The sequence below is a fragment of the Mastigoproctus giganteus genome, chromosome 13 (genome assembly GCF_048544385.1).
Source record: "Mastigoproctus giganteus isolate SK-2022 chromosome 13, ASM4854438v1, whole genome shotgun sequence".
NCBI classification, from domain to species: Eukaryota; Metazoa; Arthropoda; class Arachnida; order Uropygi; family Thelyphonidae; genus Mastigoproctus; species Mastigoproctus giganteus.
Window position 1 is genome coordinate 167,350,274 of NC_143587.1, and position 142,853 is coordinate 167,493,126.

The following is a 142,853-nucleotide window of genomic DNA, read 5'->3' on the forward strand; positions in this document are numbered from 1 at the left end:
CCAATTATCGTCCCATTGCAATTACTTCTACTCTTTCTAAAGTAATGGAGAAATCAATTAACCGCCAACTCTTAAACTACCTAGAAACCTTCCGTCTGATCAACGATCACCAGTATGGATTCCGCCAGTGTCGATCCACTGGTGATATCCTGGCTTATGTTACCCATTTATGGACTAATTCAATGGAAAGGTTCGGTGAAACACAAGTAGTTGCTCTTGACATCTCAAAGGCTTTTGATCGTGTTTGGCATAAAGGTCTTCTAAACAAGCTTCCATCTTATGGTTTGCCAACTGTTTTTAGTAATTGGTTATCCAGTTTTCTCTCTGATCGCTCACTGAGGGTGATGGTAGATGGCTCTCTGTCTTCTAACTTCTCCACTAATGCCGGTGTCCCACAAGGTTCAGTTCTTTCCCCCACTCTTTTCCTCTTGTATATCAATGACCTTCTTCCATTGACTGGAAATCCTATCCATAGTTTTGCCGATGATAGCACATTGCATTCAACTTTCCGTTTTGAGAAATCTTGTCCTGCTCAATCAGCTTCAACTTCTCGAAAATCTGCTACCAATTCCTTAAATGCCGATCTTCAGGTAATTCTCCAGTGGGGCAAAGACAACTTAGTTGATTTCAACCCTTCTAAAACTCAGTCTTGTCTTATATCTCGCAAAAAGGATTCTTCTGCTCCTATGCTTATCTTTAGTGACACTCCAATTTCTAGGCAAAAGGATATATCTCTTTTGGGGATTACCCTGACTTCTAATCTCTCTTGGCACAAGCACATTACAAATATTGCTTCCTCTGCATCAAAAAAACTTGGTTTTCTCTTTCGCTCTCGGCGTTACTTTTCTTCCAAACAGCTGCTCACTCTGTATAAATCGCAAATCCGCCCTGCCATGGAATATTGTTCCCACATTTGGGGTGGTGCCCCCAAAACCTCTCTCAGGCTTCTTGATTCCATTCAGAAGAGGGCAGTTAGGTTAATTAATGACTCATCTCTAACAGAGTCTCTCCACTCTCTTTCTCATAGACGCACTGTTTCTGCTGCTTGCCTCTTTTACAGATACTTCCATGGGCACTGTTCTTCTGAATTGGCTTCTATAATTCCCGCTCTCTCTTTCAAAACAGTCCGAACACGTGCCGCCACCAGCCAACATCCATTTACTGTCCAACTTCAAACCCACAGAACCAACTTTTCATCTTCCTCATTTATTCATTCAACTGCCGTTTTCTGGAACAACCTTCCTTCATACGTATTTCCTGAAAATTACAATCTACAGAAGTTCAAGTCCAATGTCAACAAATATCTTCTTTCGTCTTCTCAACCTCCAACCCAAGCACGGTACCAAGTACTATAGGTTCTAATACCTCTCGTGTTTGGGGTTCACATAAAAAAAAAAAAAAAAAAAAAAACAATTTCAGTATAAAAAGGACAAAAATGAGGAGCACGCTTGATACACATAAAGCTGCACGCTTGTAGTTACTGAATAAACAAAGCAGTAAAGACAGAAACACACTGTTATCCCCCCCCTCCACCCTATCTCACATTTTACTAAAACACATTTCTGGAGGTCACTACCGTAAAACGATAAAAACAATTTCCAGTTGCGTTCCTGCAGGCGGAATCTGTTACAAACTGGTAGTAAACTCGATCTAATTGCATTTGCGATAATACCGATAGCTGCAATTGTACGTTTTTATGTCGAAATGTGTTTCCCCTTCACCCAAATCTTCAGTCGTATGAAAAACATAAACACATTTTCAGAAACTTCTCTTCTTTCAGTTCGGGTGTTCCCGAATTCGACTGCCATTTCTTGCAAACGCGAAGGCGAATCGTGCACAAGCGAATTCGGTTGGTTACAAAACAAATGAACGCAAAAAAAGTGAATGAAACAAATAATTCATATTTAATACACCTTAAATTCTTCTTAACTACTCTTACTTAAGCTGTATGAAGAAATTCTTCTTCGATACCCTTAAAGATAATATTATTCCATTTGAATTGTTACAATATATTTTTAAAAGCGGTTTTACGGATACTTTTCCAAATGTAGCAGTTGCACTAAACATTTTTCTAACTTCACCAGTTTCAGCAGCGTCAGGTGAACTGAGTTTTTCCAAATTAAAATTAATCAAAAATTATTTACGATTGACAATGTGTGAACAACGACTTTCTAATTTGGCAATAATTTCAATACAACATGACCTTTTGGAAAAAAATAAACATAAATGAAATAATTAATAAATTCGCGTTTCTTAAAGCAAGGAAACATAAATTTGTATAATTTTTTTATTATTGTGATAGAATACGATTACTGTGATTTAGAATTTAAAGTTTATATCCGGAATTTCAGAATGATTTTGTTATTTTTGCTTGTGTCGTTGTATTATATGTGAGATATTTTGTAATTATTTTCTCTTTTAATAAATGAATGCTATTTAATTTACGCCTCATTTTATTTTTTAATCCAAACATTTTGGGGCGACAAATTTGATTTCGCATACTGGGGGCCCTGACGAGGAGTATCAAAACAATTAATGAGATTCATTTCATAAAACGCGACTTGTCAGCACTGCGAACGCGTACCGCATACCAGCTTGTAGGTGGAACGTCCCTCTAATAAGAGTAGTCACCTCACGTTGCGTTCAGTGTGTCGAGTCATCGTGAAATAAGCAACCACGTGTTCATCGTAGGCATCACGAAAAATGAAGTGGAAGAATTAATAATAAGATTCTTTATTAACATAAATTTTATACACTAGTGATTCCTTACACAGAAAGCCAGAGGAATCTTACAATTAGTTGTTTATACAAGTGATTTTGATTTATAAAAAAAAAAATAAAATAAAATAAATAAATAAGTAAAATAATAATAATAACTAAATAATAATTAATAGATCAAAGCAAAGATAATAGTCAAAATGTAAAAATGAACGAAGTAGTAATTACAGCGAAAAAGGAATACAAGTTGAGCAGAACATGAAATGACATCGGCTAGCTAAGATCGGCACTTACACAAATGTCCTTTACAAACAGCAAGATGGGACAAGATGCCATCTCGATATGCCTTGTCTATCGTCCACAGGTCGATGTCGATGTTGAGCGAGTTGAGAGTGTCCAGAGTCACATTAGGGAAGTATCTTTTGAAATTCTGTAACCGCTGGAGCCTTGAGCATAAGGAGGGAGTACTACGGAGATGTCTGCCTGGCAAACGCCAACCAACCGTGGTACAGATGGTGATGTGATCCTGCTTAGCTGAGCACAGATGAAGGAATGACTTTATTATTAGCACATGGGCTCTGTGGACTATGGGCGTATATTGCAGGTTGCAGCAGAGAGTAGATTTAGATGTTGTGTAGATCTGGTGCGACCACAAGTTGGCCCACTTCAGCATCCAGAATTCGAGGCCCCACAGTTTCCTGAGGCTGGTGGGTGGTGCCGCCGACCAAACTTCCACGGCATAGGAGAGTACACTACAGAAATAAGTTGCGATGTACTTCTTGATTATTTTCTTATTGTGCGTTTTGCACAGATCAATTTTCATTCCCCAGAACGCTCTCAGGGCTTTGGAATACTGAGCTTGGATTTGTTTATTATAGGTGAGGTTGGCATCAAGGATTACTCCTAGGAAATTGACACTGTCTGTGGGAATCAGGACATTTCCTGCCAATACCGGAAGTAGAGAAGATGCAGTATCAGTAGAAGTCGTCCGACTTGGCATAAAGATAAGATAGTTTGACTTCTCTGGATTGACTGACAGGCAAAAATTTAGCATACTTATAGAATGTATTTAGGTAGCTGTTTACAGATTCAGAAGCGGTTTGTCTTTCTTGTGAAGGAACAACATGGCGTTTGCATGGCAAGTAGCAAACAATATCATCAGCATACGATAGGAAGGCTGGAATTTGATCCATTAGTGGAACGAATATTGCTGCAAATAACAAGGCAGAGAGACAACCACCTTGTGGGATCCCTACTTCGACGCTTTTAGTGACTTTAACGCCATCGCCTTTGAAGTGAAGCATTCTCCTAGATAGCAAATTATTGAGGATCTCGAGCATATTTCCGGATATCCCGTAGAATCTCTCAAGTAAGGCAAGAAGGGGTGTTATTTGGACTGAGTCGAAAGCAGATTTCATGTAGAGAAAAATGGTGTGAAGATCTTCGTTGTCATTCCAGGCCTAAAGTATTTTCTGTGATAATGACTGTAAGCAGGTTACCATAGATCTATTAGGCATGGCATAATGGGTGTGTTCTGGCCTATGCGCAAAGATTGCGAGTGCTACATCATTATAGATGCATCGAGCCAAGTTACGCAATCAAGTTTGTGTAAAACTCAACTAAATGTGACAGAAAGGTACGAAAATTTAAAAAAAAAGCCTTCGAGAGATCGTTTCATCCCGGGCCCAAGTTTTCCAATGACATACCACCACTTTGGAAGGCCGTTGAAGATGAACCACGCACAGAGAAGCCTGTCTCGGCACAAACAGTAGAAAATATGAAGGGGGCTCTGATTGTGTCTGATCGTTGGTTGTCCGTGACATTTATGGCAGATGAGCTGAACATGAGTCACCGAGCCGTCCATGACATTTTAACAGAGCATTTGGGCGTGCCATGAACAGCTGTATGCATGCTCAAAATTTGGGCGAAAAAGGTGTCAAAAACACAAAGGGCATTTGCCTTAACAAAAAGATGGAGTGAGGAAAGTATACGATAAACACTCCACGTCCAAAGAAAGGGTAAATGAGCAAATCCAGAATCAAATCAATGTCTGTGGGTTTTTTTTTTTTTTTTTTGTCATCAGCGTGGAGTGGCGCGCAGAGATTTCTTACCTCAAGATAAAACTGTCAAACAAACTTTCTACCGAGAAGGTTTTGAACAGCTTTCAAAAACGGTTCTGAATGTTGAGTCTGAAACGTCCAAAAACTAGATTTTGCATGACGACAATGCACTCTGCCACTGCGCGATGTCTATTAATTACCAGTGATTCCTTCTGCTACAATATACGATATATGAATGACCTGTATGTGTGGCCAGTATGACAAAAATAAATAAATAATTTCTGGATTTTCTATTGGTCCGAGCAAAATTTGTAAAGTAAAATTTTTGAAAGCTCAACAAATTGTTCTAAGATAGAGAAATTCAAAATTTCACGAAAATCTATCCACCTGGAGTCAAATTGTTACGTGCGGACAGACGGATGGACATAGTGAAAACGATAAGCGCATTATGTATAGCTAATATTCCTTAATAATAATTATTATTATTATTTATTTATCCCTATTTTATGTTTCACTTTTTTGGGAGATAACAGTAAAAAGGGAAGGAGGGAGGGAGGGAGAACACATAACCCAATGGCTTTTTAGGGGGTGCTCTCTTAAAAAACAATGACTATACAAATATACAATTGAAAGATGTACAGTTCTGAAATTGTACAGTTAATGTTCAACAGAAAACAACATTACCAACAACAACTAACTTGAAAGTCGAGGATTTTCTCTGTGTGAGAGCGAAGAAATTTGGTTTGAACATTTCGCAAACATTTCGCTCATTCTAAAGGAATAAAACGAAGTTCTTTTTACTGGAATTCAAGTTTATAATTTGAACAATTCAGTTATAATTCAGTAATAGTTTTATAATTCAGCTAAAAATGTATAATTATTCACTAAATATAGTCTTCACGGGGAACCATGAATATCTATATTCAGTACCTCGCAGTCAAATAAACTGCAAATAGTTCAATGAATTAATTCATCTTGAATGAATACTCCGTACAAACTTCATTCGCCAGAAAATGTGTTTTTAATCAAAACTTATCAGTTTAACATAGTGTTAACTTATTCACCAATTGCATTTAATCGTAACAACATATTTCAGGTCACTGATGAAAATTGCTTGAAGTAATTTTGAAAGGAAATGCAAAAACGAATAAAATTTGTTTCACCCATGAGGTTCGTGATACTATCAATGCTCGTGTGTGTTGCACGCAGTGCTGCGCCCCCGATTCCAATTTTTGGTAAGTTTGTCTCTGAACATCAGTTTTATTTTTAATAATAATATAATAATATATAATATAATAATATAATATAATAATAATATATAATATATATAATATAATATATAATATAATAAATAATATAATAATATATAATAATTAATAATATATAATATAATAATATAATAATATACCTTATTCGGTGCAAATGAGCTTTCGAATAAATTGGAGGTAGCTCAAGAATTACAAACAAAACGATTGCAAAAGAGAAAAAACACATTATAATTAAGTCTGCTGATGATCCCATTACTGATCCCAAGGAAGTTTGCAAGGTTCCTTGTTAGAATTCAGAATAACAAAATGTTATTCTGAATTCTAAAAAGAATTCTTAATATTTGAATTCTTATCATTTCTTATTCTGTAATTCAGAATAGCAAAATGTTATTCTGAATTACAGAATAAGAAATGATATTCTGAATCACAATTCCAAACTACAGTAGGGATTATGCCGTTATCTTCAACGCACTTACGGCTGCAGGTTTATGGCGCTGCTGATTTTGGGTTTTTCCGGGAATTACGTATATTGAGTTTTCCAGGAAGTAGACAGGATTACGGACATATTAGTATGCAAATTACAACGTTTCGCCCAAATGCTGAGAAAACTTTTGAAAAAAATGTTGTGCATATCACTTCATTTTTATGATTGGTTGAACTCGCACGTGATCATAGTTGTATTTTAGTTACCTTTAGCCACGGGCTTGGTGTTATTACAATTTCTATATCTTTAAATGGATTGCTCGTGTTAGATTTTGTGAATTTTTCAACCCTCCATTCAGTTTCTTGTGTTGTTGTTATTAAAGTGGAGAAGAAACTTCCAGAATTGATAAAATATTTGCAACAAAAGAAAAACAACGAATCAGCGATTGTGGCTCTGCGTAGCATACAATTTGAAATACAATCCATTCTCGTTCAGCTGTGTTCAGTGTGTAAAATTTTACTCAGGTGAAATTCGGTGTACTCTGCTAAAACTCGGTGAATGGCTTTGTATGTTAAGATTAAATTATGATTTAAATTCCTTGTATTTTGCTTTTGAACTTTCTCTTTTGTGTTTAGTATGTTCAACGATATTCACTACGTTAAACTCGATGATTTCGATGTGCAAACTTTATCAAATGAAACTACATCCATTCAAAAACGCCTGCAGCTTTTACAGGAGGAAGTGGCCATCTTCAAACTTATGGGTGATGTTGTTGTTTTACGTTTATATCGATGTCGTGATGTGTTCATAAAGAGAACTTTTCTATATCAATTCTTTCTTGAACGGCTCTGAGGATGAACATTTCACAGATATATATATATATATATATATATATATATATATATATATATATATATATGAACTGCATTTAAAGACTGCATATCCCTGAGGTTGTTCGTGAATTTGACGGGGAAAAGAAGAGTCGAGGACTCTTCTCACAATTTGATTCTTATCAAATATTTAATGCTGTAAATTCTATGAACTGAGATTGATGTTGTCAGACAAACCACGTGCTCATTTTTATTATTAATTTTCTTGAGGACTGTCATTGAAGAGAGCTGTGTTCAAATTTTATCAAAATAATGGTTCATTTGTGAATAATTTTGTTAACATATTCAATAAAATACGTCATTCATTTTGAATGACGTATTTTCGTTCAAAATCTGTGTTTGTTTCGTGAATAGACTTGTTGATTACACACAAATAATGATTAAAAATATTGCTTATGAATGCTCAAATACTATCATTGCTTTTAGAATAACAGATTAACTAAAATAATTGTGTTCAAATAATACCATTGATTAATTTGTTGCTTATATTTCTATATTCATGAATACTTTAAAAATAATTATGTTCAAATAATATCATTAATTAAAAAAAATGCCTTCAGATAATTAAATGTCACACTGTTCAAAATAACACTAATAAATTTATTGGTTAAATATTCATTAATTTAAAAATAAAATAACATTAATTTGCAAAATAAAAATATTTAAAGAAAAAAAAAAAACAGTTCATTCTAATAATATTTTTGCAGTGTCGTATATAACTGCATCAATAGCCCAGTGGTTAAAGCAGTAATTGGATCTAGGTTCAAATCACCTGTGAAATTTTTTTTAATGAAAAAAAAAACCTGTGGTGCCATCCAGCAGCAAAATTTAAAATAAAAAAATAAATAACCCTGTTCGGCGAGCGCAAAGGATCATGGGAGCAACACATCAGTGTCCAGATACGCGCAAAGCATCATGGAATAGGAAAAATATTGGAGATCGGGGATGATCTCCAATATTCAAATAAAGCATCATGAGAGACAAAATCGGTTCAAAGTGCTTCGACGGCTGCGCCCTCTATAGGGGAGGGATAGACCCCGCTGTCAAATTTTGTCCGAAGTGTCTATGACGCTATCCGCGCCCAAGGACCATGGGAGCCAAATCAAAGTGCCAGTACTACTACTTACCAGTCATTTGCCGTAGCGAGTCTGCATCCACGGTAATGAGAATATGTGGCGTACATATTGTCGATTCGACTTGATTGTATATCGCAACACTACCAGATCGCACTAAAGGTCTTTTTTATTGTGTGTTACGTTTGTATCCTCGAACATCAACGTTTTCATCATTTTCAAGCCATGTTTCATTTAATGCCAAGATATTCGATTCCATGAGAATTGGATCGGTCGCAATGTCTTCACTGTGAAGTTTCAACCTCTGTGTATTCAACAATACCATTCTGAAACTCGACAAAGCAACTTGAGCCTAAAATTGTAATTCGATTGTAGAGAGTGTTTCCAAACGTTAATTCAAACGTTTCAACTCTCTTCGAAGATCTTGCATCTTAGGTGCGTTACAACCGCGAGCATGCTAGAATGTAAAGTTGTCTTTCTGATTTCTGACGTACAGGCCATCGACTCTTATCGTAATCGAATACGATTTCTTTGAAAGTTCCACCCTGAGATTTATGAACCGTCATGGCACAAGCTTCAATCGAAGGAAATTGTATTCTTTTGGATTTAAGCATTTTGCTTTTGAAAGATACTGTGGCGGAACGTCTCGTAATCGGAGTCCAGCCAGATTTTAATCCGCCACGATGCGAAAATATGTGTGGGCGAGACTTGAGACGACTCTTAGTTCCAACATTTTTGCTTTTGAAATGAAACCGCAATCTTTTGATTTCTGTTTCTTCCCTCTCAACGTGCTGTAAGTTCCAATCGCTTCATTGATCAAACCATCTTCAACATCGATGTAAGGTTTACCAGTCGATAGATGCAATACGTATGGCAAACCTCCGGACTCTGCTACGCTCATTTGATGGAGTTTTGTTCGCATACTAGTCAACTGTTCATGACTCTTGTAACCGGTGAAGTGATCGTCGGCTGTACAATCGATGGCGGTGTTTCCTTACAACGCTTGAGCGTTATATTGAACAACATCGTTGTTACGATGAAACAAAAAAAAATTCATTTTTTTTTTTTTTTTTTTTTTTTTTCATTTATTGAGTAAAGTGGCCCCTAGCCAAAAAAAAATCTGGCAAATCCGCCATACATATTGAAATAGTATAGTACAGTATACAATTATTAGCAATACAAACTTCACATTCACATCACAAATTAACTGTACTGTGCAATGGTCATCCCCTCAGCTACAGCACGACAACCTGGCAAGTAGGCTACATCAGAAACCGATGATGAGACACTTTCATAGTGAGCACAAGCATCACATCCTTGAGACTGATTATCGCCGGTATTCTCCAAAAGACAAAGTTCAACGAAGCGCCATCTACCAGCAGCCAGAGAGCTCAACAGAAGTTACTCATATTAAACCAGCAAAACCAAGCTGGAAGAAGGTTTTATTGCAGGATCAAATCCAAGGAAAACAACTAAGGCTTCTTGCCAACTGCATTTGGTACTTGTTCCATGACAAAGTCTCGTGTTCTAAATCGACTTTCGATTAACTTCTTTTCTTCAACGTCTAACGTTTCGCCGTTTCCAATTTTAGTTAATATGCCGGAGAATACTACATCACTCTGTCTCATCACTGGAACCAGTGGAAAGAAACTGAGAGACTGCCGAAAATTGCACCACCGAAGGAATTCTTATGAGGCTTGAATATTTGTCTTGCATTAACTGGCGGCAACTGACGCAAATCTCCGCAATATATGATATCTAAACCACCAAACTCTCGATCGAATTCTCCGGTGATCTCTTGCAGTCTGGCGTTGATCGTATGCAAAATGGCAGGTCCGATCATGCTAACTTCATCGTGAATACTGCTTGAACGTTTTGAAACGCTTTACGATAGAGATGCAACATTTCTCGAGAAAGACCACCATGTATTCACGTCACACCAACTTTGAACGCCGAATGAACTGTAGTACCGTTGACCGCTACGTCTGCCTTCCCCATCGACGCGCAGGCGACGAATTCGTTGTTAAGCGAGTTGTGCGCCTGACTTAAGCGATTGTAAGTTTCCATCATAATTTTCAAGGTCTTGCCACAGCCTGCTGGACCAGTAAAGAATATTTGAAGCGGTGTTGTGTTAGCTCGATCTGTTATTCGATGTATAACTTCAAGATCAACTCCCGTTGTTCTCTCTTCGTCATTCGAACCAACTTGCAACGTCGCTCGTCATAATATTATCTCGCCGACGTACCACAGCGGATAGCTAGTTTGCCGAAATCATTTCAATATCATCATTGTTCTCTTGAAGTCTAGCAACCTGAAGAACTAGCAACCTCTGCGATTCGACTTTGAACATATTCCTCGCATTTCGCTCGAGCATCCTCTTTATAGTCCATTTCGATGCAGAGCTTTCTACAATACTCTTTTCACTTTTCTTGACAGCTAAGCGCCGTAGGGCACCCCCAGCATAGACGTTATTCACGTCCAAAGTTATAATAACATTACTGCTCAGCTAAAGCGAAATTATTCTGCATATACAGAGAACGAATATGTACAATTTCAGTTCATTCATTATTTTGTTGACCGTAGTAAATGCTGTTAATTTGGGTATTTTTAGAAATAAGATTTATGAGTTTAGTAACATATTAAATGAATAAAATTTATTTTATTTCAGAGCAATGTTCGTGGTGCGAGCACGTGTTCTGTTATGCTCCCCCTATTCAAAAATGCACCTTTAATGTAGAATGCGGAGTGGGAATGTTGTGCTGCCAGTGTGGATGCATCATGGATTGTCATCCTGATCCTGAATTGAACCACTGTTGATAAAATCAGACAGGGAAATTATTCCAAAATCATTTAAGCATTCCGTTTCGAAAAATCTACGAGTAGGAGTTTTTCGATGAGTTTAAGAACTGTGTGGACAGAAATCATGTGTTACCTACTTAATAACCAGTAGATTCACCTTCAGCCAGGATAAGGGCAGTCAAATGGCGAGGCATTGAGCCCATTAGTTCACGAAAACGTTCTACAGACATTACTATTGATGCTTACTGCATCGCTGTTCATAATTCCATCGGATTCCTGGATGCAGAATCCATAGCTTGAACACAGCATAACAAAGATTCTCCACAAGGCTAATGTCCGGTGAACGGGGAGACAATTCCATTGTGCTAAAATCTGCGCGATGCTCATCGAATCATATTCTAGTCATCACAGCTATGTGGTGAGGTGCATTGTCCTGCTGGAAGGGTCCATTGCCCTGTGGGTGCACGATGACCATGAAGGGATGTAGATGATCTGCAAGGATGGACACGTAACCTGGACCGTTCAGGGATGCGTCTAGACGTACCAGATGTCCCAACGTTTGCCAGTTCAACACGCTCCAGACCATTACCGACCGTCCCCATTCCTGAACAGTTCCTTGTTGACGTGACGACGGGTGCATAACTTCGTGCGGTTTTCTCCAAATACGCCTTCTGCTCGAAATAACTGGAAACGGGACTCATCAGATTTGGAGACCCGTCTCCAATCATCCAAAGTCCAGTGCCGCTGTTCTTTCGACCAGTTGAGGCGTAGAGTATTGTACCGTCGTGTTGGCAATGGGACTCTGGTGGGTCGGCGGCTCCCATAATCTATTGCGGTTAATGATCACCTGATGGTCTTGGTATTGACGATTCTGGTACCTCCCTCGTTGAAGTCGGCGGTGATTTGTGCCACTGTCGCTCTCCGGTTGGATGAAATAATGCGCGACGGACGTCGACGGCCACGTTCATCCACCACCTTTTTCCGCCCACAGCGTTGTCCACGATGAGATGTTATTCCGGAAATGGCATATTCTTGATACTATGAAACGGGGATAGTGAAATTTCTGTACCACCTCGGCGATAGTGACCCATGCGTCAGGCGCCCACTATCATCCCTCTTTCAAAGTCGGTTAACTCACGAAGTTTATCCATACTGACATCGAAATACCATCTACGTGAATGCGGTGTACTTATATACCTGCCAAGCTGTGGACACGTCACATAGCACAGGAACCAGGTATATCATGAATTTCTGTCCTTCCAGTGTATCTTATAATAAAATAAAAAAAAAAAAGGTATTCACTATTCCTTTTTAATTCGTTGTGTAAAACATTAAAATTTTAATAATTTTCTTATTGTGATGTTTCTGAATGCAATCGCTATTTGATCTTTTCCAGCACGTATCAAAATATCTAGGAAAAGCGGTCATACACTGCCTCATCATTAATACCTGGACGGCCCTCCGTTGATAACTGGTCACGTCCAACCCAAGTATCACTTGTCAGGCGCAACTGTAAATATGCTGTAGTTAAGACAGAGGATGATTGTGGATGCTGAGACTGAGGGAGTTAACTGACTTCCAGCGCGGAATAATAATAATAGGGTACCACATAAGTAAGCGGTAGTAACATGCTATTTCACAGGTGCTGATGATCCACAGTTCAACGATTCGTAATGTGATCTGCAACTGAAAGTGAACTCGTGCTGAAACTGTTACGAAACTAACCAGAAAATCTTCGAAGATGACGGACAGTCTCTACAAATGTGACAGCTCTACAAAGAATCGTCCACTCGGAAAGCAAGACGACGTTGTCGCAGAACACAGGCGCTCTCAGTGAGACTACAGTGCACAGAACGCTGTATAATTTGGATTAACACAATCGACAAGCCGCTAAACAATCCGAATGATGCCAGACGCCGTCTAGCTTGGTGAAGGCGAAACGTCCTTGAATCGCACAGTCAATTGAACCGTGTAGTGAATGTCATGACAAACATACCTTTTATTTATTTATTTTTTTTTTTTGAAGAAAATATATTAGTCCAAATATTAATAGATGTTAATTCGTTGCTGAGGTTTGTTGTCTTGAATAAATAAATAAATAAATAAATAAATGCGAAAAGAATTTATCTCCGTATAATCAAAATGATATCCACGCTGGTCCAGTGTGGGTTGGCAGATCTACGGTATTTAGCAACCAGGGGCTTGAATCCCGGTCTACTCAAAGAGTGTGTGTGCTACTGCACTCCTGCTCCTGACCACTCGGCTACCAATATGTGGCCTAACTATTGCTTTAATACAATAATTGGGCAATCATTTAGCCGTATAAAACGGGATAATCATTTTCTTGTCTCTGATGGCAAAAGAAACCTATGAGTTGTCCTAGCAGCCTGTTTGTTCTGCTCAAAAACACGATTCAGTTCATTTTCTTTGAATCATGAAGTAAGCTTCGCAAAAATAAATTATAAATATCTAGATAGACGACTGCATGGTCATCTTTTTAATGGATGGCACTAAGAATACGTTTAGTGAGCAACAGCAGTTTAATAATGGCTGAACGATTGCTTCGGGCATAATGAATTTATGGTGGTCAGAACTGAGCAGTCAGATGCAACCTCATAATACAGTCAAACGCTATAAAAGAACGTCCAGTTCCTTTTGAATTTGTTGATTTAGAGCAGTTTGAGAAGAGGAAGTATTTGAAAAGTGTCATGAGACGCAATTGTGTTTCTATTCTGGCAACATTATCTAATGGAGATGGCATTTTAATAAAGCTATTTCCAAACAGTCGAATATTTAGTTTATTCATGCTTTTTCTTTACATAACTTTTGCAAGAAACATCAAAATGTGAGGATTATTAATTATGCATTGCATTGCTCACAGTAACCATTTCAATTTATAGATTTGAGTTTTGTGATTCCTGTCATATTTCAACAGAATGTCCCAGTTGTTCGGTTTGGCCAAAAACATTGACTACTGCAAAACTTTTGACAACACAAAGAATGCCCAGGACACGGCTCTTTACAATTGTAGGTTGGTGGAACGATACAATATGTTACTGGACATCCGGGACAAAATCCTAAGAAGGTAAAAATATAAATAAATAGATATGTTCAGGGGGATGTGTAATATTTTGATAATTCATATGCTAAACAGGTATAAAGACATGATTTGACGTTATTATGTTAGTAAAAAGCAAACCACAAGGAATTTTGTAAAAATTCTTTATGATATTATTTAATTTTTCTTATAAATGATGGAGAGAGAAAAGAAGGAAAAATTATTTCGCGCTTCCTTTTGCAAATATAAGGGAAAATAGAAGGAAGTGCAGAAAAAAACAAATTACCTGGAGTAGGAGGAGGACGGGCATAGCAATAATTTCCACAACAGCCCTGACAGCAGACTTCTCCTTGGTAGCAATCGTCTTGTGACTCACAGCCACATCGGGCACCAGTGCAGTCCTCCACGATGCAATGACCTACGTGGAAAGGTTGATCAAAAATTACACATAATAACACATTGTCCAGTCAAAACATTATGACCACCTATCTAATAGTGGATATGTCCTCCTCTTTTAGCCAGTACCGCGGCAACACGGGCTGTTTGAAGCCTCTGAACATTGCACATTGCAGGAGATATGTTGTATCATGCCGCCAGGATTGTGTCCCGTAAATCTGCGACAATTTCATTTTGGAGGAGTCAGACAATCTGTCGATCTACGTAATCCCAGAGATGTTCTTTGGGATTTATATCCGGCGAACTCGGCGGCCAAGATAGCATATAGAAGTCACTTTCCTGTTCAGCAATCCACTCTCAAACAATACTGGCAACGTGGCAGGGAGCAATATTCTGCTGGAACACGCCTATGCCATTCTGCAAAACAGTTACCTTGAAGGAATGTACCTGATCAGCCACAATGGATACGTAGTTTTTAGAATTAAAAGTGTGGTCTACGGGTATGATGATTCCAAAAGATTTCTAGGAAACCAGAACACCGCAGTCATGGGCTGTTTCTGTTGGATATGGGAGTGATTCCTTTCCACAATTTGTTTCCGTACTCTCCATCTACCGTCCACATGGCATAGCAGGAATCGTGATTTATCGGAAAGGGTAACTTTTCTTCTAGTTGTAAAAAGTGTAAAATGTGTTTAGGGTCTAACGGCACTAGGGGTTTCCCCCATCTCCGCGTAGTCTATATTGTGGATGTTCCAGTTTGCTGGAAATGCCAGAGATTTAAGAGTGTATGGGTATCGTTGGGTGTAGTGTCGTGTACCGTTGTTCATCTGCCCATTTAGCCCCTGGACCCCTACTGAGGCCCAACGTTGCCCACACTAAGCCGTGGAGGCAAGCCAGGTACACCAGTATTTTTAAATAAGCACTCTGGCAGGTCCTGCCACCTAATTTACTGAGATTTCAGTGACTAGGATCTAAAAAAAAAGGGGGAGAGCGCTAGAGGTTGGGTCAGGCCAATGGAGTTTTAGGTTATATGGTGTGAATTAAAATTTTTGGGTGTAGGGCTAGAATAATTTTAACTTGGTATGAAAGCTAGATGGGGAGGGGAGAGAGAGAGAGAGAGAGAGACTGAAGGCTGGGGGTTTGAAAGCTAGAGGGGGGGGAGAAAGCGAGGTCGATAGAGTAGATGACCCCAAAATCAGTGAGGCAGGCCCATACCCCACCACCCACCCGAAGGAATGAGGGGGGCGGGGAGGAGGAGACAAGGGGACCATCACCTCCTCCCCCGCCAAGGGAAAAGGGGGAGGAGGTGGCGTTGGCAGCAATGCTGCGTGAAGTCATATAGTTGGTAGAGTACAGTCCTAGACGGTCAAGTTCGAGTAGTGTCAATTGTGAGACAGGTACTGATCCCGTCCAGGTGGTGGAGTCATTTCAGTAGTGAGTTGCATGAAGTCATATTTGGTAGAGTCAATCCGAGAGAGTCAAATCCGGGTAGTGTTAATCCTGTGACAGACAAGTCCCGTCCAGGTAGTGGAGTCATTTCCGTGGTGAGCCAGCTTGGTGGAAGGCGAAACGCAGCCGGGAGCAGCAATCATGGTAGATGGAGGTGATGTTGAGGCTGCGTTGTAAAGACACGTTTATTGTGCAGATTGAAAGTCGCCACGGCGATTACAGTACGCTGAAACAAGTAGTGGTCTTGACACATAGCTGGTTAGGCCATATCGTTGTCTGGTTGAGTCTGATTCTGAGGTTGTGGCAGGGTTTTCCGCATCGTGAAGAGGCCGGAAGACAGGAAGCTAGGCTACCTATAGACAGGAAGTGACGTTGTCCGGAACTAAACTTCACGCATCGTTGGGGATGGATGGTCGTAAGTATGAGTAACTGGACAGGGCGCTTACTCTGCCAGCCTATACGGAGAAGGGTTTGTTGAATCGTAGTCTCTGGCCGTCTCCTGGTTAAAATCAATGGTCAGCCGTTCCACCATTTTCCATCTATTGGTTCACACAAGGCGGGACAGCCTACGTTCACAACGACCATCGATGAGAACTGGTAACCGACAATCATCCCTTTTTCGAACTCTGTTATCAGCAAGGGACGTTAGATCACATCCCTTGCCCATATCGATCAAGTATGAACCGTATGCCACGAACCTGGAATATCACATTTATCTGTTCTCACCACAACACGTCTGCTAGCAGGTGGGAAGGAAGGCCGATTACCGAAACCCCACGGTGGTCACAATATTTTGACTGGAAAAACAAACTACAACTGAAACATCTCTTTCCATATACGTGTGGAGGTACATTTTTTTCTAAAAAAACTAAAAGTACAGTAAGACTAAGTGTAACTAAAAATCTAGTACTGTATATTCACCGTGAGAACGCGGTTGACAGAAACTGCCACAGCACCCAGGGCAACACTGTTCTTTAACAGTGCAGTCATAATCTGATCGGCATTTTGTTAATTTTCGGCAGGAAACAGCAGCACAGTCTCTTACAGGACAGATATCTAAAGCAGAGAAAAAAATAATTAAACAACTAATAAAAATTTTAAAAAAATTGAATTTTTATATTAAAATTTATTTATTAATACAATTTATAAATAAAATTATATATTAATATTATTTATTAGCATTAATATTAATTAACATAAAAGTAATACAGAAGAAACCGAAGGAGAAGAGAATCCATTCAGATCTCACGGATTTCTTTATTTTTGACAACCACCATCTTGTGTTTGTTTTGCGTATTTCTTATTTCTGTTGAGAGAGAGACATCACGTTACAGAAATCAACACAGTTAGGGCACAAAGAGGAAATACTAGTATTATGTTACAGACAAATACAAATACTCGTACATGAATAAGAAGAAAGAAAGAAAGAAAAGAGAGTGAATCATCAAATAACCATTAGCTAATTGAACTGGAAGAATCACAAGTACAGAAGAAGTGGCAGACATCTGGAATTACAATTTGCAAAGATAATTAAAGTTGAAAGACCGAACCATGGAGAAAGAGCTACAAGGAGCTACTGCTATGAACTGCGTAAAATAACGATATCTGAGAAGAGTTTATTAGCAAAGTTGGTGACAATGATCAAAGGTAAGACGCACCTCCTGTTACAGTGTGAGGAGGGGCGTTCATCAGGCGGTTGAGAATGTTTCATGAGATCATCATTACAGTCCATGAATATGTTTGATTGGAAAATCCTTATTGCGTGCCCTGTATATAAAGGAAAAAAGAAAGAAAGATTTTTTCCCCGGAAAAGAAACTCTTGTACAAACTAATGGACAACTATAGACTGGCGAGTTTGTCTTCAGGTGGATCAGATCTTCGAGTTTGTGATTAAGGATACGAAAAAGCACCATCTCGACAGGAATCTGTCGAGATGGTGCTTCCAAAAGGGGTCTGGCAACCTGTAACGTTGTATATGAGTCATTCTCATATACATGATTTTAAAAATGCATGCGTTTCTCTTATAGCAGAGAAAACAAAATAGAGTACACAATGGATACACGACATTAACTGGAAGCGAACAGAAAAAGGCGAATTCCATCATTTGCTGCAGGACTTCAGGACTTAGAAGAAGATGAAATTGTACTTATAAGATGTACTTGCGGATGAATAAAGAAGAATTTAATTTCCTATACAGTATAATCCAATTAAGGATGGCATTCAAAGGCAAAATACGCAATTTCGAAATTCGGTCAGCGCTAAGGAAAAATTAGTTGTATGTTTAAGGAAAGTTGAAATACCACAAGTTTAATTTTGAATAAGGTTTTATTCTGTCGAAATACGAAACAAAAATTTTTAAAGAAATTTAATTACAACAAAAAACTACTTCTCAACCCTAAAAATTGAACTTGTAAGAAATTGTTATGAGTTGTGCAAACTGAAATGATCGACTTGTTCGTCCTCTCAATTTGTTAATTGTAATTCTGTTGGTCTATTTTTCTCCTTTGGCCATTTTTGAGCGTCCCTGTGCCTGGACATTTGCGGTAAGTATTCCAAGTAGCTGGTCGAAGTGGAGGGTGCTTCGGAATAGACACAGGAGCAACGTCTTTGATGTTGTTGTTATTTATTTTCGGATATTCTTACTTGTGCGCTCAAAACTGATTATTTACTTCTAATTTAATTTTATATTAGCATTTCCTCCATTTCCCTCTTGTCACGCCTAACGAAATTTCTGTTCGAACAAAAAAATCTGAGCTCCTGACAATGTCATTCGGCGTTGAAGTCCGACGTGTTTTATGTTGTGAGTGTTTTATGTTGTTAATACAGCCAATGACACAGTGCTCTCCGAACAATAAACTAATTGGTAAAGATAGTTCCCCCACATATGACGTTAGACATGTATACAAGTGAAGTCTCGTGAAGTGATAGTAGTGGGTTGCCGCCCATAGTCCTTTCTATTGTTTATAGGGCCATTAGCAAGTAAATAGAAGGATTCATTATCCTTTTGCATAAGACAATACTGATTTCGGAAGCATTCAAGTCAAATATAAAACGGTGAAGGGATTCTAGAGAGAGAGTTCAAACAAGGGCGGATAGAGCTATGTTGTGCTAGTCGATCTTTGGGTGAGGAATGGCATAAGTGTGGACTGCAAAGCTTTTCAGCGAGGCATCTTGCGAAGGAGTAAAGCGTAAAATTGCATCAGACGTTCTATTTCCAAATGACAGCGAGTTGCAAACCAATGAAAAGCAACAAATCATGACCATTAAGGACAATAATTCTACCGAAACCACGGAAGACCTATTTACTATGGAGTAACTCCAAGAAGCTATACTAGTTGCTTTATTGAAAGGCCTACCTCTTGTGTACATCTTGACTGCCTCTTGTCCTGACCGGGGACAAGAAGAGGTAGGACTTCTAAAACATTTGAGCTTATTGCTGTCCGCGTGCATTGCTTTTTTACTGAACGCTCTTTGAAATCCTCTGATCAGTTTGGTTTTCGTCCAGGATATGGAACTGAGGAGGCCTTGGTTGAACTTATTTTCAGAGTGAAGAAATACAGATTTAAATATGATACGGCTGTTTTCGTAGACTTCTATGGTGCCTTTGACTCCCTCTAGTGAGACAGCTGTTTTGCACGCCTCAGGGTTGGTCAATGCTCCTCATTACTCTATTACTCAACCTTCAACTACTTTCTTCATCGTTCTGTCCAAGTCATTCCTGGTACTCAGGAACTTAGTCGCTCTATCTCTCGTGGATTCCCACAAGGTTCAGTGCTCGGTCCACTTGCCAATGATTTGGTTGAAGCTTCTCCGTTCAAATTCCAATGCTTCTCAAATTGCATAGGTCGATGATTTTATGGGCTTTTTTCTTTGGAAAGTACTGCGAGAAACATCATGCACGACCTGTGCTCATGGTCGATTAGTAATAAACTTACCATTTCTCCTGACAACACTAAGATTCTTTATTTTAAGGGAAACCTTAACATTTCCAGGCTTCCGATTGTTAAACATTTTGATTGTTCTCTCTCTATGGTTGATTCACATAAATTTTTGGGTATTATTCTAGATCGTGAGTTAAACTTTCAGAAACATATCTAACGCTTTAATGGCAAAATAGTCAAGTATACCTCTATGATTGTCCGTCTGTTACATTAATCTTGGAGTAATAACCACTTTATCCAGCCGACCGGGCTAGCCGAGTGGGTAAAGTACCTGCCCGGCAACCCAAAGGTCGCGGGTTCGATTCGCGCCTCGGGCTTGGATCAAAGTACTGCAAAAAAACCTTGGGAGGTGCAATATGGCCACAGAAGCCGATGCGCCAACAACTACCAAATCAAAAAAAAAACAAACCACTTTATCCTTTGTCATTTGTATAAAATGGTTTTGTGCCCATTTGTACCTATGAAGCTGGCGCCTGAATTTGGTATACTTAATAATAAGTCGTTCCTGTTAAACTGTCTCGACATCTGCGCTACAAGTTTTAAACGATTGCCTACCTCTGGACCTCCATATCTGTTATCAAGATTTTGCGATTATCTTAGTCACGCCATTTTCGTCGACTTTTTGGACACGACTCTTAATATCCATTGCAATCCTTAAACAACAACAACAACAAAAATCGTTCCTGAATCATCTAGCCAAATCTACCAAGATCGGTGGTCTCCTTCCAAAGATATGGTCACAAGAAAGTTTATTCCATCTGTATCCTTTGCCTTACAAAAGTTTGTTATGAAATGTTTCAGTCCAAGTCTCCATACTCTCTCTCTTATAACTGGCTGTGGTTCTCTTCGCGCAAAAGTTGCTCTGTTTAACTTGTCTGATTCTTCCCTCTGTAGCTTGGCATCTCAGAAGACATGCAGCATTGTCTTTTCACTTGTCCATATTACTTGTCAGCGCGTGCACAGTGGCATCGTCACCGTCCTCCAGACACTGGAAGGAAAAGGCCCGGGTTCGAATCCGTCGATGACGCGAGGATCTTTTATGGGCTTTTTTTTCACTCCGTGGCTGAATTAGTCTGTCTGAGGCATAGATAGCAAGGTTTTCACTAGGAAAAATTGGGATTTTTCGTTCAGCAAAGCAGGCAAGTCGACCAGAGAACACAGGCAATTTATGGACACAATACACATTGGTAGTTGGAGTGGCTTTCTAGGTGACCCTAATTTAATAGTTTGTTATCCGTATAGGCGCCTCCGTAGCCAAATGGGCAGGAGCAGCAGTAGGTAACACACGCTTCTTGATTAGACCGGGGTTCGAGCCCGTGATCACCAAGTACGGAAAGGTCAGGAAATGACCACCGCATATCTCCAGAGCAATATCGCCTTAGTTGCTAATGCTCCTGAAAAAAAAAAAAAAGTTATTCATGTTACTTCGATTTTCTTCACCATTTTTCTTCTGTTGGTCTTCAACTAAAAATTCAATCTTCTGCAAGTTTTGCACATAAAGTTTTCACCAGACGTGGACATCTCACCACTAATGGCGAGTTGTCCATGTCTTGGAACATTTCAGGAACTACTCCTGTTCAAGATACACCTTCAGTCAAGGCCATTACCACTAACGTCTCCATTTCACGATACTGTCTTTAGTATCGCGAAACCACTGTCTTTAGCTCAAGTACCCTCCCTCTTCACTACCACCTACGACAGCTCCTATATTACTTGTACAATGTTGATCATCACTGTCTTTCTTGTCCTGCGGCGGGATCGCCTTCTGACAGGTTATCCGAGAGAGAGAAAGAGAAAGAGAGAGAGAGAGAGAGAGAGAGAGAGAGAGAGAGAGAGAGAGAGAGAGAGAGAGAGAGAGAGAGAGAGAGAATTTTGTCCGTCTACCAAGTGTTTCCTTTTTTTTACTTTTAATTTATCCTCCTTCTTTCCTTGTCTGCGCGTGTAGCACAGTGGTATCGTCACCGTCCTCCCCACACCGGGTGGAAAAGGCCTGGGTTCGAATCCCGTCGATGACGCCAGGAACTTTAATGGGCTTTTTTCACTCCGTGGCTGAGTTAGTTGGTCTCAGGCATAGATAGCAAGGTTTTTCTCCCCAGTAACTGGGGTTTTTTCGTCCAGCAAAACAGGCAAATCAACCATAGAACATACGCAATGTACAGACACAAATACGGGTTAATGTATTTAATTACGGGCAACCCTAAAAAAAATAATTTTTTTTATCCTCCTTCCTTTTCTGCTGTTCTTTCCTGTGTTTTGTTTGTCCTTTCTGGCACCAGCAAGGGTTGGATGGGTTGGACATTCAGTACATGACACTCGAGGGTTAGCTGCGGTTCGCACTCAGTTGTGACCGGGCTCCTCGTGGCTTAGACGGGTATCAGGACGCACCTTCCTGATGCTTGTTGCTTCCTGCTAGCAAAGCGTCCAGAAACAACTGAACAACATAACAAACACATTCACGGCACAAACATAGCACCACACACACACACACACGCTTCTGGCCTTTCTGCAGAGTTTTCTGTGTCATCTCAGTGCACCACGGCGGGCTTGAGCCAGCGTTTGGGAGCCGCCCTGCATAAAGATATTATATGTCTTGATCACTATTAGGGCTGGCCCTAATAGTGATCAAGACATATAATAGGCGCGCAGGTTTCTCCCAGTGTCAATGCGTGCAAGATCCTCCGGATTGACGATGATACAAAACCACTCTGTGAATGTTTGCAATAAATTTTACTGCATAATCCATAAATTTTACATTATATTTCTATCAATATAATATTTATACTTTTTATTGTTATTATGTTATGAGTCTTTACTGTCTTCAGTGTTAACCCTTGGACTGCGCACTGTATTGGGGATTATTATCTGTCATGCCTGGCACAACTCTTTATAATAATAAACATTTATATCCATTTCCCTACAGGATCAACCTCTATTGATTTGTCGACGTGTTCCATATTATTTCCAGACATCGACTGAACAGTTTTCGGCATTCCATTAAATAGGTCATATTGCGGTCCACTCCACTGTACAAGGCAATTGCAAGAACGCACTGCGACCGCATCTAAAAAAAAAGAGAGCTTCTTGAAGGGATCCAAAGATGGGCAGTGCGCCTGGTGAAATCGGCAAAAGAGCGTTAATGCTCATATAATAAAGATTCGAATGTGTGAGTTACAGACCTCGGTGAGCTGACACCGTAGAGGAAACCTAACGGAGGTCTATGAGGTTCTGAAAGGAGAAAATAGACTGAATGAAGGCGAAATTTTCATTGTTGTTTTCATTAATGTTTCCAGAACGCAAATTCCTGTTGCTGGGATAGACTGGATTGTATGAAGTTTTCTATTCGCCAGTGGCTCGAATAAGTTGCGTCTGTGGGTGGTTGAGGCTGAATGCTTCAAGTAATTCAGTGATCATCTGTATTTCCCTCCTCACGTAGTTACCTACGTGAGGAGGGAAACACATAAGTTGTTTATTTTATTTTATATTTTAGGCCGGTGTTGAAAAGCCTCGAGCTTCCTTGCACATGTGGCTACTGTTAATACTAATACTAAATCATATTGCATGTAGGATATCGCGTGGAAAACCGACAAATGGTCAGCTTTTGATGAATATCAGGGTATGCTGGAATACTGGGAAATGACGCAAAACCCATTCTAACCTGTCTCATCATCTCTCTTGATCTCACATATGGAATAAAACCCCTTTTACGGTGAGTATATACCGGCTGATGGACATTAACATGGCAAGACCAAATTCGTAAATAGCTACTTTGAAATCAGGCATACAACTTGATTAAAAGAAAGGCAATCATTTTCACTTGAACAGGTGAGAAAGAGCTGTTCTTGGGAGAGCACTTAAATGTTCACACCGAGGATACGCTACATTGTCTCTATTGTCATTTCTTCCGCGTGGTAGTACACTGGTTATGATCACGGCCTTCCCTCCCCCAGTGGACAAGGTCCGGGTTCAAATGTCGTCAATGAAGGGAGGAACTTTGTGTGCTTTTTTTCATTCAGTGGTTGAATTAGTCGGTCTTATGGATGGATAGCAAGGTTCCCTCCCACACTGGAAACAGGTTTTTTTCCAGCAAAACAGTCAGATCGACCAAAGAAAACCAATTTCAGATACACGTGAACAGATGGGCTAGCTCTCGGGTAGGCTCTAATATGACACATTTGTCATTACTTATCCACAATCACATCATTCTGCTTGACATTCTCCACAATCGAGTTGCCCGATTCAACTTTTAGATTGCTTTAGCTCAGCACATCACAATGGAATTCGGGCATCTTCCAAGAACACAGCTAAATTGAATGATTTATTCAGTTATACAAGTATGAATATTTCTATAATACCAAGAATGTTTTGCCCTTTCGGCCTTAACCGATGCTTACGCATGGATTAAATATCCATGATTAAATTCATGATCAAATATCATGATATTTGATTGTAAATGAAATTTCCAATCAAATATTTACCTTATTCACTTAATTTTTAAGAAAAGAAAAGAAAAGAAATAGTAAACAAATTTCAGTTATCAGTACAACGATAAATGCAAATAACAAGCTTACCATGGTGATCCGCCACAACAAGTAGCACGGTCGCAAATACAACGTAAACTGCGTACATCGTGATGATCTGTAAGAGTTGCTACATACCATTAACTATTAGAATCATCGTTGGAAATCAATAAAAATCTTGATTATCATAATTATTTTGTTGGAATCTTAATAAGAATAGATAAACACTCACTTTAATTGACTTCAGTTTAATGAACTTTGTAAAAAAAGGACAGCGTCCATTGAATCTATGAAGCTGGATTGTAGGCCGTAGAAGACTCGGTGACGTCTGATTTTATTCACCGCCACTTAAAATATTCGTACTACGATTAGGGAGACAGGATTTTCTCTACCATCACTTACCAGCAGCCTTGAAAGGCCAGGCATCAATGGGGTGGAATATGAATACCCACTGAAAAAAGAGAGAGGACTCGAAGCTCTTCAGTCTTTGCGTAATCTTTAATTAGAGTCACCAATATGCAACACGACAAAATTTAAAGCTTCGAACGATTAGTACGTACAGCAAAATATAAAATTATAAAATTTACTGTTTTATATTTCACATTACAGTGCTTTTTTATAACATTTTAGCAACATCGGTGACTATATGAATTTGTTTCGAATTTAATGGACTATTGAGTTTACATAGTCCTTGATTTTATATTGACTTTATATAGTCCTTTAAAGGGAGGTTTCACTGTACTTATTAATACTATCTCTATATTATTAATTGAAATGTTTGCATACCTAATGTCAGATGGACGGTATCCTTTATTTATTAATACATATGCAATTCCCTTTTCTATAGTCACTCAGTAATAAATTTATAGGCATGTGTACTCGGGCGCATATGGCTATTTTACCCTTGGGCCATAAAGCCCACACAAACAAACAAGCATGCTCTTGGGCAAAAGATTCAGAGAAAAATCTCACGAGATATTTTTCGGTATCTTTCGTCCTATCCGATTCTGGACTTGCAGTTATGTTCGGTATTAGTAAGGTTTTCATTTTAAGCAAACCCTGGCTGGTCTTTCATCCAAAGATCGAGAAAGAAATCTTGATTTTTTACTTCATAGGTAAGTGGTTCTTAACAACTCTATTTATATGCAAATCGATCCGAAAGAAAATACTTTCCGATTTTATGAGTCTTAAAATTCTGTTATTTCTTTATCTAAAATGGGAAACATCCGCGAACAAGAATACTAGCGAATACAATTTTTCACTCTCAGAAGAGTTCTTTATCCCCTCGTTTTCTCGCATTACATTTTGAAATTTATAGCACTTACCGTCTCCTAGACAATGAAGTATATATTCAGCGCACGAGTTGTTCTCTGTAGCAATCGACACTTGAAATGTTATTATACAGTTGCTGTTTGAACTATTATTTAATTTCAAGCGGAGTTTTTGCGCAATGTCACGTCGAGTCGCGTTACCGCACCAACATTCGCATAAATTCAACGCAAACCAACGATTCGCGAATCCTCGTGGCGAGGACACAAAAATAACCTTCGGCAAGGTGACATCTCGTTGTCTGTAAATTATCCCGATGGTACAGAGTCCATGAGACATAAAATGAGAGCAACGTTCACATCCAGCATCTATAATGCGATCTGTATACATTGGGATCTTTTTGTCAATTTATTTATTTTTTTAATGATGTTACCCAAATAGCCTTTGCACCCATCAACTATTATTAAAACTGTGGAGATATTAAGTAACCAAAATTCATTTTTGCAGAAAAGATGCTAGCCTAGCTAACTGTTTGAATAATGTTTGCTATGTGAATCCAAGAGGAGCTAAAAGATAACCTGGAAGACTACAACGGAGATGGACAGATGAAATTCTTCAAGAGTACGTTGGCAGTAAATGGATGGCCATTGCACAGAACAGAAGAAACTGCAAAGTTGCTGGAGAGGCCTTCATCCAGCTGTGAATTGAAAACGGCTGATGATGCGAATGAAATTCATCGCTAGGCGGCAATGGTTATAGTCGAGTGTTCAGTAGACGTTTGAAAGCAATAGCGGGGAGAGGTGTGGTGAATTACTGTTGGATGAAAATGCCAAACCTCCAGAAATCTTACATCGTTCATCTTAATCGAAATATTCTATATGTACATTCAGTATTCGTAACGTTTCAGAACGGCCGTAGCCGTTTTATTTTAAGGGGATGTGAGGGTGTAAGAGTAACAATGGAACTGGACACTATCTTAAAACCCTGGATTTTATTACAAACAAAAAGGAGTGTGAGGATGGCACACAAAGTGGGACAAACACTGCCACATCCGTACAATGCTCGAAGTGAACACCTTGCTGAAGGATGATTAGACGTAGAACGCAGGTGACCTATTTTTCGTGAATCACCACCTTCACGCGGCCAAGATGAATCGTTAGTTAACGAGATCGCATACAGTTACAGCTGTCAGGAAGGTCATCCTGTCTGCGTTAATTCGCATACTTAATGGGATGAATTTCAGTTTAAGCTTTAGAGGCTGAAACAGCGGATATTGTGTTGATGTTGTACGCTTTGAGATCTGTAATTGAAGAAATGAAATGGCAGCAATGAAATGAAATGAACCAAGAAGATACGAAATCTTCTCGGTTCTCCGTTTGTGTTAGTCTTTTCTCCGGTAGTTTTTGCTGTGCGAGTCAGTGTTTCTGTTAGTCGATGATCAGCAGTTTTTTTTTTTTTTTAAATATAATTCGAAATTTTTCAGAGTTGGCGACCCTATTCGTTTTGTGTACATACCACTCATTCCACAGATGGAGAGTACCATGCATGATAGTTTCGAGGAACGCAACTTCCCGGAACTGATAAAGATGCTGGGCAACTGCTTTTTGTGAGTGTGTCTGTAGCCAGTGAGCAGATTAAAGCATTCCCAACGCGAACAACAAGCTCTGATCAATCTACGTTCTACGTGTAAATATCCTAATCATGCTGGCAAGCATTCAGAGATGCGCCATTGCCTACTTTGCATAACACGTCTGCGATTTTAGTTTTCTACCCATGCACAAAATATCTTTTTCAACAGCTAATAGTCATTGCATGTTGAGGTCTCCCGATGTCAATTCGCGGAAGTCCCTTCCTGTTCCATGGTTGAAAAGTGAGCAGTACAATTTAAACCCAAAACTGTCTAACTCGGCCACATCATAAAAAAAAGCCTATAAATTCCTGGCATCATTTGAGGGGATTCGAACCCAAGCTCATTCCATACAGTGTGGGAAGGCGGTGATTATAACTATCGTGCAATTCCGTGTGGGCGACTTGATTCTATTAGTACATCGTTTAAAGCATACATATTTCCCAAGAACAGACACTGTCGGCTTAAAATTTTGCCAGTATATCTCTTGGAAATTGCCTCTTTAATCAAAAATGTCTCAGAATATTTTCATGTTTTCTCCATAATCATTCGCCCTGTTGGGTTTCATACGTGATTTACTGCGCGTCAGTAGTCTTCGCAGGTGGTACTAGTCATACTCACCGTCTTTCCTACACGTAGAGGGAGAGGCACGAGCTCGAATCCCGTCTGTAACGCAAGGAACTTTTGTGGCTTTTTTCATTGAGTCGGTGAATTAGTCCGTCTGAGACCTGGATATAAGGGCCCTAACCCCCCCGGGAAACTGGGTTATTTTTCTCCAGCAAAACAGAAAAATCAACCAACTTTGCTGCGTATCACGCAGACACTTAAATGTTACGATATAGTTGTCGTCTGGACTGTATTAGTTACCACGCACGCATTTTTCTTTTTGTTTTTTTTTTTTGTGCAATTTTAGATCGAGTTACGTTACTAAGCCGAAATTTGCATGAAGTCAGCAGAAACGGGCGATTAGCAAATCCTCGTGTTGGGGTGATAAAAACAGCCAAAGTGACATCTTCCTGTCTGCTGCCCTGTGACCCTCCCAGTGCTACATGTCTATTGGAATAGCTTTGAAGCTGAACCGTAACAGCGTCCACAACCAACATCTATAATGCAGTCTTTGTTTTCCAAAGAATAGTAAAAGGTATCGTTGAATTGATGAGTGATTATTAAGTAACCAGAATTTCGTTTTACCGAAAAAAGCCTAAGTATTTATGCAGCGCCTCACTAGGTGGCAGCAGTGGTAGCGTTGGATAGTTTTGAAAATAACGATGTATTTCTGCTAGGGTCGATCGATTTGATGCGATAGATTCCTACAGGGCACAGAGGACGTGGTAGAACTCGGTACAATAAACTCTATGCACATTGCTATATTTCACTGTAAAAGCCAACAGAATGCTTCTCCATGACACCAGTCATGGAGAAGCATTCTGGTTTTGAATTTTCATTAAAGTTCGTGACCTCAGTTAAAGTTAAAAATTAAACTTTAACTGTAGTGTTAAAAATTCTGTACCCAACGAATCACAATTCAAATAGTAACTCACCGAGTTTAATACACCTTCAATGATGTCCTTTTTTTAATTATAGGTCCTTAATTCAACCAAAGAACGAGGAAAGATGGACAAATTAAGTCACCGTGTATTCATCCAATATTTGAGAAATATGCAGCACTGACAACAAAGGCAATTCATCGGGGTGCGGTAACAACAGTGGTGGAGGAAGCCCCTTTCTGTTCCATGGTTAAAAAGTGAGCAGTACAATTTAAACGACGGAGGAAGAGCCAGGAAGTGACCTACCTATAGAAGACTTAATGCCCATCACTCAGAAGTTGTTAACAGTGTGCATGATCTGCTGATGAGTGATCGACCGGTAACAGATGGGTACATTGCTAGCGTCTTGGGCATCCATTTGAAAGTGTTTGCCACATTATACACTGCTCGGCAAAATTAACAGAACGCAGAAAACGTGGGACAGTTCGTTCAGTTTTCGATGAGGCGGGACAAAATAACGATGAAATGAGGAGACAGGAAGAAACTTCGAACAGGTATAAGGGACATTTATATAGATTGTATAAAAATTACCAAAAAGGTCACATTAAACAGGCTCTCAGACCTGTTTAGCATGCTAAACAGGCCTGACAGCGGTCAACGATGCTCGATATAAGGGTGTCTAATAGAATTCTGTGGCAACAAATAGCATTCTTCCGGCAGCGCAGAACTTAGCTCACCAAGTGACCGAGGAGTTGGCTATCAGCGTGCAATGCTACGCACAAGGACATGCCATGTTCAATCAGATTTAAGTCTGGTGATCGTCGCGATCACCAGGCAGTTGTTGGATATTTTCAGTTTCGACATGTTCCTCCACCACTTGAACTCTGTGCGCAGAGGATTTGTCGTGCATGAAAAGAAAATCTGAGCCACCCGCTTCCCTAAAAATTCGCATATATGATTCGAGGATCTGTACTACGTATATCTGCGCAGTTAGGGTACCCCTATCAAAAATGAAGAGGAGTGCCGCCGTTGATCACTATTCCGCCCCACACGAGAACACCACTTCCACAATAATTGTCTCTTTCTATGATGTTGGAGGGATGGTACCACATTCCTCGTTGTCTCCAGATTAAATAAATCTAGAATCTATCTGTAGGCTAAAACGGGACTCATCAGAGAACAGAACTGTACCCTATTCGTCAGTGTTCCAAGTCACATATCCTTGGTACCAGATTCGACAAGCTCTGCAGTGATTTGAGGTTAATGGGATAAAACTATCGGCTTCCTTGCGAAGCGTTCACTTGAATTAAGCCTTCTGAACAGAGTGCGGTTGAAAATGTGTTCACCTGTAGCCCAGAAACCTCAAGAGTTTGTTGATGATAGGACATCGTAGTGTTGTTCCGTCTTGCTGTTAGAGCCAGATAGCGGTCTGTTATGGCTGATGTAGCTTTTGGGCGACTTGGCCAGCTCTACTTGTAATGGTTCCTGGCCCCTTAAACTGCTTTCATAGTGCCGATACAATACTTCGTGACAAATTAAGCCAACGTGATGCCTCCGCCTGCCTAACTGGCTTCAAGTCGTCCATCGGCCCGCCATCTCCAAAAATAATCTAATCTAAATGACTTTAAAGAGTATGAAAACCCCAAACACGAGAGGTATTAGAACCTATAGTACTTAGTACTGTACTTGGGTTACAGGTTGAGAAGACGAAAGAAGATATTTGTTGACTTGAACTTGAACTTTTGTAGACTGTCATTTTCAGGAAATACGCATGAAGGTAGGATCATCCAGAAAACGGCAGTTGAATGAATAAATGAGGAAGATGAAAAGTTGGTTCTGTCAGTTTGAAGTTGGACAGTAAATGGATGTTGGCGGCACGTGATCGAACTGTTTTGAAAGAGAGAGCGGGAATTATAGAAGCCAATTCAGAAGAACAGTGCCCATGGAAGTATCTGTAGAAAAGGCATTCAGCAAAAACAATACGTCTATGAGACAGTGAGTGGAGAGACTCTGTCAGAGAGGAGTCATTCGTTAACCTAACTGCCCTCTTGTGAATGGAATCTAAAAGCGTGAGAGAGGTTTTGGGGGCACTGCCCCAGACGTGGGAACAATATTCCATGGCAGGGCGGATTTGCGATTTATACAGAATGAACAACTGTTTGGAAGAATAGTAATGCCCAGAGTGAAAGAGAAAATCAAGTTATTTAGATGCAGAGGAAGCAATATTTTTAATGTGCTTGTGTCAAGACAGATTAGGGTAATCTCCAAAAGAGATATATCATCTTTCCTAGAGATCGGAGGGTCACCAAAGATAGAGCAGAAGAATCATTTTTGCGAGATTTAAGACAAGACAGTTTTAGAAGGATTGGAATCAATTAAGTTGTCTTAAGAACAAGGTTTCTTTAACTGGAAAGTGTAATGCAATGTGCTATCATCGGCAATACTATGGATACGATTTCTAGTCAATGGAAGAAGGTTAGGAGACAGAGAGCCATCTACCATCACCCTCAGTGAGCGATCAGGGAGAAAACTCGATAACCAATTGTAAAAGACAGTTGGCAAACCATAAGATGGAAGCTTGTTTAGAAGACCTCTAAGTCAAACACGATCGAAAGCCTTTGAGATGTCAAAAGCAACTGTTTGTGTTTTACCACACTTTTTTCCATTGACTTTGTCCATAAATGGGTAACATAAGCCAGAATATCACCAGTGGTAATATTCTGGCTTATGTACCAGAATATCACCAGTGGATCGACATTGACGGAATCCATACTGGCGATCGTTGATCAGACGGAAGGTTCCTAGGTAGTTTAAGAGTTGGCGGTTAATTGATTTCTCCATTACTTTAGAAAGAGTAGAAGTAATTGCAATGGAACGTTAACTGGTTGGGAGGGATTTGTCGCCCTTTTTAAGAACTGGCTGGATATGAGTAAATTTTCAAACAGAAGGAAAAACAGACACCTTTGGAATAAGAAAGTAAAAATAGGCCGCAAAGAACAGGAGTAAGTTCAAGAGCACAGGCTTTGAGAAAAAGTAGAGAAATACCATCAGGACCTGGAGCTTTCTTAGCATCAAGATTCATCAAAATCTTTCTGACATCTTTTTGACAGAAGACCACAGGAGGCATGGAGTATGTTTGGAATGGTGGGAGGGGTTTTACCATGATCACTAATACATGAGTTCGAAGAAAAATGGGATGCTAGCAGGTCAGCTTTATCCTTGGCTGAAGTGACAACAGAACCATCTGGTTTGCACAAAGGCGGGAGCAGAGATGGGCAAAAGATGTGTCCAATAGCTTTGACAAGGGACCAGAATGCTCGGCTACCATTAGGGCAAGAAGTAAGTTTTCTACTCTTACCCAGTTCAAAATATAGTTTGACTGATTAATAACTGCTTTACAATTGTTGCGAGCTTTGGTGTAAGATGAAAATGAAACTGAAGAATTGGAAACAAGCCAATATGCAACATTCTTCTCTTGAACAGCCTTAGAACATTTATTGGAAAACCAAGGATTAGATAAAAGACGAGATTTCAAAATGGTGTGCGGAATAAGGATTCCATTCCTACAAGAATAATTTCTCTGACACGATATGAGCAAACGTTGACATCAGAAGTTTTGAAACAGTAATCGGACCAAGTAAAAGAAGAAAAGAAATCTCTCGGGTCATCCCATTTTGCATTCTTGTAATGCCAAACAACACGCGGTTGGGAATAGCCATGAAATAATGGCTCCATTGGAGAAGAGACAATCACCAAGTCGTGATCTGAGGTGCATAAAGGACCACACACTTCGATTGTGTACTTAGAAGGGTTGTTTGTGAGAAAACGATTGTCTGGTATTCTGGTAGGTAAATGAACAATCTCTTCAAGATCATTAGTAATTGGAAAAGCTTCAGCATCTCGACAAGCTGGGTCGGTGTGACTAGAAAACGGAACCCAGCTGGAGTTGTGAACGTTAAAATCATCAAAGAAAATTACCTCGCTGTTAGGAAAGTTGAACTGGAGAAAGTCAAATTGCAAAGAGAGGAAGTCAAAGAGCTCGAAGTGATTATAGTGTTGGGAGAACGTTAGAGACTAGATGAATTTGACAGAATGAAGTATAGAGATTTTAAGCCAGAGAAGATCGAAAAGAGGAGATTCCAAATTACCAAGTCTCTGACAGGGAATATCGGAACGGACATATGCACAGATGAAAGGAATCACTTGAGGCGAAAGGAATCAAACAGGGAATAATTTGGGCAACTAAGATGAGCAGTAGTTGAATCAACCGATACTGATATTCTGTTAGAAAAGTACATAGACTGCAAGTGGAAATTGACATCGTTCAGATTAGAACTGAGACCACGCATATTTGTGAAATACACTAGGAAGTATTTGGGAAGTTTAGATCTTTTCGCAGATAAGCTTACTCCATTAGTTTGACAATTCATATTGTATTCAATATTAAGAAAAAGTAGGGGGGACATGCTGTATGAAGTAATGAAATATTTGGATATAGCGTACACATGGTAAGAATATACCCAGACCCTTGACATAACGTGGCATCGACAATGCCCCCACATACACACTGCTCTGTCTCCTTCCAGTCACTACCTGGCAGAATAGAGGTAGCAAGATTATACACTAGCTGATCCGGAAGCCTCCTAGAGAGTTACCAATAGGTTCGGTCCAGTTTATTAACTAGCGGCCGGCCTTCGAATACAGTTTTAGAGCTGTATACTCGAAATGTAAGGAAGATTGGATCTCGCCAGATGTCCATCATAACTTCAAAAGTAATCATCATGCAGTATGATTTCAAAAGTCATACTGCATGATGGAAGAGATGGGGAAGGAGACTAAACATGGGTTCCACCACTTCAAGCCTCCAATAAGCAAAATGGTCTTATTGCACCGGCTGATGAGAGTCATCTACCAACTAGAATTGCCTGGTAACACAGAGGGCGGCATTCCTCCATGTGGTGTGGGCGCCACACCTCGAACCGTGCTTATGTTGGTTCACACCTGCGAGGATCACCCACAGTGTGTTTGTGCATGGAGGTAGTCTGCGTGGGTAGCATAGTGGTATTGTAATCGTCCTCCCCACACCGGGTGGAAAAGGTACGGATTCGAATCCCGTCGATGACGCGAGGAACTTTAATGGGCTTTTTTCACTTCGTGGCTGAGTTAGTCGGTCTCAGGCGTAGATAGCAACGTTTTTTCGTCCAGAAAAACAGACAAATGGACCATAGAACACACGCAATTAACAGACATAAGATACACAGCAAGGCAGATGAATTTAATTATTCGGGTGGCCTAAAAATAATAGTTTTTTTTTTTTTTTTTTTTTTTGTGCATGGAGGTTACATCCAGGATTACTAACAGTCCCACCATCGTGAAGGTGTAAGCAGAGGATGTGGCTGTCACACACTGTCCGGACTTCGCCTAAATTGGGTTCAGGAGATGTTACTGAGCAAGGCAAAAAAAAAAAAACGGCAATGAAGTGCCATGGTTGCAACCCTTTTTGTTTTTTTTTTTTAATCGACATGAATAATTAAAATTTGCATAATGCGCAGCTATGTAAGGTGGTAGATCGATTTTTATTGGATAATCGGAATATGCATGCCTATTTATAAAATATTTGCCTTCGGCGACACTCTTCACAATAAAATGCTAATGAAATACATTTTGTTCTGTTAATTTTGTCGAGCAGTGTAGCCGAGCTTCTCGCTATGAAAAAGGCATCAGTATAATGGATCCCAAAATTGTTGACAGCAGGTTAAAAAACGAACAAGAATTGCCGAAGTTACTGGTGGTAACTTCGTCAGAAATACGTTGAGCGCCGTTGTAGCTCAAACGCCTCGCGACTTGGCTATTCTTGGGATTCTTGAATGCAGCTTGTTCGGTTGCGAGACATAGGTTCGTTGCACTCTGGACATTCAACGACAGGACAGCATGCAAAAAATCTAGGAAAAGAGAAAGCGGTTCTGATCCCATAATAAGTGGCAAAATCTGCTGAGAGGGGCTTATCGGCTCTTCTAGCTTTAGAATAGCTAGTAAACCTCTCTCAGCAGTCATTGGATTAGATGCAAATGCATATCTTGGCAATTTTAATCATTGGTGCATATAAACTCAGAAACGTGACTTCAGCAATGTCTTCTTAAAGCCAGAGTTATATGGATGGGATAGTTTTTGAAGTGAAACTTCTTTAGGCGCGCTCCAGTCAGTTTTCACATGGGTGTAATTTGCATCCGTGAAATTACAAAAATCGCCACGAAAATGCAACACGAAATGTTTCATCGCCCCCAACATTGTACGAAGCACGAGCGACGCGGAGCAGTACAAAGCTGCGAACAGACGCAACCAGTAACTTTACAGCGCGGCGTAACTCGCACTCGTGTCGCGTTTACGTTTTAAATCGCTATATCTCAGCTTCTAGCAGTCCGATTTTAAAAATTTAAAAGCCAAAATATTTCTTTCGTCATTCTCTATCGTATTTCTTAAAAATTTCGACGGAAAGAATTTATAATTCTACATGCCGAAGACTGATAATGAGCGTTGTAAGGTGTATGTGTTCAATGCGACCACCGAAACCACTTCCATTGAGTACAAATGAGAGATCTGTAAAACTTTTGTTTTACAGATCTCTCATTTGTAACATTGAATAATAAAAGTTAAGTGAAACTTCTTTGGAAGTTTCACTTAACTTCCGCTATGCGAGCTCAGCACACAATTTTTTTTCTCATGCGGTTGGCAGCCTTGATCCCAGAAAGCATTGCGACAATACAGGAGAAAGCAAGTTTGGAGCTGTGGGATATCAAATCTCCAGTTACTTCACAGAGATATTTTCAAAGGGATTTCCAGAAAGATTCACCAACGTAACCACCAAGGAGGTGATGGTTGAAACAGTTTCAAGGAATCGGCAGTGTGCTGCATCGGAAAGATCGCATTGGGCTAGCTTATCTGCAGATAAAGTTGCAGATAAATTCAGGAAGTGTTTACCCGAAGTTCTACAAAATCCATCCGCCAGGCAAATACCGCGAATAATATTGCACAGGTTGGTTCGCAAGAGAATCAATCTTTTTGGTTACATAGCGCAAATCATCCAGAAAATTAAGGCTCACAACGAGAGGAATTTGTTTTTCACATTCTCATCAGATTTTCATTTTCCAGAAAGGGCTCATCTTCGTATACACGAAGATGAACCCTTTTTTGGAAAATGTTTTTAGTGATGAAGCGGTATTCCCCCAACTTGATAAAGTTGACAGACACAATTTTCGCACATGGGAGTCTGAAAATGAACATGAGTGTTAGTCCATAGGCAAACGTGTGGTGTGCGCTGTTCTCAACCGGATGATCGGTCCATTCTATTCCTTGAAAACACTGTGAACTCCCCAAATTACCTAGATATGGTCGAATTACATGTTGCATCTCAGTTGGAAGATATGTAGCCACATGAATTCTATCAGCAAGATGAGGCACCACCTCAATGGAGTGGTGCAATTTCCTAACTGATAGATTGGCCGAGATTATCCCTTTCGATGGCCATAATTTTCCTCGGAAATCACACTTTTTTTTGTGAATTTCTTTGTGTGGAACTACGTAAAGGACAAGGTGTATGCAAAAAAGTTAACGTCACAGAGTTAAAAGAGCGGATTGAGCAGGCAGTGACTTCCATTTCTTAAGAGATGCTTCAAAACACCTGGAATGAAATCGACTACGCTCTTGACATTTTACGTGCTACCAGAGGTGCTCACTGAAGTACGCATAAAGGTTGTGTGATAATAAATTCTTTGAGTTGCTTTTTTACGTGCCGCCGCCCGTTTTATGATAACTATTACAATAAAATTTAAATCGAGCTTCATAATGAGGTGAATAATTTATGGACACCCCGTATTATCATTATAACACGTAGACAATGGCAATTCGAATATACGAATACGAATATAGAGAATGGCAATAAATACAGTACACTTCAATTATCAGGGGTGGTTGGGAAATGACAGTTCCACAGCAGCTGAACCCCGGCTAATCGGAAAATTAAGGAAAACTCATACATGTGATACAAATGAAAAAAAAAAAAATTAATTTATATAAATGCAAAAAAAAAAGATTACGCGGTGGGATGTGTTGTAATTTTCTTTTATAATTACCATCAAGGTAGCCAAGGCTTTTCTCTACAGGATTCAAAGCCAGATCTTTTCCATTTGGTGTGGAAGGACGGCGGTCGCAATCACCATCTTAGTTGCCTGGGAGGATATGATTCTACTTACAAATTCTAAGAAATGGGAAGAGAACAAAAAAGAAAGCAGGACACTGTCAGACGACACGTGAATCGCAAAGGTTAAATTTTTATTACAGAATTTTGGCTGGCTGCACCAGGCCATATGAAAATAAACGCGAACGATTGGTTGCCCATCCCTGCTTTCCAGGGCGGTGTATTTCAACTGGCCTTAAAGCAAACAACACTTCCTACCCGATATGTCGGGTGTCTTATCGTGCATGCTGCTGGCATGTAAGACGGTTACATGGGGAGGAAAACAGAAAAGGAACAGAATACAGTAGATTATTTTCAGTCTAGGTAGCAAGCTGCTCAACAGGAAGAAGACAGAGGGTATATCAGTGGATGTGAAGGTAATTTGTTTAGTTTGTTGTTGGTACAGTTCAACTACGTTCATAAAAGTGTTATTTAAACGTCTAAAGTTTTTCATGTAGTTAAGAGTGGCGAATATTTTATCATATTTTTTGTACGTCTTCTTTGGTTAGCCTTCCTTGTTTTCTTCGATGAAACATTAATGATAAAAGGCCACAGACTTGTGAAATTCGATTGTAATTAATTGTTAATGCTTGAGTACGTTACCAGCTTGCACGATGCTTGCCATACGCTACCGTTATTAGCACGCCTGCTCTCCTACTAAATATTCTTTAGGGAAAAATTTACAGCAGCCAATTCAAAGTTACTCGTTTTTACCTGTTCACTAATAAACTCGCTTGCCTTCATTGGAGAGAATTGGACGATATTTTTTTTTTGTCGTGTGAAATTTAGTTTCATAATAAAAGTCTCGGAACTGTAGTTTCCGCCACTGAAGGAATTTTAAACCCACTGTCGCTAGACTTTCAGCATTTCTATGTATTCTTCCAGATGATTTTCGAAGAAAATTCTTAAATTGAGCATCCATTATAAGGAATTCCTGCTAAATCGTATAGTATTGAACATTCAGAATGCACCCGAAATCATCGCCGTGCGTAGTCTATTTAAGCATTTTATGACTGCTTTTGTTCAAAATTAATCTAAAATACCCAATTTCCCCATCATCCCTGTGATCCTAAAATAGATTCGCCTAGTGGGATCGGTGGAGTATGACCATAAAATGTACGATAAACAGTGGCCAAGGTACAGAGTGCCAGTAATTCCTAGAACTGCATCCTTTCCCAGAGAGAGATCAACCGACCTCTCGTTGAGGGAAGTTCTACTTTAGATGGTATTTCCACCTTTAAGGTTCGAGGTAGACTGAACTGTTATTTTGATTAATTTTATTTAATAAAACAAAATCTACTTTTGTGTATAAGGAATTTTGCCACTTGTTATTATTAATAATATATTTACGTATTTTGTTTTTAATATATTTACGTATTTTGTTTTTCATTTATGGCACCTGATGCTAATTCTGCTGCTGCAGTCTTGATATAAGGTAATTACATCGGAAGATCGTGTTTTTCTGAAAAATTCGTGATGTTTATCACGAATTATAACCAACTTTTATCTAAATATACGAGGTTATTGATTTGCACTGTAGTTGAATGGATTAAATTGATTAGCTCATTTAACACCGCATTAAAATTAGCGTATTTATTCTGAAATAATTGGTTTCATATTGTTCAGAACAAAGCGTGGATTTGCAAACGTTGAGTGGGTAAGAAAGCGTTAACTCAGGGGACTGCAACGCCTAAAATGATAAATGAATTTGTCAGATTCCTATAAATAAAACATAATGATTTCATTTGGGCTTAAGTTTGACAAGAAATAAATATACCACTTCTAATATAATCTATATATGAAAAGAAACACTGATAGTCTTAAAACTATTGGAAATAAAAGCAATCACATTCAAAACCCGAAATTCTTAAAATTTATAAAAAAAACACTTGTGATCCTTCAAGTTGATCGTGATCCACAGTTTGAGAACCCCCCTCCCTTTAGTTTTTAAAACTGAAATATGCCGTTGATGTCGTCTCAGTTTTGCATATCCATTCGAGATCCCTGAAAGTACCTTCAAGTATCGAGGTTTCAGTTTAGAGGAATGTATCCGTTCCCGTGATTGTGTTTAGTTTTAATGATATATTATCCCCCCTCTCCTCATAAGTATCCCTAGAGTGTTTTCGCCACTTCTTACTCGTTTGTGAGCAGGCTTCCATCCTGCAATGGGTTGATAATGACTGCAGTTTACCTTATTAAATATTTATTGCCACTGTATATTGTGACCGTCGCACTTCTTTCCCCAGTGGCGATGATTTTTAGTTTCTAAATTAGCTCATTATAATTAGTGAATTAACATTTTCTCGATATTGTCATTAATTTAATAATCGCTACTGCGTAGTAATTGTACATTTAATTTGTGGATCCATTATTCATAATTACTGAGTGTTGAAATTACATTTTTGTCTTGAAATAGTACAATTAATCGCTCTTGAGCGCGACTGTGTACTCCACCATATTTACGACTCCACTACTGCTCTGAGAATCAATAATCGGGTATAGATTTAATCAGAAGAAAGCAAACTTTCCTTGAGAAAGTGGTAAGACCTGTTTTCGTGAGAAGGTGGCAAGACCGCTTCTTGTGTACATCCGGGATGTGAAGATGGGCGGAAACGTGTAATGAGAGTTTCGAATGCAGGCTGATTTATAGTGATAACTAGCTGAAATTTCGAAATGAAAACAAGGCTCAGGTGCCTCAAGCAATGGAAAACATTTATCAATCTTTGTTTAGGGCAGGTGTCATCGTGCTGTTTGTTCACATCCTGTCAGGTAGGCATCGAAAGCAGAGGGTTTGAACAACGGATCAGCGCAGCAACTATGTAAGTGAGCCTATACTTTTTAAGCTAAAAAAGGCCTTTTAATTTGCGCGTATTACTCTTAAATATAATTTCTTAAGGTGTGAAATAAATCTCTCTTAAAGAAAGATTTGTTTCATCTTTGAAAGGGGTGTTTGACCCACGGCATTATGCGATCGTGAGAATTGCTAACGATCAGGCAGAAATGCAAACCTGATTGCCTGCACTACTGCAGAATTGCAGTTCGTAGTTTATTTCTAAATTTCAATTTATAAACCCTACAGGCTAACTAATCAAACACATGGCCTATATATGCATTGTGTGTTTGTTTATTTATTTAGCAATTTTTAGTAGTTAGTTTTTAATTTATTATAGCTGCCGCTATATTTGTGTTTTCTATGACGCGCGCATTTACTTGTTCGGTGATGACTCCGTGCAGTCCTTGGTATCCCTAGCATCTTGCTTTCCAGGCTGCTGCTCCCTTCCAATAGAAGGAGTGCAAGAATCGCTTCCACCTCTGCCTGCGGCTACTTTAAACCCCTTCCTTCTACTGTCAATAGAAGGAAGGGGTTTAAAGTAGCCACAGTGCATAGAAGTCTTTGTTGCTTTTCTTGGCATTCTTCGCCAGAGACTTCTCATAATCTGTCTTAGCTTGCCTAACCAACTTTTTGACTTGATTACAGACTAATTTATATCTGTCATAGGCTTCTGTATCACCTGATAATTTACATGCGTCCCATGCACTTTTTTTTTTCTCTGCCTTGTGTTTCAATAATACCTCTGATATCAGTTTCGGTTTGAACAGTAGCACTTCTTGATATGAAAAGCCTGGTAGTTTCTTTGAAAACTTCCCTAGATGGTTCCCATTTTAGAATTTTCTGTTGGTAACATCATCAGTTGGTCCCAATAGAATTTTTAAAAACTGTCTGATATCACTGTATAGCAAAAGGTTTTCCTTTTACACTTAATAGTAGTTATGTCTTTAATTAACTTAAAGCACGTGAAATCGAGGTAAAGAATCTCCAGATAAAACATCCGCTGGGTGGATCTTTTACTGGAGATTCTTAATGAATGTAGAATCACTGCTGGCAACGAAATAAAGAGTACTGCTTTCTTTTGTTTCCTCTCTAATATGCTGCTGTAGAAAACATTAATCCAAGAAATCCACAAAGTCTTGCTAGTGTGTGAGTGACCAATCCTCAAATTCCAGTCGACATCTGGAAAGTTTGCATTAGTATTAATTTGCATTAGTAGAGGCATATGATGCAAGAAAGCAAGCTTATACCAAAAAAAAGTTACCCATTTCTCCCATCCATTCGCTCCAGAAGGTTTGTCCAGTTCCTCCTTGAATTTTTTTAGCTATCCACTTCCAGAACGACTGATGGAAGCTTGTTCCAGCAATCAACCACACGCTGGCTAAAGGCAAACTTCAGCACATCTATTCTACAACTGTCTTTCCTCAGTTTGAATCTATGCCCCTTCAGAATCATAATCTGAGCAAGCGGAAGAACCCCATCACCATTGAGCTTGCTCAGGCCATTCAAGGCCTTATACGCCTCAATCAGATTATCTCGCAGATGTCTACTCTCCATACGCTGCAAGTTGTAGAACTTAAGCCTTTCTTGGTAACAACAAGAAAGGCTTAACATCCCTATTTTATGTTACACTTTTTGGGAGATAAGAGCAAAAAGGGAAAGAGAACACATAAGCCAAGGGCTTTTTAGGGGTGTTCCCTTAGAAAACGATATGAATCTCAATTAAGTTTTGGTAATTCTGACAACGGACAAAACTTTTGCAACATAAATGCTATTTACAATTTTCTAACGTAACTTTAAATTGGTGCTACGCTATCTGCCGTCCTGAACATTATTATCAGTGCATGTAAAAGAAAACCTACGTTTATCGTATAGAGGTATGAGTTGTAATATAATTTTGTAGGAAACTCGCTTTCTAGCCTATTAATTTAGAGTATGTGATTGATATAAGTTCATATAATGAGTTAAGAGAAATTTCTTATTTCGGACCACTTATTCAAGACTGATATATAATCTATAATTAATTTTCCCTTGGAATCTCATTGTGGACCTTATCTACTTGGGCCAGAACTTCTCTCCCTGTTGTGAAAAAACTGATTGTACTTTACTGATATAATTTAATTTTCTTCTACAGTTAATGGTATTGTTTATATTCTGGCTTCCAAGCTTTTTGTAATGCTTGGAGCAAATTTTGGTGTATACTTTTTTAGTGCAAATTTTTTATAAACTTAGCGAAGAATTTTGAAGAAAATTATCGTAGAGATATGAGTTGTAATTAAATCTTGTCGTGAATCCACTTCTAGCCTAATAATTTAGAGCTTGTGGCAGATATTAGAGGATGCTAATAGAACAAGAAGTACATGGGGCTTGAGAGAGATATATCTTTACTTCCCAATTTACAAGTTATTTGTAATATTAGGACTATCTTGGTGAGCACTGAATTTTGAGAACTTAATGAATTTTGAATAAATTCATTAATATAGAGGTGTGAGAATCTAACCTTCACTGGAATTCATTTCCTGGCTTAATAACTTAGGATCTGTGGCTGATATCAGGAGATCTTCTTGTAAGAAGAAAAATGATTGTTACACATCGCAAGATGACACCGGTTTTTTATAACAATGATACCAATCTTATAATGGGGATTTATAGGATGGGAATATAATGGGGTATTAATATAATATAGTAGGTTTTATATATATATATATATATATATATATATATATATATATATATATATATATATATTTTTATAATGGGGATTATAAAAGGGAGATCAAAAGGTGACAAGAATAATGACAGACCAGTTAGTTTAACTTCTGTTCTGGGGTAAATAATGGAGTCACTAGTTGAAGAAGCTTTGCAGGATCATCTAGCCAAGACAACAGTAATAATTCAGACACAGCATGGATTTGTTAAGGGTAATTCTTGTCTGCCCAATTTGATTTGATACTACGATGTGGTTACAAAAGATCTGGATGCAAAAAAAATAATTTTGATATCATTTATTGGATTTCCGGAAAGCTTTTGTTGCACGTGGAAGTCTGCTTCACAAATTTGAGCAGTACAGTATAGCATTAAGGGCAAGTGCAGCTATAAAAGGTTGAGTGGAAGAAGACTGAGAGTGGTAATCAGTGGGCATCGGTTTTCGTGGACATTGTTGTTGTTTTACATATTTATCAATGATATTGATGAAGGCAGGCTGCCAGAGCAGTTCATGGGATTCTTGTCAATGGTATACAGGAATTTTGCTAGCAGCGATAAAGAGGTGATTATCCCCTTGTATAAGGCATCGGTTTTCGTGGACATTGTTGTTGTTTTACATATTTATCAATGATATTGATGAAGGCAGGCTGCCAGAGCAGTTCATGGGATTCTTGTCAATGGTATACAGGAATTTTGCTAGCAGCGATAAAGAGGTGATTATCCCCTTGTATAAGGCAATGGTCAGGCCACACCAGGCATTCTGTATACAGGTCTGGAGTTAGGAAGCTGCTCTACATCTTTTCTCCTCCTATTAGGAAGGATGTAGACCTGCTGCAACGAGATTGGCAAATGGAACAAAGAAGGATTTGTTGACTGCAGCCTAACCGCTGTACAAAAAAAAAAAAAAAACAATCGTTTTTGCGGTCGTAATAATAACTATTATTATTAATTTCTAAATGCGCAGTATTTAGTACAGCAGTTATACCGTGGTTGTATGCTGGGTAAGCCATCCGTTGATTGGGTTTCGGATAATGTCTTATATTCGCCTTTTCATTGCTGTTTGTTAGAGATGGAGGGAAATAAACGCAACACTGGAATTATGAGGTTGGATTTATTCACGGGTGCTGTTTTGGTTGTCTCTACCCTGGGGCGGACGCCAGTGAGGCTTATAGCAGGAATTTCGGCATGAGACCGCCAAAACGTTTGTTTTATTATGCAGAGTCTAGGCTGCGGCCAACAAACTCTTCAGGTGTTTCTACTGAATTAATACCAGCAAGTGTTACGCAATTTACCTTCTGAGTATCCTTTTTCATTGTATCCTCTGTCACCTTGTTATTGTATTAATTTCAGATAAGGGGTTATTATGCGTAGCGATACAGCTATTGGAAGAAAGAAATGTACTGTTATGCGAATGCTTAGCATTTTTTTCCTGTTCGAGGGTCAAGGTGTGTTTGTTTTTATTGCGGTCTCCCTAGTGCCCTCTAAAAGCTGCTGTAGCATCAGAAAAGACAAAAGGCTAAGGCCGGCAAGTATATGTAAGTATGTGTGTTGTGTTGAGTGCGGGCACCTGACCACTGTTGGAGAGTGATAAAACGTTTTTGAGCTTGACCAGAACCCATGAAGACTACAACGCTTACAAAAAAAGAACCTAACCTACAAAAAAAAAAAAAAAAAAAAAAAGAACTGGCCTGTTTCTTAAAGCACTTCCTTCAATACAGCTTCGTCTAAAAGGCTTGAACAGTCTAAAAGAATCAATAGCAACAAAAATGCCAACTTCCCCATGAAAGAAACCTTATTTAGGGAATGGACGAACAGTACCTTCGGAATGTATACAGATCCTAAATTAAAGTTTAACTCGCCCGCAGCGGACAATACCAGTTCGCTGGTAAATTTCATTAACAACGTGCTTCCATCCGGATTCAATCTTTGTATTAGACCTCGCCTAACAGAAATCGCCATAACAAAAGAAAATAATTCCGGCATTAAATAGTCTCCCAAATAAATCCACTTATGGCCCTGATGTGTTTCTCCTCTTCATCATGAAAGTAAGCAGTCAATTTATCATTCAGGTCACATTTATCATTTGTCTTGCTATACGTATTTAGAGAACCCTTCACACTGGAGTTATTCCTGAAATATGGAAACATTATATTCTAAAACCCCTGCCTAAGTCAAACATCTTAAAGACAAAAAGTACTTTAAATCCCATCTCTATAAGCTGCAATTTAATAAAACTGTTCGAGAAGACTCTGCTGCCAATTCTTGTCGTATATTGTTTTCGGAAAATATCTCCGTATTTACACACTGTGATTCCAACGAGATAAACAGACAAATTTAGTGGACACCCTATTTCGGAACCAAACGACACTGAACACCAAAGGACAGATTGATGTAATCTTTTTAGACATTAAAGTTGCTTTCGACAATGCCTCGATCAGTGCCTTGATGACAATACTTGAAAGATATTTTAGAATACAGGGAGACTTAAATCCTCGTTTCCATTCTCAAACAGAAGCATTCGAGAGTTAAACAAGGGACCTTCCAATCGAACAACATCATCTACAGAGGAGTCCCCAATGGTGGCGTCCTTTTTGCCCTATGAATGTCAAAAACTGTTGTTTATGATTTTCATAAATGACATCGATGAAGGGATAGAGGGCGTGGTGTCTAAATTTGCATATGATGTAAATATTGGAGTGTTGTTAATGATCACCCCCAAGCAGAGCTTCTTCAGAGTGACCTGGTGACCTTCAGAGTGACTTTGACTTCAGGGATGGTCAGAAAAATGGCAGCTATGCTTTAATCCAGCAAAGTGTAAGGTATTACACCTGGAGAACAGTAATCCCAAAATAACTTATACACTTGGTGAAGTTGAACTAAAGCCAGCAGTGGAGGAAAGGGACTTGAGTTGTTACGGTAGGGTCCCACATGAAGTCCTTTGAGCATAGTAGACAAGTTGCAAGGAAGGCCAATGGTGTCCTATCGCTGATTTATCGAACATTTCCTAGTAGAGATAAGAACGTCGTAATCCAATTACGCAAGGCTATCGTTAGACCACACTTGGAATGCTGTGTATGCAGACCTCACCTAAAGAAAGAGATTGTGCTTCTTGAAATGGTCCAAATCAAAATCTGCCAAAGATTTCCCCGCTTTAGATTGTCATTTTTTTTATATAATCAATAAGTAGAAGAAATGTTGGTAGGTTTATTTCTCTTCTTTTCTCCATAATCTCTTGTAATGAGAAAATGGCCTCTATTGTATTTCTTCCTTTTCTGAACCCACATTTGTTCTTCTAAAAATTGCTCAATATATTTAAGTTTATTCTTTAGTATATTAGATATACTGTACAGCAGTGTTATCAATCTGCGGTTGTTAGGGTTATTTCGGGAGCCTTTTTTTGTGTAAATTGATTACTATTCCTCTTTCCCAATCTGTTGCTTATGCCATAAGATGTTAAATAATTTTAATAGTGCGTTTTTAGTAAGGCGACACCAAATTTAAATAGTTCTAAGTTCAAATTTTTATCACAGATCATCTTCCCACTCTCCCTAGTTTCAGGGTTATACCATCTTTTGGAACAGTGTTTCTTCCATTCTCCTTGAGAAATTGAGTTGGCTTTTATATGGTCATCTGTGTCTAATTGTAATTTCTTAATTTTGAAACATGTACACTGCTGTGCCATTAATATCCGGACACATGCCTTTTTGCTTTCATGATTGCTTTCAATCTTCCCAGCATACCCTCAACAAGCTTTTTATAAATGTCAGGTGATATATTCCTCCACTCGGCCTTTAACGCAGCCACCAGTTCAGCTTTGTTCTTTAGGCGATCTCGACGTTCACGTACCCGACGATCCAATACATCCTAAAGATGCTCGATAGGGTTCAGAGCAGGGGCAGTGTACTCTGGGCTGGACAATCCAACTTTTCCACACCTATATCCTCAAACAACTCTGTTACGACCCGAGAAGTATGACATGGTCTTACTTATACAGCCTGCCCCGAAGTATTGCCATAATTTGGAAGTGTATAATTTGACAGGTTGTCCAGGTATTGCACAGCATTCATGGTTTGTCGATAACGACTAATGGGCTCAAGCCAAACTATGAAAGAAGCCACATACCGTGACACTGCCTCCACCAAACTTCATGTTTTGGAGGATACAATCAGGAAGGAACTGTTCCCCTGGCATTCGCCACACCCAGGAACGGCCATTTAGACTGGTACAGTGCGAACCTAGACTCGTCTGTCCATAGAACTGCTTTCCACTGCTATACAGTGTCCAGGATTTGCTCTCCTTACACCATGTTAATCGGTGTCTATTATTTGTTGAGGTGATCAATTCTGTTGAACGTGTAATCTTGCATGCTCACTTTTGGAATTGTCTGTCAAAGCCCGATGTGCATATTTATACCAGTTTCTGCGACATGTTGCGTTCATAGGACCTGTTTCCCCATCCATGGAGGGCTGTCCGGATATTAATGGTAGGGCAGTGTATATGTGAGCAGACCTTTTCAAAAATGAAATTTGTAAAATCAAAAATACGATCACTTCTAACTGACCCGCATTGACCTGACTTTTTAAGAACTGGAAGCGGTACTTTAAAACCCGATATTACGAAACTTAGTCACACTCTACAACCACGTTCATCGCATTAATTATAATTTTGTTGTTTTACTAACTGTATTTTAGTGATTAGTACAATAAATAAGTAATAATTAAAATTTGATAAAAACAAAGTGATATTTTTATATTACATATCCATCGATTTATTTTTTTAATTTGTAGATATAAAATATATTTCTCGGCATAACATTACAGTTATGCAGTGAATGAGTTTTTCTGTAATAAGGAATATTCTCCGGCCCACCAAATATTCCAAAATTTCATATGTGGCCCGCTTCTCTAAACAAATCTGAGTACAATATTGTTCTGTAAACAGAACAAAACAGTTTTCATGTGCAGTTCCCTCTCTCAACAAAAAGATAGAATTCGTGCTTGATGTTGCTTAAATTGAAGTCTGCGCAGCTCGATGGAGTCCAGCCCAGCTGGAATAATCAATCTTAGCACCAATAACAAACTGGTATAGGTATAGGTATGTTGAGGGTCTGACGGCTCCGGGGATTTCTCCCATCTCCGCGTATGTTCTTTGTATCGAGTGACAGTACCCTGTCTATGCCAGAGGTTTAAAAATAATGTATGGGTCATGCGGTATGTAGTTTGTTGTGCCCATTGTTCATCCGGCCTGTTGGCCGCCGGGCCCCCAGTGGGACCCAGCGTTACCATACCTAGCGACGGGGACGCCGGCCGGGTGTACCAAGAGACTAATTATACTCTGGCAGGTCCTGCCACTTACTTTCCTGGGATTTCGGTGACGAGGACCTAAAATAAAGGTTGGAGTTATCGCTAAGTTGGAGTTATCGGTTTAAGTAAAATTGCATTTAGAAAGCGCTGCGTGGGGTTTTACGCTGAAAGAACTATTTCTAGAGAGCCTAAAAGGTCGGGCAAAATTTGATGTGATTTAAATTTGGACATGTGGGGCAGTCGCTGTACAAGAGAAAGTGTTGGGAGGGGGGGTGAAGACTGGGGGGATGAAATAGGAAGAAGAGGGGTCGGATAGAGAGGTGACTCCCCCATTTTCAGTGGGGCATGCCCATGCCCCACCAGAGTGAAAATATGGGGAGGCGAGGAGAGGAGAAGAGCAAATACCCCCTCCCCTCCCCCTCCCCGAAAAAAAAAAAAAAAAAAAAAAAAAACCGCACAAGGGAGTGCAGTTTTGGGTCGATAGTAGGCCATTCAAATCATCCTCAAGTCTTGTCTTTCTGTGGTATGGTGAGTTTATTGCTTGTGTTTTTTTTTTTTTTTTTTTTTTACTTGTTTGACCTCCTGCATTCTTCCTAGTTGGGTTGCCTTTGGTATATTTCTATCATTGTTTTCCTTCTAGAAAATAGATCCTGGGCATATTGACTGAGTGCCTTGTAGTCCTCTTGAGTGTCTAGCAGTCTGGGTTCTTGGTTGTCTGGGATATATTGGATTGACGTTATTAGCTGTAGTCGCAGGTCGTCATACAAATCGCACTCAAACATTAAGTGTCTCCAGGACTCCGGGTTGCCACAGGGACAGTCCGCGTTATTTATGATACCAAGTTGGTGAAGTTTAGCTTTAAACGGGCCGTGTCCTGTAAGGAGGAAGGTGGTATTTCGACCAGGGTGAAACCACACTGGCGCCTTAGGGTACAGCTTGGTGACAGTGGGGAGGAATCTTCTGGTCACTGCACCTTTTTCTGTGTTGCTCCATCTCCTCTCTGCCAAATCTGGATGAGGTGGTCGGTGATTCTTCTCTTCTCATAGTTGCGGTCATTAGTGATGTCAGTGGTGAGGTCATACATCGTAACCGATGTGTTTCTGGCAAGATGGTAGAGCAGACCACAGCGGGTAGCTTCGAGATCCAGGGGTAGAACTCCTACCAGGACTTGGAGGGCAGCCGTGCTAGTTGTTCTAGTTGCTCTCGACATGGTAAGGAGGATGGTCCTCTGAATGGTTTCGAGGATCCGTTTATTCACTTCTAGTGCCGCCCTCGCATACCAGACAGGGGAGCCATATGTGATGGCAGGGATGAAGAGAGCTTTGTAGTACAAAGACAGGGTAGTACGTCTGAGTCCCCAGTCCCTGCGAGTGACTCTAGCGAGGAGGGCCGCGTATCTTCTTATCTTTTGTTTAATATATTCTAGGTGTGGTTTGAAATTTAATTTTCTGTCCAAGATTATTCCTAGGTATTTAATCTGTTCGCACAGCTTAACTGTTTTTGTTCTCAATTTTAATTTGTGGTGGTCTCCTTAAGTCTAACGTACCTTTTAGCAGCACCGAATTTGTCTTGTCGGGTGCTAGTTTGAGCAAGTGTAGCTTCGTCCAATCTAGCAGCTTTTGCAGGGCATCATTTGCTTGGATTTCTAAGGAGGATCTGCTGTCAGCCTCGATGGTCAAGATCAAGTCATCTGCATAGGCCTGGGCCTCCACACCACTCAGATCCATGGCGAGGAATTCGTCCAGGACAAAGTTCCACAGGAGCGGCCCTAGGACAGAACCTTGGGGGCAGCCCCTGCGGACTGGGCGACTGAGGCATTTATATGGTGTGGTAACTTGCACTGCTCTATCAGCCAGGTAATCCTTCATGCAATAATAAAGATTCAATGGAAGGTTGGCAGCTCTGAGTCTCGCCAAGACGCTCGGCCACCAGAGGGTGTCGAACGCCCCAGCGAAATCCACTGCGATGACGAGGAAGTATTTCCTTTTACAATGGGCGACTCTAGAGAGGAGGTTCTGTATTGCTTCGATAGTGGATTTGCCAGGAGTAAATCCGTATTGCTTTGTCATGTTAGGATTTGCTTCATTATAATGCCTTGTGATTCTTGTATGTAGCAGCCGTTCGAATATTTTACTGAGGGTTGGTAGCAGGGCTATGGGTCTGTAGGAACTAGGTGTCTCTGGTAGCTTTGTTGGGATTTTTAGGATCAGTTTTAAATTTGCTTTTTTCCTTTTTGCACATTCCAAGGTCACGGATTCTGGGGGAATGAGGACCACACATTTGAAAAGAAGATCGTCGTGTTGGTAATTATTATGGAATCGCCAAGTTGATATAATGATTGTCAACTTGAATTTTCTTTGACTCCAGAAGTTTGTGAGCAACTTCAGCAAACTCTATATTTCTAATTAAATGTAACAGCACAATTCCGCTTATGTAAATAAACTTCCAAAATTTGAGGATATATTGCGCATAATTATACATTAATAATGCACAATTTTCATTTTATTCTTTTTCAGTGAAACATGGCGTATGAAAAGTTGATTTTTGCATTGTCTGCCGGATTTCTTGCTGCTGTTGTTGCAGATGGTAAGTGGTTACCATCTAATTAGAATTTTTCATATATGATATGAAAAAAGTATGAAAGGGAACGGGTAAACTTATTGTGAGATCATTGATTTAAGAAATTGCTCCCGAAGAGATTTCAATGATTGCTTGGTTGATTTGTATGATTTAGATTTTTGTGTTTCACTCTAATTTATGTTATTCCTTCTTTCGGTATCAAACGCAGTTCCCTAATTAAATAATAATAAAACCCTGTTATATTAAGGCCTCTTTAGGTTTAACTTGCAACTACCTACATGCAATATATATGCATAAATTTCCTGTGGCCTGTTTTCATGTTTTGCAGGACGAAAAACCAAGTTTCGGGGGAGAAACTTTGCTCTCCTTCCCCGAGACAGTAATTTAGCCATGGAAAGATAAAAGCCCATAAAAGTTCCTCGCTTTATTAACAGTATTCGAAACCGGTCCTCTTCCACCCGGTGATAAATTCCTACTGATAAATAAAAAGCAATTTATTCCATTTTATTTAGCAGTAAAATTAAAATTTTAAAAAGAAATTCCAAAAAAATTTCCGATCGAATTTCAGAATGTCATTTATATTATTTTTTAATTAACAAAAATACGAAATGACAGGGGAAATTCATAGACATCGGCGAAAAATTCAAGAACGAAATCAGCGATATAGAGCTTGGCATGGTGATGAAAAAGCGTCTTAAATGAGTACTATCGAAGGGAGCTGAGGGAGAGATTTTGTAATTACTTCAGCATTCATCTTTAATTCTTTTCAGAAAGTTTGGGTGCTCATTCCACCCCTGACTTGTATTGATACAATGTTCAGATGAACAAAAACACAAATATATCGTCACACTGCTGACATCGATATTCAGATGAATGAAAGTTGTAACAGATAAACTGATTAACGCCATTAACATCTGTTTTCGAATGGCAACAAATCCTATCGAGACCAGACGTACTTTCATCGTACTAATTTCCTTTTATTAACCAAACAATCACACGGTGTCCTTCACATTGCCAACATGTTGCACCATAGCCGCAAGGCCATGGTGCAACCTGTAGGCAATCTTCAGGAACAATCTCGTCAGAGCTGATGCTGATCGTGCATGCACACGACAGTTTTAAACTTGAGTGTGCACTCCGTCATTTAGTACAACTTTCGTTTACGGGCTTTAATAGCAGCTGAAAAACTGCCTAAAATTAGCAGCTGTCCCAGGGCTAGACCAGTTGCGTACAATTACAGAGCAGCAGATTTCCTCATCCATTTCCTGTATGACTCGCATAATCTGAATACTTTGTTGATGGCAGCTGTTGTTGGCACATAGAGATGACCTCAGATTTTATATATTTTAATTATAGTTATAATATAACTATACAGAAGAGGACCAGTAATATTATAATTATGTATATAATTATAATTAAAAAGAAATAAATTCCTATTCTAAAAGGAATCGGATCAAAAGCTTGTTTAGTCTTTGAGTTATTCAAGTTCAAAGATCGTCACGGACAGAGGAACGTATGCAAATATTAGATTTATAATTCAAGTGTATTCTGGAACGTGCTCATTCCACCCTTGACTTTGTGGGGGGGGGTTGACTGATTGAAAAATCTATCTCTATTTATCCCTGGCTGGGTCGCCAATTGTGGGGGTGGCGTTTCTTCTTATATATATATTTATATTACTTTTTATTTTGTTATTATTTGTTATTTATATTCCCCACTTTGCATCTGATTGGTTATCTCACAGAAGAATTCCGGTTCTGTGGGAGTTCCTATATTAGTGCACTCCTCCTTTGGGTTTTGCTGTGTGTTCAGAAATGACCAAACACTATTTGCATTAAGTAAAATACAATCAGTTTATTATACATACTTACAAATAAAAGATAAGACAAATCATTACACATTATTCACTTCATATATAGGTACAAGGCATGGATCACGTTCCTGGTCATTAGGCTCTCCCATCCATCATCTTCTTCTTACTATAGGCCCACTAACATCTCGTACAATCAGTTTAATTTAACTCTTTCTTAATTACAATTGACATTTATTATTTATATATTTATATCTTTCTTTTTCATACCTATCTAGCACAATCCTACATTCTTCTTCATGGTTGATACAATTCTTCTTCTGGAATTATGTCCACTCTACAAACTATTCTATTCTATTCTATTCTATTCTCTCCCCAGTACTTTAAAGTTACATGTTAATGAAATATACATGGGATTATTTATTTCTTCATTCCCTCAGGTAAACTTCAGCATATAGCGACTAATTTCTCTACTTCAGTAACATTATATAAATAACATACAACTGTACCTGCTCTATAGGCTAACCCGTCCAAAATTATTACTTTTACTCCATTAATTGATCGGTAAATAGACCACAACTGTAAATCATCCTTCATTAAACTATTTCTATGATATTTCCTTACTTATCTATACCTTAACTTAACTCTTAACTGTATGCTTCCCTAAATCTCCCTTAATATTTATCTATCTTCCCTGCAGTCTTTTGCAATTACATAGAGGTAAATTCGTTGTTTAACCACTTACTTCTGGGGATTTGGATCTTACCGCTAATACAACGTGTGGCCTGTGACTTTCTGCTCTGCATCGGGTCCTCCATTGGTTTGGGAACGTTCATCTGGAATTCTAAACTTTGCCAGGGACACTTTCCGCTTTGACGATCATCCTGGTGTCGTATCCTTCTTTGCTGTGCCGGATCATTCTGTAGGAGCCGCTTCTCATCACTTTATTTCTACAGGACGGTACAGTTTTCTTCTGTTAGCATTATCTCGCTGTCCTTCTTTCAAATATATTTCTCGGTGGACGCTTTCGGACTTCTATGTTCCATCTCGAGAAAGTTCCCCTTTCTGTAACTCATCTATACTTCATTAAAACTATCAGAATTTAGTGAACTCACCATAACTGGTTCTACTGGTGGATCGCTTCCGGGGACTGTTTCCTGGGCCTATCTTTCCAAAAAATCACTCTCGAAGAAAAACTTTATTATCTCCAAAAAAAACTTTATCACATCTCGAAAAATCATCTCCGAAAAACTTCATCACATATCTAAAACATCTTATCACCCCTCTTCACACCCTTTTGCACGCGCTCTTCCCCTTTTATTTCCCAAAACCTAGTAACGCCCCTCCTTTCCTCGACCAATCATTTCTATCTGACCATCATCGTCCCCTTCCGGTGTAGAGATAACTTCCGTTTCTAGAGAATTCTCGAATATTCTGGAAATGACCAGAATTTCGGAGCTCAGACTCCATCCGGAAAACATCTGCGTCCATTTTCTTGATTCGTCTCGCATTATTATAAAATGACCACACCTGCTCTGTTTGCAGTAAACAAGAACGCCCCTGCTGGTACCCCTATTGTCATCTCTGGACCAAACCGTCCCTTGCCATACTATCAGTTGACCCCCCCACTGTTCCGTCTTGCTATCTTCGCTTGCTATTTCCGGTGTGGGCACTGATCGTATATCTGTTTCTAATGTTTTTCTTCAAGGTATATTTGCTTGTACATTAAATTTAACCTTCTCTTAAATTAATTCCATTAGCGCGAGACCCATTATCTTAAACAATATTAGTGACTTTAAGTGTTTTCTTTTGTGGTTTACAATATCACTATCTAGCGTTCTTTCTTAAATTATATTTAAATTTAACTTGTAAGACTTTGTGTCTTACAATCGTCAACCCTTGCCAGAAAAATTTATGCATGTGTAAATTTTTCTATTCTAATACACCCTTTCCCGTAATTTTGGTCCACTGTACATCTATTTACAGATCCCCTTTATACACTACTACTTATGCTACAATATCCTCTGATGCCAAAATCACCCGGATGAAGCCTGCCATAATGAATATTTTTAAAGAGTATCTATATTCATTGGAAATTTAAATTACTTAACACACTGCTAAATTTCAGAACTATACTAATCCAATGTCTACCTGTTTATCTCCCAATAGCTGTATGTGACCCTCTTAGTGTTCTATATACAAATATATACATATACACATTCTAAATATATTAGGCCTCACTAAATCTACTCCCATCCCATATTTTCATCGAATAAACCTCCTAAATACATCTGCTGCATCCTGTTTATTTCCTCCAACTTGTGGACCCTTTCCCTAGTGGAATTTTCTGTTCTGTGTTTCCACAATCCTTCGATTCCTTTGAGCTCTGTTGTTTCCTTTAATTGGTTGCGATTCTCTTCATTGCCACTTTCTTCCACTTTATTTGAAGGTTTGCTATCTTCATGTCTCTCTTCCCTTCGAGACGTTTTCTTTCCAGAATTTACATTAACCCTTTCTCTCATTTCCAAGACTCCCACGTGTAACATCCTTCCACTTTCTTGGCACTTTCCCTCATTAGTCCTATTAGTTTTGTTCCTCTTCTTTAATTCCCTTAATTCTTCTTGAGCAATCAGAACCTTATCAATAGCGTTTGCCTTACGCCTTTTTGATTCCTTCACACTCCTTCCCTTTGAAGATTTCCCTCTTTTTGTCTCATACTTGGCTCTGCCGCCTGCATTTTGCCTTCTATCTACTTTAGGACTCACAGCGGTATCACTACCGAAGGTAATGCTGCACCTTCCCAGATCTATCTGGGCGCCTAATTTCTTTAGTAAGTCCGTTCCTAGTATCGCGTCATGTCGACAACTGTTTACCCTGTTTGCCACTAAATATGAATGGGGCACCATGTTTTCACATCCCTGTAGTTTTATCTTGTCTCTAACTATATAATCGGTGTGAATTTCTTCAGCACCTACCCCCTCTACAAGAAATTCGCGGCAACATCTCACATCTCCCTTATTTGACCCTTTGCAATATCTGATGAGGTAATCCCACATTAAAATAGACCTTGAGGCTCCTGTGTCCACAAGAAATTTACCTGGTATCCCACCTAAGCTGCCCTTTACATATAACAGGTCGTTTCTCCTGCCATTATCATTTACAGCACCTATAGATATCTTTTTTCCTTTGGCTGTGTTTAAGTGTAATGCTTGCTTCTCCCAGCGGGTGTGTCTAAAAGATCTATGTCTTTTAACTACGGCATTGTTAATGCGCTCTCGTTCATTCCTGTACTCACCATGTTTAGCGCAATGCCTTTCCTCCCTGTGCTGGTCCATGTTTCTGGGGTTTTTAAAGTGTGGGTACCTGTCTCGTTCCCAATACTCTCCCCTTTCCCAGTTATTGCTAGCGCCCCATCTTACTTTGCAGTCGCGGGTCCAATGGTCGGTGTTCTGGCACCTATAACACCATTTACGACCCCCATCCTTGTCTCTCCCCTCGTTTGTTTGTGAATTTAATTCTCTACCCAATCTTTGTTTCACTTCAGCTTGTTGCTGATCTTCCCTAGCATCATTGCTTAATGAGAGCCTTTCCATCATCCATTCCATCTTCCTTTCGATGCTATTTAAATGTTTAGATAACCCTTCGATTTCACTTCCCCACTCCCTTGATTCTTTCCCTGTTTCTGGCAGTTTTTTGTCGGTTATCGCGTTTATCTCCTTTGCCCCCGTATTTCTACTAAAGTTTTCAAGCATTTCCTCCTCTAATGAGAGGTTGTATGCGTCTGTTAATGTTTCGGGTTTTTTCCTTAGTACTTCCTTTTTAAAATTATGGCGGAGCCCTGTGATAAATTGCCCTGTTAGTATCTTCTCGAACGCCTGTTTCTCCGATTCTGCTGTTTCTGTATTTAGTTTTAAATTTAGAAGGCGCTGGTGGAATTCGCTTACTGTTTCGCGAGTGGTCTGCGTGTATCCTCCCAATTTTCCTATGCTGGTTAACAAGTCATTCTTTCTCCCAAATAATTTTCTTAATGTTTCAGTGAATCTGTGTAGCGTTTCTACTTCTTCTGCCACTGTGGCCTGCCTGTATTTTTCTAATGCCTGTCCTTCTAATTTAAATTCCCCTATAGTTATGATATCTAGATCACTTAACCCTTCTTTATCCTTAATTAGATTTAATTTATTAATGAATTTTTCCACTCTTTCGCCCGATTCCCCCTTAAATGGTTTCAAATACTCACTGTATTTGATTTGCCCTGACCCCTTTGCTACCATGCTTACCATTCTTACCTCTTGATCTTCTTGGCCTTCATATTCACTGTGGCCCCCAATATTTTCACAATCCTCACCACGTCTCCTACCCTTTTTTGGCATTTTTATATTTATTACTCTCTAGCTATCAACTTTAACTAATCAATAAGTCTGCCGCTTAATCGTTATACAATTCCTTAACTATATTAGATAATCCAATTCGATCTACCATTAACGTTTACCTGCTTGATCAATAATCAATTTGCTAAAAATTCAACAACCAATAATTATAAGAATTAAATTTTTTTTTAATTTTAATAATTAAAAAATCAATAATTATCTCTTTACCTCCACAACTATCTATCCTTGAAGTTTACCTGATCAATCTCAATAATTAATTCAATGGTACATAAATAATAATTTCCAATTCAATGCTAAATCAATACTTGCCTATTCAAATCCACAGTTATTTACTTGTTCAATCTATAATCCATTCAACAATAATCAACTCAATAATACATAAATAATTCTAACTTACACTTTCTGGCTCGCCAGCTGAATTTTACAGTTTCAGCAACTGATTATAATGAATCTTTGTTTTGTCATTCCTAAACACAGCCTTCCATTGAGGAGTTTTCCTGGCTGGCATATCGCCAATTGTGGGGGGGGGGTTGACTGATAAAAAAATCTATCTCTATTTATCCCTGGCTGGGTCGCCAATTGTGGGGGTGGCGTTTCTTCTTATATATATATTTATATTACTTTTTATTTTGTTATTATTTGTTATTTATATTCCCCACTTTGCATCTGACTGGTTATCTCACAGAAGAATTCCGGTTCTGTAGGAGTTCCTATATTAGTGCACTTCTCTTTGGGTTTTGCTGTGTGTTCAGAAATGACCAAACACTATTTGCATTAAGTAAAATACAATCAGTTTATTATACATACTTACAAATAAAAGATAAGACAAATCATTACACATTATTCACTTCATATATAGGTACAGGGCATGGATCACGTTCCTGGTCATTAGGCTCTCCCATCCATCATCTTCTTCTTACTATAGGCCCACTAACATCTCGTACAATCAGTTTAATTTAACTCTTTCTTAATTACAATTGACATTTATTATTTATATATTTATATCTTTCTTTTTCATACCTATCTAGCACAATCCTACATTCTTCTTCATGGTTGATACAATTCTTCTTCTGGAATTATGTCCACTCTACAAACTATTCTATTCTATTCTATTCTCTCCCCAGTACTTTAAAGTTACATGTTAATGAAATATACATGGGATTATTTATTTCTTCATTCCCTCAGGTAAACTTCAGCATATAGCGACTAATTTCTCTACTTCAGTAACATTATATAAATAACATACAACTGTACCTACTCTATAGGCTAACCCGTCCAAAATTATTACTTTTACTCCATTAATTGATCGGTAAATAGACCACAACTGTAAATCATCCTTCATTAAACTATTTCTATGATATTTCCTTACTTATCTATACCTTAACTTAACTCTTAACTGTATGCTTCCCTAAATCTCCCTTAATATTTATCTATCTTCCCTGCAGTCCTTTGCAATTACATAGAGGTAAATTCGTTGTTTAACCACTTACTTCTGGGGATTTGGATCTTACCGCTAATACAACGTGTGGCCTGTGACTTTCTGCTCTGCATCGGGTCCTCCATTGGTTTGGGAACGTTCATCTGGAATTCTAAACTTTGCCAGGGACACTTTCCGCTTTGACGATCATCCTGGTGTCGTATCCTTCTTTGCTGTGCCGGATCATTCTGTAGGAGCCGCTTCTCATCACTTTATTTCTACAGGACGGTACAGTTTTCTTCTGTTAGCATTATCTCGCTGTCCTTCTTTCAAATATATTTCTCGGTGGACGCTTTTGGACTTCTATGTTCCATCTCGAGAAAGTTCCCCTTTCTGTAACTCATCTATACTTCATTAAAACTATCAGAATTTAGTGAACTCACCATAACTGGTTCTACTGGTGGATCGCTTCCGGGGACTGTTTCCTGGGCCTATCTTTCCAAAAAATCACTCTCGAAGAAAAACTTTATTATCTCCAAAAAAAACTTTATCACATCTCGAAAAATCATCTCCGAAAAACTTCATCACATATCTAAAACATCTTATCACCCCTCTTCACACCCTTTTGCACGTGCTCTTCCCCTTTTATTTCCCAAAACCTAGTAACGCCCCTCCTTTCCTCGACCAATCATTTCTATCCGACCATCATCGTCCCCTTCCGGTGTAGAGATAACTTCCGTTTCTAGAGAATTCTCGAATATTCTGGAAATGACCAGAATTTCGGAGCTCAGACTCCATCCGGAAAACATCTGCGTCCATTTTCTTGATTCGTCTCGCATTATTATAAAATGACCACACCTGCTCTGTTTGCAGTAAACAAGAACGCCCCCGCTGGTACCCCTATTGTCATCTCTGGACCAAACCGTCCCTTGCCATACTATCAGTTGACCCCCCACTGTTCCGTCTTGCTATCTTCGCTTGCTATTTCCGGTGTGGGCACTGATCGTATATCTGTTTCTAATGTTTTTCTTCAAGGTATATTTGCTTGTACATTAAATTTAACCTTCTCTTAAATTAATTCCATTAGCGCGAGACCCATTATCTTAAACAATATTAGTGACTTTAAGTGTTTTCTTTTGTGGTTTACAATATCACTATCTAGCGTTCTTTCTTAAATTATATTTAAATTTAACTTGTAAGACTTTGTGTCTTACAACTTGTATGGTGTATTTACGAAAACCTTTTATTGCTGATAGAAACCGAAACTTATGCCAATTCAAATTTTATTAATTTCCATAGTTTAAATACTTTATGAAAGCTTTTTATTACAATGATAATACGTCTACAAATGTTGAAGACCAATGATTTTATTTATGGAGAGTATACGAAGGAGGGGTTTGAAAAGTTCATGGCCTGAGTACGAAAGTGTAATAGTGCAGTGTTAAATATTTCTGTACTTAAAGTACACTTCAAATAATAACCCACCTGGTTTCGTACAGTTTCAAGAAAAGTCTTTTTTTTTTAATTACAGGTCCTGAAGTCAACAAAGTTGTTCGAATGAGGAAAGATGGAAAAAATCAGTAATCTTGCAGTGATCCAATATTTGTGAAAAGAGGGACAAACGCAAAGACAATTCATGAGAATTTGGTTACAGTACTGGAAAAGGATGCCCCCTTCGTATACCATGGTTAAGAACTGGACAGCAGAAATTAAACGAGGGGAGGAGAGCCTGGAAGATAATTCACTCTGTTTGACTTGAAACTTCCGGCACTTTAGAAGTTGACAATGTGCACGATTTAGTGATGAGCGGTCTGCGAGTGACAGTTTGATACATTGCCTGTTCCTTGGGCATCTCATCAGAATTGATTCCAACGTTGTTGACAGCAGATCAAAAACTCTCAAGACATTTCAAGTCAGGCGGACGTTTGAATAATTTTCATGCAGATCCACCAATTTTTATTCAAAGTTTATGAACATAGATGAGACGTGGGTCCAGCCAGAGACAAAGGAGCAGTTCAAACAGTGCAAAATACAGCTCTTTTCCGCTCCAAAGAAAGCCAAATTGATTCATTCTTCTGGCAAGGTGATGGAGGATTATGCTCAGAGATGGCAGACAGTTAGAGGGGCATACTATGCAGACCTTGTGAGGCCTTTGAGTGAAAACATCAAAGACATGCGCAGAGGACCGTAGGATCAGCAAATTCACCCCATTTTCTTCAGATCTAGCAGCATCAGATTTCACCTTTTTCATAATTTGAAAAAAAAAAAAAAAAAAAACTGACTGTCATCCATCAATATGTCACTGTGTGACATGTTAATGGACAGTGACATCATTACCGCAGTGGATGCATTCCTGGAGGCCCAAGAGAAAACTTTCCTCACAGCCGGAATCGACATTTCAGCACCGGTGGGAAAAGTGTATTGACTCCAAAGAAGGCTATGTTGAAAAGTAACGTGTTAACATACTCCTCATATAAACCCTATACACTCAGGTCACAAACTTTTTAAACGCCCTTCGTACATTTTATTCAATGAAAATATTTATCTTTTGTGGGCCTGTGTCAATTAAGCCACAATCGAGGTCCTAATGTTATGTTTACGATGGAACAAGCCGTCTGCTGGTAATTTGACTGGCGTGTTTTACCCAGTGCGTTGGGAAATTTTTACAACCGTCTATGATGGAACAATCTGGCTTGTCGACCTGCTCTGGAGCAAACGCAAAATCTTTTAGAGATAGAGGACGATGCCCTGTTTAGTATTTCTTTTTTATGGTGCTAGCAGGAAGTGTTTTATAAAACGAATGATGTTTGCCCTGTAAGACTTGCTTGAGTCCTTTGTATTGCTCATTTTCTACAAAACTAAATCTGACAACCCAAATCCAGTATGGTAAAATGAATAAGAAATTTAAAAACCACGTAATGAATCAGAGGACAGTTACAACCATGCGCGGACCATTCCCAACATCGCCGGCTTTCCGGATAGGGGTTTACAAGCTAAAAAGTTGATACACCCAACACAACAAACCTTGTCTGTTTTTCCGATCCGGCTCCAACATGTTGGCCTACAATGTTTTAATATTTGACAATTGTTTAAGTTGTTGCCCGGCTTGCTGTCCGACATGTTGTGCCTATCTAAACGTAGCTTTACAAATAGTTTTATTGCCCTCGTGGGTTACAATGTTTTTTTTAATACCCTCGTGCAGTTGGTAGTATCACTCTCTTCCCCACACCGGGTGGAAAAAACCTGAGTTCGAGTCCCGTCGATGACGTGAGGAATTTTAATGGGCCTTTTTCACGACGTCGCTGAATTAGTCACTCTCAGACGGAGGACAGCATGGTTTTTTCATCCAGCAAAACAGAAGCAATAGGGGCATCAGCCTTAGTCGCTGATGCTCCTAAAACCCTACTACAACATCAAATACAAAGACTAATTCCATCTTGTTACAAGTCGATGAAACAAAACAAAATGCTTCACAATCGCTTCACCAAAAGCCCACAGTCAAATTTCTTTAAAAGGCTGCTGTGTCGATGCTGTTTAAAGTACGAAATCGTTCATTGAATGAGTTACGTCTTTCTAGTGACCGACTACTACTTAGGATTTCTAAGAGGTACAAGCTATAATAAGTTATACACCAGCATCGAGCCATGATAATGAAGAGGTTGAAGAAATGTACAACGAAATTGAGTCTTCTAGATGAGCAGAAAACCCACTACAGTACCAATATGGGGACTTCAATGCTAAGGTTGGAAAGAGACAAAACAGCGCAGAAAGGTGAACTATAGGAAATTTTGGCATTGGTGAAAGACTTGTGGAATTTGCAGAATGTTGAGGAATGTCAGTAATGAAGACTTATTTTCAAGAAAAGGGTGAACAGAAAGCGGACATGGAAGAGCCCAAATGGATTAACAACCAATGAAATCGACTTCATCCTCACTAACAGAAGATATATCGTGAATGATATCCTGAACAAGGTAAACGTTGGAAGTGATCACAGAATGGCAAGATGCACGCTTGATATAGATGTAAGAAAAGAAAGTAAAAAACTGACTTGAGTAAATAATACGAAGGTCTTTGAGATAATAGAAGAGGAGAAAAAGCAGTATGTACTGCAACTTAAAAAACAAGTTTCAGCTTCTGCAGACTGCTCAGGACCAAGGTATCGACGAGGAATATTACAACTTTCTGAAAGTGATAACGCCCAAGAAACCTATAGGTAAAAAAAAAAAAATCCAAAGAGGAAAAATTATTCAAGAAACACTTGTCACCGACAAGGAGAAAATTGAATATACTGAGTTATGCAAAGCCATTAGAAAGAAATTCATAGAGGACACAAGAAAAGTAGAACAGGCAATAAGGGAAAACAAAGGGTTTAAATCAGCAACCATGTGCAGTAATACAGAAAGACAAATGATACTGAAACCGAAGAATAGCGATCGTGTACTTATAAATAGCAGAGAAGGCATAATTCAACTAGCGGAAGACTACTATAAAGAATTATACAAGGAGCGATGGAATGATGCCAGTAGTGGGCGAGATGGATCGCAAATTAGTAACACATATGACATACCCGATATTCTTCCTGATGAGGTAGAATATGCGTTGAAGAAAATGGAAAATCAGAAAGCCCCGGGGGAAGATGAAGTTACTGTAGAGTTGATAAAATTGGGAGGAAGAGACATGACACAAAAACTAGCAAGACTCTTCACAGAATACCTAAGGAGTGGAATAATGCAACCATGGTTTTGCTGCATAAGAAAGGAGATAAATTGGAAATTATACACCAATTAGCTTGTCATGCCACAAGTTGTGGGATGACAAGGGATGACAGATTAGAAAGAATGTATTCTTTCTGACAGATTATAAAGAATACATGATGAGAATCAACCGAAACAGCAAGCTGGCTTTAGGACAGGATTCTAAACTATGGATCACCTTCACGTAATGTCACAGCTAATGGAGAAAGCAAATAAATATAAAACACCATTATGCCTGGCATTTGTGGATTATGAAAAAGGTATTTGACTCCATACAGCATAAGGCAATGTTTCGGGCACTGAAAAGACATGGCATAGATATCCCATATATTATAAATTTGAAGAAAATATATGAGAACGCTAGGTCCTTTAGACAAGACAAAGAAAGTGGCAAATTTAAAATCGATAAAGGAGTTCGACAAGGAGACGCAATATCTCCTAAATTGTTTACTCATGTCCTTGAGGAAGCTTTCAGAAGATTAGATTGGTCTTAGAAAGGAGTCAATGTGAATGGAGAGTACCTAAACCATTTACGATTTGCAGATGAGATTGTGGTCATAAGTCACGATCCAAAAGAATTAGAGGAAAATCTTAATCAGTTATGCACAGTTAGTAAAGATTTTGGACTAAAGCTGAATATGGCTAAAACAAAAGTAATGATGAGCAAGTATGCCACAGAAAGGGACATAATGATTGAAGGAGCAGTAATTGAAAAGATGGAATCATATACTTATCTGGCACAAGTCATTTGATGTAATAATGATAAATGGCTGGAAGTCAAGAGAAGAATAAATTTTGGATGGATGGCATTCAAGAAATATAGTCAGTGACATACTGAGGAGCAATTTCCCAATTTGTCTCAAACGTAAAATAATGAACCTATGTATACTTGAACCTATGTATACCCACCATGACTTATGGAAGTGAAACTTGGGCGCTCACCGAAAGAATGGAAGAGAAGATGAGAACTACACAGTGAAGAATGGAACGAATTATATTGGAAATCAGACTGTTAGATAAGAAGAGAAACACATGGATTAGGCAGCAAACTCGAGTAAAGGACATTCTTATCAAAACTAAAGAACTAAAATAGCTCGAAGACATGATGACAGATGGACTAAGAAAATAACAGAATGGTACCCAAGAGGAGCTAGAAGAAAACCTGGAAGACCAAGACGGTGATGGACAGATGAAATTCATGAGTTTGTGAGTAGTAAATGGATGGCCATTGCACAAAACAGAAGGAACTGGAGAGGACTACATCCTGCAGTGGATTTAAAATGGCTGATGATGAGTGACCGAACTGTAATTCATCTATTGCTCATTAATTATCATCGCGCCAATCAAGAATTAATAGAAGACCCATCCTATGATCTTTTAAGAAATTTTTCCCCTTGGGTGTATGGATGTATCTCCACTTTGCAAAGTCAGCTCTGATACTCCGCTTGTGTGAACCCAACTCGAAAAACAAATTTTCCAATTCTCGACCGATTCTTCCATTTCCCAAAAATATCTAGAAAGTGAATTGTCGGATTTGGGAAGTTCAAGTGTACTTTATTTTCGCAATTAGAATAAATATATCGTGCGGAGGGATTTATGACGAAAGCATGATGGAGAACGCGCCATCACTTTAAAAAAAAACCATCGGTAGCAGTAATCAAAGCGTGTGAGAACCTCTCTTTCTCTTGTTGACGAGGGTCATCGGGTGAATCTTTATATTTCAAGGGCGATGCAATAAAAAACACAAAAATTTGATCCCACGGCGATATTGCATTTCCGCTTCGTTCAAGATTATTAAAAGCTCTAAGAATATATTTAGACAACCTCAGATTAATTTTTCTTGAAGGCCGGTTTATCCGCACATCGCGTATTATTACATGTGTTCGGTTTTCTTACTTTAAGAATTCCTTGGTAATTCGCTACCCTCAATTTTTCTCTTTTAATAAAAAATGGAGTTTCTGAAATGAATTTAAATTAAGAAGACCCGCTGCTGTTGTTTTTAGCACAAAGACGTGAATTTCTAAAATAAATCCGTCTTTTATTTTCAGATGACGACTGTACTTCTGTAATATGCCCAGTCGGGCCTGATAGCTGCAATACAACGGACTCTTCGTCAAACGAGTGTACCAACGATGACGATTGTTCGGGAGGAATATTGTGCTGTACGGCGTGTTGTGGGAAAAAGGCGTGCCTGCCAACTCGTAAGTATTGCCAGAATATCACATAAATAAGAAAAACAGTAGGAATATATTTAAGAGATCGTGGGTTTAAGTACAATTGCATCTTACATTAAAATTTCTGTGGAGATGTATTGTGTTTTATATAAGGCGGCTCCTAATATTCATCTACGTCATGGTTCTCTATGATGATATAGAAAACCCGCTACAATGTCCTCAGTGTTTTGGACAAAACGATGAACACTGTGATCTATCTAGACCAGTGGTTTTTGGGAATCAAAAAAATCATTGGTATTTCAATGGTTTGTGTCCCTCCAAAGTTCAATCCTACCCGACGGCACCTCATTCCTTAATATTTAATTTCTCTCATTGGCTTTTCTTTTTCCTGAGCCAACTGATTTTTAACATATAAGTATATTATTTTAGGAGTGAGTGAGAAAGTTTGATGAAAGGATGATTGTGGGCGTGATATAATTCAACCGCCTTTGATTCATAGGCATTAAATGCCTAAGTGCTTTCAGAAGTAATGTCTCCACAATCCTTGGCATTTGCGCCTTTCCGACAGTTGCGACCTTGGCGGCGGCGTGGGTTATTTATTTATTCTTTTGTGTCATTGGTCAATATTTGAGGCATGCATGCGATGAGGAAATATTTCAGCCTATTGTTATTTAACTCTCATAGCCCATAAGCGATAATTAAAAAAAAAGGTTGAGAAACACTGATCTAGATGTTCTGGACAATAATGCGCTTCCTACGTTGTTGTAACAAGTCGGAGAAGGCCCATATCAGTACTAGGAAGATAACGCCCATGTTATACTGCTCGTGTTGTGCCGGACTGGCTTAAGCATCGACAAGTTGGACTGGTCTGACCTCAATGCTCTACTGAACTTTTGAGATCATGTGGATTATTTAGATTATCACGTGCATTAGCATTAGTAGAGCCATATGATACAAGAAAGCAAGCTTAAACAGCATCAGCCAAAAAAAAAAAAAAAAAAAAAAACTTCCCATTTCACCCATCCATTTGCTCCAAAAGTTTCTCCATTTCCTTTTTAAATTTAGTTGAGCTATCAACATCCACAATGACAGATGGAAGTTTGTTCTAGCAATCAACTACGCAATCAGCTACCTCTCCAGTGCATTTTACAGATTCGTTTTATCTTCTATGGAACAATATAATAGCGTAGCTTAATTTAATTTAATTATAAATGTACTTTAATGTAACAAATGTACTAAATGTACAGTTATAAATGGTACATTAAGAGATCTACAATTTTCGTATCTTCTATGGAACCTAATTTATTGCATTTTAAAAGTGAATAACGACTTTATGGACGCCCTGTATAATAATGTTATTGAAACGTTCACACTAACAGAACAATTTTTAATTGAAATAGATATGCGACTCGTCTCGCAATGAGAAGAATTATTTTCCAATTCGAATTCATTTCCGGTTCTCATAATGTTTCTGATATTTTCTCCGAAAGCTGTAGGAGCCTCCCACACTCAAAGCTTTCAGAGTGTTGAATGATCTTCGTCCAGAAAACAGGCAAATCGACCGAATATTTCAAGCCACAACTTAGAAAATTTACGTGAAAGTTGGCAGCCCTAAAATTAGAATTACGTACTTAAAATGAAACTTACCTCATCAGTCATTTTATTGAAATATGAGTACTTCATATTTAGACGTAGTTCAAAATTTCTGAAGAAAAATATAGCTTTTAAAGTACTTGTCCTAAAAACAGGCTTTTCTTTAACTACTTTCAGGTGCAAGCTTAAATCCAGACTGTGTTATCAATTGCAAACGGACATATGACTACTGCAGTGCAACCCAGCTGTGTGAAGAAGGAAAATATTGTGTTCCTACGTGTTGTGGACAATGGTGTTTCTAGGTATGTTGATAACTGCAGTTAAAAATCACATGTTTTCTTAGAAAACTTAGAACTCACAATTTGACACGATGAATTATGACGTATTGCATCTCATAACGATCCAATTGCCTAATACAGCTATGTAATTATAGTATTAATTAAAAATTAGTATAATTCATTAACGTTTAGTCGAACGAATTAGAGGTTTTCTTCAAATGACATGCGTAAATTTTTGTTTCCTCGATCCGAAGCGAGATCTACATATGAAGTAAAATTGATTTTTATATTGTTTCCTTATTGTTTGCAGAAAATAATCAATTGACATTTTATTTACCGTTTTAATAAATTAAACCAGCTGTGTTTAATAAATAAACAAGTGAACATTTTATTTAACGGATTTCGGCTCAGGTTTTAAAATTGTTAAAGTAGAGTAGTTTTAAAATAGCTCAAATTACACTGTGACCCACTTCAGGAAATTGTTACTGTGACTTGTTATGACCGTAGTTTTGTTTCAGTAAAGATTTAAATTAGCGTAGGTTAAAAAAAAGTAGGATGACTTTAAAAGGTAACTATTTTTTAAATATATCCTACTTAAAATAAAACAAAAAATAAATGTATTCTGCGCTAATAAACATTATTGCTCTTTCTGGAACCAGCTGACTCTTTTACTCCAAAACGTTGGCAGCTTATCCGCTGTACAGGAACGGTGGTTCAAAGAAAATTTCAACTGGAGAGTTCCATGTGTTTGTTCAAAAGTATTTTGTTCTCAATCAATTAACCGATATATCTGCTATGATGAAGTGACAAAACGTTTTAATAATATATGGCCAACACTCGAGTTGAAGTTTGTCTTCGTGCCAAAAGTGGATATTCTGCCCACCGTTGTTTGGAAAAAGGTCGCATCACAAATCCTGGTTAAACGTCACAGGTTTCAGATTTACAATTTCTCACACGCAGATTAAAAACAAGATATAGTGACCCCTTATTTCGCTTCTCACTTACCACAAAATACTCACTCTTCTCACTCTTTCAACTAATTCTAAATTTTTATTCTTTTCTCCTTTTTATCTAGGGCTCTTTCCTATGAGCGCACTACGAAGAACTCGGTTCCATTATCCAATCGAGATTTTTGGAATTAAAGAAGGAAAATCTCATGAAATGTTCATTTATTGAATTTACAATACAGTACAAATATTGGATTTCCATATTCTCAGTGTCATTAAAATAAATTTAACAAAGTAGATCAATGGCAAAAAACGGCGGGCGTTTGAAAAGATCGAAAATACCATTAGTTATTCAGAATTCGAACTGTCCATCGTCAGGCATTGTGTCGTTTTTGAAATTGTGGCCTTCACAATTACAGTTCGCTTCTGAGAACGATTTATGTACTTCTCACATAAGCAGAATGACCAGTTTTTATCAGTATCAGCTATAACTCTCCTCATCTGGCTATCTCTATGCTCTTGTCATGCTCTTTAAAACTGAGTTTTTTAAAGAGCATGAGAGCGATTTCATCTTTAAATCAGAATTTTAAATGGAATTTCTATTTATCTCTTAAATTCGAGGTCTCTATAATTGGATGTACGCTCCGAAATGGATGGTGGATGTTCTAGTGATGTAGCTCATATGGCTATTGCTGTGTCTTTCGTGTAAAAAACTACTGGTATCAAAAAGCAGCATAATGCATTCTGAAGAATGGCCACTCTTGAGCCCTATAGGCTGCTTCCACCATCTGAACATATTAATGTGCTTAATTCTCCTAGCCATAAACTTGATGGATAAGCTCCTGTTAGATATTTTCCACACAGATTCAGTTACACAGCTTTGCCTAACTCGTACGAAATGTGTTTGCCTCTACTACAACGAAGCACATCATACTTTCTACTAGATCGCAAATACAAACAAATCAGTTAACACGAAGCGTATTCCCCTCAGAACTTTCCGACCGCCTCTCGTAGAAATGGTTGAAAAAGAAAATAAATGTCTGCAAACAACATAGAAATAAAATGAGGTTAACGACAATTTGCATTGGCACTTTACTGTCGTAAAGTGCCAATGCAAATTGTAAAATTCCCCAACCCCACATGTCTGTGAGATTGGGGGAAATTTGGTTTTGGCGAAGACTCGTACCAGTTCAGATTGGGAGACACTTCTAATAAAGTTTGTTCGTATATATATTAACGTGACTTGCGTAGTTTGTCTCGAGCTATGTTTGCTCGTTCTCCTCTTCCTTAAATTGCGCCATTTTTTTTTTCAGCAATGGAAGCACCCAATTTATTTCAGCAGCACGCAACAATCACATACTGACGCCTCAATACCTTAGTTGCTTTGGCGCTTAACAAACGTATGTTGTTATTGTTGTAGTAGTACGGTTTTTAGAGCATCAGCGACTAAAGGCCATATTGGCCGGAATATACACTCTGTAAATTGCGTGCGCTCTGCGGTCGATTTTCACTTTGCTGGATAAAAATCCCAAGTTTTCGGAGAAAACTTCTATCTCTACTCGTTAGTTAATGGTTAACTAGTTTATAGTTAAATATCGAAAGCTTAACTATCACTAGTTGATAGTTATCAGTCAATTATGACTGGTTAATAATCAACTGCCAACTATTATTGATTAATATCTAACCACTGTCACTCGTTATAGTTGTTAGCTAGTTATTAATGGTAACTAGTTATTAGTGTTAACTAGTTATTAGTAGCTAATAACTATTAACCTCATTAATTTACTAGTTAGGTAACTAATCAGGTTACTAGATTAACAAGGTTGAACAAGTAACAAGGTAACCAGTTAATAGTTGCTGCTTAAGTTACGACTAGTTACCAGTAACTAGGCGTAACTTAGGTTAGCTGAGTTGCGACTTATTAACATTTTATATTAATAGTTAACACTTATTATAGTTATTAACAGTTAGTGTTGGTCCTAAAGTTTTGCACACTGGTGTGCAGAACTTAAGGACCATCACTATTTCTATAGTTTACAACCACAAAATCTTTCCTTAAGGTACTGTTTACTGATGAGAGTAGATTCAGTCTCAGCAGCGATTGTGGACGTCAGCTAATCTGGCGAGAGGTTGGCACACGGTATCACCCCACAAACATCACTGAAAAGGATCGATATGGCGGTCGAGGTGTTCTCGTCTGGGAAGGCGTTATCTTTATTGGACTTACACCAGATTCGACTTACACTGGATGGGACTACCTGATATGACCTACTGGATTGGACTACCTTTCAACCCACCACATTGGACTAGAAGAACCTGGACTACCTTATGACTTCCTCTGCAGCTATGCTATCAAGACGATCCAATACCAATGCTCCCTTGAATGGTACTTTCTTTCCACCACCTGGGGGAAGGAACAGACACTGTCTTCTCCCCTCCCCCTATTTTCTTCCTCCTGGTGGGGCATGGGCTTGCCCCACTGATCTTCTTAGGGGTCACCTTCCCTATCGACCTCCTACTCTGACTTTCACCCCCCCCCCAGTCTTCAGTCTCCTCCCCTACTCTGTCTAAGTCAACAGCGAAGGTTCCACACAACCAAAATTTAGACCATCCAAATTAATGCATAAACTCTCTCGGCCTCTCAACCCTAACAGCGTCTTATCCTTTTTTTTTTTTTTTTTTTATTTCCTTATTTTTTACAAATAGGTCCAAGCCACTGAAATCTCAGAAAACTAGATGGCAGGACCTGCCAAAATATTTATCTAAAAATAACTGGTGTACCTGGTCTGCCTCCACGGGGGCTTAGTGTGGGCAAAGTTTGGCCTCAGCAGGGGTTCAGCAGCTAAATGGCCAGATGAACAACGGTACACGACACTACACTCAATAATATCCATACACTTTTAAATCTTTGGCCTTTACAGCATACTGTGACACACGACAATGTATACTACGCGGAGATGGGAGAAACCCCTGGTGTCGTTAGACCCTAAACATACTTTATCTTGAATGGACATACACAACTCCAGATACTGGAAGGCGGTGCTGTAAACGGTGCACGCGACTGTACTGAGGTAATCCTTCCCCATTTGCGTCTGTTCCCAGGTGCCATTTACCCGGAGTTGATGTTGTTGTTGGAGATTTTATGGCGCAACGTCAGCTAAAGGCCATTATGCGCCACCGAGTTCGTGTTTATTGATGATAACGCCACACCCCATTGCATTTCAGCTGTTGATATGCTTTTGGAAAGTGAGGACATTGTTCGTATAGATTGGTCTGCCCGTTCCACCGATCTAAATCCCATCGAACACATACGGGACGCTGTAGGGAGAGGCCTGGCGGCACGTCCAAATCCACCAGAAAATGTTCACCAACTGAAGATGGCGCTGACAGAGGAATGGACGATGTTACCTCAAGAAATTATCAAAAACATTGTTCTAAATATGGACAGGCGTTGCAAAGCCTGCATCGATATTAGGGGGGGGGTGACCATACCTCCTAATGAGGACCACCTCTTCCCTTTGTTCCATCTTTGGCAGTGATGCATCTGTATCATGGCAGCCAGTGCTATGTTGCCATTTTTGAATAAAGTCGCTCCGTACCGTTTTGATTCCGATGTTGTGTCGGTGTTGTTTCCTTCATCATTTCTGAACCTCACGAGGTTCCTTTGGTATGCTTTTCCCATATGCATACCAAAGTTACTACACGTTTTCACCTGTAGTAACAATAGTTTATTTAGTTACTGCCCCACTGATCTACCTAACTGGTCCTTAAATTTTGCACACCAATGTACTAAATAATAGTAGCGATTAAGAGTAATTTGTTATTAACGGAATAATAGTTAACGGCGCGTAATATTTAGGGCAATTAGTTAATGCGTTAGTTTATTAATTCAATTAATAACAATGTTAATATGTTATTATAGGTTATATTAATGCTAATATAACCTATAATATATTATTAATTAACTATAAGTTAGTTAATAATATAATTATTTATATTATTACTATATAATATATATAAATAAGAGTAATAATATATAGTTATTATAATAGTAATTAACATAAGTTTGTGCAGTGGCATCATTTAAGTATATCTCATTGTGAATACCTTCACGAGTGAAGAGATCTCGTAATTAATTACATCTCGTTATTAGGAGACCTAATTATATACACCTAATTAAGTAATTCTTATTTTTTATTTTTTTTATGTAAACCCCAAAGACGAGAGTTATTAGAACCTACTGTACTTAGTATCGTGCTTGGGTTGGAGGTTGAGAAGACGAAAGAAGATATTTGTTGATATTGGACTTGAACTTCTGTTGTTATTTTGGATTTTAGGAGCATTAGCAACTAAGGCTATATTGCTCCGGGATATGCGGTGGTCATTCCCTGACCTTTCCGCATCCTCCGTATTTGGTGGAGACGTGGTCGAACCCCGGTCTAATCAAGAAGCGTGTGTGCTACGCACTGCTGCTCCTTCCCACCTGGCTACGGATGCGCCTTGAACTTCTGTAGACCAATTTTCAGGAAATAGGTACGAAGGAAGGTTGTTCCAGAAAACGGCAGTTGAATGAATAAACGAGGAAGATGAAAAGTTGGTTCTGTGGGTTTGGAGTTGGACAGTAAATGGATGTTGGCTGGTGGCGGCACGTGTTCGGACTGTTGTGAAAGAGAAAGTGAGAATTATAAAAGACAGTTCAGAAGAACAGTGCCCATGGAAGTAGCTGTAGAAGAGGCATGCAGCAGAAACAGTACGTCTACGAGACAGCGAGTGGAGAGACTCTGTTAGGGATGATTCATTAATTAACCTAACTGCCCTCTTCTGAATGGAATAAAGAAGCCTGAGAGATGTTTTGGGGACACCACCCCAGATGTGGGAACAATATTCCAAGGTAGGGCGGATTTGCGATTTATACAGAGTGAGCAGCTGTTTGGAAGAAAAGTAACGCCGAGAGCGAAAGAGAAAACCAAGTTTTTGGATGAAGAGGAAGCAATATTTGTAATGTGCTTGTGCCAAGAGAGATCAGAAGTCAGGGTAATCCCCAAAAGAGATATATCATTTCGCCTAGAAATCATAGTCACCAAAGATAAGCATAGGAGCAGAAGAATCCTTTTTGCGAGATATAAGACAAGACTGACTTTTAGAAGATTTGAAATCAACTAAGTTCTCTTTGCCTCACTGGAGAATACCTGAAGATCGGCATTTAAGGAATTGGTAGCAGATTTTCGAGAAGTTGAAGCTGCTTGAGCAGGGCAAGGTTTCTCAAAATGGAAAGTGGAATGCAATGTGCTATTATCGGCAAAACTGTGGATAGGATTTCCAGTCAGTGGAAGAAGGTCATTAATATACAAGAGGAAACGAGTGGGGAAAAGTACTGAACCTTGGGGGACACCAGCATTAGTGGAGAAGTTAGAAGACAGAGAGCCATCTACCATCACCCTCAGTGATGGTAGATGGCTCTCAGTGATGGTAGATGGTAGAAACCTGGATAACCAATTACAAAAAACAGTTGGCAAACCATAAGATGGAAGTTTGTTTAGAAGACCTTTATGCCAAACACGATCGAAAGCCTTTGAGACGTCAAGAGCAACTATTTGTGTTTCACCGAACCTTTCCATGAGGCGATGATTGAAACAGTTTCAAGGAACCGGCAATGTAGTGCACCGGAAAGAAAGCGTATGCCTAGTTTATCTGCAGATAAAGTTTCGTAAATTCAGGAAGTGTTTACCCGAAGTCTTACAAAATCCATCCGCCGGGCAAATACCGCGAACAACATTGCACAGGGTGGTTCGCAAGAGAATGAATCTTTTTGCTTACATAGAAGAAGAAGAACTATTTATTATATACAGAAGGCACATTGCTGTTTACAACTCCCTTCACGGCTACAAGCCAGGGATATCCAAAAAATTAAGCCTCACAAGAAACCACAATGAGAGGAATTTGGTTTTCACATTCTCAACCGTATAGATGAAGATAAGCCTTTTCTGGAAAATGTTGTTTTCAGTGATGAAGCGACATTCCACCTGTTTGGTAAAGTTAACAGACATACTTTTCGCAGATGGAAGTCTGAAAATCCCTACCCAGTAAGCCAAACGTGTGGTGTGCGCTGTTCTTCAGCCAGATGATGGTCCATTTTATTCCAAGAAAACACTGTGAACTCACCAAATTACCTAGATATGGTCGTCGAATTGCATGTTGCATCTCAGCCGGAAGACATGCAGCCACGTGTATTCTATCAGCAAGATGAGGCACCACTGCACTGGAGCTTGCATGTGCGCAATTTCCTGAATTAAAATTTCCTAACTGATAGAGTGGCCCTTTCCATGGCCATCTCTTTCCTCGGATATCACTCATGTGAATTTATTTGTATGGAACTACGTAAAGGACAAGGTGTATGCAAAAAAAAAGTTAACGTCACTGAGTTAAAAGAGCGGATTGAGCAGTCAGCGACTTCCATTTCTTAAGAGGTGTCTCAAAACACCTGGAATGAAATCGACTACCGTCTTGACATTTTACGTGTACCGGAGGTGCCCACCGAAGGGCGGTTGTGTGATAAGAAATTCTTTGCGTTGCTTTTTTAAGTGCAGCCAACCGTTTTATAATAAGTATTACAAAATATAATTTTAATCGAGCTTCATAATGTGGTGAATAATTTATGGACGCCCTGTATTATCATTATAACACGTAGACAAGAGAAATACGAATAAATAAATACAGTACACTTCGATTATCGAGGGTGGTTGGGAAATAAAATTTTCACAACAACTGAACCCCATAAAATTAAAAAAACTCATAAATGTGATATCAACTTAAAAAAATTGATATAAATGCTGTAACAAAATTACAAAATTCTGTAATTTTATTACAGAATTTTGGCTGGTTGCACCAGGTCATATGAAAATGAGCGTGGGCGATTGGTTGCCCGTCCCTGCTTTCCAGGGCGGGGTATTTCAGCTAGCCTTAAAGCAAACAACACTTCCTACGAGATACGTCGGGTGTCTTATCGTGCATGCATCTTATCGGGTGTCTTATTTAGCATATGACACGTGACCGGTTAGATGGGGAGAGAAAAGGAACATAATAGAATAACTTCAGTCTAGGTTGTAAGCTGCTCAACGGGAAGAAGACAGAGCGTATTTCAGTGGATGTGAAGGTAACTTGTTTAATTTGCTGTTTGTGGGAGTGAAGTAAGTTCGTAAAAGTGTTATTTAAACCTTTAAAGTTTTTCATGTAGTTAGAGTGGCGAATTTTTAGTTTATTTTTTGTACGTCTTCTTTGGATAGCCTTCCTTGTTTTCTTTGATGAAACATTTATGGTGAAAGGCCACAGACTTGTGAAATTCGACTGCAATTAATAATATTAATGCTTGTATACGTTACCGTTATTAGCACGTCTGCTCTCCTACTAAATATTTTTTAGAGAAAAAATTACAGCAGCCAATTCAGAGTCACACGTTTTTACCTGTTCACTGATGAACTCGCTCGCCTTCATCGGAGAAAATTGGACGATATTTCATTTTTGTCGTGTGAAATGTAGTTTCATAATAAAAGTCTGGGAATTGTAGTTTTCGCCACTGAAGGAATTTTGAAACCACTGTCGCTACCGGACTTCCGGCATTTCTGTTTATTCTTCCAGGTGATTTTCGAAGAATAGCATCCCGCACTCTTCGCAGAAAATTCTTTCAATTGAGCATCCGTTTTAAGGAATTCCGGCTAAATCGCATAGTGCTCAACATTAATTAAGAATGAATCAAAGTCATCGCGATGCGTAGTCTATTTAAGAAATAGAGGGGGGTTAAATTGATATTACAGATGAAGATCGAAATGGAATAAGAATCGATTCTAGGCATTATTTAGTTATAAATGTATGTGATTACTGTTGTTCAAAATTAATCTAAAATACTCAATTTCCCAATCATCCCTTTGATCCTAAAATAGATTCGTCTGGTGGGGTCTGTGGAGTATGACCATAAAATATACGATAAACAGTGGTCAAAGGTACAGAGTGCCAGTTCTTTCCCGAGAGAGAGAGAGCCCGCCCGCACGCATTTCAGACACCATCTAAAGTGGAACTTCCCTTAACGACGGAAGTTTCACTTCAGATGGTATTCCCACTTTTAATGTTCGAGGTGGAGACTTTTTTTTTTTTATTACTGTTATTTATGAAAACAAAAACTACAAAAGTGTATAATCACTTTTGCCACTTGTTGTTATTATTAATAATATATTTACGTATTTTGTTTTTAATTTATGGCACCTGATGCTAATTCTGATGCTGTTTCAGTCTTGATATAAGGTAATTACATCAGAAGATCGTGTTTTTCTGAAAATTTCGTGAAAAATAATAAATTAACTAAATATACGAGGTTTTTGATTTGCACTGTTCTTGAATGGATTAAATTGATTAGCTGATTTAACACCGCATTAAAATTAGCGTATTTATTCTGAAATACGTAATTGGTTTCATATTGTTCAGAACAAAGCGTGGATTTGCAGACGTTGAGTGGGTAAGAAAGCGATAATTCAGGGGACTGCAACGATTAAAATGATAAATGAATTTGTGCGATTCCTATAAATAAAACAATTATTTCATTTGGGCTTAAGTTTGACAACAAATAAATATACCACTTCTAATATAAAAAAACAAAACAAAAAACACTGCTTTGGAAATAAAATTACGTTTAAAACCAGAGTTAAAATTTATAAAAACATTTGTGATCCTCTAAGTCGATCGTGATCCACAGTTTGAGAATTCGCCCCCCCTCCCTTTAGTTCTTAAAACTGAAATATGCCGTTGATGTCATCTCAATTTTGCATATCCATTCAAGATCCCCGAAAGTACCTTCAATTATTGAGGTTTCGGTGTAGAGGCATGTATCCCGTTCACGTGATTGTGTTTAGTTTTAATAATATATTATCCCCCCCTTCACCCTAGAGTAGTTTCGCCACACTTTACTCGTTTGGCAAGAGGCTTCCATCGTGCAGTGGGTTGATAATGGCTACAGTTCACCTTATTAAATATTTATTGCCATTGCATATTGTGATCGTGGCCCTTATTTCCTCAGTGGCGACGATTTTTAGTTTCTAAATTAGTTAATTATAAAGAAAATGTTTGTTCATTAATTAGTGAATTAACAGTCTCTTCCAATATGTTCATATTAATTTAATAATTACTACTGAGTAGTAATAGTACATTTAATTTGTGAATCCATTATTCATAATTACCGAGTGCTGTAAATTACATTTTTGTTCTGAAATACTACAATTAGTCATCCTTGAGGGCGACTGTGTACTCCACTATATTTATGACTCCTCCACTCTGAGAATAATTAAATCTGGTGTAGACTTAATCAGAAGAAAGCAAAATTTCGTGAGAAAGTGATAACTGCGAAAGATATCCACCTGTTCTTGTATACATCCGAGAAGTAAAGATAGGACGGAAACGTGTAATGAGAGTTTCGAATGCAGGCTGATTTAAAGTGATCACTGGCTGAAACGTCCAAATCAAACGTGCGGGAAACAAAACTCGGGTGTCGCAAGCAACGGAAAACGTTTATCAATCTTTGTTTAGTGCACGTGTCATCGTGCTGTTTGTTCACATCCTGTCAGGTAGGCGTCGAAAGCAGAGGGTTTGAACAACGGATCAGCGCAGCAACTATGTAAGTGAGCCTATACTTTTAAGCTAAAAAAAAGGCATTTTAATTTGCGCGTATTACTCTTGAATATAATTTCTTAAGGTGTGAAATAAATTTCTCTTAAAGAAAGATTTGTTTCATCTTTGAAAGAGTTGTTTGACCCACGGCATTATGCGATCGTGAGAATTGCTACCGATCAGGCAGAAATGCAAACCTGGTTGCCCGCACTATTGCAGTTCGTAGTTTGTTTCTCAATTAAATTTCAATTTATAAACCCTACAGGCTAACTAAGCAAACACATGGCGTATATATGCGTGTGTGTTTCTTTATTTATTTAGCAATTTGTAGTAGTTTAATTTATCGCAAATGTTGCTATATTTGTGTTTTCCATGATGTGCGTATTTACTTCTTCGATAATAACTCCGAGCAGTCCTTGATATCCCTAGCACCTTGCTTTCCAAGCTGCTGCTCCCCCCCCCCTCCCTACTACTCTTATTAGAAATGCGTAGAAGTCTTTGTTGCTTTTCTTGGCATTCTTCGCCAGAGACTTCTTATAATCTGCCTTAGCTCGCCTAACCAACTTTGACTTGATTACAGACTAATTTATATCTGCCATAGGCTTCTGTATCACCTGATAATTTTAATTTTCATGCATCGCATGCACTGTTTTCTTCTCTACCTCGTGTTTCAATAATACCTCTGACATCCATTGCAGTTTTAACAGTAGCACTTCTTGATATGAAAAGCGTAGTAGCTTCTTTGATAACTTCCCTGGATGCTTCCCATTCAAGGCTTTATACACCTCAACCCCTTTATTAAATATAAAATTGACGCGATCTCCCCATATAAATACAGAGGTGGGATGACCAGATTTTTTTTATTTAGAGAAAAATTAGCATTTTATAAATTAGAGTAGACAATTTTATTCGAAAACCGAGAAAGGAATAAAACATTTCTTCCTTTTTAATTTACACATTAAAATTGTTTAATTACAGTAAAAACAACAAATCAAATTCTTATTCTTCAATTAAAATTACAGAACAATAAAAAAAATTAACAAAAACAAAACAATTAATGAGAAGGATGAGCCTGAATAACTGATAATATTTGGTTCATATTTGGCTCGATATTTGAAATTGCTAATCTCATGTTATCTTCCAGATCAAGTCTGGAACGCTGTTTTGTTTTTATAGCTGTGAATTTTGAGAGACCAACCCCACATAAATATGTAGGCCCGAAAGGTAGAAATGTTTATATCGCAATTTTTGATAAATCTGGATACTCGTCTCGAAGAGAAAGCCAAAATTTTTCACAAGATGTAACGTTGAAACGAGCACGTAATGCTTCGTCACACGACAGGTCGATAAGATCTTCCTTTTGGTCAATGGTAATTTCGGGGAATGAACAAATACCAAAAGCAAAGGGATCACGAATCCAATACAACTTTTTTTCTGGCGGAACACGAAATCGTTTGGAAAAATTCTTAATTAGCATTTTTAGGTGGATGGCAATGATATCTCTAAATTGTAAAATGTCAATATTTCTGATTCAGTTTTCCAAAGATTAAGCTTTGAGTATTAATATATTTGTTCCCTGTCCTTGAAGACTTAAATTTAAACATTTAAGTTCTTCGAATATATCAACAAGGTAACTAAATTTCCAAGCCATTTTTGATTTCTAAACAATTTTTTTTTTTTTTTTTTTTTTTTTATGTGAACCCCAAACACGAGAGGTATTAGAACCTATAGTACTTAGTACCGTGCTTGGGTTGGAGATTGAGAAGACGAAAGAAGATATTTGTTGACATTGGACTTGAACTTCTGTAGACTGTAATTTTCAGGAAATACATATGAAGGAAGGTTGTTCCAGAAAACGGCAGTTGAATGAATAAATGAGGAAGACGAAAAGTTGGTTCTGTGGGTTTGAAGTTGGACAGTAAATGGATGTTGGCTGGTGGCGGTACGTGTTCGGACTGTTTTGAAAGAGAGAGCGGGAATTATAGAAGCTAATTCAGAAGAACAGTGCCCATGGAAGTATCTGTAGAAGAGGCATGCAGCAGAAACAGTGCGTCTATGAGAGAGCGAGTGGAGAGATTCTGTTAGAGATGAATCATTAATTAACCTAACTGCCCTCTTCTGAATGGAATTAAGAAGCCTGAGAGAGGTTTTGGGGGCACCACCCCAGATGTGGGAGCAATATTCCATGGCAGGGCGGATTTGCGATTTATACAGAGTGAGCAGCTGTTTGGAAGAAAAGTAACGCCGAGAGCGAAAGAGAAAACCAAGTTTTTTAGATGCAGAGGAAGCAATATTTGTAATGTACTTGTGCCAAGAGAGATTAAAAGTCAGGGTAATCCCCAAAAGAGATATATCCTTTTGCCTAGAAATTGGAGTGTCACTAAAGATAAGCATAGGAGCAGAAGAATCCTTTTTGCGAGATATAAGACAAGACTGAGTTTTAGAAGGGTTGAAATCAACTAAGTTCTCTTTGCCCCACTGGAGAATTACCTGAAGATCGGCATTTAAGGAATTGGCAGCAGATTTTCGAGAAGTTGAAGCTGATTGAGCAGGACAATGTTTCTCAAAATGGAAAGTTGAATGCAATGTGCTATCATCGGCAAAACTATGGATAGGATTTCCAGTCAATGGAAGAAGGTCATTGATATACAAGAGGAAAAGAGTGGGGGAAAGAACTGAACCTTGGGGGACACCGGCATTAGTGGAGAAGTTAGAAGACAGAGAGCCATCTACCACCACCCTCAGTGAGCGATCAGAGAGAAAACTGGATAACCAATTACTAAAAACAGTTGGCAAACCATAAGATGGAAGCTTGTTTAGAAGACCTTTATGCCAAACACGATCAAAAGCCTTTGAGATGTCAAGAGCAACTACTTGTGTTTCACCGAACCTTTCCATTGAATTAGTCCATAAATGGGTAACATAAGCCAGAATATCACCAGTGGATCGACACTGACGGAATCCATACTGGTGATCGTTGATCAGATGGAAGGTTTCTAGGTAGTTTAAGAGTTGGTGGCTAATTGATTTCTCCTTACTTTAGAAAGAGTAGAAGTAATTGCAATGGGACGATAACTGGATGGGAGGGATTTGTCACCTTTTTTAGGAACTGGCTGGATATGAGCAAATTTCCAAGCAGAAGGAAAAACACCTTTAGAATAAGAAAGTGAAAAAAGGCGGCAAAGAATAGGAGTAAGTTCAGGAGCACAGGTTTTGAGAACAAGTGGAGAAATACCATCAGGACCTGGAGCTTTCTTAGCATCGAGATTCATCAAAATCCTTCTGATATCCTTTTGACGGAAGACCACAGGAGGCATTGAATGGAGTGTGTTGGGAATGGTGGGATGTGTTTTACCAATATCATTAATACATGAGATGGAAGAAAAATGGGATGCTAGCAGGTCAGCTTTATCCTTGGCTGAAGTGACAACAGAACCATCTGGTTTGGACAGAGGTTCCACTTCCTGCATCTTTCAAAACTTCCTACAAATCAGTTTGTATTTCCTTCGCTACGATGGGAGCAGAGATGGGCAAAAGTTGCGGCCAATAGCTTTGGCAAGAGATCAGAATGCTCGGCTACCATTAGGGCAAGAAGCAAGTTTTCTACTCTTAGCCTGTTCAAACTCTAGTTTGGACTGATTAATAACTGCTTTACAATTGTTGCGAGCTTTGGTGTAGGCAGAAAATGAAACTGAAGAATTAGAAACAAGCCAATTACGATATGCAACATTCTTCTCTTGGACAGCCTTAGCACATTTATTGGAAAACCAAGGTTTAGATAAAGGACGAGATTTTAAAGTGGAGTGTGGGATAAAGGATTCCATTCCTGCAAGAATAATTTCACTGACACGATCTGAGCAAACGTTGACATCAGAAGTTTTGAAACAGTAATCCGACCAAGGAAAAGAAGAAAAGAAGTCTCGCAGGTCATCCCATTTTGCATTCTTGTAATGCCAAACAACACGAGGTTGGGAATAGCCATGAGATAAAGGTTCCATTGGAGAAGAGACAATCACCAAGTTGTGATTTGAAGTACCTAAAGGAGCTCTCACTTCGACCGTGTACTTAGAAGGGTTGTTTGTGAGAAAAAGATCAAGCGTATTGGCTGTATGATTAGGATTGTCCGGTATTCTTGTAGGTAAATGAACAATCTGTGCTAGGTCATTAGTAATTGCAAAAGCCTCGGCATCTCGACCTGCTGGGTCGGTGTGACTAGAAAACGGAAGCCAGCTGGGGTTGTGAACATTAAAATCACCAAGGAAAATTACCTCACTGTTAGGAGAGTTGGACTGGAGAAAGTCAAGTTGCAACGAGAGGAAGTCAAAGAGCTCCAAGTGATTAGTCGAGTTGGGAGAACGGTAGAGACAACAGTTGAATTTGACACAATGAGGTAGAGAGATTTTAAGCCAGAGAAGATCAAAGAGAGGAGATTCCAAATTGCCAAGTCTCTGACAGAGAATATCAGAACGGACATATGCACAATTACCACCTTTGAGGCGAAAGGAATCATACAGCGAATAATTTGGGCATCTGAGATGAGCAGTAGTTGAATCAACCGATAACTGAGATTCTGTCAGAAAAAGTACATGTCGTTTGGCAGACTGCAAGTGGAAATGGACATCGTTGAGATTAGAATTGAGACCACGTATATTTGTGAAATGAATTAGGAAGTCCTTGGGAGGTTTAGATCTTTTCGCAGATAAGCTTGCTATATTAGTTTGACAATTCATGGTGTATTCAATAGTAAGAAAAAGTGGGTGGGACCTGCTGTATGAAGTAGTCAAATTTTTGGATATGGCGTACATGTGGTAAGAATATACCCAGATCCTTGACATAACGTGGCCTCGACAATGCTCCCCGCATACACACTACTCGGACTCCCTCCAGTCACTATCTGGCAGAAGGTTCTGATTTGTATCCTGATATATAAAAAAACAAAAAAAAAAAAAAAAAAACTTCAGGTTTGGAGGTCAAAAAGGCGTCGCAACACTTTACCACTGGACAACCGCTTCACTTTCGTATATAAAAGAAGCGTTTCATAAGCGGATCCCATTTCATTACAAAGTATAGTGAAAAGTCTGCTATTTAAGCTTCTACTTTTAATAAAGTTGATCACACTTCCTGCATCTTTCAAAACTTCCTACAAATCAGTTTGTATTTCCTTCGCTACTAATGCTTCCCTATGTGTAATGTAATGATTAAAAACTGTATTTGGAGCAACTTCCTTTACTTTACTTTGCCCTTTAAACCTTTTATTTTCTCCCGTTAATAATGGTGCATCAGTACAAATCGCAACACAGTTCTTCCACGACAGATTTGTTAAAAAGAAAATATTTATAACATCAAAACTATTCTCGTCCAACGTTCTTCCTTCCTAAGCTTTCAAAATAGAAAATCCTCCAAAATATCTCCCTCATAGCAGTATCTGACACACTCAATTAGTTGAGCAAGGGTTCATCTTTGAAAGAGGTGTTTGACCCACGGCATTATGCGATCGTGAGAATTGCTACCGATCAGGGAGAAATGCAAACCAGATTGCCCGCTCTACTGGAGAATTGCAGTAATCATTCATCTAACTGCATTGAAAAAATTGGACTTTCTCTCAATCGATTTAATAAATTGGATTTTATGTTGTCCGCGTTAACTGCAATACTCCAGAGACTGTCTCTGGACAGAAGAATGGTTTTTAAATCGTTGATGTACTTTTCTCTACCCATAATTGAAATCATTTTTATTGCATGAGGGAGAACAAGGGATTCAGCGATAGTATGTGATTTCAATTTTTTTCCTATTAAATACGAAACTTCTAAAGATGCTCTAAAAGCTTTTACAAGGAGCTGCCGTATGAAAGATTTCTGACCTTGTATGGCGTCGGCATGGCTTTTGAAAAAGGATTCAGTTTTTTTTTTTATTAGCTCTGGATGTTTCGTACGCAAGTGTCTTTTTAATTTAACAGGTTTCATGCTTTCGTTAGCTAGTTTTTCGTAGCATCTTACGCACAAAGGACGTTGCTCATCATCGACAACCCTGTAGGTGAAGCTGTACTTCATAAATTCCTCTTGATATTTTCTATTCTTTTCGTTCCTTTTGATTTGGAATACGATAGCTCTCTAACAGAGAGCCATCGTATTCCATCGGTGGTTGCACTTCACTTGAAATAACGTTAGTGTCCAAATTTTCACATGATTTTCAACATTAGCCTTAGAAGTACTTGTAGCAAAATTATTGTCGTCACTCCTCGGCCTGTTTTGTTTTGATTACCCAGTTGTCCATGGTAAAATGTGTTTTTTTTTCTTCTTAAAAACAACGATAATAATAATGAAACGTGCAATATAAAAAGTATCAGAAGAATGAAAAACGCATCAAATTTGTATGAAAGCTCCGAATTAAGAAGCAGAATAAATCGCGCGCGTAACATACCTGCTATACATATATATATTTACTGCTACCGCATATTCTCACCTTTGTCCTTTTGAGAATTTGTGCTGTAGCATAGCAAACACGAATTAAGAGCTAAAGGGATTAATTGAATAGTACTACTCGTTGCTGAGTTGTACTGAGAAGTATTAATATATACTGAGAAGCTGCATCAGTCAGCCGCTTTTTGTGTCCATGGTCAGTGGCGAATTGCAGAAGCAGTAGGGTTCATTCGTATCTCAGACTTAGTTCCAGTAGTAAGATTTCTACACGTACAGTATTGAAAAAGTAATTTTAACAACAGGTTTAGTAACAACAATATCTTCTATATGCACAAAAAAAAAGTTTATTTGAAAATTTCCGCGACCCCTTTCATTTATCCGGCGATCCCTCTAGGGGTCGCGCCCCACAGTTTGCGCACCACTGGCTTATGCCGTAAGATGTTAAATAATTAATAGTGCGTTTTTAGTAAGGCGATACCATATTTAAATAGTTCTACGTTCAAATGTTTATCACAGATTCACCTCCCCTAGTTACGGGGTTATACCATAGTAATTAAAAAACCAAACACCTGGAGCTGTTCCCTGGTGGACTCAGGATATAGCTGTACTCCGAAGAGATGCACACAGTATGAAAAGACTTCCAGAGAGCCCGCAGGACATGGCCTATAAATGAAGTAGAGGCCAGCGTTATCGAGAAGCCAGGAACTACTACACGGACATCATACAAAAAAGGAAGAAGCGATCCTGGGAGAACCTGGCATCCACTACTGGAAATACCGACCCCTGGGGTGTGGTTTACAAGGTAACCACAAACAAACTTCCCAGGGGGGGGGGGGGGGTCATCAGCACTACTATGAATCCGCAAGGAAATCTAACAACCATATATAGTTTTTTTGGTTTTTAGGAGCATTAGCAACTAAGGCCATATTGCTTCGGGGATATGGGGTGGTCATTCCCTGACCTTTCCACATCCTCCGTATTTGGTGGGCACTGGCTCGAACCCCGGTCTAATCAAGAAGCGTGTATGCACTGCTGCTGCTCTTGCCCACCTGACTACGGAGGTGCCTATATATATATATACTATATATATATATAGTAGTCTTCCATTAGATAAGTAGTCTTCCATTACCTTATATAGGTTGATGGGGACTGCAGCCTCCCTCAGTCTGCCTGCCCAGGACGCTCGGCCGCCAAAGTGAGTCGAACGCCCCGGCAAAGTCAATCGAAATGACTAGTAGGTGTTTTTTCCTGCATTCTTGTGCTTTCCTAAGCAGGTTTCCAAGTACGTCCACCGTGGAGAATCCCGGCTTAAAGCCAAACTGGTTCCTAGCCGGCAGGTCCGCCATCTCATAGTGGCTTTGAATCCGCTTGTGCAGCATCTCTCATATAATTTGCTGGCCACTGACAGCAGCGCGATGGGTCTATATGATTCCGGACATTTTTTTTTTTTTTAGTAGGGTTTTTGAGTATCAGTTTGGAGTAGTGTTTATTCCATTCTGCCTGAGAAATTGAGTTGGTTTTTCGATTAGACACAGATATAATCATCTGTGTCTAATCGAAATTTCTTAAGTTTTTAAAACCTCTTTTCTTTGCGTCCGTGACATTATGTTCTAAGGAATTTACAGATTTATCCCACTCATCTTTTTATTACGAGTCGTCGGATTCTTTTTATTTATTTATTCAGTTGGAGATCATAATCTCACCCTTAAACAGCAAAGTGCTAGTGGAGTTTACATTACTGACAAATCAGCAATTACAATAATGATTACAAGACTCAAGAGATAAATGATTAGTGTATAACAATAATAAAATAGGAGTTTTATGAGAATAAACAAAATAATAAAAAAATGTGTAACAACAAGAGTAAATTAGATCAAATTAATTCTATAAAAATGAACAGAAATTGTTCAATGCTAGTAGGAAAAAGTGAGAGACCATTTTGAACTCCATCATAAAAAGACCATTGGCACACCCCAGGAAGAAAACAGCATTCCAAATTGTCCCTGTCAGCCGACCAGATGGAGATTTTGGTTTGTAGAGCTAATCAACCATGGAATCGATCGTAGTATGTGATGCAAGAAAGCAAGCGTAAAAAAAAAAATTACACTATTCCCTCTAAATGTTTGTCCAGTTCTTTGAATTTATTTAACACTAACTTCCACAACGACAGGTGGAAGTTTTTTGTTCCAGAAATTAACCACCCGCTGGCTAAAGGCAAATTTCCGCACTTTCTATTCTACAACTGTCTTTCCTCAATTTGAATTTATTACACCTTAGGTTCGTGATCTGAGCAAGTGGAAGAATCCCATCAGAATTCAGCATGCTTCACCCATTCAAAGCTTTATACACCTCAATCAGATCACCTCTCAGGTGCCTAGTCTCTAGCCGCTTCAATGTGCAGAACTTAATTCTCTCCTGGTAAGAGCTTCCCTTCATTCTCCTAACCAATCTTGTTGCCCTTCTCTGTACACGCTCAAACAAATCCTTCATGAAATGAGGCCTCCAGACCTGTACGCAGTACTCAAAGCGCGACCTGACCCATTGCTTTATACAAAGGAAGAATCACCTCCTTTTCCTTGCTAGCAAAATTCCTGTATATCATTGACAAACCCCACGACCTGCTCTAGCAGCCTGTCTGCATTGCTCAGAAAATTTCATATTTGACTGCACAATTACTCCCAGGTCTTTTTCATTTTCTACCACCGTAAGTGCAGTACCGCACAGTTGGTACGTTCCTCTTGGGTTACTTCCACCCATATGCAGTACTTTGCATTTGTCAATGTTAAACTTCAGTTGCCACTTCTCAGCCCATCCGCCCAAATTTTCTAGATCCTGTTGCACAATTTTTCAATAATAATCGATGAGAGTGAAGATGCAAGCTATGCAGCTCAATTACTAATTTATATTCAAGGTGTAAATAAAAATTTTGCAGTACCTGAAGAGCTAATTGCATTAAAAATCTTGAAAGATACAACAACAGGTGAAAATATTTTTGAGTGCGTCAGAAGAATTGACGACCTCAAATTGAATTGGGATTTGCTATCAGCGGTTATGACAGATGGGGCTAGAAATTTGGTTAGTACAAAAATTAGGTTCATGGTCAGCTTCATAAATATCTTGAGAGTAAAAAATATAAAAAAAAAACAATGCAATTTCATTGTATATTTCACCGGCAGTCTTTGTGAGGAAACTTTTTAGGCGTATATTCAGCCATTTCAACTAATATCAACAGCAAATTTTATTCGTAAGACTGGTCTGAATCATCGGCAACTCAAACACTTTCTTGAAACAACTGGGGCTGAATACGATGATTTGTTGTACCACACTGAAGTACGTTGGTTGAGTCGCGGTAAAGTGTTGAAGCGATTTTTTGAACTTAGGATCGAAATTGATGTATTTTGAATATAAACTAAAACCGGAACAGGTTTCGATTTATGAAAAATTGAAACCTGTTCCGGAACTGTCAGATTTCTAATAGTTGTGGGACCTTGCGTTTTTAGCAAATATATGTGAACACCTGAATTTTCTTAATATGAAACTACAAGGACGAGACAAAACTTATCAAAGCATTTAAAACAAAACTGGAATTATTTAAAAGTCAACTACTTCAGAATAATTTTTCACATTTTCCATGTTGCAATAATTTATCTAAAATTATGCCTACTTGTAATTAATCCACTAAAAAGTTTGTTCAAAACGGTAGTTTTGCAGGAAAATCTTGCGCATAAGATTTTCTGATTTTAATAATTCAAAGGTGTTTGAACTTTTCCAAAATTCGTTGTATATACGTTGAACGGATTTTGTAACAGTCGTCAGTTTTGTAACATGTTGATAAGAATTTACAGTTAGAATTGGTTGATCTTCAATCTACCAACTGCACTGAAGACAATATTTAAAAATGAAATCTAATTCAATTTTTATTCAACATTATCTGAGTCAGATTTTCCAAAAATTTAAAATTTTGCAAGAACGGTTACACCAATTTTCGGAAGTACATGGACACTGCCCTACCATTAATATCCGGACACTTGCCTTTTAAACAAAAAAAAAAAAAAAAAAAACTTTTTATTGTGCCATTTAATATTTTGTGCTGAAATCTTTTGCTTTTATGATTGCCTTCAATCTTCGGAGCATATTCTCAACCAGCTTTTTATAAAACGTCAGGTGATATGGTACTCCACTCGGCATTTAACGCAGCCACCAGTTCGACATTGTTCTTTAGGCGATCTTGACGTACCCGACGATCCAATACATCTCGAAGATGCCCGATAGGGTTCAGACCAGTACTCTGGGCTGGCCAGTCCAACTTTTCCACACCTATATCCTCAAACCACTCTGTTACGACCAGAGAAGTATGGCACGGCGCGTTGTCTTGCTGATACAGCCTCCCCCGAAGTATTTTCATAAAATTGGAAGTGCATAATTATCCAGGTTGTTCTGGTATTGTGGCACAGCATTCATGGTTTTGTCAATAACGACTAATGGGCCCAAGCCATGAAAGGAGCCCAATACCTTGATACTGCCTCCACCGAACTTCATGGTTGGGAGGATACAAGGAAGGAACTGTTCCCCTGGCATTCGCCACACCCAAGAACGGCCATCAAACTGGTAGAGTGTGAACCTCGACTCGTCTGTCCATAGGACTGTTTTCCACTGCTCTACAATCCAGGATTCCCTCTCCTTACATTGTTAGTCTGTGGCTAGCATTTATTGAGGTGATCAATTCTGTTGAACATGTAATCTTGTATGCTCAATTTTGCAATTGGCTGTTCGAAGCCCGGTGTACATACCAGGTTCTATGACATGTTGCGCGCATAGTACCTGTTTCCCCATCCATGGAGGGCTGTCCGGATATTGATGGTACGGTAGTGTAGACCATTTTTAAAAAGAAATGAAATATGCAAAATCAAAAATACTATCACGTCTAACTGACCCTCATTGACATGACTACTTAAGAACTGGAACTAGTACTTCATATATGTCCCGCTTCTCTAAACGTTTCGGGACCCCTGGGTACATTTTGTTCTGTAAACAGAACAAAACAGTTCATGTTTTGTCCACTCTATCACAAAGAAAGATAGAATTCGCGCTTGATGTTGCTTAAATTGAAGTCTGCGCAGCTCGATGGAGACCAGCTGGAATAATCAGTCTTAGCACCAGAAACAAACTGGTGCATATTCCAAGGTCACGGATTCTGGGGGAATGAGGACCACACATTTGAAACGAGATAATCGTGTTGGTAATTATTATGGAATCGCCAAGTTTATATAATGATTGTCAACTTGAGTTTTCTTAGACTCCAGAAGTTTGTGAGCAACTGCAGCAAACTCTATTTCTAATTAAACGGTAACAGCTCAATCTCGCTTATGTAAATAAACTTACAAAATTTGAGGATATATTGCGCATAATTATACATTAATAATGCACAATTTTAATTTTATTCTTTTTCAGTGAAGCATGGCGTATGAAAAGTTGATTTTTGCATTGTCTGCCGCATTTCTTGCTGCTGTTGTTGTACGTGGTAAGTGGTTACCATCTATTTAGAATTTTTCATATATGATATGATACAAGTATGAAAGGGAAAGGGTAAACTTATTGTGGGATCATTGATTTAAGAAATTGCTCCAGAAGAGATTTCAATGATTGCTTGGTTGATTTGTATTATTTAATTTTTGTGTTTCACTCTTAATTTATGTTATTCCTTCTTCCGGTATCAAACGCAGTGCCCTAATTAAATAATAATAATAAAACCCTGTTATATTAAGGCCTCTTGAGGTTTAACTCACTACCCACATGCAATATGTGCCTAAATTTCCTGTGTTCTGTGGCCTGTTTGCTTGTTTTGATGGGCGTAAAACCGAAGTTTGGGGAGAGAAACTTTGTTCTCGTCCCCTGGCACTGAGGAATTTAGCCATGGAAAGAAAAAAAGCCCATAAACGTTCCTCGCTTTATTGACGGTATTCGAAACCGGTCCTCTTCTATCCGATGATAAATTCCTACTGTTAAATAAAAAGGATTTCCTACTAAATAAATAAAAAAATCGATTTATTCCTTTTTATTTAGCAGTAAAATCGAAATTTAAAAAAGAAATTCCAAAAAATTTCCAATCGATTTTCAGAATTTCAGTTATTTTATTTTTTATTAAATAAAAAAAAATGACAGGAAAAACTGAAAGACATCGTCGACAAGCTCAAGAACGAAATGAGCGATATAGTGCTTGGCAGAGTGATGAAAAAGCATCTGAAATGAGTACTAATGGGCCCAAGCCAAGCCATGAAAGGAGCCCCATACCTTGATACTGCCTCCACCGAACTTCATGGTTGGGAGGATACAAGGAAGGAACTGTTCCCCTGGCATTCGAAGGGAGCTGAGAGAGAGAGATTTCATAATTACTTCAGTAATCTCTAATTCTTCTCAAAAAGCTATAATTAAAATACATTTTGAATTATAGATTTTATATATATGCAGAAGAGGACCAGTAATATTAGAATTATGTATATAATTAAAAAATTCCTATTGTAAAATGAATCAGGTCCAAAGCTTGTTTAATTTTCGAGTTATTTAAGTTCAAAGAGCGTCCAGACAGAGGAACGTAAGCAGATATTGGATTTATAATTGAAGTGTATTCTGCCACGTGCTCATTCCACCCCTGACTTCTATTTACGAAAACATTTTATTGCTGATAAAAACCGAAACTTATGCCAAATCAAATTTATTAATTTTGATTGGCATAAAAAGCTTTCATAAATACTTTATGAAAGTTTTTTATTACACTGATAATACATCTACAAATGTTGAAGACCAATGATTTTATTTACGGAGAGTATAGGAAGGAGGGGTTTGAAAAGTTCATGGCCTGAGTACGAAAGTGTAATGTACTTGGCGTGCAATTCAAATAATAACTCATCAGGTTTCGTAGAGTTCCAAGAAAGCTATTTTTTTTAAATTGCTGGTCCCGAAGTCAACAAAGTTGTGCGAATGAGAAAAGATGGGCAATATCAGTTATTTTGCAGCGATCCAATATTTGTGAAAAGAGGGACAACCGCAAACAGAATTCGTGAGAATATGGTTACAGTATTGGAAGATGATGCCCCTTTCCTATTCCATGGTAAGGCAGCAGAATTTAAACGAGGGAGGGAGAGAGAGAGCCTGGAGATAATTCACGCTGTTTGACTTACCTTCTGGCATTCTAGAAGTTGACAGTTTTTTTTTTTTTTTTTTTTTTTTGTTAGTTGGCGCATCGGCTTCTGTGGCCGTAATGCAACTCCCAAGGTTTTTGCACTATTCTGATCCAAGCCCGCGGGATTCGAACCCGCGACCTTTGGTTTGCCAGGCAGGCACTTTACCCACCCGTCTAGTCCCATCGGCAAGTTGACAGTGTGCGTGATCTGGTGATGAGTGATCGGCGAATGACATTTCAGTACACTGCCCGCTTCTTGGACGAATGGGTCCAAGAAGATCTCATTTGAATGGGTCCCAAAGTTTTTGAGAGTAGATCAAAAACGCACAAGACTTCAAGTCATGGATGAGGCTTGAGTCCATGGCTTCAGCCATAGACAAAAGAGCAGTTCGAACAGTGGAAACTCTCAGCTCTTTTTCCCTCAAGAGAAAACCAAATTTATCCTTTCTGGCAAGGTGATGGAATCGATTTTTCTGGGGCAATGATTGAGCTTTGCTAGTGGATTATCTTGAAATATGTCAGGCAGTGAGAGGCGCATATTGTGCAGATCGTGTGAGGCCTTTGCATGAAAACATCAAAGGCATACGTGGAAGACAACTCGGTAAATTCGCACCATATTCTCCAGATCTAGCAGTATCAGACTTTCACCTGTTTCATAATTTGAAAAAATACCTGACTGTCATCCATCAATATATCACTGAGTGACATGTTGATGGACTGTAACATCATTACCGCAGTCGATGCATTACGGGAGGCCCTGGAAAAAAATTTTCTTTGCAGCTAGAAATCATCAATATTTCAGAATCGGTTGAAAAAGTTTGACTCCAACTAGGTAGCATGTTAACTGACTCCTCAAAATAAGCCATTTATACTCAGGTAACGAACTTTTTAAACGCCCTTCGTACATTTTTATACAACGCAAATATTTTTCTCTTGATTTGTCTTGTGGGCCTGCATTTAAGAGAGTAGAGTTCCTTATGTTATGTTTACGATGGTACAAGCCAGCTGGTGGTATTTGACCGGCATATTTTTTTTTACCCAGTGTGTTGTGAAAAATTTATAAACGTTTACCCTGGGACAAGCTGGCTTGTCGACCTGCTCTGGAGAAAACGCAAAATCAAGACCCACCATTCAGTCAACTTTTAGAGATGGAGGACGATGCACTGTTGTATAACTCATTTTTGTGGTGCTAGCAGGAAGCGTTTTATAAAATGAATGAAGTTTGCCCTGTAACACTTGCTTGACTCCTTTGTACTGCTCATTTTCTACAAAACTAAATCTGACAACAGAAATCCAGTATAGCAAAATGAAAAAGAAAATTATAAAACACCTAGTGAATCCCAGGACAGTTAACAACCATGCACAGACCATTTCCAACATCGCGTGGGTCACTGGTGACAAGCGATTTTGCCATCCAAGTGTCTTTGCCGTTGAATTAGCGCTGTCTCTTGAATTATTAAAATCGTCTTCTTCGTTACATTAACAATCAGTAAAATAATCTTCAGTAAAGAAACCACTTTACTTGATCAGGAGAAGAAGTAACCTTTCATTTTTCTCTTTTTATTTGCATATTATTACTAATCCACTACCTCTTGGTCACAAAGGTGGCACTGCTCCTGCCTCCACCTGGCGGGGCCTGTAACCTGGAGAGGAAAAGGTCTCCCTTCCAGGGCCAAATGGAGGGAGTAATTCCCAAAACCCAGAAAACTACTGGGTACAGATGAAACCCTGACAAAACAATAAGAGGATTCTGGTTCTGTCGCAACAAAACGTCAAAAGACTGACGTAGACAGAATACGAACTCCAACTTTTCTAATTATACATTCCACTGAAGAACAACCGATTGGAAAACTATCTCCATTTCTAGTGCAGAAATGCCCAGAAAGCACAATAGGTACTCCCAAGACAGTTCGTCAGACCTCTCTTGGGAGTACCTATTGTTTAAGGTCAGACTGGTTGAAGTTGCCACTGCTCGAAGCAACTATAAAAACTAAACATTTTCGGCGGAACTTCTATCACCATTTCGCCGCATGTTTCCTTGAACACGTAAAGAGATGTGTCATCACCGAATAGGACCTCATCGATTTGTCAGATGAAGAACTTAATCAAGAATTGCGTTATCAGTGTAAAACGGAGTCTAACAAAGGACCTACTCGGTCTAAACGGATTCTAACAAAAGACTATTACTTCCTACTCGGATATTATCCTTACGTTTGACAATCCGAAATCACCAAAATGATAAAAGCAGGTTATCTTAACTGTCGTGTCAAACAATACATCCCAAATTCATTACGCTGCTATAAGTGCCAGAAGTTATGGCACTCACAGCCAGTTCGCAGAGGAGCAGCTGCCTGTACCAAATGTGGCTCCACTGCTCATATTAGCACAGCCGCAACACCTAACTGTAAAGAAGCCCATCCTGCGTATTCAAAGGAGTGTCTCCTTTGGAAATGTGAAAAAAAAAAAAAAAACTTACAGCGGTACAAGACCGAACACAACGTAACCTACCAAGAGGCTAAAAAATCTTTACCAGTTAGGAATACTAACAAGCCAACTTATGCTCAAGTAATCAAAAAGCACGCATCAACTGCTGCCCTAACTATGCCACTAAGCAAATCATTAGCTGAACGGGCAAGATCAATATTGTCCCCAGTACCAACACGCCAAACAAAACAAAGCTATAAATACGCCAATTACAGTACAACCAGATGCTATTCAACAGCAGAATACTACAGTATTTACCACTCCCGACTCAAAACAAACAACTACATGGATTCAGAAGATAATCCAAACCAAGATAAACAGGTTTTAGAACTGTTCACCGATGAGAGATGGATACAGGGAAACCCCCTTTCCCAAAGAAGGGGAAAGGTAAACTTGAGCGGTGCGAACCTTCTGTACCTCTAAAACAAATCGAGGACTCTTGTAATCCCAAATAATGCTTTCTTTCTTAAAATGGAACTGTAGAGGCTATAGTAGTAATTTGGCTGACATCAGAGATCCATTTTCGCAATATGATCCTATTGGTTTCCTGTAAACAGAAAGCAATCTAACACAAATATAATTGTTTCCCTTCGGAAATACATAATACATCGGCAAAATCGTGTTGCACACAATCCGCAAAATTTATCACATGGAGCGGTAGCGCTGATCATCAACTGCCAGAGATACCCTCAAAACCAATCCCATTAGGAAAAACAAACCTTGAGGCAGTTGCTATAAGATTCAACAATAACTTCGATTGTCTCATTACACTTACCACCTAACCAAAATATAAGCTATGCTGACTTAGAACTAGTGATACTGCTTCCCAAACCGTACTGTGTCCTCGGAGACCTCAGCCATTCGCTATGGGGAAACCATAACCAGGATAAGCGTGGACAAACTATCGAAATATTACTTGATCAACACAATCTGATAACTCTCAGTAAAGCAACACACACTTATACGCATCTTTCTACAGGGTCTAACTTACCTCAGCTATCGATGTCTGTTTATGTTCAGCAACCATCTACCTCCTATTTGGATTGACTATTCACAGCAGTTCACTGGGCAGTGATCACTACCCTGTGATATGCCGCATTGAAACAAGTGTTCCCACCTTTCCTACCGAATTGCCAAAGGAACTTATCGAAAGTCGAATGGGACGTTTACAAGCAACTAGCTATGCCAGGTGAAAAACAGGTCCAACAAACACCTATAAACCTGGCAGTAGAATATATATCCAACCAAATACTGCAGGCAGCGGACAAAGCAATTTCAAAATATCGGTCTGCTCTAAAGGGTGGTGTAATGAAGAATGTAGGTAGTGCTGGAAAAAAAAAGAAAAGAATAGAGCATGAAACATTTTCAGAAAGTTCCCAACAACAGAAAATCTCGTCTGCTTTAAACAGGCACCGGCAAAGGCAAAACGAATTAGTTAGACCAGCAAAAGGGAAGCACGGAGACATTTCGCTTCCACAATTACAAAAACCACAAAACCCAAACAATACGGGCCAAAATACAGCGTATGTACGCAAAACACCCACGCGGCAACTGTCCCATGCCCACTGTCAATGGCTCGAATATTACAAAACCAGAAGAGATTGCAAACACTCTAGGTAGATCGTTCATGGAAATCTCAGCTGTGACATCATACTCGCCACATTTCCAGGCACACAAAGCACAAGCTGAAAAACTCAATGAATTTTGAATGAGCATCCAGGGCTGCATACAATCTCCAAATTCACAATGTCAGAGTTGCACCATGCTCTAACCTCCACTACACTTATTGCAGCAGGACAGATGGAATACATTACATCATGATAGCAAAACTTACTGAACCGGCATTCAAGACACTGTTACTGTTCTACAACAGAATATTCAAGGAAAACACTTTCCCCAACAAATTGGTCGCACGGTTACGTTTTGGTATTTCCGAAACTAGGAAAATACCCTACAAATCCTCAATACTTATGACCAATTGCACTCACTCAGCCTGGGGAACGAAGTGGTCAACGCTCGGCTACACATCCTGGTTTCTAGCTAGAAATGACTTATAAATCCAGTGCAATGTAGCTTCCGTGAAGATATATCCAAACTTGATCTTTTGATTAAGACAGAAATAAACATCCGTGACGCCCTCATACGGAAAGAACACCTTGCCGTTGGCCTCTTTGACATTGAAACAGCCTTTGACACTGCTTGCAGATATGGTATAATGCGAAATATATACGATCTGGGATTACGCGGATACCTACCACAGTTTATCAGAAATTTCCTGCACCACCGCTCATTTCAAGTCAGAGTTCGCAATCAATTATCCTCGATTTATCCAGGAAGAAGAACTTAACCACAAGAACGTCAGTGCTAAGTGCCACTCTCTTTAATATAATAATGAATTCAATAACACATGAACTACCACAAACAATATCTACTACCCTGTACACTGACGACTTCAGTATCGCCTAATATGCGAATGATAGAAAGACAGTTGCAATGTGCCAACAACAAAATAGCTAAATGGTCCCAAAACAATGGCTTTCGTCTCTCGTACCAAAAAGAAAATTGGAATACACTTCTGTAGGAATCGTAACTTATATTCACATCCAGAACTTCGACTAGCAAATCAAGTCATACCAGTTATCTCCAGTGTCTGCTTTCTTGGTGTGATATTCGCCTTCCTTGAACATATAAAATCGCTCCGGATTTCTTGTCTTAAAGAGCTTAACAGCTTTAGAATTCTATCTGGCACAACATGGGGAACTGTCCGTTACACACTGTAATACATCTGTACCATGCATTAATATGGTCAAGTCTGGACTACGGTTCTGTAGTCTATAGCTCTGCTAGACCAAGCGCCTTACGTTGGCTGGATCCTGTACACCACAGTGCTCTTCGTTTTGCACTGGGGGCATACCACACATCACCGGTTCAGAGCCTATACGCCAAACGCATTAAACACCCTTGCTGCTACGTAGACAAATGCTTGTATTAAATTATGGAGCAAAATTCAAAGGGCATCGAAATCAACCCACCGGGAATGGACTTTTCTCTCCTAAATGGGAAAACCTTTATAAAGTATGCCCATCTGTAAACCCACCAACCGGTCAATTTGCCAGTCAGTCTTTGCGCACTACAGACAGACTGGCAAATTGACCATAGTAAGATACAGTCTACTGCCTCTCATGCGATCCTACCATGGATGTATCACATACCGCTGTGTGACCTTTCATTCACAGCCTGGGGAAAACACACCATGTCCCAACAGAGCATGGCCTACACAGATGGGTCTAAAACTGACAACGACGTTGGTGCAGCAACATTATTTTCCAACATTGTTTCCCATATCCAAGTAGCTCCTCACCGAATGTAACAGCTATACTGCAGAACTCTGTGCTATCTCCGCATAGCCTTAAATTGCGTACTCTGAACAGCCATTGTGCACAGTGTTATTAGTGCCATCCAAGCTACACAGCGGAATAAAAATCGTGATGGCCCCTTACTCATACAGATCTGGAATACTGTGACTAAGTTAAACCAGAAGAAGCAACAAATTCTAGTTTGTTGGATCTCTAGTCACTCTGGACACAGGCCTAGCTTCCGAAACTGCTACCGATCCTATATGCCAATCATTTATTACACCTGCATCTGACTACAAGTACACATTATAAGGAAGCGATGTCTTGAACAATGCCACACATCTGGCAGAATCAAGGCAACAATAAGCTACTCGGTATAAATAAATATCTAAAACCTTGGAGCTCTTGTACACGTGAGAACCGACATGAAGTTGTATTAGCCCGATTACGGATAGGCCACACGCACCTGACCCATCTTTATTTATCTGTCTTCCGGCCACTGATCCCTCGCAGTGCACAAAGTGCAACACTAAGCCCAGTGTCCAACATTATTATTAATTGCCCCAAATACAATACTGAGCGACAAGCAATGTTTAGCTCATTTTCTTTCAGCATTTCTGACCACATGTGACCAAAATTTTTGATTTCCTCAAACAGATGAAGCTGTACAAAGAAGTATAAACTTGAATAATATCTATACAGATATAACTATCCATTTAGCATCACCATAGTTAAGCGCATTATGGCCTTTGATACTCTTCAAACATCGCCGGCTTTCCGGATGGGGATTTACAAGCTAAAAGCCTACACCCAACACAACAAACCGTGTCTCCACCCTGCAAAGTCAGCTCTGACACTGCTTGTGTGAACCCAACTCGACAAACAAATTTTTTAATTCTCGACCGATTCTCCCATTTCTCTAAAATATCTAGAAAGTAAATTGCCGGATTTGCGAAGTTCAAGTGTACTTTATTTTAATAGAATTAATATATCGCGCAAAGGGATTTATGACGAAAGCTTCCTGAAGAACGAGACCCCTCTTAAAAACAAAACCATGAATAGCAGTAATCAAATCGTGTGAGAACCTCTTTCTCTTGTTGACGATGATCATTGGGTGAATCATTATATTTCAAGGGTAAAGTGAGAAAAACACAAAACTTTGATTCCACTACAGCTATTTGCATTTCCGCTTCGCTTAAGATTAAAAGGTTTGAGAACATACTCAGACAACCTCTGATTCATCTTTCTTGAAGGCCGGTTTATCCGCACATCGCCTACTATTACATGTCTGTTCTTACTGTAAGAATTGCTTGATAATGCATCACCCTTAATTTTTCTCTTTTAACACACAAATTGAATTTATGAAATTAAATGTTAAGAAGTAGCACTGATGTTGTTTTTAGCACAAATGGTGTATTTCAAAAACAAATCCCTCTTTTATTTTCAGGTGACGACTGTTCTTCTGTAATATGCCCAGTCGGTCCTGATAGTTGCAATACACCGGACTCATCGTCAAAGCAGTGTACCAGCAATGACGATTGCTCGGAAGAAAAATTGTGCTGTGCGGCGTGTTGTGGGAAAAAGGCGTGCTTGCCATCTCGTAAGTATTACCAGAACGTCACATAAATAAGATAAACAGTAGGAAAATATTTCACAGATCGTGGATTTAACTACAATTGCATCCTACTTTAAAATCTTCTCTTTGTCCAGTTTCTTTGGACATGTGCAGATGTGTTATGTCTTATATAAGGTGGCCCGTAAATGTTAATTCATCTGTGCCATGGCTCTCTCATCACAGAGGCATCTCATGATATAAACTCTGTACAATGGCCAGAAATGGACTAGCATAATGAAAGTGTATTGATGTCTAACGGGACCAGGGGTTTCCCCCATCTTCGCGTTGCTTTCATTGTGGGTGTACCAGTTCACTGGGAAATGCCAGAGATTAAAAGTGTGTGGGCTTTGTATCTGTGTGATGTTGTGAACCGTTGTTCGTCTAGCCGCTGAACCCCTGCTGAGGCCCAACGTTGCCCCACTTTCGCCCCTTGGAGGCAGACCAGGAACCCAGTACACTCAGCTACTCTGGCAGGTCCTGCCGCGTAATTTCCTGAGATTTCGGCGGCTAGGACCTAAAAAAATTTAACTAATCGATCGCGCGAGGGTGGTGTCGCTTGAATTTGAAAAGGCCAAAATATGGGCGAAAGGTGATTTGACATGCTTAAATTTAGGTGTGTGGGGTTTTCACTAGCGTACAGATGGAGAGGGGAGGGAGACTGAAGACTGGGAGGGGGAGAAAGGCCAATAGAGAAGCTGGCTCCAGGTTTCAGTGGGGCAGGCCATGCACCGCTAGAGAGGAAAAGTGGGGGTGGCAAGGAGGGGAGGAGACGATGAAAAAACCCATCCCCTCCTTTCTTAGATTTCATTACATTTCCCCAGGGAAATGTAATTCAAAGATGAAGGGGCTAGGGTGCCCTCTTCAGGTCGCCATATGGCATTTGGAAATTAAGCTGCACTTTGTTTTGTCGTTTCTAGTTGCACGATTTATAGGGCTAGCCCCGTCCTTGTGTTTTCTTATTGCTGCTTTGGGTGTTTTCTTTGGGGAGACTGATTCCTTATTTGTCTCAGATGGTGGCGAATCACTGTCAGCCAGGCGCTGGGTCGGATTATCTCAAATTGTCTTTGAGTGCTCAGGAGGATAGATCATTGTAGTTGAGAGTCATATTCAATGTCTCTTTGGATGTCTTGTCCATGTGTGGTTTTGCTTACGACATTCTCTTCAGTGGATTTCTCGTCAGTTCCTGATCGCATTTCGAGTTCTTGTGAAGAGGTCCCAGGAAAATCTGGACAGGATTTGGTTTTGTCCCTTGAATCCAATAGGTGCCACTTTTAAGGGGATAAAAGTGGCTTTGTGATAAAGAGCCAGTGTTCTTTTGTTTAGTCTCGCTATGAAGATTCCCCACAGGTCTTCGTACCAGTGGCACTGGTACATCAGATGCTCCCAGCTTTCTCTTCCTCCACAAGGACAGTTTGGATCTTGGAGTATACCCAGAGTGGAGAGTTTGTCATTAAAGGGCCCGTCGCCAGTCAGCATTAAGGTTGTCTCGAGGCCCGGGTGGAGCCATGCAGGTGACTTCGGGTATTTTTTTTTTCTACAAGGGGGATGAATTTCCTCGTTACCTCGCCCTTGTGCGAGGTGCACCATCTGGTCTGCCACGTTTGTTTCAAGTGTGCCTGCAATCGTGCTTTTTCTTGTTTTTCTCCGTTTTCCGGTTCTATTGTATGCCCCAAGAAGGTAATGGTAATCCCTTTCATTATGTAGTATGTCAGGCCATATCTAATGATTTACAAATTCAGCTGCAAGACTCCCGCCAGAACCTGGAGCGCCTCTGTGCTGACTATATTACAAGCACGCATTATTTTCAACAATATTGGCCGTTGTATTGAGTTCAGGATCCTTTCGTTGACTATAGTCGCCATTTTGTGGTAGAATGTGGCAGCTGCATATGTGATTATGGGGATAAAAGTGGCTTTGTAATAAAGAGCCAGTGTTCTTTTGTTTAGTCCCCTGTCTCGTCGCATGACTCGCGCTACCATGGCAGCATAGTTTATAATTTTCTTTTTGAGTTGTATGATGTGTGGCCTGAACGTGAGCTTTGTGTCGAGCATTATGCCAAGATATCTCATTTCGGTGGCAAACCTGATTGTGGCTCCGTTTATTTTTATCTGTGGGGGCCTTATTGGATCAAGGGTTCCCCTGAGGAGTATAGATGTTGTTTTGGTGGGCGTTATTACCAGGTAGTTCGCTTCTGCCCATTCCTGTAGAGTGAAGAGGGCTCGTTTGGTGCTATTTCCAACTGGGCTCTGGAGTTAGCCGCCACTGTCAATATTAAGTCGTCGGCGAATTCCTGTGACTTCACGTCTCCCAGGTCGATACGCAGGAACTCATCGAAGATGAAATTCCGCAACAGTGGGACCAAAACTGACCTTTGCGGGCAACCTCTGTGTACTTCTCTGACTAATATTTGGTAAGGGGTTATGACTTCTATCTTTCGCTGTGAGAGGTAGGAGCTGATGGCATGAAAGAGGTTTGTTGGAGTTTACGCCTGTCGGATTCTGCCAAGGATCTCGGCCACCAGAGGGATCGAACGCCCAGGCAAAGTCCACCGAAATGGCCAGGAAGTATTTGCTTTGGCATTCTTCCACAGCAATGAGGAGATTCCTCACGGCGTCTGTTGTGGAGGATCCAAGCTTGAAGCCATATTGGTTTGGTGCATTAAGTCCCCTGCTGTATAGTGTTGCTGTAGTCGCTTGTGTAGGAGTCTTTCATAGAGTTTACTTGTCAGGGTCAGGAGCGCTATTGACCTGTATGATTCTGGTTGCTCAGGGTTCTTGCCAGGAGTTTGAGGATTCATTTTAGACTAGCTGTCCTCCACTGTTTTGGAAAGTATCCCGCTTTCAGACAGCAGTTATATAGGTGCAGAAGTATGTTGGGTGCCAATTCAACCACTCGCTTGACGATCTCAGGTTGCATCTGGTCTGTGCCGGGGCACTTTCTCTTTCTAATCCTTGCTGCCGCCTGCTGTAGCTCTTCGAAGGTGAAGGGGGTTTCCTGTGCTTCTGGATCATAGTTATCATTCTGGGGACGGATACCCTTTAAATAGTATCCAGAATGGTGTTTATCGATTGTTCCAATATAGTGGTTAGCCGGCCTTGGGGAGTTCTTGTTGTCGTGAGTACCTCGCCTCTAGGGAGTTTGTTTGTTGTGGACCTTGTACACCACTCCCTAGGGGTCAGTTGTTTTCACTAGTTGTTCCCATGCGTTTCTTTTACTTCTCTGAATCTTGTCTGTATACTGGTTTCTTGCTGTCCTGTATAGTTGTTATAGTGCTTCTACCTCACGCGCCGGCCACGTTCTGCGGGCTCGCTGGAAGTCCTTTCTTCTTCCTGCTACCTCCTTCCTCAGTTCCTCTAGCTCCAGGGACCACTCCGGGCATCGGATTTTTTATTTTTATTGCAATTTGGGTGACATTTGTTATGAGATCCGTAGTCTTTTGTTGCCGGGCATCCGGCTCAGTCTCCGCTTGGATTTCTTGATATCTAGAGTGGATTGCTTCAGTGAGCGTTTCTTTAAAGAGGTTCCAATCAGCTTTGTTGATGGCAAACCTATTGAGCTGATGCCTAGTTGCTGAAATTCTGGCAAGGTTTCTTTTGATCCGGAAGGTGATTACCCGGTGGTCCGATGTGGTCCAGGAGTTCTCTACCCTCCAGTTTGCGACATGTGGGGGAAAATTGGTTGTGGCGAGGAAGATATCAATTATCGCCTCCCACTGTAGGTTGCAAAAGGTTGAGAGCTGGTTCGGTTTGTTTAGGACAGTCAGCCGTGATCCAGAGAGGAAGTCTTCCAGGAGCTCCCCGTTGTGGGCCCCCTCTTCTATCCTCTGTGGTGCTGTGCCATGTAAGCGATCAGCAGTTGACGTCCGATCCAATGATTATTTTTTAGTCTGGTAATATGTCTAGGAGGTGCTGCAGGTAGTTCGTAGCTGGGGTGATATCCTGTCCCGGTCGGCAGTATAAGGAGACCACAACGAAGTCCCCAATTGGAGAGATCACGTGAGCACAGTGTGCATAGTATTAGGGTCAGGCGCCCCCTGTGGTTTCCCACATTTGCGCCATATGTACACTGTGAAGAAATACAGAACTACTGTAAATGCGAGAAAAGTATTGTGTTGAATACGTAGTTTTGCGTTGGGTTCTGTTGGGTGTCCTGGCATTTGGCCGCAAGGCCCTGATGAAACCCCACGTTGCCCGCACACACCGCTAGGAGGTAGCCAGGCTACCCATTCTCTGGCTAGTCTCTTCAGGGTCGCCTAAGCTTCCTGACAGACCAATGGAAAAAAAAGGGGGAGAGTTAGAGCGGGTGGGCTTATGAGTCAAGAAAAGGGGCAGCAGGTATAAATATGGGAGATGAAGAAAGCAGCCCCCAGGTACAATGGAATACATCCATCAGCGAAAGTAAGAGATGGAAGTGGGACAAAAGTTGCCGTGCATGAGAGCACAAGAGTGATCGCCATTTGGCAGAGTCTTCTTGCTCTTCTCATTCAGGTCCGGCCGTGATGTCAGTTTCAGTGGTGATGTCATCCGGTGATCTGTGTCTAGGTCAGCAGGGATATAAATAAGAATGCAGCTGTGGTTGTCCTATACTGGATCTTCTTAGATTTGTTGGTGGTGTAGTCTCATTTGCTGGTAGGCCTCTGCATTGATTTCCAAAATATAGGTTGTTTTCTTCTCTTGGTTTTGCCGATGATCGGAATAGTGACTATATCCATGGTAGGGTCTTCCGTCGTGCGAATAAGTTTTATACATAGCGCATAAAGGCGACATAATCTTCTTCTCTTTCGAGAATGTGCTGTTCTTGGTTTTTAGGAAGGTAATGTATCCTAGTCAGGAGGAGGCATCTCAAATCTTCATATGATTTCGCATATATCAGGTGGTCCCAACTTTTGAAAGAACCACAGAGGCATTGTGGGTTTTCGGTGATCCCGAGTGCAGTGAGCTTTCCTCTGATAGATGCATGGCCAGTGAACAAAAAGTGACGTATAGGCCGCGTATCACGTGAGCACAGACGGCCCACGATGAACAGTTGTCCGACCTTTATCACCGTTATGTTAGGGTTTCGCACTATTATTGCTGTCCATGGGATGTCGCCATCGTTTTGGATGAGCTTGTAGGCTAAAGGGTAACCTGTTTATTTTTTTTACCACGAGTGTATGGCTCCTGAATTAGAAGGATATCAGCCCCATCCTCATCGGCCTTCAGTCTCAGCTGGTCGGCAACCGCTTTAGCCCTCTGCGCATTGTGCTGGAAAATCTTAACCTCCGTGCAGTTAATTTTTTTTTTTTACCGCGTGTCTCCATAATCGGTTCTGTTTTGGTATATTCCTTTAGCTTTAATATAACATGGGCACTTTGTATCTCTTACTGAGTGGTTTGCATTCATTTTGTGTGTTTTGCAGTTCGCGCATGTAGGGTTGTTGCTCTTATTTGGGCAGTTTCTGAACTCGTGTGCAGGTCGGAGCCTTCTGCACACGTGTGGGTGGTGTGGCCAAACTTCAGACATCTGAAACATTTCGGCATCACCACATGTTCTTTGAATCTATGTGAGCTCCATTGCACATAAAGTTCGGTCAGGTCGCTCACAGCCCACCATGCAACTGGTGTGAATTCCACAACCCAATTTCGAGCATTATTATCTCTGGACATAGTCGAGTGCCTCGGGGTTATAAGTTCCTTACACTCCGAGTCTGGCATGATCTCCTGTAGGTTTCTCTCATAGATTTCCTCTACGAGCCAATGTCCTTGTGTAGGCCAAGTATGATCGCCGTTCGGCTCCTCCTAGGGGGTTCCGCCTGCAGTCCCAGAGTTGCCAGCTTGGGGTTTTCCATGATCGCTTGTATTTCTCCTTTAGTCTCCGTCTCAATGGCGATTCCGGTGCTCTTCATCTTTCTGATTGCCTTTATCCGCATTCTTTTAACGTCTATTTTAAAGTGTAGCGTGTGTGTGTCTTGTTTAATTGTTTCTGGCCGCTTAGCTACCAGGATGACCGCTTCCAGTGCTCCTCCACGCCACGAGGAGGCGGGTCCAGCTATGCACCTACTAAACTAAATGTAATGTTACCAGCACTCAAAGGAAGAAACGCAAGTCTGAGTATGGGCTCAGCAGTCTCTTGCAATCACGGAGGGTGGTGAAGACCACAAAGAATCCCGCATCCACTGGAGAAAGTGTAATACCAGTGGATGCCAACAGTTCTGATAACCAGGAAGCCCAAATCCTGCCCTCGGAGGGCAGGAATAGCAGGTCGAAAAAACAAAAAAAAAACAAAACTGTACCCAAAGAGCATAATTAACAACTTTTAAAATAAAAAAAAAATTAAATGGACGAAATTTACCAGTAAGTTTTTCAAAAAGAAAACTAAATAAATTTAATTATATAAAATGTTAAAATAATAATTATTATTAAAGAATTATTATTACAAAAAAGTAATTAAAGTATTTCTCCCTCTCAAAGGACTAAATGCGTTTTTTATTTGGCTAAATGTACGGGGTGCTCGGAAAGTAAATGTTAATGTAAATTTACGCTAATGTAAATGTTACTCACATGCTCTGTACATGAGTACCATTTACGTGATGATATAATCGAAAATACCCTGAAATATTTTACTCATACGTTATTTGAAACATTATTTATGGATACTTATAATCAGGTTTATCGTGTATCCAATGGATGTAATTACAATACTGGAATAACATTTATATACATGCAACATTTATATACATCCATTTATAATAGATCTATTACTGCACATCTATCAGGAAATCATTAGGTCAGGAGCTTTCCCGCAAGCCTGGAAAAATTACATTGTAACCCCAATACCAAAGATTAAACACCCAAAATTGGCTAAGGATTACAGACCAATTTCTGTCAGCTGCACCCTACAGAAGGTATTCGAAAAAGCACTGCTTCCCACCATCAATCAACACTGCTTCAGCCATAGACCACCACATTTGCACTCAGTTATTTCCGGTAGATCAACAATAACAAACTTACTGGAAACCCTTTTTCGCGTGCAGAAAGCACTAAATGAGAAAAAACAAATTGATATTATTTTTTTGGATATCTCCGCAGCATACGACAACGTCTCAATTCCAGCGCTCATTGCGATCTTAAAGAATTATTTTAATGTAAGAGGAAATTTGTTAACTATAATAACCAGCCTGCTAGAACATAGACAACTTATTGTTAAGCACCAAAAGCTACAATCTTGCTTTACCATCTCGCGAGGAGTGCCACAAGGGGGAGTTCTTTCGGCTACTCTCTTCGCGGCCGCCCTGGAGCCGTTTCTTGCACGGTACTACAATTTTATAACATATGCTGACGATGTAAAATTCTTCATCACTTCCAAAGACCATGAATCAGCAGAAGGTATTTGTCAGATGGCAAATAGCACAATCAGAGAATTTGAGAGCTACCTGGATTGCATCGGGCTCCGTATTAATGCGCAGAAGTCTGCCCAAATGACCATAACTTGCAAGCAGAATAAAAATGACATCTCGATCTCTGTGAACGGGTCTAATGTGGTAAAAGTGCACTCTCACCTGGACCTGGGTCTTAAGTGGGATGACAGACTCACCTTTGCTCAACACTTCGCCCATATGAAGACAAAAATATTCGCCGCTTTATGGGCTACTAGACAGGAACTGGTAGGAATTAGGGATCCTCAGCTAGCGACCAAGTACATTTTAATGTGTGTCCTGCCAATTGCAATGTATGCCTCGCAAATCTGGTCATCAGCTCCAGATTCACATTATAAGTCCGTCCTTGGGATCGAGTACTGGTTCTTGCGATGGCTTAACAGAATTGCTGGCCACCCTTTTACTATCTCAAGGGCCATTCTCTACTCAAACCTTAACATCACACCCTGGATGCAGCGGACAATTAACAGGAACATACACACTCTCGCACAAATGCTCACAGGCAGAGTGGATGCTCCAGTCCTGGATAATATTCTAGTCAAACCGCGTGTCACTGCTAGACGTTGCGGGGAAGTAAATAATCCACTGCGTCCAGTCCTGAACAATCTTAGTAGCCTGCAAAGATTCTTCCCATCAAATGCAGCGAAAATATTTAACTCACTACACATAGATGCCGAAAAACTGTGTGAGGATGCAACATACCGGAAAGAGATCTTCCAGGATTCGTACAGACTTACCAAAATATGAATCGGCTGCAAAGTACCAAAGAATTTAGAGTAAAAGAGAAACTTTCTGCTTTCAGAACAATAATAATTTGTTGACTGTAAAAATATACCTTCTGTAACAGTTATGTAAATATGTAATTTATAGATGGAATTATTAGTGAATTGTAAATATATGAGTTGTAGAATGTATGTACAGAATGATTAATGTGTAAATACTGTATATATTAAACATAAAATGTGTATAAAATGTATTTCGGGACGAGACTACGTGTTCAGTATATGTAACCCACTGCACGTAGTATCTCGTACCCTGATTTGTACTTAGCACCCTCCTGGCACTTTGCCGTCCCGGGGTGGTTTCCTTATGGAAATAAACGGATAATAATAATAATAAAACAAGACTTTCGAGAATCTGTTGCAACTTAGTTACGTCTTACCGGCACGTGTAAGGCACAACTATAAATATGCTCGGCCTTTTAAGAGACAATAGTGAGACTGCAAGATGCCGCGGAATAATAATAGGGGGCGACAGGCTTTCTGGTAATTGGTCTGTGGGATTTCAAGCAGCAAGATGGTCTCCGATTGTTTTTCATGGTTTGGCCTAAGAACATTTTGTTCTGGTTGTTTTGGACAAAACGATGAACACTGAAAATATCTAGACCAGTGGTTTTTGGGGGGCCAGAAAATCATGAGTCCAAAGTTCAACCCTACCCGACGGCACCTTATTCCTTAATATTCAATTTCTCTCATTGGGTTTTATTTTCTACTGAGACAACTGATTTTTAACATATAGGTGTATTATATTAGGAGTGAGTGAGAAATTTTAATAAAAGAAAGATAGTGGGCGTGATTTAATTCATAGGCATTAAATGCGTAAGTGCTTTCAGAAGTAATGTCTGCACAATCCTTGTCATTTGCACCTTTCCGACAGTTGCGACATTGGCAGCGGCGTGGTTGACGTGGGATATTCTTTTGTTTCATTGGTCAATATTTGAGGCATGGATGAGGAAATGTTTCAACCTATTGTTAACCTATATCTTTCAACCTATATCTTTTAAGCGATAATTAAAAAAAAAGATTGAGAAACACTGATCTAGATGTTCTGGACAATAATGCATTTCCTATATTGTGGTAACAAGTCGGAGAATACCCATATCAGTACCAGGAAGAATACGCCCATGTTATACTGCTCGTGTTGTGCCGGATTGGCTTAAGCATCAACAAGTTGGATTGGACAACCCAGAGCTAACCTCAATGCTCTACTTAACTTTTGAGATCACGTGGATTTTTTGGTACGTGACAGGTGAGAATGACCAAAAAACTAAGCAGAACTGGTTGCTGTTTTGAAGACCGAATGGAGGAAAATATCGGAGGTCATTTACAAAACACTGGTTGAAACCTTCAGTCTTTATAACACCAGTCAAAAAGCCTGAAGATTTCAATACACCTTATTAGTTTTACTGTAAATAAAGGTTAGTTGTGAATATGCAGGTGTCTGGATATCAATGGTAAGGCAGTTTACATATGAAGTACTGTGAAAAGAAATTGCGAGCATTAGTAGAGGCATAAGAAACAAGAAAGCAAACTTATACAGCATCAGCCAAAAAAAAAAACCCTTCTCATTTCATTTATCATTCGCTCCAAATGTTTGTCCACTTCCTTTTTGAATTTATTTACGCTATCAACGTCCACAACGACGGGTGGAAGTTTGTTCCACCAATCAACTACGCAATCAGCTACATTTCCAGTGCATTTCATAGGTGTTTTTTTTTTTTTCTTCTAGGGAACTTAATTTATTTCATTTTCAAAGTGAATAACGAGCTTATGAACCTGTATATATATACAGGGTGTATAACGTTATTAAAAACCTTCACACTAACAGAACAAGGCGCACTATAGCCTCAGCAGCTTATGCGCCATTAGACCTCCATAAAACACACACACACACACACACTAACAGAACAATTTTTAATTGAAATAGTCGTATCCTCGCATAGATATGCGATTCTTCTCGCAATGAGACGAATTATTTTTCAATTCGAATCATTTCCGGTTCTCACAATGCTTCTAATATTTCCGAATGAGGAAATGATTTAAATGCTGTAGGAGCGAACAATTGGCGTCACTTTTTTCCCCACACTCCAAAAGCTTTCGGAGTGTTGAATGAACTTCGTCCAGAAAAGAGGCAAACCGACCGAAGATTTCACGCCAACTTATACATTTATGTATCAGTTGGCAGCCCTAAAAATTAAACTTAAGTCATTTTATTGAAATATCAGTACGTATGTTATTGTCCGAAGAAAAATACCGTTTTTAAAGTGCTTGTCCTACAAACAGGCTTTTCTTTAACTGCTTTCAGGTACAGACATGGATCCGACATGCAAACGTATCAGATGCATATGGTACCACGACAACTGCAACGCAACCCAGCTATGTGAAGAAGGAAAATATTGTGTTCCTGCCTGTTGTGGAAATCAGTGTGTTTAGGTATGTTGAAAACTGCAGTTAAAAATCCGCATGTTTTCTTAAAAAAAAAAAAAATTCACAATTTGACATGATGAATTATGACGTCGTATTCCATCTCATAACGATCCAATTGCCTACAGCTATATAATCACCGTGTTAATTAAAAATGTTCTTGTTAGTAAATTTCATTAATGTGTAGTCGAATGAATTAAAGGTTTTCTTCAAAAGTCATGCGCAACTTTTTGTTTTCCCGATCTGAAGCACAAATGAAGTGTGTTTTTTTTTTTTTTTTTTTTTTTTTTTTTTTTTTAACTTCATTGGGTTGATTTTTTTTATTTCGTTTACTTATGGTTTTCAGAAGATAATCAACTGACATTTTATTTACCGTTTTAATAAATTAAGACAGCTGTATTTAATAAATGAGTGAATATTTTATTTAACGGATTTCGGCTTCAGGTTTTAAAATAAATTGTATGTTTTAAAATTCCTAAAGTACAGTAGTTTTAAAATAGCTCAAATTACAATGTATCCTATTTAAAATAAAACAAAAAATAAATATATTCTGCGCTAATAAACATTATTGCTCTTTCTGGAACCAGCTGATTCTTTTACTCCAAAACGTTGGCAGCTTATCCGCTGTACAGGAACGGTGGTTCAAAGAAAATTTCAACTGGAGAGTTCCGTGTGTTTGTTCAAAAGTATTTTGTTCTCAATCAATTAACCGATATATCTGCTATGATGAAGTGACAAAACGTTTTAATGGCCAACACTCGAGTTGAAGTTTGTCTTCGTGCCAAAAGTGGATATTCTGCCCATTGTTTGGAAAAGGTCTCATCACAAATCACAGGAATTCTGGTTAAATGCCCCAGGTTTCAGATTTCCAATTTCTTACACGCGGATTACAAACACGATATAGTGACGCCTTATTTCTCTTCTCACTTACCACAAAATACTCGCTCTTTAAACTAATTCTAAATTTTCATTCTTTTCTCTTTTTTTTTTTTTTTTTTTTTTTTTTAGGGCTCTAATCTGAAATGTCAACGTATTTGGTGTCGACTATGAGCGCACTACGAAGAACTGGTTTCATTATCTAATCGAGATTTTTGGAATTAAAGAAGGAAAATCTCATGAAATGTTCACTTATTGAATTTACAATACAAATATTGAATTTCCATATTCTCAGTATCATTAAAATAAATTTAACAAAGTAGATCAATGGCAAAAAACGGCAGGCGTTTGAAATGTTCGGAAATACCATTAGTTATTCAGAATTCGAATTGTCCATCGTCAGTCATTGTCGTTTTTGAAATTGTGGCCTTCACAATTACAGTTCGGTTCTGAGAATGATTTATGCACTTCTTACCTAACCACAATGACCAGTTTTTAGCAGTATCAGCTATGACTCTCCTCATCTAGCTATCTCTATGAAACTTATGCTCTTTAAAACAGTTTTAAAGAGCATGAGGGCGATTTCGTCTTTAAAACAGAATTTTAAATGGAATTTCTATTTATCTCTAATTGGAAGTACGCTCCGAAATGGGTGGTTTATGTTCCAGTGATTACTTATTTAATGTAAACGATATGTTTTTTTTTTGCAGTTGAAATTGATATCGTAGTTTCTTCGAATAATAATCACCATTTGCTTATGGGCATTATATGGAAGGCACCACTCGTGAGTCCTTCAGGCTGCCTTCACCATCTGAATATATTAATGTGCTTAATTCTCCCTGCCATAAATTTGATGGATAAGCTCCTGTTAGATATTTTCCACACAGCTTCAGTTACACTACAACGAAGCGCATTTTACTTTCTACTCGATCGCAAACACCAACAACTCGGTTAACATTTAAGCGTATTCCTCTCCGAACTTTCCGAACGCCTCTCGTAGAAATGGTTGAGAAAGAAAATAAATGTCTGCAAATAACATAGAAAAACATACAGTACAGCGCCAATGCAAATTGTAAAATTTCCCCCAACTCTACAGGCATGTGCTTCATCAAAACGTCAGGTTTCACCAACAAACTAAATACACTTCAATCCCTGCCCCTCATGGAAGAATATGAATTCGTATGTACTACACAAACGTGGTTACCCAAGAACAATCACTTGGATACACTTACGCAGCCGACAAGGTATAGAGAAATCTCTCTAGAGAATTTCAAAGACGTCAAAAGAGGTGTAGTTGCCCTGGTCTTCAGAGAATATTTCGAACCCACTAAAACCAGTTTTAGTGGGTTTGAATCTCTTTCCACAGTGTTATCCTTGAACGATAACACTGTGGAAAGAGATTTCGAGTTTGTGTAATATTTTCCCCCAGATAATACTGAAGATTCGAGAGTTGAAATAACATAGACAGTAAAGTGTTAATGCAAATTGTAAAATTTCTCCCAGTTGAGCTACGAGCTACACAACTGGATACCCACAAACTTAGATACAAACCTCAACCATAGTGATAAGCGACTTCAACATGCTTACACCACGCTATGAAGAAGCTAGGAAAGAACTGGACGCTATATTTGATGCCTGGGCCTCGTGCAAATCATTACGAGCCCAACAGAGGTAATAACACACTCGCCCTCGTATTCCGTAATGTTGACAGCATCTCTATGATCATCTCGTCTTTTAAATTCTACTCTGACCACAATCCTATCACATGTGAAATCGCCTTACATAAAAATCACAATCATCACTTGCCCAGAGATCTAACCTTTTCTACTTATCCTCAGACGTGTCAAAGAATTCAACTGGACACACCTGTTTACTGTCCCCCCTGACGTAGCTCTAAAGCCACCTAGCCGAAGAGCTTTATGGAATAGCCAAAGAGGGAGCTGAAAAAAAATATGCATCACCTCCAGAACCTCTGTATGGTTTAATCGAACATCAAGCAAACTTTCCTCCAGAAGCAAATATCTGGAAAACATCGAAGGCTTACCGACGATGGAGTACCGACGATGGAGAAAATCAGCTACCTCCGAATACTTCAGCGCCTATAATACAAAAGAAACCAACTTGCCTTGGATAAGCTGAAAATGAAAAGATCTAAAAGACTCCAGAAACAGAGCCACAAGCAAATAAATGAGGAAGAAATATTTAAAGAATGAACTGAGCTTGCTTTTCAACAGACCAACCAGTCACATACACAACCCCCTGTTATACTTTTTGGCCATCCCTGCAAACCTCCGATTTCAACAGATCTCCATAAAATGGCTTATATAATGGTCATAACCCGAAGCCATTTCATGAAGATCGTCAAAAACTACCAGTGAAAGCTGTTGTGGATCCCGATCGGTTTCCACTGTTTCTAATCAAAATCTGTAGTTCATATATTATAGACCCCCTAGTCTATATTTTCAATAAAATCCTAGAAAGGGGAGAGAGAGAGATTCCAAATATCTGGAACATATACTTTGTTCAGCCAGTCCCTAAATGCAGGGACCAAGTGGCCTCAAGATTTCAGGCCTATTGCCATCGGCTGTGGGTTCCTCAAGATATTTGAAAAAGCAATTCGGCCCACCATTGTTGACAACTGTTTCAATCACAGGCTTCCGTACCTCGACACCGTGATTAAGGGGAGATCTACTAATAGCAACCTCCTGGACACCCTTACCAGAATCCAGAAAGCCCTCAACAACAGGACACAGTTTGATGTTATTTTCTTTGACATAAAAGCGGCCTAAATCGAATTTTGTCTTAGGTCTATTTTGTCATGGACCGCTTTTATGTCAAACATAACACAACTGTAATCGTTAATCTCCAGCATTACTTCAACATCAATGGAAGAACTCTCAGCATCATTAAATCAATCCTGGAGCATAGACATCTCACATCGCAGCTTTCGGACAACTTACATTACTAATAGGGAGTGTCCTATCATCAACCCTATTTGCCGCAGCGCTCGAGTCTTCCTGGCATCCGAAACTGACTTCCACTCATATATTCCAATCAGCACTGACTTCCAATCATACATTGAAAGTCAGTGCTGATGACCTGAAAATTTATATCACATCTTCTGACCAAAATCAGGTTCTTAGCCCTACTTTGCAGGCAAGTAAAACCATACATAACCTCCAACATTATCTGGCTTCCATATAACTTTTAAATTTGTAACTATTATAATAATGAGGTTCATTCTAATAACGGGGTTAACTATTAACCTCGTTATTTATTTAACCTGATTAGTTACCAGGTAACTGGTAATTAATCAGGTAACTAGTTTAACAAGGTTGAGCAAAGTAACCACTAAGTATAACCAGTAAATATAGTTGCCACTTAACCAGTAACTATACTTACTGGTTAAGTGGCAAATTTACGACTTAACTAAGCCTTAAGTTACGACTTATTAACATAATTGTTAATAAGTTATTAACTTTACTGAACATAACTGAATATACTACTGTTATTCAGTACTATATAATACTAATAGTAGCTGTTAAGAGCATGCTATTAACTGTTAATAGGTAACAGTTAATTACAGTTTGCATTGGCACTTTACGACAGTAAAATGCCAATGAAAATTGTAAAATTTTTCACAACCCCACTCACAGTTGTCGGATTGGGGGAAATTTTATTTTGGGGAAGATTCGTACCAGTATTCATTACTGTACCATAGTATCTGTTATTAACTGTTAATAGGTTACTGTTAATTATTATTAAATTAATAACAATGTTAATTTGCTTGAAAACATTAATTACATTAATGTTTCCTGAATAACTTATTAACTTTGCGAACTTTGTTAACTTTGTTCTAATTATGTGAATAAACTACTGTAATCTAAGTTATTTAATAGGTTATTTAATAGTACCAATGAAACAGTTAGTAACTGTTAATAGTTCAGAGTTAATTTTTAACCTATAATTTAATTTTTATACGTATATTAGATTACTAAAAATTCTATCGCACGTATACACAGAGCACTATAAGTTAGTTAATTATAAATAATTAACATATAATGCATAAATTATATAGTAATATTATAGTTATATATATACACACACACAAGGTGTCTCAAAAATATTGGTACAAACGTTTAGTGGAGGTAAGTAACTTCTAAAGGAATGTGAATCGCATAGGAACCCATGACTGGAAACGTAACCGTAAGTCGAGTTCATCAGTTCACGAGAGGGAAAATTTCTGGTTTACTCATTCAAGCAATAGTCGCCGCACGAAGAGCATACATCGATATACGAACTGTGAGCTGGAAGACATTAGCTCTCTGCTAATCCGTACACTTAGTGTACGGATTAGCAGAGCGCCCACACGCCCATGCGATGTTTGCTACGCGTCTATGGGCCCACACGTCTGCGCTGCTCCTACTGTCAAAGAAACTCCAGGTGTATTCGACCGTGTCACGTCTCATGGTGGAACCTTCGCGTATCTGTTGTAACATCATTCGAGCATCCATCTCGTACTCCATTGTTAATATTATGTCAAATAAATGTTTGCCACTAATTACTGTCTTGTGTCATTTCTGCTTCTACTTTCCCGTGACGTTTCCGGTTATGCGATTCACATTCCTTTAGATGCTTTTGGGGAAGCATCTAAAGGAATGTGAATTTTTGAGAAACCCTGTGTATATGTAATAATATATACACAGGGTGTCTCAAATATATATATAATAATATATACTTATTAATATTATCTATATATATTATATATAGATAATATTAATAAGTTACAATAGTAGAGTTTACAATAATCATCGATACAAATGTTAGTCGTATTTAACAGTCATGAGGTTAAACCCAGTCTATTCAAAGAGAGCGTGCACTCATGCTCTTGACCTCTCGGCTACGCCAGGCCTGTAATATGTACTGTAATTAACATTTACGGTAATTAAGATATAATTTTGTGCAATGGCATCATGTCTGTGCGGTGATGTGTACTAGGTAGTGGAAGAGTGGCATCATATAAGTATGAGAGTAATGATTTAAACGATATAATTATGCATTAAATGATATGTATTATGTTATAAAAGTGATATAAATTTATGAGAATTAATTAAAAATGACATTCGTTTAGATAAGAATTAAAACTTAATCGTTACTCGATTAACTTACCATAATTTGTTACTTAAAGAAATGATTAATTGTAACTCGTGATTAATTTTTAAACATGTCATTAATCATGAGTTACAATTAATAATTTCTTCCTGAGGTAACTCTCATTAATTTTTATGAGAAGTTAATTAAAAATGACATAACAGATCAACTGTCTTCAACCTTCTGGCAGTCTAAACGGAAATTCTAATTGCATTTGAGGCCAGATCAGAAATGGCGGTTGTTTATGCCGATATCGAAGCTGCCTTTGATAGCCTGAACATCTCAGCCCTTCTGAATCTCCTAACCAATTTCATTCTGATTGTTCAGGTGAATTTCATTCAAGTGACGTTTTCGCTTTTCTGCACTCGCTCCTCTGGAATAGAACAGAGTACCTCACTCATCGCAACCTCTCCTATACCCAATCCATCAATGCAGGTGATGGATTGGGTATAGGAGAGGTGGCGTTTTAGCGGGGCTACTTTTCACCGCCCTCCTTATTCCGTTTGTGTGTAACAGAGATGACGTTATTAGCTATGCCGACGATATAAAGTTCCTAACAGAAATACCACCAGCAGTCGACAGAGCAGTGATCACATCGGAAATCTGTAATAAGATCACAGCTTTCTGTAGCCATCTCAAACATTTCGGTCTTAAACTGAACTTAACTTATACATAACTTGAACGTGTTATTATGGTTTTTTAAATCCGTTATTATGGTTTTTTCTCTAAAGAAGTGTCCCACATTCATAGAACCCTCAGTAGAGGGTGCAGTTATTCCAAGTGTAACTAAACAAAAAGATCTCGATGTAACCTTCGACCCAAACCTTAGGTTCAACTGTCACATCGAATGTGTTCTACGCAATGTGTTCATCAGCCGAATGCGCTGGATTGCCCATTGTCAACATCTTCTTCATAACACAGACGCAAGAACCATAATCAGATATCTGTAAACCGTTGTGTATCCTACCTTTCTGTATGCCTCTGAAATATGGGCTTCCGCAGTACCTTCTCTCATGAAGCCCATCCTCGCCAGCGAATACTGGATACTGAAGTGGGCAACCCACAAATATCGACCCCCCAACAGACGAACTTGTTCCCCTTTTGTTTGGCCCCTGATGTCGACTCTCTTCACTTTCTATGAAGCGCAGAACGGCACGTCGCAGGCACATCGACGAACCGTTTCACAAGAAAATGCGAGACCATATAACTTAATGCACGCCTGTGAAATATTCTGATTTCTGCGAATATTCTGAAATATCTACTTTGTACATATGAACTTGTACTGTCTTCCCTTATTCTGTCTGCTCTATTGAATAGTTAATGCTACGGTTTTAAGTTAATTTCGTGTAATGTTATCTTTTTGTTATACTGTACATATTTTTATATTACCCTATATCATTGTCAAGCCCCTGGCCTCCTTGGCTGTGGCGAGCGCATTATTGTATCTTTAATAAATAAAGTAGTAAATAAATAAAGATTTTTCTCTTCTCTTCGTTTAGGTAAGAATTAAAATTTAATTCTCTTACACGATTCAGTTACCATAATTCGTTATTTACAGAAATGATTATATCCCCGCGGCTGCCTCATATTTTTATTATTTTTACTCATGTATTTTTAATCAAGTGCAACTTCGACATTACTTGCTACTCACTTCGACATACTATGAGTAGTATGTCGAAGTGAGTAGCAGTGCGCTAACTATTAGTGCGCTAACTATTAGCGCACTAATAGTTAGCGCACTAATAGTTAAAAGCGCACTAATAGTTAGCGCAGTGATAGTTAAAAGCGCACTAATAGTTAGCGCAGTTAGCGCAGTAATAGTTAAAAGTGCAGTTAATAGTGCTAGCGCTATTAGCTAATGCGCTAGTTAGTAGTTAGTTCATTAGTTAATGCTAATTAACATTAACTAATTAGCTAACCAATAATCCGTTATTGGTTAGTTATTTTCTCAATAGGTATTTCAATTTTGGTGTTTTCAGGTGACACCTGTAGGCTTTGTCCGATTAATAGTGAACCGTGCAGAAATAAGTAGCGCAGTAAACTATTACTGTATTAAGTAAAGTTAGTGCACTAATAGTTAGCGCACTAATAGTTAAAAGCGCACTAATAGTTAGCGCAGTGATAGTTAAAAGCAATATCTCTACAATATCTCAACAGTAATATCTTATTACTGGTACCACCAGTAATAAGATATTACTGGTGGTACCAGTAATAAGATATTACTGGTGGTACCAGTAATATCTAACGCATGTTAGTTAATTAACTGTCAACCAACAAAAGCTAACTGTTACAGTAACTGGCACCAGTAAAGATTCGTTGAATCGGATTCGGTAGAGTGAGAATAAAATTTTGTATCGTTCTAATGATGTCATTTTCAAATAAACTAATCAACAGTCTAAAAACAAAAACTAAGAAGGTGGCACCAAACGTACCACTAACGTAGTGGTACAATAACTCATTAATTAGTGGTACCAGTTTTTGTTAGGACTTAGTGGTTAATAGTGGTCAATATGTGCGTTAATAGTTATCACTAACTATTAACGCACATATTGGTGGTACCAGTATATACCTAATTACTGGTACTAATTAGTGGTAACGCATTAGTAGTACCAGTATATACCACTAACTAATAACGTATTAGTGGTACCATATATACCAGTATATACTTAATTACTGGTACTAATTAGTGGTACCAGCAACTGGTTACTGGTACTGTAATAGTTAGCCAGTGGTTAGTTATCAGTTTTTCGTAAGAAAATTTCGTTACCAAATTTCTCAATTTTCTTGTTTTCAAGTATTTATCCGATTAATAATGACATTAATAGTTAACGGTGCAGAAATAGGTAGCGCAGTAATAGTTAACGGTGCGGTAATAGTTAGTGCAATAACCGTAGTGTAGTTAACTGTCAACCAACAAAAATTTTGTATCGTTCTAATGACGTGATTTTCAAATAAACTAATCAACAGTCTAAAAACAAAAACTAAAAAACAAAATAAACCAGAAACAGAATATTCTAATGAATCGTTAGTAACTGGCCCCAAACTTAACGCATTAGTTAGTGGTATATTAATATACCATTATATTAATATCACTAACTATTAACGCATTAGTGGTATATACCACTATCTAACGCATTAGTGGTATAATGAATTAACTAGTTAATAATGCATTAACGAGAAACTAATTAACTAACTAATTAACTAATTACCCACTAACTAATAATGCATTAGTAGTACCAGTATATACCACTGGTACTACTAATAACGTATTAGTGGTACCAGTATACCAGTGGTACTACTGGTTACTGGTATTAATTAGTAGCACCAGTAATGTACTGGTGGTACCAGTAACTGGTTACTGGTACCACTGGCCACTGTAATAGTTAGCGAGTGGTTAGTTATCAGTTTTTCGTAAGAAAATTTCGTTAATAAATTTCTCAATTAATAATGGAATTAATAATTGCGTTAATAGTTAACGGTGCGGAAATAGGTAGCGCAGTAATAGTTAACGGTCCGGTAATAGTTAGTGCAATAACCGTAGTGCAATAACAGTTACTGAGCCAACTAACTGAGCCAACAAAAGCTAACTATTACAGTTACTGCTACCAGTAAAGATTCGTTGAATCAGTTTCGGCAGAGCGAGAATAAAATATTGTATCGTTCTAATGACGTTTTTTAAATAAACTAATCAGCACTCTAAAAACAAAAACTAAAAAACAAAAATAAACCAGAAACAGAATATTCTAATGAATCGTTAGTTAGTTAGTAGTTAGTGGTATATTAATAGTTATTAATTAATTAATAACTAATTAATAATAATTAATTAGTTAGTGGTATATTAATAGTATCACTAACTATTAACGCATTAGTGGTACCAGTATATAACTAACGCATTAGTAGTACGAGTATATACCACTAACTAATAACGTATTTTATTTTAGCTCTACCGAATCCGATTCAACCAACAAAAGCTAACTATTACAGTAACTGGTACCAGTAAAGATTCGTTGAATCGGATTCGGTAGAGCGAGAAGAAAACTTTGTATCGTTCTAATGACGTGATTTTCAAATAGACTATTCAACAGTCTAAAAATAAAAACTAAAAAAAAAAAACAGAAACAGAATATTCTACTGAATCGTTAGTAACTGGCACCAAACGTAACTGGTACCACTAACTACTAACGCATTAGTTAGTGGTATCAGTTACGACTTAGTAATATACTAATTATTAGTTAGTATATTAATAGTATCACTAACTGTTAACGCATTAGTAGTAGCAGTATATACCACTAACTAATAACGTATTAGTGGTACCAGTAAATACCAACTAATAACGCGTTACCAGTGGCACACTGATTACTGGTAACAGTTACTGTAATAATTAGCAGTGGTTAGTTATGAGTTTTTCGTAAGAAAATTTAGTTACCAAATTTCTCAATTTTGGTGTTTTCAAGTGACATCTGTTGACGTCTGTAGGCTTTGTCAGAATAGTTAACGGTGCAGAAATAGGTAGCGCAGTAATAATTAACGGTGCGGTAATAGTTAATAATAGTTAACGGTGCGGTTAATAGGTCAATAACCGTAGTGTAGTTAACTGTCAACCAAAAATTTATTATGCATTAGTTAGTGGTACCAGTTACGACTTAGTCGTACCAGTATTATATTAACTATTAACTATTAGTTAATATATATATTAGTTAATATTAGTTAATATATTATATATTAACTATTAGTTAATATATTAATAGTATCACTAACTATTAACGCATTAGTGGTACCAGTTAACCATATACCATTAACTAATAACGTATATAGTGGTACCAGTATATACCTTATTAGTTAAATTACTGGTACTAGTAACGCATTAGTAGTACCAGTATATACCAGTATATATTAGTGGTATATTACTGGTACTAATTAGTGATACCAGTAACTGGTTAGTGGTAACCAGATACCAGTAACTTGTTAGTGGTAACCAGATATACAGTAACCAGATATTACAGTAACTTGTTAGTGGTAACCAGTTACTGGTACCACTAACCAGTTACTGTAATAGTTAACTGGTTACTGTAATAGTTAGCGAGTGGTTAGTTATCAGTTTTTCTTATGAAAATTTCATTAATAAATTTCTCAATTAATAATGGCTTTAATAGTTAACGGTGCAGAAATAGGTAGCGCAGTAATAGTTAACGGTGCAGTAATAGTTAGTGCAATAACCGTAGTGTAGTTACTAACTGTCAGCCAACGAAAGCTAACTATTACAGATACTGGTACCAGTAAAGATTCGTTGAATCGGTTTCGGTAGAGCGAGAATAAAATTTTGTATCGTTCTAATGACGTTTTTCAAATAAACTAATCAACAGTCTAAAAACAAAAACTAAAAAACAGAAACAGAAGATTCTACTGAATCGTTAGTAACTGGCACCAAACGTACCACTAACTAATGCGTTATTAGTTAGTGGTACGTTTACTAATAACGCAATAGTTAGTGGTAACAGTTACGACTTAGTGGTACCAGTATTACTAACTATTAGTTAGTATATTAATAGTATCACTAATAATATATACCACGCATTAATAGTATATCGTTGTATCGTTCCAATATATACCACTGGTATATACTGGTACTATTAATGTAAAGTACTATTAATTAACAGTATATACCACGCATTAATAATACCAGTAAAAACGCATTAATATTACCAGTATATACCTAATAACGTATTAATGGTACCAGTATATACCTAATTACTGGTACTAATTAGTGGTACCAGTAATTAGGTATATAACGTATATAAATTATACATTATATTAATGTATATATTAGGTATATAAACTGGTTACTGGTAACAGTTACTGTAATAGTTAGCCAGTGGTTAGTTATCAGTTTTTCGTAAGAATATTTCGTTACCAAATTTCTCAATTTTGTTGTTTTCAAGTATTTGTCCGATTAATAATGGCATTAACAGTTAACGGTGCAGAAATAGGTAGCACAGTAACGGTGCGGTAATAGTTAGTGCAATAACCGTAGCGTAACTGTCAACCAACAGAAGCTAACTATTACAGTAACTGGTACCAGTAAAGATTCGTTGAATCGGATTCGGTAGAGTGAGAATAAAATTTTGTATCGTTCTAATGACGTGATTTTCAAATAAACTAATCAACAGTCTAAAAACAAAAACTAAAAAAACCAAAAAAACAGAAACAATATTCTACTGAATCGGTTAATACCGATTCAGTAGAATATTAACTGGTACCACTAACTAATAGCGCATTAATTAGTGGTACCAGTTACGACTTAGTGGTACCAGTATATACTAACTATTAGTTAGTATATTTAACTAATAGTTAGTGGTACCAGTTACGACTTAGTGGTACCAGTATATACTAACTATTAGTTAGTATATTTAACTAATAGTTAGTGGTACCAGTATATACCATTAGTTAGTATATTAATAGGTTACTGTAACCGTAGTGTAGTTACTAACTGTTAGTGTATCATTAGCTAACTATAGCTAATGATACACTAATCATTAGCTAACTATAGTTAATGATACACTAATGCTAACGTATTAGTGTATCATTAACGCATTAGTGGTACCAGTATATACCTCTAACTAATAACGCATTAGTAGTACCAGTATATACCACTAACTAATAACGCATATTAATGGTACCAGTACATACCACTAACTAATTAACGCATTAGTGGTACCAGTAACTGGTTACTGGTACCACTAATGCGTTACCACTAATTACCACTAATGCGGTAACAGTTACTGTAATAGTTAGCCAGTGGTTAGTTATCAGTTTTTCGTAAGAAAATTTCGTTACCAAATTTCTCAATTTTGTTGATTTCAAATGACGTCTGTTGGCTTTGTCCGATTAATAATGGCATTAATAGTTAACGGTGCAGAAATAGGTAGCGGAGTAAGAGTTAACAGTGCGGTAATAGTTAGTGCAATAACCGTAGTGTAGTTAACTAACTGTCAACCAACAAAAGCTAACTGTTACAGTAACTGGTACCAGTAAAGATTCGTTGAATCGGTTTTGGTAGAGCGAGAATAAAATTTTGTATCGTTCTAATGACGTTTTTCAAATAAACTAATCAACAGTCTAGAAACAAAAACTAAAAAACAAAATAAAACAGAAACAGAATATTCTAATTCTAATAAAGTGGTACGTTTGGTACCAGTTAGTAACTGGCACCAAACGTACCACTAACTAATAACGCATTAGTTAGTGGTATATTAATAGTATCACTAACTATTAACGCATTAGTGGTACCAGTATATACCACAAACTAACGCATTAGTAGTACCAGCATATACCACTAATAACGTATTAGTGGTACCGGTATATCCCGAATTACTGGTACTAATTAGTGGTACCAGTAACACATTAGTAGTACCAGTATATATTAATGGTACCAGTAACTGTTTACTGGTACCACTAATTAGTACCAGTAATATAACACTAATATATATACTGGTACTACTAATGTGTCACTATTACCACTCGCTAACTATTACAGTAACCAGTGGTGCCAGTAACTGGTTACTGGTACCACTGGTTACTGTAATACTGGTACCACTGGTTACCAGTTACTGTAATAGTTAGCGAGTGGTTAGTTATCAGTTTTTCGTAAGAAAATTTCGTTAATAAATTTCTCAATTAATAATGGAATTAATAATGGCATTAATAGTTAACGGTGCAGAAATAGGTAGCGTAATAATAGTTAACGGTGCGGTAATAGTTAGTGCAATAACCGTAGTGTAAAGAAGCTTTGAATCAGTTTCGGTAGAGCGAGAATAAAATATTGTATCGTTCTAATGACGTTTTTTAAATAAACTAATCAGCACTCTAAAAACAAAAAAACAAAAAAAAAAACAGAAACAGAATATTCTACTGAATACTGGCACCAAACGTACCACTAACTAATAACGCATTAACAGTACACTAACTAATAACGCATTAACAGTACACTAACTAATAACGCATTAACAGTACACTAACTAATAACGCATTAACAGTACACTAACTAATAACGCATTAACAGTACACTAACTAATAACGCATTAACAGTACACTAACTAATAACGCATTAACACTAACTAATAACGCATTAACACTAACTAATAACGCATTAACAGTACACTAACTAATAACGCATTAACAGCAGAAATAGGTAGCGGAGTAAGAGTTAACAGTGCGGTAATAGTTAGTGCAATAACCGTAGTGTAGTTAACTGTCAACCAACAAAAGCTAACTGTTACAGTAACAGTATATACCACTAACTAATAACGTATTAATGGTACTAGTGTATACCTAATTACTGGTACTGATTAGTGGTACCAGTAACTGGTTACTGGTAACCACTAATCTTACAGTAACTGGTTACTGGTAACAGTTACTGTAATAGTTAGCCAGTGGTTAGTTATCAGTTTTTCGTAAGAAAATTTCGTTACCAAATTTCTCAATTTTGTTTTCAAATATTTGTCCGATTAATAAGGGCATTAATAGTTAACAGTGCAGAAATAGGTAGCACTGTAATAGTTAACGGTGCGGTAATAGTTAGTGCATTAACCGTAATGTAGTTAGCTAACTGTCAACCAACAAAAGCTAACTATTACAGTAACTGGTAGCAGTAAAGATTCGTTGAATCAGATACGGTAGAGCGAGAATAAAATTTTGAATCGTTCTAATTATGTGATTTTCAAATAAACTAATCAACAGGCTAAAAACGAAAACTAAAAAAAAAACAAAAAAAAAAATAGAAACAGAATATTCTACTGAATCGTTAGTACCACTAACTGGCACCAAACATAACTGGCACCAAACGTAACTAAATAACGCATTAGTTAGAGGTATATACTGGTACCACTAATGCGTTAACTGGTACCAGTATATAACTAACTAACAGAAATAACGTATTAGTGGTACCAGTATATAACTAACTAATAACGCATTAGTGGTACCAGTAACTGGTTACTGGTAACAGTTACTGTAATAGTTAGCTGTGGTTAGTTATCAGTTTTCCCTAAGAAAATTTCGTTACCAAATTTCTTAATTTTGGTGTTTTCAAGTGACATCTGTTGGCTTTGTCCGAATAGTTAACCGTGCAGAAATAGGTAGCGCAGTAATAGTTAACAGTGCGGTAATAGTTAGTGCAATAACCGTAGTGTAGTTAACTAACTGTCAACCAACAAAAGCTAACTATTACAGTAACTTGTACCAGTTACTGTAATAGTTAGCTTTATGAATCCGATTCAACGATTTCGTTGAATCGTAATCGGTAGAGTGAGAATAAAATTTTGTATCGTTCTAATGATGTGATTTTCCAATAAACTAATCAACAGTCTAAAAACAAAAACTAAGAAAGTGGCACCAAACGTACCACTGACGTGGTACGTTAGTTAGTGGTAGCTGGTACCACTATCTAACGCATTAATTAGTGGTACCAGTTTTTGTTAGGACTTAGTGGTAACTGGTACCACTATCTAACGCATTAATTAGTGGTACCAGTTTTTTTAGGACTTAGTGGTACCAGTATCACTAATTATTAACGCATTAGTCGTACCAGTATATACCACTAATTAATAACGCATTAGTAGTACCAGTATATACCATTAACTAATAACGTATTAGTGGTACCCGTATATACCTAATTACTGGTACTAATTAGTGGTACCAGTAATGCATTATGTGTTACTGGTACCACTTCGGTTTCGGTAGAGCGAGAATAAAATTTTGTATCGTTCTAATGACGTTTTTCAAAACAGTCTAAAAACAAAAACTAAAAAACACAAAAAACAGAAACAGAATATTCTAATGAATCGTTAGTAACTGGCACCAAACGTACCACTAACTAATAACGCATTAGTTCGTGGTATATTAATAGTATCACTAAGTATTAACGCATTAGTGGTACCAGTATGTACCACTAACTAATGACGTATTAATGGTAGAGCGAGAATTTTATTCTAGCTCTACCGAATCCGATTCAACCAACAAAAGCTAACTATTACAGTAACTGGTACTAGTAAAGATTCGTTGAATCGGATTCGGTAGAGCGAGAAGAAAACTGTGTATCGTTATAATGACGTGATTTTCAAATAAACTATTCAACAGTCTAAAAATAAAAACTAAAAAAAAACAGAAACAGAATATTCTACTGAATCGTTAGTAACTGGCACCAAACGTAACTGGTACCATTAACTACTAACGCATTAGTTAGTGGTATCAGTTACGACTTAGTGGTACCAGTATATACTAATTATTAGTTAGTATATTAATAGTATCACTACCTATTAACGCATTAGTAGTAGCAGTATATACCACTAATTTATTGGTACCACTATTAGTGGTACTAGTAAATACCAACTAATAACGCATTAGTGGTACACTGATTGCTGGTTACAGTTACTGTAATAGTTAGCCAGTGGTTAGTTATGAGTTTTTCGTAAAAAAATTTAGTTACCAAATTTCTCAATTTTGGTGTTTTCAAGTGACATCTGTTGACTTTGTCCGAATAGTTAACGGTGCAGAAATAGGTAGCGCAGTAATAGTTAACGGTGCGGTAATAGTTAGTAATAGTTAACGGTGCGGTAATAGTTAACGGTGCGGTTAATAGGTCAATAACCGTAGTGTAGTTAACTGTCAACAAATTAATAACGCATTAGTTAGTGGTACCAGTTACGACTTAGTCGTACCAGTATCCCTAACTATTAGTTAGTATATTAATAGTATCACTAACTATTAACGCATTAGTGGTACCAGTATATACCATTAACTAATAACGTATATAGTGGTACCAGTATACACCTAATTACTGGTACTAGTAACGCATTAGTAGTACCAGTATATCCCAGTATATATTAGTGGTATATTACTGGTACTAATTAGTGATACCAGTAACTGGTTACTGTAATAGTTAGCGAGTGGTTAGTTATCAGTTTTTCTTAAGAAAATTTCGTTAATAAATTTCTCAATTGATAATGGCTTTAATAGTTAACGGTGCAGAAATAGGTAGCGTAGTAATAGTTAACGGTGCGGTAATAGTTAGTGCAATAACCATAGTGTAGTTAACAATAACGTAGTGTCAGCCAAAAAAAGCTAACTATTACAGTTACTGGTACCAGTAAATATTCGTTGAATCGGTTTCGGTAGAGCGAGAATAAAATTTTGTATCGTTCTAATGACGTTTTTCAAATAAACTAATCAACAGTCTAAAAACAAAAACTAAAAAACAAAAAAAACAGAAACAGAATATTCTACTAAATCTTTAGTAACTGGCACCAAACGTACCACTAACTAATGCGTTATTAGTTAGTGGTACGTTTACTAATAACGCATTAGTTAGTGGTACAAGTTACGACTTAGTGGTATCAGTATCACTAACTATTATAACTAGTATATACCTCTAACTAATAACGCATTAGTAGTACCAGTATATACCACTAACTAATAACGCATATTAGTGGTACCAGTACATACCACTAACTAATAACGCATATTAGTGGTACCAGTACATACCACTAACTAATGCGTTACTAACTGGTACCAGTAACTGGTTACTGGTAACAGTTACTGTAATAGTTAGCCAGTGGTTAGTTATCAGTTTTTCGTAAGAAAATTTCGTTACCAAATTTCTCAATGTTGTTGTTTTCAAATGACGTCTGTTGGCTTTGTCCGATTAATAATGGCATTAATAGTTAACGGTGCAGAAATAGGTAGCGCAGTAATATTTTGTTTGGTTTGTTTGGCAATGTTTGGTTGACAGTTCAACCAAAATTTTTGGTTGAACTGTCAACCAAAAATTTTGGTTGACAGTTCAACCAAACTATCACGATGGTGAACGTTATTAGTGAACCGTTAACTATTACTGTTAGTAATGGTTATAATAGTTAGTAATAACTATTTTAACTATTAGAACTATGCATTATTATTACGCGCATACTAATAGTTACCGCGTAACTTAATGTTACTTTGTTAACTGCGCCTTCAAAGACAATGGCGCAGTTAACAAACTGCGCCATTGCCGTTACTGCTTAACGCTAATTTTGCGTTAAGCTACTAGTAACGTTCATAATGCGCTAACTATTACTAACCTATTGTTGATTATTTACCCGATTATTAAACAGTGATAGCTAACCACTTTCCTTCATGAGCTATTGCCGATTATTAGTGCGCTAACTGTTACTAATTGCGCCGTTAATTATTAGTGCGATAACTATTACTAACCTATTTTATAACTTACCAGATTATTAAACAGTGAAACTAGTAGTGCCAGTTACCGGTTAATAATTAGCCAGCAATAATCGTCGTTACTCTCATTGGGATTCGCTATTGCGCAATAATGCGCTAAGTATTGCCGATAACCTGTAACGTTCAATAGTTAATGCTAACTAACGTTAATTCGGATTCGGTAGAGTAGTGGGTGTGAGAATAAAATGTTGTAATCGTGATTTTCTAAATAGTCGTAGCTTTTTTTGGTTGACAGTTAGTCGTTAACTGTCCTGCACTAACCAACGTTTAAATATTAACAACAATGTTACTAGTTAATGTTACTTTGTTAACTGCCCATTAACGGCAATAGTGCAGTTTTGTTGGTTGAAAGTTAGTTTTTACATATCACGACGTTATTAGTAACTTAACGATTAGCGCGGTAACTATTACTTCGCCGTTTTAGTGCACTAACTATTGCTAATTAAGTGCGCCGTTAATTATTAGTGCGCTAACTAATTAACCTATTATATAACTAGATTATTAAATAGTGATAGCTAACCACTTCCGAACAAATGTCACGTGAAAACACCAAAAATGTTCTTATGAAAAACTATTAATCTTATAGTGACAAATGGGCCTGGAGTACTGGGGTCCATAGTTTAAAATCAGATATATATATACAGTTATGCCCAGTTAATTTATTAACAGATAAAGTACAAATAAAATAAAATATAAGTACAAAATTCAGTACTGAATTTTGTACTTATATTTTATTTTATTTGTACTTTATCTGGTAATAAATTAACTGGGCATAACTGTATATATATCTGATATTAATCTTATGCTAACGATGCTAACTAACGTTGATTCGGATTCGGCAGAGTAGCGGGCGTGCATAAAATGTTGTATCGTGATTTCCTAAAAATCAACAGTCTAAAAACTAGAAAAGTAAAAAAAAAGTAGTCACAAAGGGAATCAAAACGGATAGAAAAGTATTCGTTTTGATTAGTCAATTTTAGTAATACTCCAGTCGTTGTGATATTGTTATTATTAATGGTTATACCATTACATAAAATAATGGTAACATTAACCAGTAATGTTACTTTTTTTAACTAATGTTGCATTTTTAACTGCGCCATTAACGGTAATAGTGCGCTAAGTATTGCGTTAACCAGTAACGTTAATAATCACGACGGTGTACGTTATTAGCGCGCCGTTAACTATTAGTGCGCTAACTATCACTGTGCCGTTAACTATTAGTGCGCTAACTATTACTGCGCCGTTAACTATTAGTGCGCTAACTATTACTGACCTGTTGTATTGCGCCGTTAACTATTATTTATCAGATTAAAATGATTAACTGACGTTAAAACACCAAAAATGACAGATTTGTTAACGGCATTTTCTTACGAAAATGCGCAATTGCTACCGAAATTTTCTTACGAAAAACAACTATTCGGTACATTTTATTCGTGAGAATAAAATGTTGTTTCGTGATTCGTTAGATGGTAGTTAACGATGCTAACTAACGTTGATTCGGAATCGGTAGTGTGAGAATAAAATATCGTGGTTTCCTAAATAACTAATCAACAGTCTAAAAACACAAATTATAAAAACAAAAAAAAGTAGCCACAACTCTATAGAATCGTTAATACCACTGGCACCAAAAGTAACTGGTTAATAGTTACTGTAATAGTTAGCCAGCAATAATCGTCGTGATAGGTAACTAATGGTTAACAGCATGTTAATGTTACTAATGGTTAACCATTAATAACATTAACATGCTACTAACTATTATTTACCATTGATTAAACAGTGATGATGTCACATGAAAACAACAAAATTTACAAATTTGGTAACGAAATATTCTTACGAAAAACTTTATTTAACAGATGCTAAATCGTATGCTATAGTGATGCACGCCCGCTGCTCTACCGAGTAGCGGCCGTGAGAATAAAATGTTTTTCTAAAAAAACTAGTCAACAGTCTAAAAACCAAAAAAGTAGCAACGTTCACCTTCGCGATAACTAACTGTCAACCAACAAAAGGCTATTAACCATTAAACTCTACAGAATCGTTATTACCCCTAACTGGTTACCACTAACTGACGCATTAGCGTCATTAGTTAGTGGTACCAGTTACTGTAATAGTTAGCCAGCAATAATCGTCATTATTTACTGTAATACTCCAGTAATAATCGTCTTGATAGTTAACTATTAATAATCAGTAAAAATTAATGTTACTTTGTTAACTGGGCCGTTAACTGACGCAGTTAACAAATTAACTATTATTAATATTTAATTATTAATTAATAAAACTGCACAGTTAACTAATAATTCCATAATTATCGATTCGTAATTATCGAATGCTCTTTTTAAAGAGCATTCGTGAGTAACAGGCACCCTTAACTGGCTTTGATTTAATGGACACAAAGAGTGGGATTTGTTGCTAAAATTATTTTCTGGAGAAAAAACTCCATTGGATGGGTATTTCGGCGAAGTTGCTTATATTTCGGCGAAGAGTGTTTAACCCCCGGCTTTTAATCACTTTTTACGAAATCAATACACAATTTTTCATTTTTGCTTAAGTTGGATGCGTTATGTAAGCGAAAAGCAAGCAAATCATACTTATTAAATCATTTTTCTTTTATTTTAGAACATCATACATCGTACAATAAAAATTACGTTCACTTAAGTAATTTTTCTCTGCAAAGTACAACAAAGTATTGGGTCATTTAAATGTCGATAAAACTGCCGTATTACTTCGTGTTGATACGATGCAATAATCCTTGCTATCCAAGCCTTTATCACTACACTGCAGCTCCTTTCCATTGATCTAGTAGCCCACAATGGTCGAGTGAGGAAAGAGAATTAAACAAAGATACTTTAAATAATAATCTGCAGAAAATAATTTTAAAATTATATTTTTAATAAATAATTAATAAATTAAATTTTAAATAAATAGAAAAAAGAATATGCACAAGAATGAAGGCAATGTTCACTGAAGAATGCACTGAAGAAGATTCACACAATTTTCTTCATTAAATCAATTTCCACTCAAGCCAATAGCCCCGACTTCATAAAACATAAATCGCTCCCGAGAACAATGCAGAATATTGAGAAAGATGAAGCTAATATAATTTATCAATCAGTTCAACCTGACATCTTTATATCCTAACTTCAATGATTGCAATCAATTAAAATGTCATTTGCGATATGCAATATCACAAATAACATTTTGATACCACAGGGGCTATTTGGCCCTGTGGTATTCGCTTTCGGGGCCAAATAGCCCCGAAACGTATCTTTTTTTGGTAGTTGTTGGCGCATCGACTTCTGTGGCCATAATGCACCTCCCAAGGTTTATGCAGTACTTTGATCCAAGTACCGAGGCGGGAATCGAACTCGGGTGGGTAAAGTGCCTGCCTGGCACTTTACCCACCCGGCTAGTCCGGTCGGCCCGAAACGTATCATGGCAACTCGTTGTGAAAGTATTTACAATGAGATTTAAATAAACGATGCCGTTCTTGCTAATTCAGAGTTTGCTACATACTAATATGATGCGTGTGCACTGACTTGTACGTTATTTAGAATAGGTTAACAAATAACAGTATACAAATACAATATTAGGCGTACTAAACTCAGTAATCACTCAGTAATAGTGAGTTAATAGTTAACTCACTATTACTGAGTGATTACTGAGTTTAGCAGTTAACTACTAATAACTTAGTAGTTAACTGCTAATAAAGTCCGGTAGGTGGCGAAGGTGAGTTACTGATTTATGTCCTCTAAAAATATTCAATGCTCTGTCAATATGTAATTCATATATGAATTACATATTGACAGAACTAACAAGGGCTGGAATCCGGATATAGCGTCTACTATGGAATCCTGAACAGCCAATGTTTTTAACTTAACTTTTAAAAAATACTTCACCTGTAAGCATTTTTTTCTCTTTTTTTTTCTGTTAATACCGCTGGTCGGTGTATAATAGATTCAGCGCAGCGGCACGCAGCAATAGTTAAGTGCCGTCTCTTAAGTGACGGTATTTAAGCTCTTGACAAGGTCAAGTGGCAACAAGGTTATACCTCCCCCACTCCCACCTGCATACGTTATCGCTTAGTCCTCTATTTTGTTACAGGAAAATCTCGACCATGACAAAGACAGACATTGAAGGGACATGGTCTCCCAACCTGCACATCTTCATTGGACATGACTAAACCACAGAACAGGACCTTGCCTCTTGACCATGATTTATGTGCCAAGTGTTGATGAATACCAAAGTCTTGTCTGGTATCTTTTGACTCCCTTTCCATTCTCCTACTCGCCTAATGGAGTTTACTCCACGGAATAATTTTGAGGACGCCTTTCTCTACGCCTCAATACTTCTTACTATCCCCCCACTTGACTCACTTCATATTCCTCAATCTGATTTTTTTTTTTTTTTTTTTTTTTTTAATATAGGTCTTATCACTGAATGCTCAGATAATTAGCGGCAGGACCGTACACACCTCCTAGCGGTGTGTACGGTCCTGCGACCAAAAGCCAGACCACAACAGCACACAACATACAGTACTTTTCTGGCTTTTACCGAGTAATGTATACTTCACAAAAGTACTTATGGCGGGAAACCACCGGTGGCGTCGCCTCCCCAAACACTTCCGCTTTCCGTTTCTATTGCAGCATGACAGATTTCAGCGCACCAGCCGACCCACTTCCTTGCTGCATGTCTGACGAATGATGACATAATTAAACGTCAAAAAATTATTGCAATAAGCCTGACTGTACTTCTGTCGATACTATGAGATTGAACAAAACTAGAAAACGCAAGTTGGAAGGTGATGCTTGTAGGCAACAAACAATTACCTAATGAAGGCATCCTTGCGAAGAACAGGTCAACGATCTTGAGCAAGCAACAGAAGTAACCCTCTCGCAAGGTTGCCTACCTAGGAAATGGCCTCTTGAGCCATCTTGAAAGATCAGTCCTTGAAACCTCTGGATGCGATATTTGCACAGAAGACTGCGAGCACTCTGAAGGGCTCTCGCAGTCTGAACGGAACAATCATAGCCCGAATTGAATTTTGTTGTTTAAGTTTGATGAAAGGCATCAACCTTAAACAACATTCAACCTCACTTAAAGGACATCCTTGATAAGACCCCTTTCGATGCAGGCTGCGAAATAAGCTAAAAATCTCGCAAACAATTTCATCTCTGTACATAAAATGTTGCAGGAAGAAAATTTTTTATTGTCAAGGCACAAAACAGTAGAATACTGCACATCCCTAAACAACTGGACGAAATGTTAGGATGCTTTGAATCCGTCCTCGCTGCACAAGGTGCCTCAGCGGTTCCAGGAACCGACGAATCGTCGGTTACGGGAACAGCTGACCCAAAAAAAAGTAGGAGTGAAATGGATTGCACTTGGGGATAAAAAGTAATGAAAATCGCGAACAGAAGACAATAAATGAATGTAATCGGAGGAAAGCATATGAGAAAGAATAAGAAATCTACAAGAGCGCAAAATAATCCCCATCTGGTATAACCGTCTTGGTGAATATAGTAACACTTACTGTAACACACCTGGGTGTCTTGAGCTGGATATCATCATTCTTCTTTCTTGGTGATTCCGTTTTCTCTCTCTCAATTTTTTTGACTGGAGCAGCATAAGCCTCAGACTTGCATCATATGGATAATAATAAGTGAATTGTATTTGCAACAAGACCCGACAAGCAATAGCACAAAACCCGGTGAAAATTTAGGGTCAGCACAAGGAAATGACTGTACACAATTCTACTAGGAAAATTGGAAACCAAAATTAAAAAAAAAGTCTCAGAAATATTATGACAATGGGTCGTGAATGTCGATACTAAGAGATTGAACAAAACTAGAAAACGCAAGTTGGAATGTGATGCTTGTAGGCAACAAACAATTACCTAATGAAGGCATCCTTGCGAAGAACAGGTCAACAATCTTGAGCAAGCAACAGGAGTAACCCTCTACCAAGTATAGAGTGAGCACCAGATTCTTCCCTTTCAGATAAGGATTCTCCAGATTCCCCCTCGCTTAACGCACATCACTAAGCTACTAAAAACAACATTTTGAGGGTAGAAAACCCGCCCATCCAAAATTATTTAATTCCTGCTCTCATCGAGGATTTAAGCCAGTTCACAGAGAAGGTTATGTCTATAGCTTCCTGTAACACACCTGAAACAAACAGACGAGTTTCTGAAATCTACAACATTACTTCTATTGCAGCCAGAGAGCAAATTTTCGTATCAAGGTTAGGGCCCACGACACAGCCCAGAAATATTAAAGCCATGCGCGAGTGTGAATATGGGATAACTCTGGAAGTAAAGAAAGTGAAAATACTATATCCAGCTTACTCTTATCTCTTTTCCACCAGATAAAGAAACTGTTCTACTAGACCTGGGCACCTGGCCAGTACTTAACCCTACAGAGACAGATGGGCCTGAAAGATTTAAGCAGGCGGTATTCGACCCAGAAGAAAAACACTACCTCTTTTAAATGAAATTCGAATCACCAAAGGGAGCGTAATGCAGGCAATCAACGATCTGCCCAATTATTTGACCACAAATTTCCAATGTTCATCCTTAAAATAACAGCCCATTTATAACAGATGTACTGCACATCTATCAAGAAATCATCAAATCAGGAGTGTTCTCGCAAGCTTGGAAAAACTGCATTGTAACCAAAATTAGTTAAGGATTACAAACCAATTTCTGTTAGTTGTACTCTACAGAAGGTACTTGAAAAAGCATTGGTTCCTACCATCACACAACACTGCTTCAGTCATAGATACACATTTGCACTCATTCATTTCAGGGAGATCGACAATAAAACTTACTAGAAACTTTTTCGCGTGCAGAAAGCACTAAACGAGAAAATGCAAATGGATGTTATTTATTTATTTATTATTATTATTTTTTTTTTTTTTTGCATATCTCTGTGGCCTACGACAGCATTTCAGTTCTTGCGCTCTGAGATTTTAGGGAGTTATTTTAATGTAGGAGGAAATTGTCAAGCATAATATGTCAAGCCTGCTCGAAAAAAGATAACTTAATATTAATAAATATGTACCGAAAGCTACAATTGATTTACCATCTCTCTCGCGAGAGAATGCCACAGGGAGTTCTTTCGGCTATCTTCTTGGCTGCCCTAGAGCCGTTTCTTGCTCGGAACTGCACTTTTAACTTATGCTGACGATGTGAAATTCTTCAAGTCCAAAGACCACAAATCAGCAGAAGGAATTTGACAGATGGCGAATAGCGCAAGACTTGGGTCATTTGGGCACAGAAGTCTGCCCAAATGACCGTAACTAACATCTTTGTGAATGGGTCTAGTGTGGTAAAAGTGCACTCTTAAAAGTGGGTTGACAAACTCACTTTTGCTCAACACTTCGCTCACATGAAGACGGAAAACGTACGCTGCTTTATGGACTACTAGACAAGAAATTGTCGGTATTAAGGATCTTAAAGCATGTCCCTCCAATTCCAACGTATGGTTCTCAAATTTGGTATTCACGTTATTAGTTCGTCCTTGGGATCGAGTACTGGCGCTTGAGATTGTTAAGCAGCGTTACTGGCTACCCAGTGGCGTAACTATGACTTGTATTCGATGCATTGGGGTCCACGACTGAAGGGGGTCCACTGCCCGAAACAGAAAAATTTAATCGAGTAAAAATGTAAGTTTTTTTTAGTTGTTTATAATATATATATATATATTCTTTTTTAAATTGCGAATTAAAATATATCATAAAATATATACATATTATACAACGTGGAATTACTAATATATTTTATTTAAGCATTAGCCTAAAATAACGTTTCAGGTAATTTAGATTTTAATTTAATCATCTTATATAGAAATAGATTAACAGTAATGTAACATAAAAAGAGCTCGTTGTAACCAATTTCTGCTGTAACACTGAATTGCTCCTTTATATCGTAATTATAACTTAGACAATTGTTATTTCAACTTAGTATTAATGACAGCGTAATTGTAAATAGTAATGAACATCTGTTAATTCATATTAGAACTGATACTTAGTTAAATAAATTGTGACCAAATCAATGAAAAATCTAATTTGTAACCTTTATCTTTGTTTCCCACACAGCACGGTCTGATGACGGGTATCAGCAAGATACCTGAAACGTTACCCAATGTACATTAGTTTAGGCTTTATATTAGTTTTTGCTTAAATAAAATATATATTAGTAACTCCACGTGGTATTAGTGTGGTTTATGATATATTTTAATAATTCGTAATAAATAAAAACCACATAACGTCCTTTATAAACTATATGATAAAATCCATTAGGTGTACAAACTTTTTTTTTTTCATAGCTGCGTTTTCCGGGGAAATTTTTTAGGATTTTTTTTATATTCACGGAGGGCCCACACTCTGCATCGGGGCCCACTTTTTCTAGTTACGACACTGTGGCCACCATTTTATTATCTGAAGGGCCATCCTCTACTCAAACACTACACTGCAGTTATCACACCCTGGATGCAGCGGATAATTAACATGAATACACGCACTCAATCACAAATGCTCACAGGCAGATTGGATGCGCAAGCCCTGGAGAATGTAGTAGTCAAAACCACGTGCCATTGCTAGACATTGCGCAGGAGAAAATCTTCCATTTGAAGATTGTGGTAGATTTACCACATCCTGAACAATCTTGGTAGCCTAAGAAGATTCTTTACATCAAATACAGCAAAACTATTTAACTCTTGGCAGATAGATGCCGAAAAACTAAGGATGCAACGTACCGGAAAGATCTCTTCCAGAATTCTTATAGACTTACCGAAATATGAATCAGCTGCAATATATCAACATACCAAAGAGTTGATATTGAATGGTTTGGTTTGGTTTGGTTTGGATTTTATTGACGCATTAGCAACTAAGGCTATAAAGCGCCTAGACCACGATATTAAATGAAACTGTGTTTAATGCATAAGTGAAACTTTCTACTTTAAGAAAAATAATATTTGGTAAGTTGTTGAATGGAAAATGATGTCGCTAACAGTTGTATAAATATATAATTTATATATGGAATTACTGATTTGTAAATATATGATTTGCATAATGTATACACAATATTAATGTGCAAATATATATTAAATATAAAATGTATTTCAGGACGACACTACGTGTTCAGTACAGGGTGATTCTAAATTATTGTAGGGGTTTCTGTGGCCTATAATTTTCAAACCGGAAAGAACAAAATAAGACTGCGTACGGAATAACTGCTTATGAGAGTAACTCAAAGTTCTGTTACCTATAGAATCAATAATGCTAAACAACTGCAACATGTGCGCCTTTCGTCTCACGTAAGATGTCCAAGAGATATTCAATTGCCCTCCAAGTGTTCCCCAGCATTTGTGGTACAACTGTTTCGATCGCAGCAACAATTCTGAGCTTCAGTTCATCGAGGGAAGTCACAGGGGTCTTGTGCACAATGTCCTTCACGTATCCTCACAGGAAGAAATCAAGCGGCGTAAGATCGAGTGAACGCGGAGGCCACGAAATCGGTTCACCACGTCCAACCCAGCACCCAGGAATATGCGTGTCAAGAAATTCTCGGACAATAAGACCCCAATGTGGCAGTGCACCATTTTGCTTGCACCACATTTGGCTGATGATTTGCCAACTGGGATAAGAGATACAGCTGTAGCATGTCCAGATAGGTCACTGCTTTTTCCACAAAGAAAAAGGGCCCGAAAACTTCCGAACATGACAAAGCGCACCAGACATTGACCTTCTCTTTCCAGATCTCTTTCTAATTCTCGAATGGCGTGAGGGTTTTCTGATCCCCATATTCTGCAGTTATGACGATTTACCCTCCCTGACACGTAAAATGTTGCTTCATCACTAAATCTCTATCGCCGAAGGTAAATTTTCATCAGCTTCGGCGTTTGACAAATAGTCTTGGGCAAATTGGAAACGGCGGGGTGTATGGTTCGGTTTTAAAGCATGCAGACTCTGCAGTTTGTAGGCGTTTATGAACCCTCCAAACAGTCGTTTGTGGTATACCTACTGCAAAGAAGCTAATCTAGTCGATTTTCATCAACCTCTTGGTTACCACGAACATTATCCTCTCCGCCTTTGAAAGCAAAGACGGGTTTACAATAACGTACAGAGGCTGCATTCGATTCTGTTCAGATTTTTTTTTTTCCACTTTTGCAGTTACTTTATAAACCACTACTAAACCAGAGGATACATTATATCAAACAGTTTTCCGCTGTGGTTTCTTAAAGTGGAGTTCTTTTCGCACTCCATTTCACTGCCATTGAAGATATTCCCCCCACTTGAAGATATTCTCCTGACGACATCAAGATCTTCCACCAGCTGCACAGGGTCAAGATTAACTGTAGTAATTATTTAATTACAGTAATTAATCTGTAGTAGTTAAATTAATTCACTTGAATTGATTCATTTATTGCAAAGTTTACGCGAATCAATTCATATGCTCCATGAAGAAGTCCCTCCAACGTTCAACCAACATTTTTAGATTCTGCAATCACAATAGTGTTTAAACATAATTGAGGAGTAATTGATAAATTCGCTTTCACCACCATTTTGATTATTCGTCGACACTTGCAGTATGTCAATTACCAGAAGACCACCACTGTGAAATATATCAATACACTCTCCACTCCTATATGCTACAGCAATATGGGCATATACTGCCCCTACCACAATAACACTACTATTTACAGCAGAATTCTGGTTCTTCAAGTGGAAGTTGGATCAAGCACAAACTTCCTCACCAGCGGAAATTAATGGCCAAGTGGCTCAACAGCCAGAGGCTTCCTGCTCAAATAGATGTCTCACTCAAATCACACGACAATCAAGTTAATGGTAGGGAATATCGTTTTCTCTCTTTCGGACATGTTCTGTTAGACAGACCCTCAAGCAGCCCTCAGCTCAAATCTCTTGTTCTGCGCTTGGTAAAGCTCATTATATTGCTCGCTCTTAGGTTACTGCAAACAATCCTGTGGACATTATGCAATTACATTCAGTGGACATTATGCAATTACATTTGCATAATGTCCACTGAACTTGACACTTGTGTATAGTATAGAATCTTTAATTGCAGCATGATATACATACAATTAGTCTCGTCACGGCATGGTGGTGCCAGAGGTTTACAAAACATATTTACAAAAGAGATACACATGAGAAAAACATATAAGTTACATCAGATTATTGGAAGGCTACAAAGCAAAGTTCTCCATTTTCAGTTCGACGAGGATTCCCTCCTGTATTTTTTTATTCTTGACCACTTCTTGGAGGTCCCCGTCGATGGCTTGCAGTGAGGGCAGCATTTTCTTTGGCAAGAATCTGCTGTTTAGTACTAGCCGGTTACGGTTTGCTAGCAGCTGTACTGAAGACAGGAGATAATGGGAAGGAATGCGCCAAGAGCAGTGATCCCAGAAGTTCGGCTCTGTAATTTTACCGGTGGCCATCTTAAAGGTGAACAGTAGCCTTCTTTCTCCGATGTAGGATCGGGGCCTGCGTAGTTGAAGAGCTTCTGCTAACTGCGTTGATCTGAGAGCTGGAGTTTGCTGTTGGTCCATTTTAGAAGCCAGAATTCGGCAGAGAATATTCTTTTAATGTTGGATTCGGCAGCCGAGGCTCATATCTCCGAAGCATACAGTATTTTCGGGTAAAGGATTGATACGATGTATCTTTTTACCAGTTGTGGGTCGGTGGTGTGGAGCAGCTGTTGTTTGGCGACCCAGCGTAGTGAATTCAGCCTCGACTGTATGAGGTTTACGTGATCGTTGAAAGATAGTTTGGAGTCGAAAATGACCCACAGATCTTTGTGCGTTGGAACACTTGGAACTCAGGAGCCGTTAAGCACAGGCTCCAACGTTGTTGGGCTGCCCTTTAGTGAATTAATTATTTGTGCCGATTTCAGGGGGTTGAAAGTATTGAGGTAGTCAGCCATGTCCTGCAGTTTGCTAGTGATTTGCTGAGTGGTTTCGGCTGCCGTGTTGAATGGTGATATCCTGGTAAGTAGCTTGACATCGTCAGCATATGTGATCCAATTGCACTTGTTGGTCACAAACGGCACCATGATTGCTGAGAAGAGAATGCCAGACAGGACGCCCCCTTGAGGCACACCGGCAGTTATGTGACGCGTGAAGGTCTTTGTTTCGATCTATAGAACAAGGGTCCTCTTGCATAGGAGAGATTCTAGGAACCAGAGAACATCGCCGCGAAAATTGAAGTAGTTTTCTAAGAGACGTAGGAGATTAGGTATATAGATGGCATCAAATGCGGAATGGATGTCAAAATATATAACTGACAATTCCTGTTCGGCGAATAGGGAGCCCGCCAAAAAATAATAAAATACTTTGACTTGACAATTCCTGTCTTTGTTCAAAGGCTTCTAAGACGTGCAGAGTGGTTGTTGCAAGGTTAGTTATAGTTGATCTTCCTGATATCCCATAGTGTATTTGCTGAGGACTGTCACAGAGAATTTGATGGGTGACAGACGGTAGCAGTGCTTTCTCCAGAATTTTTAGCAATATAGAGGCGCAAGCGATGGGCCTATATTGGCTTGGGAGCGTCGATTGTTGATGCGTAGGAAGGGGCCGAACCTATTCCAATGGGGTGGAAAGAAATGAACTTCGAGGCATGTGTTGTATCGGTTGAGGAGTGAATAAATGATGACGCTTAAGCATTTGATTATGAACTGGGAGATGCCATCGTCACCGGTGGTTGCTGTGAGAGAGAGAGAGAGAGAGAGAGAGAGAGAGAGAGAGAGTGTTAATGGCCTGCATCAGTTGTTGCTTGGAAATTCGGATCGTAGCGAGACTATCAGTGGTTGAAGAGTTGCAGATTAGATAGAGCTGGAGGTTGATTAGAAAATCTGGCAACGTAGTTGAGCCAGTCAACTGGGTCGATGTTGCTGGAAGAACTATCCTTTGTTCTGTAGAATGGTGTTCCCTTTTTAGGGTTCTTTCGATGTGCTTCTTAATTGCAGCTGATTTGTTTCTGTTGAATTCGGCCCTGGCTTTGGAGAATGAAATGCGGTCTTGGACAACGCCGGAAGCTTTCCACTTGGCGTGTAGTGGAAACTTTGGTTGAGCTGGGGAGTCTACCACGCTCTGGAGCGCGTAGTAATGTTGACTGTCTTAACAATACTATACACAACTTCAATTTTTTTTTTTTAAATTCAGTATTTCTGTGTTTTCTTTATATGATATATTATTTATTAACCTTATTTCCATCTGATATGGTATCTAGATGTGGGCTTCCGCCATTGAGGCTGTGACAATTACTCCTTTGTATTTCATTGAATACAAAGTAAACTGTTACAATAATAATTTCTTAAATAACCACTTCAAGAATATTTAAAATTCTGAAGAGTGCCGTGTTTTAGTTTCTTACCCGGAATCCCAGGGTAGCAGAACTTGCTTCCACAACACTCTGTACAGCAGTTTCTTGAAGGACCACAGTCTTTATCTGAAGAACACTGGTTGGGGACCTTCTCTCTACACAACATATCCAAATTATTACATACGGATTTTGGGCAGTCAGCTGCGGTAAAGAAAACAGTAATTTATTATTATTTTTTTAATTTTTTGTTTTGCTCTAAATACAAAATAGAGGTTTGGATAACTCAGATAGTTTGGTAGATATTTTCTTGGCTTTCATTTTATTGCTGTAATTGAGACTTGGCTTCCCGAAAGTTCTTGAGAGGAATTTAATTATGACAAATTGCAATGCAGCCATGTTAGCAGAAGGACCGGAGGAGTTAATTTTATGTTGTGAATCATTATTATTGCAAATCTGTCGTTTGAAACGATTGGTGCTCGTTGTACAATTGGTGTCGCGATAATTGCAGTTTATCGCCCATCCCTGTGAATATCGATTATGATTATTTGATAAAGTTTTTTCGTAATCGGTATTGAGGATGAGGTTTTATTAGCGTGTAGGGTTTTAGGAACATCGGCGACTAAGGCCATATGTCTGCGGGAGCAACTACTAATGATGTCACCAACAGATTGTCAGATTTTAAGGGGGGGGTAAAGAGAATATTATTATTCATGTGGGAACTAATGACATTAAAAACATACACGATATGACGATTTGTTGGAAAAATACAGGACCATGCTGAGGAAATGCCGCGAGCTAGGGCCACAATGTCTGTATCTGCAATTCTGCCCAGACACGATGGGAGGGATTATATGTCAAAAGCCCTGGGGATTAACTCAAGAATTGAAGGATTCTGCAAGGGCTTTAGGGGGGGGGGGGGGATTTCTATCAGCATTCCTTCTACCCACACTTGTATGTAGAAGGAATTGGTTTTGTAGAGACGGGATACACTTAAACAAAGGTGGTGCAAAGGTTTTTGCCAGTATTATTGAGGATACCTTAAAGGTTCAGGTAAACTGCTAGTTGGGGGGGGGGGTAATACTGACACGCGTTTATCTAATATTGGTCAAAGTAACTCTTGCACATACCTTAAGAGTTCTTATCTGTTACCCTAACTAGACATATTGTCTACATGTTCTAGGGGCAGAAACGTTTCTAGTAAGCAGGTAGCTAATGCCATGGAAGAGAGCCTGAGAAACTTTAAGGGTTTTTCAGCCCGTTAGGGTTGTTAAATATACAAGAACAGTAAATCTTAATTGTTTATATAGTAACGTTAGAACTGTCGTCAATAAAATGAGCGAATTCGAACTGCTGGTTAAAACAAGTAACGCGGACATAATAGGGCTTACAGAGACGTGGTGCCATCCGGAAATTGGGGATGATGAGTTTCAGTACGGCTTCTATAATGTATTTAGGAAGGATAGGATAGGATAAGATAAGATAGGGTGGTGGGGTAACGCTTCTTATCAGAAGCAGCCTGAGTGCGACGATAACTTTCCCGGATTCAGACGTTTCACGTGCTAGTATAGAGTCTGTATGGTGTGAGATAGTCGGAAACAAAGGTATAATGCGAGTAGGAGTGATCTACAGACCGGGTGATTGTGAAGATTATGACAAAACCCTCTACATGCAAATGGAATGGAATGGGCAAGTAAGCGTCAATGCCTTATTATGGGTGATTTCAATTTGCCTCTAATTGATTGGAGTAAAAGGGAAGGAAACAACAAAATTTTTAAATCAACTAGATAACTTATTTGTATCAACATGTCAGGGAAGGTACTAGAGAAAAGAATATCCTAGACCTCATCATCACACATGAATCAGATGACATAACAGGGCTGACAGTAGAGGAACCAGTAGCAGGAAGTGATCACG

At 38.5% G+C, this 142,853-nt stretch overlaps 2 protein-coding genes and 1 long non-coding RNA gene across 4 annotated transcripts in view; all 3 read left to right on the plus strand.

Annotated features, from left to right (window-relative positions):
- Window positions 1–12,480, plus strand: part of LOC150076584 (uncharacterized) — an 18,918-nt gene extending 6,438 nt beyond the window's left edge. The window contains exons 2-3 of the long non-coding RNA XR_016547788.1: window positions 5,875–6,013; window positions 11,102–12,480. This is a non-coding gene — a long non-coding RNA (uncharacterized LOC150076584). The remainder of the gene's footprint in view (window positions 1–5,874; window positions 6,014–11,101) is intronic.
- Window positions 12,481–39,915: 27,435 nt separating this feature from the next.
- LOC150076585 (uncharacterized) lies at window positions 39,916–68,197 on the plus strand. The gene is made up of 5 exons (XM_090387731.1): window positions 39,916–40,028; window positions 50,565–50,634; window positions 65,046–65,198; window positions 66,942–67,066; window positions 68,118–68,197. The coding sequence occupies exons 2-4, from the start codon at window positions 50,571–50,573 to the stop codon at window positions 67,064–67,066; spliced, it is 342 nt and encodes a 113-aa protein (XP_090243857.1). The 5' UTR covers window positions 39,916–40,028; window positions 50,565–50,570; the 3' UTR covers window positions 68,118–68,197.
- Window positions 68,198–75,011: 6,814 nt separating this feature from the next.
- On the plus strand, window positions 75,012–110,420 carry LOC150076586 (uncharacterized). 2 transcript variants are annotated; one of them, XM_090387614.1, is made up of 5 exons: window positions 75,012–75,142; window positions 89,511–89,580; window positions 98,527–98,679; window positions 109,192–109,319; window positions 110,319–110,420. In XM_090387614.1, exons 2-4 carry the CDS (start codon window positions 89,517–89,519, stop codon window positions 109,317–109,319), a joined length of 345 nt encoding a protein of 114 aa, XP_090243740.1. In that variant the 5' UTR covers window positions 75,012–75,142; window positions 89,511–89,516; the 3' UTR covers window positions 110,319–110,420. The 2 variants fall into 2 exon arrangements, with proteins under 2 accessions (XP_090243740.1, XP_090243739.1); XM_090387613.1 differs by lacking the exon at window positions 75,012–75,142 and adding an exon at window positions 77,515–77,647.
- The last annotated feature ends 32,433 nt before the right edge of the window (window positions 110,421–142,853 follow it).

Excerpts from the sequence above, each read along its gene's own strand:
- LOC150076585 (XM_090387731.1), top strand. The coding sequence starts at position 50,571 with ATGGCGTATGAAAAGTTGATTTTTGCATTGTCTGCCGGATTTCTTGCT. Across the intron at positions 50,635-65,045 it reads TGCTGCTGTTGTTGCAGATG|ATGACGACTGTACTTCTGTA; the intron begins GTAAGTGGTTAC and ends TTTTATTTTCAG. Across the intron at positions 65,199-66,941 it reads AAAGGCGTGCCTGCCAACTC|GTGCAAGCTTAAATCCAGAC; the intron begins GTAAGTATTGCC and ends AACTACTTTCAG.
- LOC150076586 (XM_090387614.1), top strand. The coding sequence starts at position 89,517 with ATGGCGTATGAAAAGTTGATTTTTGCATTGTCTGCCGCATTTCTTGCT. Across the intron at positions 89,581-98,526 it reads TGCTGCTGTTGTTGTACGTG|GTGACGACTGTTCTTCTGTA; the intron begins GTAAGTGGTTAC and ends TTTTATTTTCAG. Across the intron at positions 98,680-109,191 it reads AAAGGCGTGCTTGCCATCTC|GTACAGACATGGATCCGACA; the intron begins GTAAGTATTACC and ends AACTGCTTTCAG.